The sequence below is a fragment of the Varanus komodoensis genome, unplaced genomic scaffold, assembly GCF_004798865.1.
Source record: "Varanus komodoensis strain SLA01 unplaced genomic scaffold, ASM479886v1 scaffold1, whole genome shotgun sequence".
Lineage (NCBI taxonomy): Eukaryota > Metazoa > Chordata > Lepidosauria > Squamata > Varanidae > Varanus > Varanus komodoensis.
This window is the reverse complement of record NW_025335268.1, coordinates 13,707,373-13,851,551: the sequence shown is the minus strand read 5'-3', so window position 1 is coordinate 13,851,551 and position 144,179 is coordinate 13,707,373. Positions and strand designations below refer to the sequence as shown.

At 40.3% G+C, this 144,179-nt stretch overlaps 2 protein-coding genes across 4 annotated transcripts; one reads left to right on the top strand and one right to left on the bottom strand.

The window, feature by feature from the left end:
- Positions 1-39,696: 39,696 nt before the first annotated feature.
- GLP1R (glucagon like peptide 1 receptor) lies at positions 39,697-122,326 on the top strand. The gene is made up of 13 exons (XM_044450484.1): positions 39,697-39,768; positions 46,463-46,559; positions 50,052-50,162; positions 69,536-69,636; positions 72,124-72,230; positions 73,852-74,005; positions 75,641-75,800; positions 93,935-93,995; positions 104,312-104,381; positions 106,420-106,508; positions 110,450-110,588; positions 112,276-112,317; positions 122,159-122,326. The coding sequence occupies exons 1-13, from the start codon at positions 39,697-39,699 to the stop codon at positions 122,324-122,326; spliced, it is 1,371 nt and encodes a 456-aa protein (XP_044306419.1).
- Positions 122,327-124,195: 1,869 nt separating this feature from the next.
- On the bottom strand, positions 124,196-139,875 carry SAYSD1 (SAYSVFN motif domain containing 1). 3 transcript variants are annotated; one of them, XM_044442823.1, is made up of 5 exons: positions 139,647-139,875; positions 133,953-134,278; positions 131,584-131,628; positions 128,168-128,250; positions 124,196-126,308 (listed from the first exon to the last, which is right to left on the bottom strand). In XM_044442823.1, exons 1-4 carry the CDS (start codon positions 139,779-139,781, stop codon positions 128,187-128,189), a joined length of 570 nt encoding a protein of 189 aa, XP_044298758.1. In that variant the 5' UTR covers positions 139,782-139,875; the 3' UTR covers positions 124,196-126,308; positions 128,168-128,186. The 3 variants fall into 3 exon arrangements, with proteins under 3 accessions (XP_044298758.1, XP_044298924.1, XP_044298839.1); XM_044442989.1 differs by lacking the exon at positions 128,168-128,250; XM_044442904.1 differs by lacking the exons at positions 124,196-126,308; positions 131,584-131,628 and having other exon boundaries at positions 127,771-128,250.
- Positions 139,876-144,179: the final 4,304 nt, after the last annotated feature.

Below are 144,179 nucleotides of genomic sequence, written 5' to 3'. Positions count from 1 at the left end.
TCAAACTAGTTAGAACACAGAAGGTCCCTGGAGGAAAAATGTTAAATAGAGGCTGTAAAATAGCATGACATTCAGTTAGTTGGTCTGAAGATAATTTTTATTTTCTTTAAATAAAATGATAAATCTGTGTTGCAGTTGGAACTAAATCAAAGCAATAATAGGGAGTGCATGAAGTTAAGCTGGAGCAGTAGCTGGGCAGAGTGTTGAAAATATATTGTTTCAAATAGCAGAAGAGGATGAATGTTAGTAAAATGTGTGATTTTCTAAAGGAACTTTGCCATTGGTGTGCAGGAAAAATACCTATGATAGAATTACTAATGCCACGTTTCAATATTTACCTATTACTTGTGTACTCTTTTTGGGTTATATTAGCAACACCTTGGAAATGTTTCAGCAAAGAAAGAAAGTATATTTTAAACAAAATAAATGTTGTCGAGAAATTGTCCTGTTTCGTATTACTTGTAATACCTTGTGACTTGGTAACTTCCCGCCTCACCCATTTTCAGGAAGTCTCTGCAGCCCAGGGGTCAAGCAGAAGCACAAGGGACTGCCATTGGAACGGGTTTTAAGAAGGAGAGTTAAGATTCTCAACTTAATGCTGAATGAAATGAATGGAGAAGATTGCACAGGATATGACGGGAACGGTGCTGTTGGAGTGGTGAAGGAAGGAATGCTTGAAGGGATCATTAGTATTCCCCATGCAGCTTGTAGGTCACATAGTATATGGCACGGGACTACCAAATGAGAGGATGAAAGAGTGAAGAAGAGGCTCCAGTAGATCAGGTGACAGAATGAGGGCACTTTTGCATTAAGAACAGAGTACAGAGAGACTGTGCAGATGCGGAACAAAAACAGGTTGACAAATCTGTGCCCATTTGGTTAGGAGAGTAATCTAAGGGCCAGGGTTCTATGGCAAGACAAAGAGTTCATGGTAGATGATAGAAACAGGATTAGGCAACCCAGGTGGCTACTTAACAGACAGACCTGGAAAAGGCTCTCGCTTTAGAGCTGAATAAACTCTTGATATGTTTTGTAACCAAGCCTCTGCATATCATGGCTAAATAACTTCTCATGGATAGACTTCAGGAACCAATGGCCAATAAACAGCAGAAACAAGAGGGTTCTCTCCCAATTGGCTACAGGAATAAGGGTTTTACCAATAGTTATCATTTAATTCTGTAATGAAAAGTTGCTAACATGTTGGAGCTAACTAGAAGGCTATGCATATTTCAATGGCACGGAAATGAGAGGAACTTCAATTCAAAAAGGATTCATTCAAAATTTGCAATATCAAAGGAGTATTTCTGTTTTTAGGAGACATAATTTTTCTTTGTAAAGATGTCTATGATGTCCACAGTGAGCATAATATATGTGTCTCAGTTAAATTCTTATGTTACTTATTCTTCATGAGTACAATTCAGTCAGAATTGAGCAATTTTAAGTGTGTGAAAGCAATTGGACTTACAATGAGTTAATTTGGGCTCGAGAGCGTAAAGAGTGTGCATCTTTCAAAATGCAACTTATTTATGCAAAAAAACCCCCCACTTTATTTAATAGTCCTACAGAAAATGTGTGGTACTTACAACAACTTATCTGTGAAACCATGTTTCTCAAAAGATGCTGTTGGTCACCTGTCCTTTACACCTTGTCCTTTGAGTCATATACGTACAGGGCAATCTTGTGCATATTTGCTAAGGTATAGGTCCCTTTGTGCCCACTCCAAGGGAAGTGTGCAGTAGACTGCGGCATTAAATTGTGTGGTGAGAGCCAGTGTGGTGCAGTGGTTAAGAGTGCCAGACTGTGTTCTGATTTCTCCCTACTCAGCCATGCAGCTCATTGGGTGACTTTGGGCGATCACAGCCTCTCAGCCTAATCTGCCTCACAGGGTTGTTGATATGAGGATAAGACTGAGAGCAGCAGGAGGAGAATGATCTAAGCTGCTTTGAGTTCCTTGAAAGGAACTAGAAGGGATATAAATAATATAAATACATAAAATAATAGTCTGTTTCAAGAAATTAAATCATCTATCTACAGAATTTGATTTTCTGTTCCTCTTACAAGTTTTTTAAAGATTCATAGCAAAAGTTTTTACAATCAAACCTCGACTTTTGTGGTTTTAACTTTTGCAGATTTGATTAGTCACATATTTGCCATCAATTAAATGGGACTCATTGGAAAAGACACTGATGCTAGGAACAATTGAAGCCCAAATGAGAAGGGGATGGCAGAGGTTGAGGTGGCTGGATGGGGTCACTCGGGAGGTGGGTGTGGGGTTGAGGGGACTACTGTTGTCTGGAAAATCACACACAGAGACTAGAGAATACCCAATATATATGGTATTTTTCTGAAGCATGCTTCCCGGATGCTTGTTCCATGTGCTATATTACCATATGTATATATGCATTCAAGGTGATCCTTGAAACTAAAAATACTAAAGCAAAAATTGAGGGTTGTCTTATACACTGGCATATATGGTGTGTGTGTGTGTGTGTGTGTAGAAATGGAAATTTGTGAAGTTGTTGCTGCAGCTACACCAGTGGGCGCGAAGACACAGAGAGAGAGAGCAAGGGAGAAGCAATCCAGTACACATATGGTCAACAATATTAAGAGTTAAGGTTCGGGGAGGCGTAGAGATATTTGTGGTCTTTCCACTTCCATGGGTGTCCTGCACCCCTGACCCCCACAAATGTGGAGGGCTGACTGTACCTCAGACTTCTAGTTGATCAATTATCAATTTTTATTCTATTCCATGACTGCAAATTTAGGAACATGCTCACTTTCTTTTTCCTTTCATGAACTATTCAGAGTATTAGGGGAGCTGATCTAGATACTGCCTCTTGACCCCAGAACAACCCCTGTCAATCCAAGGCAAGGTATCTTGAATTAATTGAGCTAAACTGAACAAAGCATAAGAAATTATTATTTCTCCCTTAGTTTTTGACATGGGCCACTTGTTTAGTCAATTCTGTTGTCTGTATTATTTTTTTACAGAAAGAGATTTTAATATGTAAACTATCCTTCTGATTTCAATGGCTTAATGCTGATTGATTGTATCTTTTAAGAATTAATATAAGTGCAAATAACAGTCTTTTAAAGGTTGAGTCTGGAGTTCAGTGGGTGAATTCAGCGGCTAAGTTCACTGCAGACCACGCAGAGAATAGCCTATGCAGTGTGAGTTGTTCATAGATCTCCAAAGTGATGGTCTCTCCAAAATGCTCAGCTGACACACTGGAGTAGCTGTCACCAGTTCAGTACTGCTGTGTCCATCATTTTTCATGATGGCATGTCTTGGTCACAAAAACATGTTTAGTCTTGTCAAAAATCCAGTTTTAAAAGAAAGCAAGTGCCCCTGTAAATAGGGTGGATTCAGGAAAGAGTGGAGAAGCTGGAGGACACTGAAGGTTCGCAGGTTCACACTTGCAAGCTGGAGGAGCTTGCTCTGAAGGGGGTGATGTGGTTGCCATCCACTTTCCCCTGTGAAAGACCTTTTTGTGACTTTCCATTGTGTTGCTAGCTATCAAGTGAAGAATAATGTATTCGGAGCCTGGCTTTGACAAATGGCCAGGAAAGGAGCCTGCATTGACAGCAAGTGCTTAGCAGGACATGGCCAGAGAAGCCTGGCATTTTGCACTTCAGGCACTGACCAAACAAAATGAAGGCAAACTCTTTGCAAAAAAAGGAGGCACACCAGTGACAGGTGCTCTGCTTATTATTTCAAAATTATTTATTTCTGTACCACTCAATGGTTAAAGCATTCTGGGAGGTTTACAACAGTTTGCTAGTTGGCACCTGGAGGGGATGTCACTGGCTCCTACTTTGGAAATCTCAAAAACCACCGTGCAGGAAATGTTCCAGGTTCTCATGGCACAACAACCTGCCATGGCTTGTTACCCACAATGGATGGATTCCTGTGCTGTGTGAACCCTGGCAGTCTGTGATTCACACATGAACTGAATCGGTAAATGTTGCTGCATTTGAGTTCTGCTCCTTCTCACTCTATAGTTGAATGTTTTCTTGTCCAAATCTTCACTAATCATACAGTTAGCATTTTGAAGGTGGTTTATTGATGTTTTCATCTGAGGCTCCAATTAAATTCCTAAGGGAATAAATTTTAAAGTGGAATGGTAGCCTCAGCATGGAAGGGTGGATAATTCATTTAATTACATCACTCTATCGATTATGATTGTTTCTGAAATTGCCAAGAGAAAAAATTTTACTCTGTCAGTTAGTAAGAAGAGTTCTCCATGGTTTTGCTCCCCAGCTGGTCCGTTAAGACACATCTGCCCGAATGTGCATGTCCAGGTGCACGTCCAGACACTTGGAGATCTCTTCATAAGCACCGAGCATTCTTTGCACACCTGTTGTGTTAAAAGAATGGGCGATCACAGGCACAGTTACTGAACCCAAAGCAAGTTATTGAAAGGAAACAAAACATGCATTGAAAATTCTGCTTAAACTGACAGGCACTTAGGTGCAATCCTGTGGATGTTCAGAGAGAGAAAAGAATCCAACAATTGCCAGCATTCCCCAGCTAGACTTTTTCTGTTTAAACACACATAGGTTTGCGCCGGTTTTTAATTGTACGACCGTCCCGAGACTTTTTGTAATAGGGCAGGATAGAAAAGCTTTAAATAAATAAAAATCATTCATGCTGACTAATTGTTCTAACTATTAGGAGAGAGACATTAAAGGCAGTGAAGTGATGTAGCTGATTACTAGCATGCAGGGGAGAGGAGAAGGAGGAGTTGGGGGAGATGGCGATGAAGGCAGGCAATTGGGGGCATTCGGACATTTGGTGGAGGAGAGGACAGTTACTTGCAAGAACAACAGTACTTCAGGATGGAAAGAGTGGTTTGAAGTGGAATGGAACAAACTTCAGAGAAGGAGAGAAAAGGGGGAAATGCAGCTTAGGGCAGAAATTGATCCAGTTGCAGAAAGAGAAGGCAGAGAAAGGGGGACGGAGTGGACCTTTGAGCACAAAGAGGCTGCCAGCCTCTACTTAAGTTCCCGGGGAGGCGTGAAAGGATAAGGTCTCTTATAACACTTTCACATGAGAGATCAAAACTTAAAGTTTCTGTTGTTGTACATGGGCCACTTTCAACTTTCATTTTTGTATATTAAGATTGTGATGCCATCCTCAATTATTTGAATTAAATGTAAGCATCTATTTGTGAATGGGATTACTATCAAAATATTTAAGTGCAAGTGTTTAAGGAAGACAATGTTGAAAATTAGTCCACATATGGAAACATGCACAGTGTAAAGATTTGAACTAATACAGATGTTGTGCAAAATAAACTTGAACAAACTTTATTTTGCTAAGCTTTGGGAGGAAAAATATTGTACTAGTACTCCCTAAGTTGATTTACCATGATCTTTAAATAAACTGAACAGGTCTGAGAAAATGCTTAGACTGGAAAAGCATTAATGCATAGGTTTCCTGTTTGGTTGCCCTTCAACATGAAATGGTTATACTTCTGTGTGTCATGATTTAAAAGCAAAGATATGACACAAACTCTTACTTAATTTACCAAATCAGTTTCTAGAGAAATTAAGAACTTGCAGTGTTCACTGGAATGTCCCACTGTTATGGGTATAATTTTCCTTTCATTTGGTTTCTGTTTTGAGCACTGTTTTTAGCTTGTAGCACCTTCGAACATCTTGTTTCTTATTTTGCCTCGTAAGATCAATCATCAAATTTTCTGACTGTATTTCCATCTTGGGTAAATTCATACCATTGCAATGAATGCCATTGTACTGAAGCAGTAAAACTGTTGCTCTCTGCAAGGTTTGTTCTTCCAGGAATTCTAGGTGACATGATGGAAGGACCAAGTTGTCTGTCACCTCCCTACTACAATTTCAAGCCATTTCAGACTTACTGCACCCTTTTTGACAGCACCTTTTCCCTGGAAATTGCAAAAGCTAGCTCTAAAGCCAACTTTCATTCTTCTTACTTTGGCAGCTTTGAAAAGTCCCTTCAGAGTGCCCCCCCCCACCCCGCGCACCTTGAAGTGGCTTGCTGTGATTGCTGAATATCTTAAAAAAGGATTTTTCTCCCTCTTAAATTTTGCAAATATTTGCATTCTTAAAAACTTCCCCTTGCACAACCTCATATGTTCACGGTTATGCTGGTGTGGGCATGGGGAACCTTGATTGCTCAGTGTACAGGGGTGTGTTCAGGGACTGGACTTGCTTCTCCCAAAATAGGGCATTTGGGACTAGAAGAGGCAGGGTCAGAATTCTTAGCTGTAAATACCAAGACCAGTGAGCTTTGAATAAGCTAAGTGTCTATTGAGAACTAAAATGCCTCTGGTTTGAGGGGAGACACTGTGGAGCAGGGTGTGCAACAATGAAGGAGTGTATTTTAAGAAGTCTTAATGTCCTGCTCTCCCATCATCTGGCTCAGAAACAGCATGAACCTCCCCGAGGGTGGAACTACCTCTGTTTGGTGGGGTAGGGAGGAACGTGGGATTCAGTTCAGAATCAATTTCTAGCTTAGGCAGAAGACAGTCCCAAATTAGCTGAATCAATGACTTAATAGAAGTTTCTTTCTAATGAGCTTTACATCACCCTTCTTGCATCACGTGGCCAGTCCTGGTTGGCCTGGTTAACATTATAAAAGACTGTAGCTAGAAGCTTCTCCTCTCACTCTGTTGGGAAGGGAAAGGGTGAGAGATGGGGTTAATGAGAAACCAGACAAAGTTCAGTAGGTGCCCACCCTTGGGGCTGTCCCACAGAGGCTGCAGATAATTTTTTCCCTTTTGGCTGCATCTGACAGCTATCAAAATATGAGCTGTCAAATGTAACTAAAAATGCAATTTTAGCTGCAAAAGGTGATGGTGATTTCTTCACCCACTTTTCCCCCAGGGGATACTTTTGTTTGTGTTCCCGAGATTCTACCACCTTGGAAGCATCCCAAAGTGCGAGCCATCCCATTTACTGCTATAGTTACTTTTGACAGCAGTTGAGTGTGAAACTACATTTTTCAAGTGGGATTTAGAAAGAGCAGGATATTGTACAAGTATATAGAAATTTTGCTGTTCTTGCCAAGTGAGTTGCTAGCCAATCTGTGGTACCTATGACAGGTTTGGTTGTCCAGGTTTGGGCAACACAACAATTCACTAGGGGTACAGCAACCCTTTGGATAACCCATGGGCTGTCTGAGTGGCTTGTTGCTCTCAGACATGTCACCCTGCGGGGATCAGTTTGGGTTTGTACAACACCACAGATCCTCATGGTCAAGAGCCCACAATGATTCTGATGTCACATGAACCCAGCAATTGCATATCCAGAAGAGGCAGTAAGTGGTTCTCTCCATCCTGTGCTTTCTCTCACTGGATACGTCTGGCAGTTGTAATGTTTAAAAGTGGAGTAGCATACTTTGTGAAACTGCATAAATATCCAGGGAAGTTCAGCTCGAAAGGCTACAGATCTTGCTCTGTTCCTTTGTTTGATTGTGGAGAGTCCTCCTGCTCAGACAGGTATGGAGGTTTACTCAAAGTCAGTACATATGGCAGCTGTTATCTTTCCTCTTTGCTGTTGCCTGATCTGGAATATCGACAACTGCCTGCTTCTGTGCAGTTGCTCAAAGCATCACCTGAAAGAGATGAAGGATGTTGATGTATCAGCCGCTGCATCCTTATTCCATCTAAACTGGAAAGTTTTAAACAGATGATGATTATGCTGATGATTATTTTTATTATGAGATGTCAAGGGAAACTGAGTGTGTAAAATACTGCCCCATATTTCCCATTGCTGAGGAAAAGTAGAACAAGACTTAAATATGCTACATAGCTAAGAAATGAATGCTTGGGATTGGTTGAAGATTTGGAGTCTGGCTTTGACAAATGGCCAGGAAAGGAGCCTGCATTGACAGCACTTAAAAATGGTTGTTTAGAGTGACTCTCTTCCAGTAATTGGAGACAGGTGGCTAGATGGAGGCACTGAAGCAGTTGGTGTGAGCTTAAGCGGACTCCGGGGAATGGTGGAGGAGAGGAAGGCCTGGAGGAATGTTGTCCATGGGGTCGCGATGGGTCGGACATGACTTCGCGACTAACAACAACAACAAATACTTTGTTTCCTGCATGGATAGCAAATACTTCCAGGTTGACTTCTGTCAGAGAAGGGGAGAGGTTTACACAGGGCCCTCCTTCTTGGGTTCTGAAGTGAGTGCTACCATAAATACACAGCAAGTCAGTAAAATCAATAGTGCATTCCACCATTTTGAAATGCAATCAGCTTTTCCTCCCCATTATCATTGAATGGAAAAATAATTGGAGGAGAAATAATTAATCAGTGCTTCTGCTGTTCTTTCACTTGAACTCATCGTTTCCCCAGACTTTTTCCCCTTTAAAGGAAAGCTGAGAGAAAGGTACCTAGTTTGCTTGCTAATAGCAGTAAACATTAATGAAGGAATCATGTCTGAGACATACTTGTATCTCAGTGGTTTTGGATTTCATCAATAGTTTAACCTGTTGGAATAGAATTGGAGAAGCCCAGGTTCAGACCCACACTTCACAGGAAGCTCTCATGGTGACTTGAGTAATTTTTTAAGCTAATCTACAGGACTGTTAGAATAAAATGGGGCAAAGGAGCATCTTGCTTTCATTGGGTTTAAATGTAACAAACAGATATTGCCTCCAGGGCTTCAGTCAGTTGTTTCTCCGACCTGGATCTTCTGCAGTATTGTGGGTATTACATGAAATTTTGAATTGGAAGTTTTTCTGCACACCTTAGGTTAGTCTGCACTGAAAAATATTCAGTTTGTATCCGAAAAATTTCCAGTGCCCTAGGGAGCAATCCAGTTTATTTATTTAAACTTTTATATACCATCCACATTAGCCAAATGGCTCTCCAAACACTTTACAATAAAAATTAAAAGAAAAAGACCCAGTACAAGAACCAAAACAAAAGTACTCACTGTTACTTACTCTTTGTATGAATACACCAACTATTAGGCTGAGCAGCTCCTGGGTCAGTGCCTGGAGTCGGTGATAGGCTGGAACCAACAAATGGAGTCTGAATCCTGCTCGGAGGGGCACCCTGTGAATAGGTGGTTCCTGTGAGTAGGTGGTTCCTGCGTCTGGGGAACAGGCTTGTGGCCTGCTGTGCACTGAGTTGCACTTGCTCTGAAAGATCAGCTTTGCAGTCTGGGGTGCTCCAAGATCCATCTTTGGCTCAATGTTCTATGTGAAGAAAAGGATCAGTCTATGGCGGGGGTGGCCAAACTGGGGCTCAGGAGCTGCATGTGGCTCTGTCAGTTTATTTGGTGGCTTGCCCTTGCTGCCCCTTGCTGTCCAGAGTGCCTGCTTGCCACCACTGCTACCCGCGAGTGCCCACTGGCAGCTCCCAGACATCTGACATAGACCGCATGTGGCTCTTCCGTTGAGCAAGCCTGGCCACCCCGGTCTATGGCATAACTAGCTTACAAAACTCATTTCATACCACATGACCTACAATCACAACATCTTCGTTTGTGCAGAGCTGAACAGTATTTGAGAAAAGGAGAACAATGTTGGATTATGGTAAAAATATATTTGATGCATGCTGGCTTTCCCTTTTTGAAAACCATATTGGCCCACCCAAGTTTTGTGGCTCCCTGAAAAACCGGTCCTACAGGCTGGGGGCTGCTGGGATTCTATGGAGGGGGATCATAGTTAGGACAGATCAGCAAAATTAGGTGGCTTGCTTTCTGCTTGCCCTGCTGGTATGACTTACATTCTTTTCCTTTGTGTACAGAGTCATTCTGAGTGCACATCCTCTTGCCTCTAAAATTGGATGCAAAAAATATATAAGTAGTAAATATGCATTGCTCTATTTGTCTTCTCATACCTAGTAACTTCACCAGCCCTTAAAAATATCTGTATGCTAGAAGAAATTCAGCCAGTACGCCATATAGTTTATTTCAATGAACTGTGACATATTGTGAATTGTACAGCAGACATATAGTTAAATAGATTATGCTTATCTAATTCATTGGTTTAGACGCGGCGAGTATTCCATCCAGGGTTGCTCATGATTTCCAGGCAGACATCCAAAGGAAGTTAGTACCTCTTTAATTGAGGTATTGACCTCTCCTGAACATAACCTGGAAATGGAGCCTTATTGATAACTACACCCAGAACCAGATGCAGACCGTGCTGACCGTTTCCAGTATGTCTGAGGACATGATCTCAGGGGGAAAAAACAGCTGGTGTTGTTGCATCTGTACAATTGTAGGACTGAAAAGATACAGCGGCCCCAATTTGGACACAAAAGTGTAGGCAGAGGAAGTGGTAACCCTGGCATGAAAGGTCTTTTCAAGACATCAGTGAGGTCTCTGTTCAAAATAAATATGGAAGGGAAGAGCAGCATCTGCAGACCAGCATGATGTAAGCAGAGTGAAAGCGCATGAGCGTGCCAGTGCAGTTGCAGTCTTTCCAGGACTGAGTTCTTAAAGAACTGTGGCAAGAGGTAATGAGGGAGCAATAGGCAGTAATCAGTAATGGCTGACGTTTATATTTGTCTTTGGAAGCTCAAAAGCAAGAAGTAATCAATTCGTAGAGCATTTGTATATTTTGCAGGAGCAAGATGCACATCACTTGCTTTCATACCTTGAGCATTGCCACATTACTGTGGCTCTGTGAATGGCTGTTTGGTTGCAAGAGACTCTAGGCCTTGAACATATTTTTGTGAACACTGGATAATGTATGAATCTTGACTTAGATGACTTGACCTAGACTTGCTGTTAATGGTAGAATGTAAAGCTTTCTACAAATGATGTTAAACACAAGTTTCCTGAAACAGGATGATAAGCATTGCAAAAATGTTGATTAAGTGCTGAAAGCTTAAGTTTAAGCTCAATCACTTTATTCAGATGCAGGCTAATTAATTGCAGAAGGCAAGGTTTTGGGTTCCTAAGGCTCCTCTAAACAGGAAAGCTTCCTATCAGACCTGTTGGTGAACCTCCAACATTTGAGAGATCTGGGAGTGGAAACAGCAAACAAAATATACAAGGCAAATCAGGAATGGCAATGCTTGTACAAATAGCACTGTAACCCCTCTCAATGGCTCCCTGTGGTGGGTTCCTCCAGGTGGTGAATCACTTGCAGCTACATGCTCCATTAGGAGAAGCCCTCCTGTGTCTGTGCCACTGTGTGCCCATTGAAATACGGTTCGAGGATGTTAGCTATGAGTTCTGCCAGGATCTCCCATCCTGCAAACTAAAACTTACTTCACTGCATCTTAGCTTTGTTTTTCTTGAGTTGCTTTTGGTTCTGCTGCTTTTATCTGTTTGAAGACACATAGGAGGTTATGTAAGTTTTGTGTGTCACCTTTTAAATCTCCCCTTTCTGCTTTGCTTCAAACTGTAGACAAGCATATGGATATGCACTGGCCTTGTTCAAACTGTGTGAAATTCAGGGACAGTATCATGAGCTTCCTTTAGATGAGTCTTCTTTAGACTGGAGGCTTCCAGGGTTTGAATATTTGTAAACGTGTGTTACAAGCAAACAGCATGCACCTAGAGCAAACAGTCTACTAAGGCTGACAACACAATTGCTAATTTTGTTGCAGGTTCCAAAAGAGTGACTGCTCACTAAGGTGATTCACCAAAAGCCTCCCACTCCACTGGTCCATCTTCAAAGTCATATTCCTAGCTGTGTGTTCATCCATCCCCCAAGCTCTGATGAATATTATATCTTCTCTCTACATGGCTGTCCTTCGACCTTGTGCCTTCTCATAAGGTCTTGGGCCACCATCTGGATTGATGGTCTCTGAGTGCATGAGCAGCAGATCTTACTTATACACCCTCTAGCCAGTGCCCACTTTTCCCAGTCTGATAACAGGCAGAAAGCTCTCAAAGGCCTTAATTAAACCACTTGCTTAATTAAACTGGCCAGGGGTGAGGATCCTTCTTACCTTGGCAAATAAGAATGCCCAGGGGCCAGATGGCTTTGTGCTGTGAGCTTTATGGTCATTGTATGCAGTGAGCAGTATGCCTGAATCCTCTGGAATCATTGTGCTTAGGTGCACTATAAGACTGGCTGTTTAGCACAGCATCAGGACACAGAACAGGAGTTAAGGATGAAGGTTAAGAGTCACGTTTTTGCTAGGAAAGTAAAGGCGATGTTTAATTCCAAAAGACATGCACAGAGACTCTGATTTTCAGAGGAGCAATGACTGCACAGAGACTCCAAGCCTCTTTCCTTAATTCTGTGTGGAGTCAAGTTTCCCTTTATCAATGGAAGGGAACGGTATTATGTGCCAAAGAGCACTTTTACCATATCCCTGCTAGCTCATAGGAATTATTATCAGCTACCAAGGCTAGACATTATAGTGAACCTTAACTCTTGCCACCTCTGCAACTGTGAGAAGCTTTGGAGTTCTTGCTTATAATACCGCTTTTCCCAGTGAGTCTCCAAAATTGCACTCCTAAGATGCCATATTTAATTTGAGTAATGTCAGCAGAGGTCCTCCGTGCTGTTGCTACTTATTGATAATGCTCTCCTTGCCTTTTATTGCTCTCATTGCAACAGGCCATTAATCATCTAATATACACAGATTACTGTTTTAATGCTGCTGATTGAATTTCATTGCCACTTGTTCATCTTTGGTGTTCGTGCCCCCTAACCCCAGATCACTGCTTCTAAGTCTTGCATTTCCTGAGTATAGATTTTGTAACATGGTCTTATGAACTGTTTCCTTTGATCCCGACTCCTTTCCCACTCTTATTTCTAGTAACCTTTTTCTACTTCAATACCTCACAGTCTAATTAGGGCTGCTGGCGCTGACCGGAGCTTGTGTATCACTTCTAAAGCACTGTGTTGGTGGTACCGTCTCTTTTTTAGTATGCCTTTTACTGTCTCTGTACTAAGAACAGAGATCATCTTTGAATTGTTTTTCTCCTTAGGAGCTAGGGGCTATGAAGGGCTGTAGCACTTTTCTGCTTGTCAAAAGTGAAAGTAGTGGGACACAACTTTTCAGGAATCTCAGCTTCCGTGTAGCTCTTGATGGGATTCATTTCTACTTGGGGATCTATAAAGGGAGCGAGGACTGTCTGGCTGAAGTGTAACATGTTTCTCCTGCTCTCCTTGCCCAGGTACAAGCAGACTTGAGTTACTTTTGTATGGTTGCCTAGAGATCCATATTAGACCTAGGGTACAATCCTATACATGTTTAGAAAAGAAAAGAAAAATCTTACAACTCCTGATGGGGAGTGCTGGGGCTTTTTCGATCTGCACATGTGTAGGGTTTTGCTCTTAGCCACAAAATAGGCTCTCCACTCATCTCTTCCAGTGTCCAAATAGACAGCTTAGTTGCAGTTGGGATGAAGTGAAGGCCTCCACAGTATTTGGCGCAGTCACAATGAAGATTCTCAAAATTGCTGGCGGGTGGATACAAAAGCTGAGGTTTGAAGATTGCAGCGTGAGTTCCCAGAATTGTCTCTGAGGTCTTTTTAAACCAGGGCTATTTGGTGAATACTAGAGACCAGGGATTTATTGTTCAGTTGTTTCCTTCTTAAAAAGACTGGTCAAGCACCATGCCTGTGCGTTTTAAAAATGTTTCATTTGGCAAGGGTTGTTCTGATTAATTTCTGTTTATGGTAACTTACCCAATCTGGTTTTAAGTACTGGTGTTTTTACTACTCAATTGCTTTGATTTGAGTGATTTCATAGTCATTATCTGTAAGCCACCTTGTAAGAATTTTTCCCCCAGAAGTAGGAATATAAATAAATTAGGAAGTAGCACATAAACAAACATTTATTAAGTTTAAGCTACCTTGTATTTTAGCAACTTATTTCTGTAGCAGTACTGATTAAGTGTCTCAATTGTGAAAAAAAGGAAGATGTTAACACATTTCTTCATAAAATGTGGGAGAGAGTTGTGCAGCATAGATTGTATGTGTCTATGAACCAGCTCTGACTTGCATTGCTGTTGTGAATCTGTTTGAATTTTCTGCATGTGCTACCAAGCATAAGTGATTAAACTCCAGTCCCAAAAAATCAGTGGAAACAGCTTACTAAGTGGAGTAAATAGCCAGCACATGATTTTAGGTGTTCCGGAAGGTATGTGAATTAAAATCTCCTATAGTTGACAGCATTGCCTGAAGGAGCAGGTATCTTTCTGCAGTCAATCTTTAGTTATGGGAGAGAGTAAACTTGGATTTCTGGTGCACTGAATGTTAAGCTCAGGATTTTCAGTCAGGCTGCAGTGATACGCTTTTGATATATTTGTGGGTGTCACATATGTAATTTTCTTAATGAAGTAACAAGCCTATTGATGAAACTTGGTTTTGAAAGACATCACTCTAATAAAAACTATGTGCACTCTGCACTTCGTGATGCTGCATGGAAACATATTCTTGTTACACAGAAACAGCCCTCAATAGCATTCTCAATGACACTGTCATCAATAGAGTAGCAAATTGTCCAAATCTGCTTTATAATTTAAGATGTTAAATGCACACTTCTGCCTTGTTGAGCGGTTTCTTTTTCCATTGAAAGACATTAATATGAAGACTGACGTTTAGGCTGCTTTAGTACGTTCTAATGCATTCAACTTATTTGCTCCTACTTGGTTTCTCTTGTTAGTGCGAATGTCCATCTAATCAAAAATTAAAAGCTTACTATGCCATCCAAACCTGGTTTCTTGTGCCCTTTCTAAGCCTGGGACAGTACCCTGATTTGTTCTTCATTTGAAAAGCCTGACTTGCTTTGGAGCAACAAGCTGGCTTTGGCGAACACAGTAAGTTTTGGATTTCTAGTTTAGCCACTTGTCCTTACAAAGTGAGAGTGGCCCATCCTGTTTATGTTAGGCCTTCTTATTATATTGCATATGATACTACGTTAAGCCTAATCCATCCAAAAACAAAAGACCTTCTAGGCTCACCATTAGCCTTAGATCTTTCACCACTTGTTGAAAGTGAACACTTCACTTCAGAATTTTCAACTAGTTTAACCTGCATTTTTATTTAGTCTCTGCCCTAGAGGATGGACTCCTCCAGCTCTAATGACTTCTCCAGCTTTCCATACCGATACACTTAAGATTAAAATTAGAGGCCAGATCTTGTATTTGCTTCTAAAGTGGTAAAGAATGTATATGGTGCATTCAGCTCAGATTGAACAATTATTGTGTAAGCCTTTTTCCCAGTATAGCAATATTAAATTGTACTGTCATTTGTGAGCCTTTCTGAAAGCTAAAGTGGGGCTACATTTATTACAGGTTGGGCGTTTTTCTGTGTTCAGACAATGCTGACCTTGTCTCATGCACAGCATTTTTATCTGAACCCCAGAAGCATATGTGTAATTCAAAGTGCATTTCTATAATGAGGGGTTTGCAAGTTTGCATTTATATTGTTATGTGTTCTCTGCTTCTCAAACAGGAAGAAATTCTAGCTGCTAGGTTTAGGGTTCTTTTGGGGTGAGTGTACTGGAAACATACAGTTGGTGCACAGTGGAAAGGGAATGGCAGCAGGCTGAATATTCCCAGAGACTTACTGGGGCATCCTGCCCCCAGTGACTTCATCCCCAGTTCCAGCTACCTGCCTATCTATTTGCCTCTCTCCATCTTTGTTTATTCCAATAGCAGGTAACTGCTTTTTGGTGCTTTTCCTGGAAAGGAGGTTAGATGAGACTGATTCCTAAGTCTCAGTAGTCCATCTCCTGTCATTAGCACCCAGTTGATGAAACATTAGCAGCTATCCTGCTCTATTAACCAGCAAATGAATGGTTGGCCAGCAGCCAGCCACACTTTCAGAGGTCCTATATGGGTGGATATGCTTCGGCTTTTGCTGTAGTACTTTCATGGGGTTGCCAAGCTGTGGAAAACAGAGAGATCTGATGAGTCACTCTGTACTTCAGCTATTATTGGTGCTCTCCCCCCCTCCCATCCCTCCCATCCCCCCCACACACATTAGAGGACTTGAGTCAGACTCTTAATGATATTACTTCCAGTATTTTTTATCACCTAATCCCCCCCACCACCCCAGAAATTGGAGAAAGTGTGGACTTTTCAGGATGTGGTGGTTATTTTTTCTCTTCTGAGTAATTCTAAATAGGGAGTGGAAGAGAACCAATCATTAAATGCAGGAAGCAGGGAATAGGAGAATGTGTTGCCATGTTGTTTTATGTAACTGTGGAGTGCTTGGATACAAAGGTGGTAGGTGTGTTAAAAATACTCCGGATGACCAGAGATGGAAATGTGACAGACTCTTCTCTGGTTGAGTCACAGCAGACCTTCTTCCTGCTTACCTTCCTGTTTTCAGAGCATGCAGCTACCTGTAGTAGGGACACAGCAGTAGTGTATACATGTTTGAAAAGGTCTGAGTATCCATGGTTAATCATCTGTAATGCATTTTTGTAGCACCTCTCAACACAAGAGGAATCAATTTTGTGTTTTTATAACTTCAGTCTCTCAGTACTAAAAATGCTGTCCTTGATCAGTGCAACTTTGTGCAGTCAAATATGTGAAAGGTTCATTAAAAAGTTCACAGATGCTTTGCTTGTTCATACTTTATTTGGGCACATCCCCACATAACAAGAAGACAATCAACGGGAATGTTGGTGCCTGGAGGCCCTTTGTTCTAGCTTCACTCGGCTCTTTGCACTAGCAGGTAAACAACTCAGGAAAGGATAGGTGAGTGCAGTGTCTAAGCCTAGGATTATGGTTATGTGTACCCAGTGTTATACAAAAAGCTGCAGAAATACTTCTCCTCAAGTTAAATAACCAAGACTACCATCAGAGTGAGGCGATTCCTTCATTTACTGCAATAGACAGGGAGAGCCTGCTCTATCAGAATCTCTCCAAAGTACAAACACACAAAACAGCTCCTTTTACCCCTCAACCCATCTGCCACAGTCCTCCCCCTTTCATTCATTGGGTAAGGTACTCGGAGGTTACAGTCTTTCCATCCACCTACTTCATATCTCCCATCTCATCCCACTATATACATCACATGTGCATTATTATTAGCCCATTGTCTATTCAAGGTGTGTGAGCTAATATTCATCAACCTATTACACCTGCATGCTTATAACTACAAGTTCACCTCCTTCTCACTTCACCTTGCCCTATGACCCCCTATCTCATAAAACTACAGGGAGGATGAGATAGGAAGCAGCAAACTTTTTTTCAAGCCAATTATCTTTTTTTCCCCTCTGCATTCCTTCAGACAGGCTTCATGGCTTGGTTGTTTGCCTCACTGTTTCTCAATCACTGAGTTACATCCTTCATCAGGATTCACACTTAAGTGTGCAGGATTCATAAACCAGCAAGAAACCTTGTTTCAAGGTTGCATATGGTTTTAGCTTGTCTGGGAACACGTAATCATAATCTCAAAGTGAGGCATCACACAATCTTATCCCTCCCTAGTTAGTTTATTATTAAGCATATATTCTGCATTATTAGCCCAAGGGCTTCCTAAGTGGATTACAATAAAAAAATTCACTTGAACTCTTGAATGGGGAAGAAGAAAGTTGGAATGAATGTGCTGTGTGCACTCATCTTTTTCACGTGAAGGTTTATTGCCATATCTTACTTTTTTCTCACTTGATCTTTGCCGATTTCATTTTTGTCTTGCTATATCTTATCAGTGATTCTATTCAGTAGTAAAACACATGGCCTCAGTTGCTCCATGTCTGCTTCTTGGCTTCACCTGGAGACAGAGATACAAAACCAGGCTATCCCTGGCCAGCCAGAGGCATAATTGGGCCATCAGCTGAAGCTGGTAGAAGGTTCTACATGCCACTGGGGCTACTTGAGCTCCATGTGACACAGATGGGTCAAGGAAAACTCCCACACTACAGGGAAAGTACAATTCCAACCAAACCACTTTGAACTCCCTTCAGTAGATCAGAAGAACCACTCATTAATGGCATCTTGATCTTGTCTGGAATGAGCTTCAGTTTATTAGCCCTTGCCTAGTCCTTGGAGGATTGGATTTATAGAACCTACTGTTACCATTTTTAGGATAGTTCCCCGATATACTTCACTGCTAGGAAATGCCAGCACAGCTACAAAGCCTTTAATCATTACTAACACAATTAACCCTCTATACCTAAATGCCTGTTTCCTATAGCATAAGTATGAAATTGATGCTGCCAGTAGAAACTGACTGAGGACAAAATAAGATGTTTACTAAGAAGTATTTATAGATGAAATAAATGGTTGCACTTCAAGTAAAGACTTGAGATTGCATAAAGGTACTTACTGATGTTTATTTTCCATTCCTAGTGAGAGTTTTTCACAGCTACACAAACTCAGAATAGTTTTTGTTTTTCAAGATCAGATTTCCTTGAACTCCACCCCATTCATTTTCTCACAAACAGGAACAGATGCTGTTTGCCAGTCTTATCTTGACTCCAGGTCCACCTGCTGGCTTTCCTGGCTGCTAGGATGATTCAGATGTTTCAGAGACTACTTGCTGAAGTACTTTCTGGCAGACATTAAACAAGAACTGCATCTCAGTTGTGGAAGGAGCTCTCCAAAGAGGTCTGCCTGGTGCCTACTTTATATTCTCTTCAGCATCTCATGAAGAACCATTTACTTTCCAGTACTTTAACAGTGTGAACATGATTTTCATTATTGCATTTTTTCCACACCTCTGCTATGAGTGAACCTTGGTTGTTGTTGTTCTTTTAACTCAGAGAAGGTAGGGAATTAATAGTTTCTTCCTGTGGGAAGTGTGGAAAGAGTTCTCTGCCCTGTTCCCTTTCTCTTGTTGCCAGAATTGCATCATTAACTCACCTGTGGGCTGTTGCCTTATCACTGGGGTGTTTCCTGCTTGGAGAGCTGATTCCCCCAGAAGCCAGCCTGCCTCCTACAGCTCAAGGTAGATTTGTGAAACTGTGTGGCTTGAAAGAGCTGAGCTCCTGTATGTGTGTTTCAAAACTGAGGGACAACCTGGTCTCTCAAATTCGGGATGGCCCCAAACACCTGAGCATAAACAAACCCCAGACTGAAGAACAAAAAGTTTGCTTTTTGTTTATAAGCTGTCTCCCACCTGTAAGATCTGCGCAGTGGCTTATGGCAGCATAGAGCTAAGGGCTGCTTTTCTTTCCCCTTTTCAAGTCTGGTTTAGCTTAGCTATAGAATCTCTTTTTGGACAAGAACTATACATTCCTGCTGTATCTTCACCCTAGGATTTACTGTAAATACAGCTTCCCCTCTGGGATTTTGCCCTCCTTGTGGGATCCTTGTTTTGTCTTTGACCATTAATTTGTGAGTTTTATAAGGTTACCTGGAGTAATTAGCATATGTATAAGCAGATCAGTGTACAGCACTTAGCTGCTTCTGCTGTGGTTGGCTGACGTGCCTGTCACTTTGTCTTGGAGAGCTGCTCCTCAAAAGCCTGCCTCCTTACATAGTTTTAGGCATGTTGGTAACCTGACTTCCCAGCACTCAGGTAGGAGTCGCAGTTAAACCTCTTACTGGGGCAATTCTAGCAATTACTGCCTTTTGCAAGGCTTTCCCACCTTCTCTCATTTTTACAATACTTTAAGAACTACACATCTGCTGAAACCCTCTCTCCTGTGGTGGTGTCCTCCTCCTCCTCTTGCTCTGCTCCCATGGATGATGTCCGTGGCAGAGAAGCAGGAGGCTTCATCAAGCTTTCCCAGCTGTGGAACATCAGCTGCATCAGCATCTTGTAACCCCTCCCTCCCTTGCTCAGCTGCTTCCCATGGCAGGACCTGACTGTATGACTTGCCCTCTGATTCAGAGGCAGTGTCATTGCCATGATATGTGGGTAAGACCCATACTATGGAATCAATACTTTGGGAAATTTTGCATTTCTAACTCAACCTTTGTAGTATGCAGCATCACCAGAATGTGCCACTGCCAACAGAGTAACTCTCAGGGAAATCCATGAAATGGCTTCTCCTCAAGAGTCATTATGGAAGATACTTCCCCCCCTCCCACCTTTTGCAATAACATTAATTTTAGTCCTAGTTTTATTATGGCACAAAAGAAATGTGTACAGAGTGACTGAATAGATAATACAGTGTGAGAATAGAACTAGAGGCTTATCTATAACTTTTTCCTTGTGGAGAGGGGGGCACCTCTTAAATGGAGGGATGGGCATGCAGTGCTGTCTTGAGTGAAATGGGATTGCAAAGGATCGGACATGTAACTTCTCCTTCATTCATTGCTAAGGCCTTAGAGTTTCCAGGTAAAAAACTGAGATTGGTCTTAACACTCAAAACTTACATGTTGTTTGGGTGAGTAAGCTGGGGTTATAAATTTTAATTATTTCTGCAGGGTTTATTGGTGGGTGGGTGTGTGGAGGGAAAGTGAAGATGAAGGAATTGTTATACAGGAACATGGTTTAGAGACTGTGCAAAAAACTCATTATTCTGAAAATTATAGATGGACTCTAAGCTTCCTAACCCTAAGGGCTGCAAAGATGGTTTGTGAGGACAGTGTCTAGTGGAACAGCACAAGCTGGGCATGGCGGTACTATTCCGGTGGCAATAACTTCAGTGGTCAGCCCATTTTTTTTTTATGACTTCTGGGGATATGTTGGAAATGACAAACATAAGGAAATTTGCTTAAATTGCATCATTTGTGCAGGTCACAGAACTGAATCTTCTTGGAGTGTAACTGTATTGCCTTGGTGCATAATTCTCTTTTAGCACGCAGCCTTCTCTACTCTTAAGCATAAGCATGAATCACTGTTGCCGCTGTGCTTCAGAGATAAGGTGCGAAGCCACTATGCTGTACTAGCTTTCTTAAAAGACGTCCTGTTCCATAACAGAAAGCAAAAGTGGCCTTACCATGGTCCAAGACATGCCTAATTAGACTGGAACAAAACTGTCTAGGTTTTTCTCTCTCTCCTTTCCCCTCTCCTCTTCAGCCTCTCATGTGACCCCAGTTGGTCCTTGATTGTTCCCCTCTGGCATTCTGAGGAGAAACAGGCCAATTCTCCTTTTTTGTGTTGCCTGCAAGCATATCTAGTTGTTGATGGCTGGTTATGCTACAGTGATTATTTACTATATAATTGCCCCATAAAGTTACAAGATGGTGATCACTCAAATATAATTAAATGCACAGCAGCAATAAAAAGTGTTTAATTTTAGAAACCTGCCATAAAACTTAGAATACATAAATATTTCATGTCCGACTATCATTCAGATACACCACTAATTTAAAGCGGTGTAAACTGCATTGTACTTACTTTGATATAAGCCCTGGAAGATGGTCAGATATGCTTATGGATAAATATGTTAAGCTTATGTTGCTGATTCGCCTGGGAATCTTCATGGTGGGATGGTCTGCTGTAACTTAGCATGCCAGGTTGTGGTCTGTCAAGTTTTGAACACAAAAGGCATAGTCCAGTGAGGATTCCTATAATCTCCTGAACTCAGAGGATTATAGGCATCCCAGGCAGGAGGATCATGGAAGCGAAGGTCGCCTCCCTGTTCCTCATGCCATGCACAAAGCTTAGGTGTAGCACCCTGGAGCATGAGTATAAGAGGCAGAGGCATTCCTGAGATACTGCTTGTGTTGGTGGAGCTTCTCTCCTCATTTCTCTGTCCCCAAAAGCCCATCCCTGATTTGGCTTTTTTTTGACTTTGGACCTGCAGCTGGTGAAGTTCTCTCAGTACTGGCTGAAAGGACACAGGGTGCTCCAAATTCAGAGTCTCAGCATTGACCTTGAGGTAGCTGTTAAGAACAGTGAAATAGGAGGACGGAAGACACAACTGTCTCTTGGAAAACTTAGGTGCAACTCATACAGGAAAGCAGTTTGGAACTTGGATGAATTTGTTTTGTCTCAAATATGATGTGCACAGCAATCTTGCTTTTGCAGGTGCCTTCCTTTTGCTTTTCTGGATTGCTGAATTGGGGATACAATTGTGAACTCTTCTTGTTCCTTTACATCTCCTGCCCCCTGAAACAAACGTTTGGTGCCTGGAGAAATGCACTGAAAAGGGAGGTCTTAAGATAATACAGGCAGTATAAGACCATGCATGTTACAGTAAAACATTCCTCACATTTCCTATTCACTTGGGAATATCTTTGTAAGTACAACAATGGATAAAAAATGTTGATGAAATTGTCTTTCCATATTGCCTTCTCCTAAGGAATTGGTTTCCACTAGTTGTAATTAGGATTCCACTGTGTGACCCATCATCATCATCATCCTCTATTTTCCACCTTTTTTCCTTCTTGTGAGGAACCTAAGGCAGCCTACACAGCTCTACCTTATTCTCAGAACAGCAGCTCTGCATTGTAGCTTGGGCTAAGAATATGTGACAGGCCAAAAGTCACACAATGAGCTTTGTGCCCAAGTGAGGACTAGAACCCAGATCTTGCAGGTCTCCAGTCCAACACTCTAACCATCACTCTGGCTCTCCTAACATTGTAGAATAGATGATCAATCGGTAATCTATAGTTCCACCTAGAATATTTCCTGAGACATAATATAGGAAAATGTCAGGTTGGAGATGTAACCAGCAGGTTTCTTCAGCTAAAATACCAAGGCCAAGAGTGATAAAGATGGAACAAGAACCAAGTTTACTTAGGCAAAGATCAGATACTTTGGTGAGCTACAGCAACAAGCAAAGGTTAGATACCTGGTAAATGCATGGTAGGAATAGAGGCAAAGATAAAGCCAGGAACAGACAAGACACAAGATCTTGCAGCACTGGAAGCAACAGCTGGATCAGCCACCATGTAGACTTATGTTGTGGTGGTAAAGCTGAGCAGAACTGGGAAGGCTTTTGCAGAACCTCATGTGGATCCAAGCTGGTCTGCATGATTGCACTGGTCCTAATTCTACAAGCACCTGCAGCTCTGATGTTAATCCTGCAGGCACTTACAGGATAAACCAGACTGTCTTCCCTATCAGGTCGCCAGAGAGAGCTGCCTTGCTCTGGAGATTCTGACAGAAGATTTGTATTAATATGTGGCTGTGACAATTAAGATGTGAGCCATCAATTAAGAAAGTGACTTGGCTGACTGTATTGTTATGAACCTGGGTTCTTAAGGAATGTGGAATTTATCACACACACATATGCACTTATGTATAGAGATAAATGCTTTTAGGAAATCTGAATGTGGATACTTTCAGAGGTGAAAGTCCATTGGCTTAAGGTTAGCACTGAGCAATAAAGTAGAAAGATACAAAACCACTGAGATAGACCTAAAAAGATTTTGTCTTATATTATCTGCAGGATAGCTCTTCCAGTTTTCTCAACATCCTGGTTATTGCTGAACTTTCCTTTCACCTAATAGTAATCTGAAAATGGTTGCAAAATGATGTTATTTTTAACTGGCCACAAGCAAAGTTCCAAAACTTTTGGCTGAAGCTCGAAAAAGGCAGCTGGTTTTATAATCTGAATTTTTAAAGATCTCTGCATCCTGTTTCTACTGTCTCATTTTCAAAATCTTTATTAAGGATAAATTAACTTGAAGACCAGTGTAGGTTTTTAAGAGTGTTCAGTTGCATGCACTATATGCAAGAGACATCGAGTGTGTAGCCAGTGGGAGAACAACAAAGAATGTTGTACTTGTGTGTTTTTATCTTCGAACCTTTCACAAGTCCTTTTATTTGTGCTGTCCCTTACCTTTTTCTGTATAACCAAAAAAAAAAAAAGAGAGAGAGAGAGGCAGGACATTACTTTCTGGGAAATTCCTTTGATTCATATACATTTACCAAGAATTTTATACTTGGCCATTTTTTCATACTATGTAATGGCTGCTTTGTAGTGGGCTTGTCTAGGCTACAATTTGGTATGTATATTCCAGTAGTGCCTGATAAGTTTCAGTCTAAAAATGTGATAAATTTCTGGTGAGCATGCTGTCACTTCTGAAATGCAGTCGAGAGGAAAGCTATTAGTGGTGATTTGCACTGGTCCTCCACCACCCAGCCTTCTTCCATCTCCCCCAGAAGCTGTTTAACTGGATTTTTGACCTTGGTGTCTGGATATTTTCATTGCTTCCAGTTCACCCTGAATTAGCTGTGACTTTTTTGAGATGGCAGATCTATTATGTAATACATCTATGTGTTGTTAACAGTCAAGTATGCCATGCTGGATAATTCAGCTGGATTCCGTGAAATATAATGTGGAGCTCCATTTTAATTGAAAACATTTGATTAAAATCAGTACTCGAAAGTCAAGGAGGCCTGGCCATTTTTTTCTTTCCCATGATGCAATTCCAACAGTTCACAGTTGGAATTGCATCATGTAGCACTTTTTGAGCAGTGCGTTGGACATGAGTTCAGGCTCTTCTGAAAAGCCAAGCGGTTTGGGCCATTAACTGCTGGGGAATTTATCTACTAATCCTTTATTCCTGGTGGATCTGCAAGAATTGTAACAGGAATTTACAAAACATTGTAAAATAGGAGCAGGATGAAGATCTGGTGATCTGTTGCCACTTTCCAACATTCAAATCTCTTCTGCAGCCGTGTAGCATACTGAGTTGTCAGCATCATGTAGCTTCTGTAGGCTGAAAATAGTTCCCACCATCTCAAACTGCTGAAATATAAGGCTGTCAGGGGGCTTGCTGATGTTTGCCCAATGAGTTGCCAAAATGCTCTAAGCTCCTTGGCAATGCACAGGTCAAGAGAGCCTTCTTTTCACTTCCTGCAGGAAAAGACCTGGGAGCTTGCTGGCTACACCACAGAGAAACCCTGCTGGCACCTTTTCCCGTTGCAGAGCTGCCCATGCAGGATAATTCATCTTGCTGTTCAAAAGACTTCTGCAGAGCCTTGCTTACTGCAGTGGTATTAGGTTTCACAGAAACATGTCTTAATCACGAGTGCATGTGGAAAAGTCGAGCAATGTGCTTTATTCACCCGGAGGAGCCTCCTTCACCTTGATAGGAAATTCTCATTCCCTGTGCTTGAACTCTTTGCAACCTTGCTGAGGCCTTGACCCAAAGAGTGTCTTTAACCAGTTCCAGTCTGCAGAATAGCCAAGAGAGACCCTCAAGGCATTACTCTTGTTTATTGGTGATAGAAATTAGCAATATTTGGGTGAAAGATAGTGGTGGGCATCTTGCTGCTTGTCTGTCTGTCGTTAAGCTAGTGTGGAATGTGGTTAAACAGTGTACATGGGAAGGGATCAAGATGGCCAATGATTGATAGGTTGCTCTTAAGGTAGAAGAGCATTTGAATTGTCAGTAAGAGGACTGATACCTTTTGGAAGAGTGCATTGCTCTGTATTGCTTGGTGCATACTTCCATAAACAGCTTTTCTGGTAGACATTGCTGGTTGTTCTTTGGTCTTTTTTGGTTTTGATTTATTTTGTGTCTCTTACAATTAGACAAACCTGGAGTTTAGAATCCCTGCTAGATTTGGCAAATCCACCAGAACTTGTCTGACTCTTGACAACCTTTTCCAATCTGCTTGCATTTTAAGGCCCTTTTATCACCTCACCACTGAAAGCAGTCACCTTGGCCAATATTAGGGGAAGAAGTCTTTTTGTGGGTAGCCCATGCATCTCTGGAATCATTGCCACTGCAATCTGTCAAGACCCGTAACTCAGGCTTTCAGGAAAGCTGTCAAGACTTACTTATTTTCTGTTTGCACGTATGGACTTGCCAGTGACTGCAGTGTGTGTTTCATGGGTGGGGTGTCTCTTTCATGATTGCTATTGGCTTTTATTTATTCTGCAATTTACTGTTGTATTTTTTAATCTTGTGGGCTACCTTGAGAGAATCGTAACCTAAATAAATAGATAATATGCAAATTATTTAATACAAGGTGGGTTTATTGGGGAATAAAGGTATTTTCAGAGAATGTGGCTTACTGTTGCCACATGTATCTGTCAAGAGTCTGGCTAAGCAGAACATCCTAAATGGACAGTTACTGTGTACTTTGCAAACTGAGGTGCTTTTCTGGGAAGAAATGGCGGCTTAAAGCACTGGATTACTGGTAGAGGGGCAGCTTTCCTCCTAGCAAGTAGCAGTGCTTTGTCCAGAATAAATGAGGCACAGCTGATAGGGCATCTGGGGGAGGTTTAGTCAATTTCTATAGTGGTGAGCTGCCATCCTCTGCAGTGCCCAGGGTACAGGGAATTTAAATAATTTAGTGTGAAAACAGCTTCCATATACCTGCAAGCAGAGGGGAGGTCAAAATGCTTGCATTAGCAATATGTGAATCAGTTCTAAGTTGCATTGTATATTAAAGTATTAGTTTATTTATAATATTAATGTATTAGGTTAATTGTTTTATTAGTAATATGTTTATACTGATCAACATAAGAACTAAGTGGTTCTGATATAAATATTTAAAATCACATTAAAATACATTATTAAAAACTATGGCAACTATAAATACAATACAAAACAATGCAAGGAGCAGTAAGTCTAAAGTAACTTTCCTAGATTGTGCAGTTGTTACCCCTGAGGCACTTTTCTGAAAACCTGTGCAGCATTTGCAAGGTTATTCCTGAATATTTGCAATGCTACTGCACTTAAAAACAGTCATGCGAGGGATGGCTAACTAGAGCTGATCAATACTGTGGATAAATAGGCAGCGGACCTTGAATGCTGTGACAATGAGCTGCAAAGGGAGTTACCCTAGGCCATAGTTAATTAAAAGTAAGAAAAGCAGCTTCTTTCAGCTGGAACTGAGCTTTTGAGACGTAATCGTATTCTTCACTCACAATCACTTACCATTAGGGAGATGCAAGAGCCATGAAATTATATACCAGAGATTATGCTTAATAGCTTTGCGATGATTCTTTTACTGCCTTGTGTCCTCTGTTTAACTTAGATGTAGCAATTTAATGTTGGAGTGTCGGAGATAAGTAAGCAGTTGTGAAAGCTGGATAATCTAATGTCACCTGACAAAGCATTATGGAATTGGGACATGTTGCCTTGCTCTGAGAACTCTTCTCCCTTTGAGTAAGAATTGAAAGCCCGCCCCCCCCTTTTTTTGGCTTCTTTTAGTAGAGTCACTTCTGTTACTTGGGTCCCAAACAGAGAAAGAAATAGTTCACTTGGTTTGTGACTGTAATGTGCATCATTTAAATGGAAAAACCTTCTTTGAAAATTTATTGCTAATGAGTGGGAAACTATGATAATTCGAGATACTTTTGTAGTATTTCACACTACAAAAGTATCTTGAATTAAAATGCATAAATGGCTGGAGGAAATACTACAAAAACCCTTTGCTTTTAAACCTGAAGTTTTCTTGCTAGGCATCATACTGGAAGATATTAACTGATAGGAAATGTATTTGATGTTACACTTAATCACAGCAGCGAGGATTGCATATGCTCAATACTGGAAAAGTGAGGAATTACCCACCGATGAACTGATTTTAAGGAAGATTTTGGACTGCACAGAAATGGATAGATTGACTTTATCATTGAAGGAGAAAGAAGACACTGACTTCTATCAAACTTGGGATTTTTTCTATAACTGGCTGGAGAAATGGGACTTGGCATAAACTTAGAGATGTTTTCAAGTTATTATAAACTGCTTTGAATATGACTATAGAATGTTAAAAAAATATGTAATAGGGGGTTGACCCAGTAAATCCAATGTATGTGAGAATTGATGTTTGTAGTATTAGTTTAAAATTTTAATAAAAATTTTAAAAAAGAAACTTTTGCATTTTAGGTTTGTGTGATTCACTGAAATCGGAGTGCCTTGCAGAGGGCCTGATAGCGGCCTGCTGTTTTTGACCATTCTGCTGTTTTCTTGCGCCAAGTAGATAGCTAGCTCTAGAAGAGTTTGTGAGCAAGAGTAGTCATAGAAACCCAGATGATAATATCAATGCAGTGACTGTGCCACTAAATCTGTGTCCTTTAATCTTCAGCTTAATCAAAGCAAACTGATTTGCAGTTTCAACACTGACTTGCTCCTCCATCTACTTGCAATTGCGATAGAACACCTGCACAATGCTCTTTACTGCTTTCAAATGCTGCTTCAAAACTCAACTTTCCTGCAAATTCTTCAGGTCAACAGCTACTCTCTATGCTTTCTAGACAACTAAGCCTGTAATCAAGCCTAAGGTATAAGGCAATGGAAGCAAAGGCATATTGTGAAGGGTTCAGGTGATACTTTAAGCCCAAGGGGGCCCCATCTGTGCCTGACTGACAGACAGGAAGAAGGAATGTTCAGGCAACAAACTAAGCCCCCCTTTGAAGGGGTTGTGAGAATCCAGTCTCTCTGTTCACCTTTGACTTCCACTTACCTCCCCTTCCTCCGTTGTTTGTCCTGTGTGGAATTTTAGATTGCAAGCTTTTCTGGGCAGCGACTCATCCTCTTGAAAATGATGTAAGCCAGTTTGAGTTGTAAGAAAAAGCAAGATATAAATCTAATAAAAATAATAAATAAAGCAGAATGCATGCTGAAGGTGTTATGTAAAAACAGCCATGAACATCAGAAATGGCCCTGGTCCTGCTTTAAATATTCTTATTTGTCAAAACCCAAGATGACATAGCTTATCAGGACATATTTTAAAGCTCCTTTCTATATCACAGTATAGTGTGGAACAGCAGGCAAAACTTATGTGCAGGAACTCTCTGGCCCTGTACCAAAATGGCGACATTCACTGAAATGCACTTTGCTGCTGCTGGCAGCTAAAAATGTTCAAATAAGGTGTGGACAAGAAATCTGCAGTTGGTGGATTTGCAATTTCTATGAGTTTGACTAGAAATCTTTAAAAAGAGTCCATAAAAGCAAAGTATAGCTCCTTGGATGCTGAGATCACTGCTTTTTGGTTGCTAATAAAGAAAACATATCTGCAAATGCATTTTTAAAAAGTGGTTCTACAATGCCTTTGCAAAATAGGAGCTTCAGAAATCTTGCATTCTTGAAGTGAAAAGATTCATTTGGCGTGACACAGCCATGATCACAGCAGTGAGGCATTGCTGAAGCCGTTTCAGTCGATTGGTAAAGCTGTTTTAGTGGCAGGGTTAAAACAGTCTTTCATCAGTGGCACTTTATGCTTCGTCTGGAACAAAGGATCTATTGCTAGAGTAAAAAATCTATTTTGATTTTAATAATGTTACTTTATTCCTGCATTTCCCATTTCTAGGGTACAAAGTATACTTCTTAAAGGCCAGTGCTCCTGAGTCCCCAACATGGCACACATAAAGAAATCTCCAGTGTGGCACCCATGGACATTTATGAAGCTTTAATTTTTTTCCTATTTTTAAATGTGCGTACATGGATTTGTATATAGCCATGGTAGTAAATGCATATGAAAGGCACACATCTTTTTAGCAATTATACATAGGCTTCAGCAAAAGCAGATCAAATATCCAGGTAAGCATCCATTTGAAAGTCTATGTGCCACCCATTCAAATACTGAAACTATTAAAAGGTCCTCAGTCCACTGTTTTATAAGAGGTGAGTATTCATCCTTCCAGTGTTGTTCTCTCAGTCTTTCAGCTGTCAAAAGCGAAAGGGCATGCAGAATCCATTTACTTAGACCATTTCTTAATTTCTATGAAGCACGTAAATCATTTATTAGAGTATATATATATCAGTGATTATTAAAGTCTTTTCAGTAAAACATTTATTGGTGGAACAGCCTCATCCCCAAAGAAGCAACTAGTAGGCATTGCTAAAAGAAGTTTAAAAGACACATGAGCACCAGTTATTAAATGAGTTAGACAATGGGGATTCGGTAGAGGCAGTCTGGGTGAAACTTAGGGGTTTTGACAGGGAAAGAGACCTGACAGTGGGTGTATGTTATCGCCCTCCAGGTCAACTTGAGACCCTGGATAATGTCCTGACAGGCCAGATTCTAAGGATATCTCGGGGGAGAGACACAGTAATTATGGGAGATTTCAATCTCCCGGGTATTACTTGGGAGACTCACTCTGTGGTGACAGCCAGGTCACGTCGCTTCCTAGAAGCTATTGAGGGAGCGTTTTTCACATGTAGGGTCCGAGAGGTGACGAGGGGGGGAAACATCCTTGACTTGGCCTTGACCAATAGGGAGGAGCTGATAGATGAAGTACAGATTAGGGGAGCTCTGAATGCGAGTGATCACTCCATCCTTTGCTTTGAGATCAGGGGACTGGGGACAGGCAGCAGGTCGAGCACCAGAAGCTGGGACTTCAAGAGGGCCAACTTTGGCCAACTGAAGGCCAGACTGGGGAAAGTCTCCTGGGATAGGTTACTGGAAGGTAAGCGAGTTGAGGAGGGGTGGATAGCACTCAAAAGGGAGGTTTTGGAGGCGCAAGCCTTGACAATACCTCTAGTCAGTAAGGTGGGGAGGTGCCGCCATGGATGCAAAGCGAGGTGGTTAGAGGGATCAGACGAAAGGGGAACCTCTGTAGGAAATGGGTACTGGGGAAATAGACAAAAGGGTATACCGGGAGGAGGAGTACCGTTGCAGGAGGATTCTTCGCAAGGCTAAGGCTGATGACGAGCTGAGACTTGCCAAGAATATGAAGAGCAATAAAAAGGGCTTCTTTCAGCATGTAAATAGGAAGAGGAAGGGGAGACAAGTGGTGGGACCACTAAATAAGGAGGAAGGAGATCCATTGACTGATATGAGGGAGCAGGCACAGATGCTAAATGACTATTTTGCCTCTGTGTTCTCCCCAAAGCAGGACGGGGGATATCTGTATAGGAGATTAGATGAGGCTGGGGACTTAGGGGCACAGATTAGAGTCACCCCCCCTTGAAGTTGAGGGGCTCCTCAGGGCATTGGACATTACAAAGGCGCCAGGCCCTGACGGGTTACACCCAAGAGTACTTAGAGAGTTGGCAGGGGTTCTCTCATGCCCGCTGGCCTCCATTTTTGAGACATCGTGGAGAACGGATGAAGTTCCAGAGGACTGGAGGGTGGCATCAGTGGTCCCAATTTTCAAAAAGGGTAGTAGAAAGGACATGGGGAATTATAGACCGGTTAGCCTTACGTCCATTGTAGGAAAAACTATGGAAAGGCTCATAATAGAGAGAGATCTAGTGATAGGGAAGGGAAGGCTGACAGCCACACAACACGGCTTCCGCAAAAACAGGTCCTGCCAGACAAACCTTGTGGAATTCTATGACAAGGTTTTGCGATGGCTAGATGGAGGGGATGCAGTGGATGTGGTATACCTGGATTTCAGCAAGGCCTTTGACAAAGTGCCCCATGATATCCTGGTGGAGAAACTGAGGAGTTTTGGGATACACCAAAGCACTGTCTGGTGGATTAGGGCATGGTTGACTGACCAAAAGCAGAAGGTAACCATTAACGGGGAATCATCGGGATGGCGGCCAGTGACAAGCGGGTTCCCCCAGGGCTCTGTCCTGGGGCCGATCCTGTTTAATCTTTTCATTAACGACATGGAAGAAGGGGTGAACAGTCTGCTGATCAAATTCGCAGACGACACTAAAACTGGAGCAGTGGCCACAACTGAGGAGCAGGTACTCCAGATCCAAAAGGATCTGGACAGACTATGGAAGTGAGCAGGAGACAACAGGATGGCGTTCAATGTGGATAAGTGCAAGGTCTTGCACTTGGGGCATAGGGATAGCTGTCATAAGTACAGGTTAGGTGACAAGTGGCTGGAGAGCAGCACTTGTGAAAGGGACCTCGGGGTACTGGTTGACTGCAGGCTAAACATGAGTCAGCAGTGTGATGTGGTGGTCAAGAGGGCGAACGCCACCCTTGGTTGCATAGCCAGAAGTGTGGCTTCTAGATCAAGAGAGGTATTACTACCACTCTACATGACTAGTGCACCCACAACTGGAGTATTGTGCTCAGTTTTGGGCCCCTCATTACAGAAAGGATATAGCCAGGTTAGAGTCAGTGCAGCGTAGGGCCACAAGGTTGGTGGCCGGTTTGCAGGGGATGCCGTATGAGATGAGACTGAGGGAACTGGGTCTCTTCAGCCTGGAGAAGAGGAGACTCAGAGGGGATCTGTTGGCAACATACAGGTATGTGAGGGGATGTCACATGGAGATGGGTAGAGACCTCCCCTGCAGAGGAAGGCAGAACGCGCTCCAACAGAGCAAAGCTCAGGGAGCCAAGGTTCCATTTGGATGCCAGGAAGCACTTCCTGACAGTCAGGACCCTGAGGGTGTGGACTGGGCTTCCCCGGGAGGTGGTTGAGGCCCCATCGGTGCGGGTGTTCAAGGATAGGCTGGACGTCCACATGGTGGGCATGTCATGAGTGGAGCCGGCTGGTGCCGGAGGTCAGACTAGATGGCCCGGGAGGACCCTTCTGACTCGCTCTGTTTTCTATGTTTTCTATGTTTCTATGTCTCATTTAAAGAGAAGTTTTGGTCCAAAAGACATGAAACAGAAGGTTTTCTCCCCTGAAAAGGACTCCACCTTAGATCCCAAGATGCAGGATGGAGATGCCAATGTGTCAATCAATGTAGTGCCCACAGCAGTTTCCCAAATGGGCACATGGGTCCAAAACTGTTGGGGATGCCTCTCCAGCATTCCGTTGTTTGAACGTGCCTCCTGAGTCTGCTTTTGGTGGAGTCTGTATTTACAGATGGATAAAAGACGTGTATAATTAAATGTAAGCTCCATTTAGACCATCTATTCCAGACTAGTGAATAGTTGCTTAATACTGGGAGTAACTGTGATTGATCTGACACGTGAGTTGAAAAGTTGTCCTGCCACTGTTTTGATATTAAGTAATAACACCTTGGTTCAAGTAGCTCTCATCCCACTGGGTTACAAGCTTGCCTGTACCAGAAGGTCCCCTATTGCCTAAGAAATGCAAACCCTTCCCTTTTATACTGCTATCTCATTACCTGAAGGACTGCCTTCTCCCAAATATAACTGCCTGGACCCAAGATCATTCTCCACAGTGCCCTTGCCGAGGGAAGTCGGGGAGGCTACTAGTAAGAGGGCCTTCTCTGTTGTGGCACCCTGTCTGTGAAGGAGGTGTGCTTGGCACCTATATTGTGCTGTTACTGATTGTAGGTGAAATTGTTCTTCTTTTCCAGGAATTCTCCCAGGATTTTAGTTTCAGTCTGTTTTAAATTTTGTATTGTATTTTAAATCTTAGTACTGCTGCTAGGTGTTATTCCAGTTCTCACTTTAGTTTTATACTATAGTCTTATCTATTTACATTTTTGTACTGTATTTTATATTGCGTTTTATGCTTTAAATTGTTTTGAATAGTTGTGAACCGCCCAGAGAAATTTGGCTATTATTGGGCAGTGTAAAAATGTAACACACAAACAAAAAAACAAGCAAAACACATTGAGCACTCACAACTTTCCCTATCTAACTGGCCCTACAAATAGATAAGGTAGCACTTCAGAGAAAGCATCCTTGGAATTTCTTACTTGCCAACTCCTACCTGACAACCTAAATTTAGCTTCTAGGACTTCTTGTCCATGTTGTCCTGTTCTTACAACCAAAGAATCCACTCCAGGGCTATTTACCAGGCTGTTTAGTCAAAATATGACATTTGCAACCTTTCCATCAGGCAGGCATTATGGGATTACAAGCCAGAGCAGTAAAACTAAGTAGGAAATTGTGCAAATCTCATGGCAGAACAGTAAAGCAAAGGGGAAAATTTGGAAAAATTCCTAGCAGTAGTCATTTGTTCCTTTACATTGTGGAGGGCCAAAAAGGATCACATTCCAGATACTACCCTGTGTCTGTTTTTCAAGATTCCTGCTTAAAATTGTCCATCCTGAGGCTAAGAAGATATGAAAGAGAATGGTGGTGGTGCTAGTGAGACTGTGACGTGGGGCAGGAGTACCTTTTAGAATTAAAACATAGGTAGCAGTTTGCAGTGCAGGTTTAAATGGGAACTTGGCTTATCGACTGATTAACTCTGGCAACAGCGTGCCTACTTATGTAAATTTCTCCATATCTGAATGAAGGGATTAAAATTTTCATATTATTCACTTGTGCTTAAAATTTAGTTTTACTCTCAAAAGCAGTACTTGGAATGCTATTTGTAAAGGGAGGGAAAGGTCTAACGGTTGGTTGTCCTGGTCCAGAGTCACTGAGCATAAGGAAGACAATTGTGATCTCCTGTGGTGGAAATACATGCAGCATGTTTAGCAGGTCGGTGTGGGTAGCCCAAGTATCAGACAACCTCTCACTGCAGGTGCTCTGATCCTGGGTCCATAATGTTTCATTTTCTATAAGAAACAAAAGAGAATATTATTATTTTCAGATACCAAATAGTCACAGCATATACCTTGATTTTCTCTTAGGCTATTCTTACCATTTATATTTATACCTAGGCTGTCAGTAAAGGAGAAAGACGGGAGCTGCCTGTACCCCAGTTTTCACCTTCATCTCAGGTTAGTATCTGTATTTGCCTTTTAATCATTTTTCAAACATTGTTTTTCTTTTCCCATTTTCCCACTCTTTGCATAATTACTAAATTAACTATTCTGATGGGAAAAAAAATATATGTGGTGTACAAGCTCAATTGCTGCATACTTTTGAAAAATTAGCCACAGTTTTAGGAGCATATTTACTCCCCCCTCCCTGCACTGTGAGCTTATGTGGATAAGAATTTTATTTTGTACATTTCTAACCTGTCCAATAACTAACATTTTCTGGGTTACAACCAATTAAAAATGAAAATGTTCAACATCTCAAGTCTGCAAACCATAATTAGGAACACAAGAAGAGCTGTGCTGAATCAGGCCAAAGGTCCGTCTAGTCCATTCTGTATACACGGCAGCAAACCAGCTGCACACAGAATTGCTCCAGCAGGATGTGCAAGGTCTCCTCCTGCCCAGCGGCTCAGCAACAAGTGTACGCAGGCATACCATACCACCTTTGGTAAAGGAAGCAGCACATAGGCTACTAGCCGTTGATAGCCGCCTCCTCTTCCGTAAGTCTGTCCAACTCCCTTTTAAAGCCATCCAGATGGGTGGCCTTCACCACTTTCCATGTTAGTAAATTCCATAGGTTAACTATACATTGTGTGAAGAAGTCTGTCCTTTTATCTGTCCTAAACCTCCCACCAAGCAGCTTCATGGGATGATCCTGGGTTTTAGTGTTATGGGAGAGAGAGAAAAATCTCTCCCCCTCCACTTTCTGCACACCATTATTTTAAACACCTCTATCATTTCTCACTTTTTCCCCTAAGTTAACCCATCACAGTTAGTGTAGCTGCTTTTCACAGGGGAGTTACTGCAGCCCACTGATCAATTTTGTTGCCCTTCTCTGTACTTTTCCCAACTCAGTAATGTCCTTTTTCAGGTAAGGTGACTAGAACTGAACACAATATTCCAGATACAGTTTCATCAGAGCTTTGTATACAGGAAGAAATATTTTGGCAGTTCCATTTTCCATTCCATTCGAATTATGCCTAGCATGAAGTTTGCCTTTTTCACAGCAGCTCTGCTCTGGTTCAACATTTTCATTGAGTTGTTCACCACAGCCCCAAGATCCCTTTCTTGCTCAGTCACCGCTAGCTCAGATCCCGTCAGCCTATACTTGAAGTCTGGATTTTTTCCCCCACATGCATAAGCTTACACTTGATTACATTGACCTACACTTGCCATTTTGATGCCCACTCTCCTGGCTTGGAGAGAACCCTCTGGAGCCCCTCACAATCCATTTTGGTTTTAACCACTTCTAATAGTCATTCTGATACAGGACACTCAATCAGTGAGAGTCTTCTATTGCAAGTAATTTTGTGGCAAAAACATAGTCTTCAAATCTATATGCAGTGGGGATCAGTTGCTATAGGCTTTGACATTTCAAGCTAGCAACTACAGATCAGAGACTCAGACAATGGTTTACTGGTTATCATCTCTGTGCCATAGGGACTACAGATTAGGGCCAAATGTTTCCTGAGGGCTTCTAGCTCTAGCAATCAAGATTGAGGGTTCAAGGGAAAGACCTGACCTAAATTGCACACCCTCAGGGATCAGTACCAACCTTGAATCCTGTGTTGGATCCTTTATTAGTACAGCTTAACAATCCAAGAGATCAAACCATGCTAATAATGAGCCCATGAAAGTTTCCTCACACAGGAATCTTGATGTCCAAGCCCCCAGTTTTGGATCATGAAATTTTTGGCTATGGGTAGTATGGAAATGTAATTAATGATAATAATACAGACAGTGGCACAATTAGATAATTTGAGATCTTGCACTTAAGGTCATATTGAGGGGCAGGGCTGGGAAGGGCTTTAGATGGCCTTCAGTTGTGAAGCACACAACTAACAATTGCCTCGTCTCCCAGCTGCCATTTCATATTTTAAATGGCATCTGCATTCCTGCCATGTTAGAATGATAGTTTGCCACCCTTGGATTTAAAGTAAATAATATTCTGAGTATGTACAATTTTGCATTTAAAATTCACTTAAATCATAGCACCGGCATGACCAGAGGAATAAAAGAGAGTTTTGCTTCTGCATCTGCCACTTTCAGTTAGGTGGGCTGAGCTTTGGGGCCTTGAACTTTGACCCTCAGACCCCTACTTTTTTCCATAGTTGCAATGTGATTGGAAAGTGTTCTGGTCAGAGGGGAAAGCTTCTAAGTCTCAAGATGTGAATAGGCTGAAATTGTATCTGTTAAAATTGCCTTGGCTGCAGTTGAGGTTTGGCTAATGCAGACACTTAAACTGCTGATTTGAAAAGGACCTGTTATTCTGAACCATCATGTCCTCTTTCCCTCTTTTTCACACATAACTAATAATGGGTATATTTCTCTTAACTAATAAGGGGCAATGAGATTCTGTCATTTTATTCACATAAATTGGGAGTGTGTCTCTGTTACAAAGTAGCAAAGAAGCCAGTGGAGAGGCACTGTCAAGCCCTTTCTCTATTATATCTTGCAAAACATACTTCTTGTGTAACGGCGAGTCCTTCTGGGTTAAACTGCCTCCTCCACCCTGTGTTCTGGGCAGAGGAAGCAGGTATGGTAACAAAGGCAGCTGCAGAACACAAATGATCAAAATGGTTAGGTGGCTGCCCACCTGCAAATACCTCCCTCCCTTCTCTTGGTCCTGAGAGTGCAGAGAGGGTGAGTTGTGCAGCCGTCTCAACTTCAGGTGCCTTGGTTATTGGGAAACCTTCTGTGGAAGTTCCTACAGCGACCTTCCTCAACCTGGTGCCTTTCACAGATGTTTTTGGTCATAGCAAGGATGCAAATCCAATGGCCTTCTGTGTGGTAGCCTATTTCTTGGGCTGGAGCAGATAAAAACCCCATCTCACCGACCCTCTAGAAGCACCTGAGAGTGCGTACATTGAACCATTTACTTTGTACTGGTTACTGATTTTGGTTTTGCCTGGAGGGATTCACTGCAAAGCAAAGGCACCTTATTTTAGGTTTAGTTTCAGTCCTTGGTCCCTGGGAAGACAATCTCTGAACCTCCCCCTCTCCCTTCTCAGTTGGTCATATTTCATTTGACCTCCCTCTGTGGAATGGATCAGTATAATTTCAATATGCATTGTTTGATGGTGCAGGGACAGTTTCTCCAAGATGCCAAAAATAAAGGGGGAGTGCAATCGTATTATCCTGGGTGAATGTGTCATGGGATTCCTCAGAGTCCCCCTTTTGTGGGGCCTTGGAAGCAGGACTCTCCTATGCAGTCTTGCCCTTCTCCCCTGCTGCCTCAAAGCTGCTGTGAAAGAAACCAGGCTGACCTTTCCTGAGGTTGCAAAAGTGGCTTTGGAGACTGGGTGAGAGGCTGGGAAAGGAGAGACCGGATATGAGAAATTTTGTGGTCTCTCTGGCTTCAGGCTCTCCTCTGCCAGTGTGACCTCATTGGAGGTCTCAGAGGCCCAGCTCAGGGCTGGTGGGCTTGGGAGAACTCCTGCCCTGCTGGCAGTGGCTCAGTGAGCTAAACAGGATATAGGAAGTCTCCCAGAGTAGAGGCTTCCACCTCTTGGGGATGGAAACCGCAGGCCTGAGACCACTGCTTGCTTCCTGTGATCATCACCAAAAGTCTAAAGATGATGACGCTAAGAATGATGCCTGCTCCAGACCTTTGCTGAATTAGATAATTTATCACCCTAAGATTAATTGCACTTAATTATATTGTCAGAATGAGTAACTTCTCTGTACACTGTACAATTGGTACAAATTTACACCTGTCTCATCTAGTTGATGGCTACCCCATTCCTAATCAGACTGTTTTTCACTCTTCTTGCTTATATGGTTTCAATTTTTCTTCTCAGTGAAATATTTCTTCAAAGCATCTCTATTCCAACATCATGGAGGTTGAAACTATGTCCATGGGTCTCATTTGCTCATGCATAAGCAGATTCCAAACCGATGAGGTTTCCTTGGGCAGCTCACTCCCCACCTTTTTGCTTTACTTTCTCTCCCATTAGAACACAAGCTGAGCTACAGCCGAAGCTTGGAGTCCATCTAATTTAATCAGGAAGTTCAAGGGCGCGGTATAATAAAATTGTGTGAGCTGAAGCATTGAACAAAAATAAGCAAAAAACAAGGTTTCAAACTCAGCACTGTTCATTATATCAATTTTTCAATTTCTGTTGAACTCCCAACACTTCGAGAGCTCCAGGAAGCCTCTTTGATTAATTCCTCTGGTGCAAGAAACATACAATCTGAGACACTTTCTGTAGGGTGGATAGGGAAGGCAGTGGTCTCATGGTAAGAATTTTGTAGCTCGTGAAGCAGCCTTTATATTAGCTGGAATTATGGATTGCACTCAGCCCTGCTAGCTCCATGTACATTAAAATATGGCATGTAGCGCTTCATTGGTACAGCAAGTTCTAATTTTAAAAAATCCTCTTGATGTTATACACTGTTGCATTTGCCGCACCCACTCCTTGGTTTTGTATAAGAGGGAGTGTATCTGATCAATTGTTTTTCTTGACTAAACTTACGATTTTAAGAGGGCTAAAAAGGATGCTCAGCAAATTAGTTGAAAGATGTTGGTTTATAAATAAATAGAACACACATTTTCCTGAAAAAGTACATCCAGTTGCTTTAGTTGCTCTTGGTTTACCTCTTTTTAAATATAGTATTTGTTAATTTTTGCCCAAAGTATGGTTTGCTTTAATATTTTAATAATAACCTATTTTAAAACATGTTTGTTTGTCTTTATTTTATCTGAACCATAGCCTTCTACCAAGAAAATGGCATTCAAGTCAACTTAGAGTCAAAGGAACTAAGAACAAAATTAAAACAAGCTCATGATGGTCCCTTTGGGTTTTATTTGACTGATGTTTCTATTAAACAGGATGTTTCTATTAAAATCAAATCCCACAAATTAGTCATTCTTGTAAGGGAACATGTCTGATTATTTTCTTATTACAGTTTGCTAATAACTTTCCAAGTTCTGCCTTACATAGTATAAAAACTGCTACAGGGGCATGGTATCTATTTTTGATTAGCAGTGGAAAAGCTTGTGTTTCAGGTCATAGAAATAGTATTCTTTCATTTCATTTGTTTAAGACAGTATTCTCCTTTCTTATTTTTAAAAAGTCTGCACTTTTGCCATTTAACTCAAACAAAGGTTATCACTTCATGTGCAGTGGACTCCAGTTAATGAAACATCACTACGACCCAACTAGAAATTGCAGAAAGTGGCCTAAGTTAGAAGGCTTCCAGGTCTGGGTACTGAGTTGTTTGCCTGTTCTGGATGGGGTTGTGCTCTCTCTGAAGAATCGTGCTTGTAGTCTGTCGGTGCTCTTGGATCCACCCTTGTCACTGGAGGCCCAGGCAATCTGAGTGGCTTGAAGTGCCTATTAACACCTAGAGGCCCAGATGACTTGAAGTGATTGGAGTGCCCATTAGGTTGATGTGACCATTCCTATATGCTGGGTCCATTTCTATAAACATATAGCTTAACCACTGCAGTTCATGCACTAGTAATGGAAATGCAGTCTATGTGGATCCGTCATGCCTGGTTCAGAAGCTGCAGCTAGTACACGTTATACCTGTCTTAAAAGAAGCACACTGATTGCTTGTCAGGTAGTGAATCCTGTTCGTGGTTTTGTGGTTGATCTACAAAGCATAGATAACTGAAGATGAGGATATCTAGCAGGCCTATATATCGCCAGTCAACCTCTAAGACCTTGGGTGGGGCAGTGGAGGAGCTTGTTCATCATTCCATGAGTAACAGGATGTTGCTATATAACATATTAAAAGGGGGGCTTCCACTTCCCTGAAGTAGTGCCCACCTTCTGGAACACCCTCCCTAGTGCAACTTGGGAGACAGAAAATGTGTTTTAAATTTATCCTGAAAATGACATCCTGGTTTATACAAGCTTTTCCTGGTGTATAATTATGATGCTGTTTATTGTTTCTCCTTAACTTTTGTTGAATGTCAAAATGTTACATTACATTTGTATTTTTAACTGTGATTCTCATTTTGTGTATTCACACACTTAGAGATTTTAGGGCATATTCCAATGCATATATAGAAGAACAGAGCTAAATCTCTTCCTGTTCCTTGACCAGTAAGTCCCAGTGCTCTGTATAGACATGCTTTGGATTGCACCCTTATTGTATTAAATGGTGCATATGTACTGGTGCTAATGATTATATGCTTAAAAACTAGAAATGCTTTGTGTGAAATTTGCTGGACTCTGCAGTGCGAATATTTCCTGAAACATACGTTGTGGAACATGCATTTGGTCTTGAGTCCATATACTAGTCACTAGAAATCTGGATAGTTTTCATCATTGGAGAGTTCAGTATCCCTCACTATTCATAATTGCAGTGCTGGGTTTTCCAAAGAGCATAGTCTTCAATGGGACACTGTTCAAATGTCGGACATTTCCCCGTTCTAGCCATTTATCTGTGACTTTGCACTTCAGATGGCATTGCATTTTCAAGATTCCCCCCCCCCACCCCAAATCACAGGTTGGCTGGCCAAAATCTTGGGAATCATTCATTTCTTACAAATGTTTATTCTTTAATCTCCTTTCTACTATTGGAACACTTAGAATCCATTATACAGTCACAAAAACCTAGTGGCTTGATTTTCTTGTAAGACGAGAAACATGGATTATTGCACATCAGATAGCCCACAGTGGCTGGGTTCAGACTGTACAACACATGCTCCAGCGCTGAGTGTAGGTCAAGTGTGGATTGCCACTGGACTGGGTTATTGTGTCATCTGAACCCGCTGTGTTAACAAGGCATGATTGTTAAGCATCAACAAAAAATGAAGAGAACCTATGTTTTATTGGGCTGTGAATGATGGGTTCTAACCAAACAGTAATTTGTTAGTGTAGCTGCATTCAAGCAACACAATAGACCATGGTTCAAGCATAAGCCACATTTAACTGTTATGATGGTCGATTATTGTGTCACCTGAACCCAGTTAGTATGGGCAAATTGAGCTAAAGGCAGTTATACCAAGAATAATGCATAGGTTTAGATGAATAGGCAGGCTGCAGTGATTTAACACTGACCCATGTCAATGCCCTCAAATGAGAAGTACAAGTATACATTTCTAAAAGAACTAAGCACCGCCCAGATTTGATACATAAGTTTGCCTATAGTGAATTTTAATTCTCAGGTTGGATCTCTGGTTGAAAACCATGTGCCAGCAAGAGTTATGTTGCCAAGAATTCGAGTCAGACCATGGTGCTTTGCATTAACAAGATAAAGGCAGTGATTACCATTAAAAACTACACAAATAAAGGCAGTTGATAAATGTTCATGTTGTGTTTAGGCAAGTTGGTTGCACTCCTTTTTAGGATTCCCTGAGAGCATCTTTGTGATTGAACATAATGGCTTATAATGTCATTGACTTGTTTGTCACAGAAAGGCAGTCCCTCCACCCTGTCTTTTCTCCATTAGAAGCCCAGATAGATGCTGCTTTTCTTCTGCTTTTTTCTTCCTCCATTGCTGACTTGTGTGGAAAATACAGTAATACACAGCAGAAATAGGTCCTTCTGCACTCATGCTCTTAGCTCAGCTTCGTTATACAATGCCATTTCATTAATGTCCAGTTTGTCATGTAGTATACTCCTCTAACCAAAGGAATTGAATATTTATGCATCCTTAAAAAATTAAAAATCTTGTTGAAACATAGAATTACTAAAAGTCTGCAAGAAGGAGAAACTTCAGAGCCACTTTGGGTTCCTTGCAAGAGGTAAAAGGGTGGGATAGAAATGCAATTTAATAATAAGAACCCTTCAGTATTGCAGAATAGGACTAAAACTGCTATAGTGAATGTCCCAAATAAAAGGGGGTATTGAAAATACTTTCTATATATGATTAAAATTACACACTTAACTAGGCAGTAGAATACCTGGGGACTCGCAGCTGTGAAGGGTTGGGCTGCATGGATGAAATTCCAGCTGTGTATATTTGTACTTAGTACATGTATAGCCTTCTTTGAATACAATTTCTGTAAAAGGGTCCCCGTATTGCAATACTTTGCCGCAATGAGATAAATGTTATATTAGTGGCCATTTTCCTTGCTTTTTAAAATTTTGTTGAGTAAGATGCAACTGTTTTAAAAAGAAATATTTTATTCTGCCTTTATATCCTTGCAAACCTTTAAGGGAGCTAACAGTGAATTAGTCATCACAAATTCGATTATAAATATTTATACTTGACCGAAATAGCATACCAATCAGCATAATCTGAAAAGAGAAGTGCCAAACTAGAAACAATTCCCAGTCAGAAAAGTAAGCAGTTGATCAAGTTCAGAGTCAACTATAATAACATTAAAAAACTTTGTATCTGAAGGGAGGTGGAAAAGAGGACACCTGAATATTCTAGAGCAAGCAATGCCATAAAACAGGTACCACCACTGAGAAGGCCATGTCCTGTATATCCAGCTACCATATTTCAACTGATGTACTTTTCCTGAACACAACCACATTTTTTGCAAGGGGATGTACATTCTTGATATTGACTTCCTTCTGCATTTATTGGGTCATTCCAGTGGTGGTTTTGCACCAGTGGAAAGGACTTCAGCTTTCAGAAAGCAGGTCATCTAATTTCTTTGATCCCCAGTATACTGCAGTCCTCTGCACCATATCTCATGCTGTTCTACAGGTTTTGCAAATGCTCTAGAGCAGCTTTTCAAAAGAGGTAGTGAGGCTGCAGTGTGTAGAAAGGATAGACAAACAGCAGATGCTCTGCTTTGCACAAGTGGAAGTGCCTTCCATTAATGCAGATCACCATTTTGCCCCCATTATACATACAACCTATCATTTATTTAAATACTCTTCAATCATCATAGGGATGCAGGTGGCGCAGTGGTTTAAACTGCTGTGCTGGTTGAATGAAAGGTTGCCGGTTCGAATCTGCACAATGGAGTGAGTTCCCATTGCTCTGTCCCAGCTCCTGCCAACCTTGCAGTTCGAAAGCATGCAAATGCAAGTAGATGAAAAGGTACCATTTTGGTGGGCAGGTAACAGCGTTCCATGTACTTCGGTGTTTAGTCATGCCGGCCACATGCCCACGGAGACTGTCTGCGGACAAACGCTGGCTCCCTCGGCTAGGAAACGGAGATGAGCACCGCCCCCAGAGGCAGGCATGACTGGACTTAACATCAAGGGGAAACCTTTACCTTTACCTTTACCTTTACAGTCATCACAGCATGTTAGAATTATGTAGGCACAAATGATGAGGATCTGCCTTTAATTATCATAAGCCCTAATTTCTTTTGTTAGTAAACAATTGGGGAAGAGAAAGCAAGGAGTGGAAGATAATGATGAGAAATAAACTAGTATGTTGCATGTACTTCAAGTTGGTCATGTTTGAACTGAAGGAATTATACTAAAGGCTTCCTGGAAAGTTAAGACTGGGGAAGGGATCCAGTTTAGGTGTACATCAATCTTCCCCAACCTGGTGCCTTCTACCTGTGTTGGACTGGAATTCCCATCAACCTGGGGCTGATGGGAGTGGGCCAGTATATCTGGGAGGTGTCTGGTTGAGGAAGGCTCTCGGAGATTTAGGTATCCACACAGAAAACATACATGTGTAACATATATTTAAAGAACTGTGGGGATTTTATTGTTCCAAATACCCTAGTTTCTCCTCCTGCTCCTTTTCTGCCAAAGGAAAAGTATGGCTATGCAAATAGATTACATTGCCACACACAACTTTCCGGTTCAAGCAGCTAGGGCTGTTAATCCTGCTTGGGGATATGTACTAGTACCATCAAGGATGGCGGGGAGACACTTCAGCGGCTTAGTGCTAGATTCTGCACAATTAGGTTCTTGTTGGTGGTTTTATGACTCCTCCTCAAGCATCCAGCCTAGACTACTCTCTGTGCAAGGAAGACGGTTTAGCTGGACCATTAGTTATTGAAAGGATGGTAAATTTTTAAGGTCATAATTTAGTTTTATAGAAGTTTGTTTTAGAAGGTACATGAGAAAAAGACAGCAAAATATACCAAAATGTGATCATTCCTACCATTTCTTTCTTGGGAACTGGAGAGCTGTAAAAATGTCCAACAGTCTAGTGCATTTTCTTTAAAATATTTTCCTAATTTCAAATATCCCCAGATAATCATCCCCTTATGCAGTGATGAATACATTGCAGAATAAGACATTGAAACATTCCTTGCTTTGTATAAAAGGTATGCTGCTATTCTGGACCACTCTTCTTGAGAAAACTCTGCTTGTTTTTGTTCTAAAATACTTTAGAGGATGGGGAGGCAGTGCATTCCCTGGGCAATTTTGTAGGATCCATTGCCCTGTTTCTGTGCTGCATAGTTTCCTGCTGAAATTTCCTGCATGGTTGAGAAAGATATGCAGATTTCCCATCAGAACAGGAAGCGTACACCTTGTTTCGAAGCAAAAGCGTGCTTTGCTTTAAAACAAGGCTTACTGTTCCTATAACCTTGTTTTAAAGAGACAGGAGCATTATCCCCATGCCTAGAGACATTCTCCGCCACCGATATCAATGGCAATTTTGGCAGCATGGCAGCTGCGTGTGCTCTCTAGCAGGCTTCAGGCAGTGTGAATTGTCCAGAGACTCCCCCAGAAGCCACTCACCCTTGCTTTTGATTGTGTAGTCTGCATTTAATATTTTATGCCTCACTTACATGTTTCTTTGAAAGCTGGTACATCAGAAAATAGGCAGTATCTAGGGGCTGAACCAAACTTTTAAAGAGTTTAGGTTTTACTTCTTTGTTAAGTAATACTTTTTTGGGGGGGATGGCTTTTAAAGGGCCCTTGTTTCCCTGCAAGTTCTAAATGCTGGAAGAGTTTTGCAAGACTCTTCTCCCTCCCAATGGCCTTTTACATGTTTGAGCAGCCTGGAGTGTGCCCTGTGCTAGCTCAGAGAAACTTGCCTTGGGAGCAAGACAGCTGTGCAATCTCTGAGCTTGCTGAACGGTTCCCTGGAAAAGTCCTCCACCACAGTGAGCCAAGACTTAGGAAGACTTCCTTCATGTGCGCTCTATAAGGCTTGCTACCTGGAGGCAGCATATAAATCTGTGCCAACTATAGGGAGGGCTTCTAAAAGGACCCAGCTGAAACCTCAAGTTCATTGGAAAAGGGGAACCTCCCTGAGCTTCATCACTCAAAATCTGGAATTGCACAGTGGGAAGATTAAGACAGAAACACTTGATCCTACTCTAATATCAGCCTTCCTGAAATGTCTCTTAAGTGCTAGTAATGCCCATGAATCTGGCTAGTGACTAATAATGAAAGCTTGTCCTCGGCCTTGCTTTATCCCCTCTGGTTTTTCCCCCTTTTTCTTAACTTACATCATTACAACATGCCTCCTTCTTCCAGCTCCAGCGTACACATATGTATATCTTGTCAGCAGTCTAGCATTGTGTTAGAGGAGTGTAGTCCTGTTTTCAGTTGAGCCGATAGAGATGACTCTAAGCTGGGACCAGTAGGACAGTTGCTAAAGTTCTGGGGTGGAGGCAAGGTGGAAAATTGTAAAGTTGTAAAGATTCTGAATTGATGCAAGGACTTGGCGCTGACAGAGGAATGTTTTAGTAGCAGAATGCTGTAGAGCTGTCCAGTCTCCCAGGTGCTGAAGAAATTTGTCTTTGCACCAGCAACAGAGTGCTACAGCTGGAACCGTTTTAGCTCTGGGAACAAGAGACCCCTGTGTTGACTTTCTCTTCATGTGCAGTGGCTTGCTTCTTTGGAGGTGTGCTCCATGAAGTTTCCATATGCTGCCTTGTCTGGACAGGACTTCAACAAGAGGGCTTTACCTTTACTGCTTTTAGCACAGAAGGCCCAATCAGGGCTTGTGACTCTCTGTGTCTGGCAATGGAGATGACCTCAATATCTGGGGTCGGCGATAACCAGTAATCTTGGATGAAGACCAAGGCACCTTTGCCTAGGATCAGTGCTGTGGGATGGGTAAGGCTGATGTCAGTATGTCTAGCTTAAGCATAACTAACAAGAAATAATGCAAGAAGCAGCAAAACATTAAAAGTTATTTTGGGAAAGGCTAACATGGACGCAGGTCAAGAAAAGTATCTTCTCATGTTAAAAGCAGAAAAGAGGTGGTACATAGAAGGGATCTCTCTATCAAAATTAGAAAACATTTTGGGGAATTTCTGTATCCTGTTTGCCTATTTGCCCCAGGGCAGTTGTATGCTTCTGATTTATGTTAATTAATAATTCTGTAGCTACTTTGGATAGTTGACCTCCTTAATGCATTTTAATGCAGTGGGGGAAAAATCTGAAGAATTTGATTCACAAGATGTAATTTTCTTTCCTTCTAGAGACCACACTCTTCACTTCCTTCAATAAAACAAAACTGGGAAGAATATCGGCTTCAGTGTTTGAAATACCTCCATGAAACACCCCCTCTTCTGGCAGGTAAGGTTGCTTAGTCACAAATAAATATCCCATCCAAATACTGCTGCAGTTCTTGCAAATGGCCTTCTGCTCTCTCTCCCCCCCCCCCCACCCCACAACACTCCCAGTTAATCAGCCTGGCCTGCAGAATGAAGGTGGGTCATAGTTCATATTTAGTTCAAGGCCAGTTACAGTGCAATGAAAGCATTCTGCTATGTTTTAGAATGTGGCTCACTTTGTTACTCATGTAGAGATGTACAAGTATAGCAGGTCTTCTTCATTTTACCTTGCAATGCCCAATGAGACTTTCTTTTCTAGATTTTCTTGCTCTCTAAATGTAGAAGGACAAATATCAAGCTTAGAGTAGTATTTTATACCTTAAAAATACTTCTTGCTCTTGCATCCATGGAATGCATTCAGAACAGCTTACAATAAAATCTAAAAAATCTAAAATTGAACCTACAGGACCATAAACCTATGATATCAAGGCAATATGGTGCTAGGAATACTTTAATCTATTCAGTTAGAAATGCTTGAAGGAAGAAACATATTCACAAACTTCCTAAAACAACAAGGGACTGGACCTGGCAGACCTCTGTCAAAAAAAGTCCCAAATTATGACACTGTGGCTAAAGATTTCTCTGAAGATTTGGCTATCAATATAAACTTCATCGAAGGAGGCTTGTGGGACAGGGCCACATTGGATTATGTTAAAGGTATGTATGTCACAGCAGAACAAGGTATTCTTAATGGCAAGAGAGGTTTCTGCCAGTAGGTCTTGAGTTGCAGAGTGATTGCGGCACTATGAGAGAAGAAGCTTAGCCATGTAGTCCAGTCTTGCATAAGGGGCAAAATAGAAACTTGGGCCTATTTTAGATAGCAAACTTCCATAGGGGAAAACTCCCTCTTGTCCTGTGCCATGACCCCAGTGCAATTTGGCTTTGGTTTTTAAAGAAATACAAAGAGATGGGAGATCAGACTACAGATCTCTAGCATTGCCCTAAGAAACTGTGCACCTGGATTTCTTGGATCCAGTTTTAAAGTTAAAATCCAACAACTTTAATTGTGTCCAGAAATTAACTCATTAGCACTGAAGCCCTACTGCCTTGTTCCAGATTAAGCCTAGCAAAATCTACAGCATGCTGTACCAGTTAACAGTTTCTGAGTAGTGTAGGACACTGTAAAGCACAGTGCTGTGAACAGTCCTAAGAAATAAAAGCTCTTCAGGTAAAAGCAAACAGCTAGTAAAGCCATGTATGTGCATCTCATAACCCTGGCCACTTTCTATGGAGGACAAAGTCAGTTCGCTAGCACTCCCAGACCATCTGCCAGGGTTTTTCTGCTGCTGCTGCTTCCTTCTGCTTTTCTGGAACAAGCAATCACCTGTTCCTAGATACACAGACTCTGATCATCAGTGCATTTCTTAAGGTGCTGAAGCTAAATTGTTTGCCTTTATCTGGGCCATAATATTTCTTTGCATGTGCTTAGAGATCCCATCACCAGTTTGTCAAATCACTGGGAAGAATTTTAACAGAGTTTTCACTCCTTCTATTGCCCCCCAGCATAGATTAATTACAGTCATGGATCAATTACACAGTTTCAATTCCTGAAGCAATTCTTTAAAAAATCAGCTATATTAGATAATGTCTGGAGGTGAACAATTATATCGGCTTTGGTCTGCTTCCCCAAGATCTGGGACAGGCACAAAATTACTAATTACTGAAAGATGAGGAAATCTTCTTTAAAAGTTGTTTTAACTACTTCCTCCTTCAAGGGGCAAGGCAAATATTTATTCCCTCCCTTGCCAGTACACCCAGTCTTGCTCGGAGAGATGATAGATAAGAGTTAAACAAGAATATGGTAGGTGTTTCTCTCCCAACATTCTGTGTTTACTGTTTGGTAATTGCAACAATGCACTCAATTTTTAAAAAAGATGAGGCATGCAATTTAATCCACACTTAGGAATTCTTAGGGAATTCTTTCTCCCTGTGTGTTCTTTCCCTGGCTAGCAGAATGCCTAAACAGAGCTCTAATAACAAAACAAAGTACCTGAAGATAGTAATTAACTGTTGGACACACTTGCTTATGTCTACCACTGACAAAGCATGACAAAATGCTTTTTCATTTATCTTAAAATATTGGCTCAGTTTGGCTAGAGGAAGACATCAATAGCTGATTGAAAAGAATAGAACTGTGGCTATTCCGCTGTCTTATCAGCCTCTCGTGAGTCTTCTAGTAATTCGGAAAGGAAAGTCTTTGGCATCTGAACAGATGTTCTGATCCTAATCCAATGGAAACGGTAGGACTTGATAAATTTCTGAAACAGCATGATTCTGTTTAGAAACCATCCCATTGCTACCTCTCAGATTTGTATAGTTGACATTGAGAATTAGACGAGCTGATAGCAATAATAGCAAGAAGGTATTAATCTCTCTTTGCACTGTTGAACAGCTAATGCCATACTCCTGGACTGACATTTTAATAAATCTGGTTGAGGTGTTAGCACATTGAATAAGCTTTAATGCTGACTGGTGGGGATATTTCAGGATGTATGTGGGGCTGTTTCAGCAATGCATCAATGTATGTAGCTTACACTTTGAAACAGCCTGACAGCAGAACATTTGTCTGGAGGAAAATGCTTAAAGTGTTCTGAATAATGGAATGAATTAGCAAGGGCAATGCTGGAAATGAGTGTGTTGCCATGAACAAGGGGATCTGGATACCATCAAGGGTGATGCTTCTCCATTGACTAAACTGACAGCCACACTGACAACCTTTTCCGTTGAAGTCAGGGCCATAGCAAGTTGCTGCATGTTGACTGAAGCCAGTGGAGAACCGCTGAGGTTATGTTCTGCCAGAAAGCCAGGACAATTGAAATAGGCGATGAAACATGTTCACGTTACACTGAGGGTTCAGAATGACTCAGGGCACGATCTGGAAGTTGTCTGGGAACTTCCTCCACACTGCCTTGTGTTTCATGATAGAAGGAAGGGCAAGCTAGAAATGCATTAATCAAATAAAAACTTAAATAAAATGGCCAGGCTGTTCCTACACCAGACAGTTTTTGTGGGAATTCTGCTAACAAATACTGTGATCAGGTCTTGCAATTTGTGATTAATTAATATTTTTTTTTGTATTTAATTTGTACTTAGTTTTTCTGCAGATAAGCAGTTATTACTGCCTAAGAGTTGTTCGTTTGACTCTTTTGATATGATGTAAGCTGCTAGAATGGTGAGGCAGACGTACCCCATCCATGTGTCTGACTTTATCAAAGATGGGTATTTCCCAGGACAACCTCACTGAGTTCTAAATTCTCACCACACGGGGTTCGATCAAGCCGTTGAACAAAGCTCTTGAATCATTTTGTCAAATCATGGAGTTATATTTCCCACCATTCCTTTTTGGCATTAAATTTTCTCCTGTCCAGATTTTTATTATGTTATCTCAATAGCATTTCATAGAGCCACTTCTTTATTTTTGGCTAACTGCTCTTAAAATATTCTCTGTCTACAGAAGGCAAATTCTGCAACAGGACATTTGATGGATCCGTATGTTGGCCTGATGGTATGCCTGGCACCTATGTGAATATGAGCTGTCCTTGGTATTTCCCATCAGCTCACTCAGGTAAGTATGTCAGGAGCATGTCTATTCTGTTCAGGGTTTATCCTGATGTTCATCTGCTAAACATCCCACATGCATGCTATTCCTTCCAGACCAGTCTGCTAAACTTCCTGAAGGTCTAGTTCTTATATGGTAACCAGCCTGCATCTGAACTGAACTGTGCAGATTTGGGGCAGTAGCCCGTGCTGCCCACATGCTAGTAGGACCGAACACCAATATAGCGAGAAGATAGCAAATATGGAAATAAGTACTCATTTCTGGAAGGGCAGGTCAGTGGTGCATGCTGAAGGGAACGTGTATCCCAGTCTGAAAATAACAGTTTCCTCTCGTTTCTTTAAGAAGGGTTACTTTAAGAAGTGTTAGCTCCTGTTATGTTGGTGATATATCCTACGAGCCGAAATAATATTTTAAGAAGATTTTCACATAAGCATTGTTTAAGATTTGTGTCTAGAACTTGTGAAATCAAGCAAAAGACTGAGAAACTCATATTCACTGTTTATCTCATATGTTTTGAATTTTCTATTATTTTTCTTGCTAAGAGCCCTTGCAGAATAAGGACTTGGTGGGGCAGTTGCCATGTGGCCACAGATGCTGCAGTGACAGTAACCCAAATCGTACTAACCATGGATACTGGCACTGTGTGTCAGTCATGAAGTCTTAATTCATGTGTTGCTTTTTGCTATGGCAGTGCCTTACTATATTTTAGGACTGGAGTCTTCTTTGAAATCTCTGTTGCTGTACTGGGGCTTGTAGGTAGGAAAGAAACTACCATTGAAAGGCTAGAATGCCCTTGTTGAAAGGGCCAAATGCTAACTGATTTGCTGATTGGTTCAGAACTGCCTGTAAATTTAACTCATGACATCCCTTTAAGATAAATGTTTTTGGCATATTACATTTTGACATAGAACTCTGTCTAGGATGGATATTTTTTCTTCGTTCCTAGCCTACCTTTTTGAAATATATAAGTTTTATGTTATGTTTTCTGTTGATAGTGGCTATTATCATGGCATCATCTGAAAACTGAATTTACAGGCTCTTTATCTTTTTCTAGATAATTAATAAACATTTACACTCTTTAAAGCTGCTTTAACATTTGCTTGCATTTATGTGCAAAATGGTTGACTTCCCAATTAATTGGTATGAGGGCCCATCAAACATTTTGGAACACCTTCCAATAATTCTAATATTCTTTATCTAAGAACTTACATGCAGGATTAAAGGCCTTCTCTTCTGCAAACCTATATATTTTCCATTTTTAGGACTCTTTGGAAGTCATTTGGCTGCTAACAGCACTAAAAGTTATCACTGTAGGAGAGATCCAAGATTTACCATAATCCTGCTCCTTAATAAATAATTGGAATGTGCTGCTTCTTTCATGTACTTTTGCAAATAAGCAAAACCTGAATCATCCTAGGATACAGTACCATTTTCACTTAAAACAAATTAATGTTTAGAGTTCCACAGAGATTGTCATTAAAGGACTGCAAGCACTTTAGAAGCAAATTAAACCTTGTATTCTATTTTATCCTTCTTGCTATTGTATATCCTAATATTTCTTCATTGTCCTAATAGGCTTGGTGATGAACTGTGCCAGGGTAGATTTGATTTGATTTAAATTATGATCTAAATCACTAGTCAGTAAGGCTAGATTTAAATCATGGTTTTTCAATATAATTTGCATGTACGCCTGCCTTACCCATAAGTAGATGTTCATTAAAATATTTCCAAACTCGGTCTTTTTTATGGCCTGCTGCATTATAGGTTCTCTCCTCCAGGGAAAGAATAATATGAACGTGGACACACCCTGGACCTGGTTTTCTCGACGGGGCAGGAAGAGGGTGGTCTGAGGGTGAGGAATTTATGCCTGACACCCCTGTCATGGTCAGATCACTTCCTGGTGAGGTTTGTGCTCAAGAGCAGCCTTTCCCTCTGTAAGGGTGCGGACCCGATTGTGTGGGTCCGCCTTTGGAGCCGGATGGATCCGGATGGATTCCTGAAGACCCTGGGGGAGTTTCTGGCTGACAAGACTGGTGCTCCTGTCGAGGCTCTGGTCGAACTGTGGAATGGGGAGATGACCAGGGCTGTGGACACGATCGCTCCTAAGCGTCCTCTCCCGCCAGGCAGAGCCCACTCTTCCCCTTGGTATACACCTGAATTGCGGGCGATGAAGCAGGCTGGGAGACGGCTAGAGCGTAGGTGGAGGAAATCACGAGATGAATCTGACCAAACACACTTAAGAGCCCACTATCGGGCCTATGCTGTGGCGGTGAGGGCGGCGAAAGAGAAATTCTTCTCTGTTTCCATTGCCTCCTCAAAATGCCGTCCGGCGGAGCCTTTTCAAGTGGTACAAGGCCTGGTCTGCCCTGGCCCTAAGAAAGATCTGGTTCCACCCTCGAAGGCCCACTGTGACGACTTTGCCAAGCATTTCAGGGAGAAAATCACTCAGATTCGTCACGAGCTAGACTCTACTAGTGATTCAGAGGCTTCTGGGGAGATACCAATGTCGCTGTCTGGTCCAAAATTAATGGATGAATTTCAGTTAATGCGGCCTGATGATGTGGACAAGGTGCTTGGACGAGTATGTCCCACCACTTGCCTATTGGACCCTTGCCCGTCTTGGTTAATAAATAACGCCAAGCACGGGATTGGGATCTGGATCTTGGAAGTGGTTAATGCTTCTCTGAGGGAGGGTCGGGTACCTGCCCCTTTAAAGGAGACGGTAGTCCGACCGGTCCTGAAGAAAACTTCACTGGATCCAGAGATGGCCACTAATTATAGACCAGTGGCCAACATCCTGTTTCTGGGCAAGGTGTTGGAGCGGGTGGTGGCGGGACAACTCCAAGCACTCTTGGATGAAACTGATTATCTGGACCCATTTCAGTCCAGCTTCAGACCCGGGTACGGTACTGAATCTGCCTTGGTCGCCCTGTACGATGACCTGTGCAGGGAGAAGGACAGGGGGAGTGCATCCCTGTTGGTTCTTCTGGGCCTCTCAGCGGCTTTTGATACCATCGATCATGGTATCCTTCTGGATAGGCTAGCGGGAGTGGGGGTCGGAAGCACTGCTCTGCAGTGGTTCCGCTCTTATCTCAATGACCGTTTCCAGAAGGTGGTGCTGGGGGACTATGACTCTGCGCCATGGCAGCTATGCCATGGAGTACTGCAGGAGTCCATTTTGTCCCCTTTGCTGTTTAACATCTACATGAAACTGCTGGGAGAGGTCGTCAAGAGGTGTGGGCTGCGGAATCATCAGTACGCTGATGATACCCAGCTCTACCTCTCATTTTCCACCAATCCAGGTGAGGCAGTGGCTGTGCTGAACCGGTGCCTGGCTGAGGTAATGGGCTGGATGAGGGTCAATAAACTGAAGCTCAATCCAGACAAGACAGACTTCCTGTTAGTCGGCGGATCGGGCTTCGGTGAGGGTGAATTGAACCTAGTCCTGAATGGGGTTGCACTCCCTCTTAGGGACAAGGTCCGCAGCTTGGGAGTGCTCCTTGACCCAGAGCTTTCACTGGAAGCTCAGGTGACAGCAGTGGCGAGGAGCGCTTTCTTTCAGCTTCGGCTGATCCATCAGCTGCGCCCCTTCCTGGAGTATGACTGCCTGGCGACAGTGACACACGTGTTGGTGACTTCCCGCCTTGACTTCTGTAACACGCTCTACGTGGGGCTACCCTTGAAGACGGTCTGGATACTTCAATTGGTTCAAAATAGAGCTGCCAGGCTGCTGACGGGGACTGGGCGTTATGTTCACATGACTCCAGTCCTCCGTCAGCTTCACTGGCTTCCCACTGAAGTCTGTGCCCAATTCAAGGTGATGGTGATGACCTATAAAGCCCTAAACGGCTTGGGTTCTGGCTACCTGAAGGAGCACTTACGTCCATATATGCCCGCCCGCCCCCTGAGATCATTGGGAGAGGCCCTTCTTCGGGAACCTTCTGTGAAGGAAATTAGGAGGGTGAGTACCCGGAGGAGGGCTTTCTCTGCAGTGGCGCCCAGCCTATGGAATGCGCTCCCCAGAGAGGTCCGCCTGGCGCCGTCGTTATTTGTTTTTCGGCGCCAGGCAAAGACCTTTTTATTCAAGCGTCATTTTAATTGTTAATGGTATTTATTTTTATTCTTTGGCCAGGGGACTTATTTTATACTGTTATATGTGTTTTATATTGTTAATTTATGTATTTTAATTTATTTATTTGTAAGCCGCCCCGAGGCTTCGGCGAATGGGGCGGCCTAGAAATTTTCTAAAATAAATAAATAAATAAATAAATAAATAAATAAATAAATAATATGATAAACCTCGGGTGATACACAAAAAGTTCCAAAGACTTGTGGAGTAGTCTGCTCAAAAGGTTAATTTTTACTGCTTGCCCCTCTCTTCTCACACTTAGCTTCTTGTGCAGATCTATTCTATTACCAACAATTTTCTATTCATTTAATTTTTTTGAAACAGAACACTTAAAAGATAGTGGGTTGATTTGCAAAGATACAAAGGGATTAAGGTATTTTCCTCAACTTTGTTTATTTTATAACAATTTTGCTGAGAATAGGCATGTGATCTCTGCAGACACAAATTCACAGTTTTGAGAGCTTTAAAACCAAGGATCTGTGATAATATCTTCTAGACAGAAAAAACTGCCCAATAGTCTTACTGAAAACTTTGAAAGAACATGACATTGAATGGATTAATGGAATTCATTTACCAAAAAATTTAAATATTGCATAAATTCACAGCCTCATGCTACATAATTAAAAACTAATCCTTGTTTTGTGATGAATAACCTTTGGGCTTTTTCTGTCTTAAATAGAAAACTATCTTTAGATAGATTTTCCTTAAAAACATTAAAAAATCCTATTGAAATTAAAAAATCCTATTGAAATTAAAAAATCCTATTGTTTTAATTAAAAAATTTGGTTTTTATCTACCCTGAACTGTGGCCACTTGGCCTTCTCTATTATAAATTCTGTTCTCTTCCTTTTTAAAAATCTGTTTTTTCTAATTAAAAACTTTTTGGGCTGCATGGCAGAGATATGTATGCATGGGAGACAAAACTGTCCACATGTGCATGCTCAGGCGCACGCACACACACACACACACACACACACACAGGAGTGTGATTTGTGAACTCTACCTATGCTTGCTACAATTTCTGTTGCAGTTTGTGTTGTAGTATGTGCCAGGGCACTCCTGTCTTGGAAGAAGCTTTTCTGCACCAGAGCCATGCAGCCCACGAATGCCTGTGTGCTTTGCCACTTGGAGATGAGCAGCTCTTTATAGTGAGAACTCTTGCTGTACAACACCAGAGTGTAGCAAATTATTTGCTCAAGGTGATGGTAACATGAATGGTGTGAAATTTTCATAACTTTGTCCTTTCGGTCACCTCTTAGATTGTTTTGCATAACCATAGAACTTGCCAAATTCCACGGCTTTTGGAATACTTTTCTGTGCATATCTTCTATCATCCTGTATGATGATAGAAGATATGCACAAGAGATGCATAAGAGATCAAAGGAAATTTTTCCCTGTTACTTCTGATAACCTGAACTAAATGCCATGGCACAGCAGAACTGTTCAGGGACTTCTTATAGGAAGCCATAGGGACAGAAAAGGATTTTAGAAATGATACATTTCTAAAGTGTAAGTGAATAAATAGGCATTTAAGAAATAACAAAGTCACAGTTCAGAAATGCAAACCAATCCAAAATAGCTTTGACTACAGGGTGGTATTGGAATGAAATGAAATTGAACAAAACAGAACAAGCACTGGCTCAACAATAAGTTTTGACTTGACCTTCTTACCCAAAACTCACAACAGCATCAATGAAACAGTGGGAGAAGTGTTTTTTCTTTGGCCCTAAAACCTTATCAGCAGGAAAATTTAATAGTTTCTGTAATTGTGAAAAGTCCATCCTAACTATTAAAAATACTGCACCAACTGTGCCAAATGTTTGTAGGAAGTAGAAGCACACTGTGCCTGTCTTGCTTCCTGTCTGATATTTCCATTTCTTCTATTTAGCTGAACACACATAATTTCCTTTGTGTTGCACATTTACGCAAATTAGAGGAGCACTGTCTCTTTTGTCCAGGAACCCTGGTTGGGAATTCGGTCTTGGTGGATCTGTAAGGACTTCTAGATTGCCCTTGCTAAAATGAAATGTATCATGAGGTAGAACAAATTAAAAATAAATATTAGATTGATGCCCCACTGCTTGGGTAGAGAGCACCAAGGAGGGCTCGATGAACCAAACAGGAAAATATGTCCCAGTACAGTAGCCAAGAGCATTAAAGGAATTGGGATAAAGGAACACATGAAAATAAATTATTTTCAAAGGGTCTGATAAAGTGATTTTATCTATGTAGTATTTTGGTATCCAATCATAGTCAATAGAAAATATAAAAGCTTTCACAATTATTAGCTAATGTGCAATGCCATGGGATCACCATCTGCTATATTTTGAACGCATTTTTAAAAATATGTATATCTAAAAGAGTGCTTGTCAAACATACAATGAAACATATGAATATAAGTATAAAAACTCAACAGGTGAGACAGTTTGTAGCTTCCTCCAAGGGAACCCTCCTGCATGGCCCTAGCAGCATTTTGGGTAACCTTGGTGTGAGTGTCTTTTTTTAATACCATAAATTGTGTTTTTAATCTGTTCGAAAGTGTTCCATTTTTTCCTGCAAATTCTTTTTCCAATCCATAGCAGTCCTTGCCTACACAGGAGCCACGTATTCACAGTGGAGCCTAAGGCTCCTCCAGGCTACTCACCAACTCTTATCCCAACCTCCCTGACAGGGTTGTTGTAATGATAAATAGAGAGGAAGATGCCTTTACCTGCCATCTGGAGTTCCCTGGTGGAATAGGCAGGAAATGCATGCAACTATCAATCGGATAAATGTCCCACACAGAATGCATACCTGCTGGGATTATCGTTCACCATCATTAGCTCACATATTTGAGTCTTACTCTTTCAAGGAAGCCAGTTCTGACCATGAGGGCCTAGAACAGTAAGGACACTACTTTAGGATTAAGGATACTTAGGAAGATACAAAACCACCTGCGTCAAAGATGACATGCAGTTTATTGCATACAAGGATGAAATGCGGATGCAGATTATTAATAAATATGCAAAGGAAAGCATACGTTCCCCTTCTTTGGTTTGTTGGTTCACTAAACAGTCTGGGATGCTCCTGTGGACCTTTAAAGGTACCCCAGTGAAGGACACATCAATCCCTCTCCCAGGCTTGGCATGAAAAACAGCACTTCTTGCCTGGGGTTTTAAGTTGTTCCTCTCTTCCACCATTGCAGGGCCTGTCAGGATGGACCCTGTTCCCTCCACCTTTTGCTGGGGAAAAAATTAATTCAGTATGGTTAAAAGCTTCATTCTCGCTGTAAAAAAATACCTCATCTGCAGAATGATTGGAGGAAGGCACCTTCAGGACTAGGGTTGCAATGAAGCTCCACAGAATCCTTCCTTCTAGCATTTGCAGACTTTTTCTCATGTGCAACCATCTTCTGCATCAGGTGCAGGACAAACAAAGGCTGCTGCATGTGGCATGGAAGAAGGGTGCTGCTTGAGCAGCGTTTGTGTGAGGCTTGATTCTGTGGGAGTGCCACGTGAACACTGGGCACACGCACCAGGAGCTCGGACTCACAGCTGCCACAAAACGAACTGGAGTCCAGGGAGCGGAGTCCAGGGAATGAGGCAGGGTCCCACCTGTCTGATTCCCTCATGTATCCCTGTTCAGCACTGTCCTTGGTGCTCTTCTTTGCAAGCCTTGGCATTCACTCAAGAAAATGTTTTGGCCTTTGGAAGCTGGGAAAGGGCGTTACACTAATGCAGAACCTCATTGACCTCCTTGCTGTTCTTCTGGTACAGCCTAAATGTAGAGGCCAGGAAAAGTTGCCCAACCTTAGCAGTATCTAGTATTGCCCCTGTGTTAGCAGGACCTTCCACTAGCACAGTGGCATTCCCGCCATTCCCAAAGCAGGCAGAAACGCTCGTTTCTGGAAAGGTGTGGGTCAGTGGAGTTCTCAGAAGTGAGCGACACTTAGCTGTCCCGTTTTGGAAATGACAATTTTTTTTCTCTTTATCTGTGGTCCCTTTTGGGAGCACTAGTAGCTATAGCACTTAGAGAAGGTCCTGTAAGTGCAATGAAACTGGGGGAGCAGAGTGATAGAAATTGTAGTCAAAATAAATCATATTCATCACAGGACCTTTAGAAGTGAGGGACATGATTAATAATTAGTACATTTATTACTGTTAGCCAACCAGTAATAAAAAATGCAAAATTATAACCTCAGTAAAGCAGATAGAAAAAAAAAATGACAGGCCAAGGACTGGCAGCTGTAGCAGATTTGAGAGTATAACAACCTGTGACATTTCCCTGCATCGTCAGAAATGAAAATGTTCCCTTTAAAAGTACTCAAGAGGATCTTAGAAGACCACCTTGGAAACAGTCTCATAGGAAGATAGTTTTACCAGCCTGGTACACAACGACTCTGTTCTCCCTCATCTCTCATCATCCCTGATTTAAAAATAAATAACCTCGGATGAATTGCTGTTTTTCTACCTTTGAGTGTTTACAGTGTGTGAAGAGTTACATGTTGCATCCATCAGCTTTCAGCATCCATGAAGATAAGTGTTGTAATGTTTAGGGTATCTAGCTATTTCTGACCGAAGCTTATCATAGGTATGGGTATCAGTAACCATGCAATGTGATTGCTTGCTTTTAAAAAAAAGAGGGAAAATCCTTGTAGTTGTTACTGATAGTTAATTTAATGACCCTAAACATCTGGTGGCAGGAGGAGAAGCCTGACTTGCATGGTCATTGGTGAGCGCTTTCCCTTAGAAAGTTTTACGATGTGGGGATTGTTTGCACTACCTATTTTCATTTTGGTTGTGAACTGGAATGTGCAGGCTATCTCTTCTGAATCATCAATTTTCTTCAATCTACTTTATACTCTGAGACAGAAAGTTCAGACTTCCCACCTTGGGTTTTTTTTGGCATATGAGACATCCAACTTGGCAAAGTCTCTGTGAAAGAAGACAGTGAGCTGAAAATGAATGAAAATCCATTTTTGAGCCTTGTAGTCTAGAGACAGCTTTCTGACCATTTCAAGTGTATCATTTTCACACACTGCTGTTCTCTACAACCTTCTTGTTTTTAAATAACAATGGCTTTGCTTCTCTCTTGCTTCTTTTGGAACATGAACATCAGTATATTTAATGCAGCATTTTTAAGGCTTTTAACATGGTTAGGTATAAAGTATGGGCTTATTGATATCAAAGGTTTTTTTATTTCAACTCTTTCTTCCAGGAGTTAGTAGGAGGAATATGTAGAAATTGTAGTCTGGGCAGTTGAAACTTCTTTGCTTCATTTTGGCGGGGGGGGGGGGGGAGCATTTTCTGACACAAATATTTTAAATTACCTCAGTGGTAGATCATGCAAGGTAGATCATGTCCTTTTTTCAATCACATAACCCAACTGAAGTGATACTTTGGATGCACTGGAGTCAGTGCAATTGCAAGAGAGCATGACTGATAGAATTCAGCCAAGAATATCATGTCCTCAGGAAAAAGGACATGCTCTCTCTTTTAGCAAGGTATCTTTCTCTGGTTACTGTCACTGGCAATGTAATCTTATTTTTGTGATCTTTTTATAATTTAAACACGGCTGTCAATAACACTGTGTAGACCAAGAGAGCTTGGAGCTTCTAAGGTAATCCATTTTACATTTTATGACTCCTTCAGGGTCCTAATATTTATTGTCTAATGACACTAAATCCTCTTAAATTGGAAATCTTCCAGGGATGCAAGTACCAAACAAGACTTGTAGACCAGGTAACTACATTTGTTGTTTACACCATTTTGGAATACCCATATTTTTGCTGCAGACTGGTGCAGTAGAACCATGCCTTGGAACACTTTGACGAGTAATGTCACGTGTCTGCATGGTTGAGGCATGGAAGGCCTGTTCATTTTGCAATGGTGTTTTGACCAACATCTAATACTTAGATTTGAAGGAATCAGTCATGTTGCCACATTTGTGATAAAGTCTGATGGGATGCTATCAGAAATGTTGCAACAGTTCATGTGGCAAAATAGATGCCAAGATCTCTGTCTGTCTGTCTGTCTGTCTGTCTGTCTGTCTGTCTGTCTATCTATCTATCTATCTATCTATCTATCTATCTATCTATCTATCTATCTTCTGGCTTTGATGTTATGCTTACCTAAATGAAAAGTGAACCTTAACTGAAACTTTTGTAACCTTTCTTACTGAGATTGGGAGGCCTTTGAACTTGTAGTTTTCTTCTGATATTTGACCGCATATAAAGATATGTAGTTCTGCTGAACTTAATAAGAAACAGAGCTACAAATAATATTCAATATATAGTTAAACTGCTCTAAGAAAAGAAACTTATATCTTGTTGTTTCAGGACTGAATGAGTTTACAGCTATTCCTTCCTATATTTGTTGCTCAGTATTGCCTCTGGCATTCATCACATTTTCTGGTTGCTGGAAGAGAACTGTAAGCACTTTGTGATGAGGTGTCTAATAGTGCAATTCTATGCAAGTTTAGACAGGAAAAGGGCCTACAACTCCCAGCATGCTCCAGCCAGTAAAGCTGTCTAAACTTGGATAGGATTGTACCTTTGATGTATAATTTTGCACAATGCAATAAAGACTGAAAACCAAAGAAATGTGAAAAGTATTTTATCTTTCATGTAATATTGCAAATATAAAGTAATAATAGGGGAGCACTTAATAAAGCAGCATAAAGTGCTACTAGACTTTGGTTTTGCTCTATAGAAAGTCAGATACTGAAGATGAAATTCAAATACTTTGGCCACCTAATGAGAAGGAACTCACTGGAGAAGACCCTGATGCTGGGAACAATTGATGGCAAAAGAAAGGGATGGCAGAGGATGAGGTGGCTAGATGGAGTCACTAGGGCAGTGGGCGTGGGCTTGGGTGGACCCCGAGGGATGGTGGAGGACAGGAGAGCCTGGAGGAATGTTGTCTGTGGGGTCGTGATGGGTCGGGCACGACTTTGCGACTAGCAACAACAATCTTAAGGCCAGGCATTTTAGGTACAGAAGTTCTTAGAGGCTGAATAAACAAATAAACAAAAGTCTTTGTAGGGAATAAAAATTGTTTGAGTGCTACCTTTGGACATTCCTAGAGAGGTTGCCACAGAAAGAGCCTTATGGCAGCTAAATACTAGCATATGTAGTGTAGCATAACCTTTTGTGGGCCAGCACTTACTTCATCACAGGTGATCTGTGATGATAATCTAAGTGAGTAAATATATGTACCCTGAGCCTAGAGAAAAGATAGAACAGTTGGGTCTGTTTTGCATAGTAGGGTCAATCAAAACAAAAATATTCTCAGTGTTCATTTGTGCTATGCATAACATAAAATCCAAGCAAAGGAATACAAAATATCCCATCAGTGTGATATTAATCAGGACTTGCTCCTAATTAGCAACCACTGGTGACAATCATGGAGAGAAACCTAATGAAAAGATCAATACTTTCTGTAACCATTCCTAAAATTTGCTGAGATTCAATTCCAGTGGTCAAATGTTGAATCAATGGAGGCTTCTTCTCTAATGCCTGCACAGAGGACTCCAGGAACCAGCAGGTGGGGAGCGGAAACCTCCAGAAGCCTTACACTTACACTAAGTGCCTTACCCTAAGTCCATCTATACATGTTCTGTCTAGTCCAGTATAATTGACACTGACTGGCAACGGCTCTCTAGGAAAGGTTTAATTGCCTTCTCAAAGTGTGCTGTTTCTGATCAGAATTGGCACCACATCCACTTATTCTTGAATTTGAAAGAAATAGACTCAGCGGCATGTTACACTGTATGTCGTTTGGCCTTCGTTTGCATCCATTTATCCTCTTAACTAGATACTGGTCATTTTGGCTTATGCATATATAAAGAGAGATATCAACATCATCAGTGTTATTGATTAATCACAGTTATTTATTTATTTGACTTATATTCCATGTTAATTAGTCCAAAGGACTCTCTAAGTGGATTACAGGTAAATCAGAACAAGAGTAACAGAAAAATATAAACATCAAATAGCAACAATAAAATAAAAATAACTATAAATGCATACCAATATATAATAATAATGCACAATAAAACATATAAACATAATAACATACAATAAAATATACAATATGCATCTGAGATATTAGGTGTGAATAGGTTAAAATAGTATGTTAAAACTATGGAAGAACATGAAACTATATACCTTAACATAATGGTATAAAATCAGTTATTAAAAAGTCTGGAAAAGAGAGTTATTTTTGCCTGGTGCCAAAAAGATTGTAACGAAGGCACTGGGTGAACTGCTCTAAGGAAGCCATTCCACAGATGGGGTGCAGTCACGGAGAAGGCCCCTCTTCTATTTGCCATCCTCCTCACCCCACTGGAGGATGGATCTTTCAGATGGGCCTCCTCACCTGATCTTAGGGGTTGGGTAGATACATTTGGGAGCAGCCAGTCCTTCAGGTATCCTGGTTCCAAACCCAATTTTTGCATTCCTTCCCATATACAAATCAGAGATCCGTGGTTAATCTAGGAAAATCGATATAAGTCAGCGCAATAATACAAATAAAAATATAATCTAAAAAAAGTTATAAAGACTGTTCATCCTCAAGTATATAAAATCTACTCCACCTCATGACCTAGAGTGAACATAGCAGCCCACGTCAATTGCAGTTCCAGATACTTTGGAAAATGAGTACATCTTTGGAGTCGAAAAGATAGCAGTATTAGTGCCAGGTGACTTTTTTGGGGAACAGTGTTTCCTAAACACAGGGCTAACACAGAAAAGTGTTTTTTGTTACATGCTGTCAAGTGATCTCCACATTAAGGAGACCCAGTGAATGAGTAACCTTCAAAATGTCCTGCCCTTGACAACCCTGCTCAGCTCTTGTAAACTCAAGGCTGTGGCTTCTTTTATGGAGTCTGTCCATGTCAAATTTCGTTGACTTCTTCTGCCTTTGACTTTCCTTAGCGTTGGTGTCTTCTCCAATGAGTCTTACCTTCTTGTGCTATACCCAAAGTATAACAGCTTCAGTTTCTTCAGTTTTACTTCCAAGCAGAGAAAAGATCCATCCCCAGACAGACTCCCCTGACCTTCCTGTCAGAGGGGGCATGCAGAAAAGGGCCTCTGAAATGGATCTCTTTCACCCAAACTTCATATGGGTAAAAGCAATTCTTCAGTATTAGGTTCTCATGTCTTATAGAGCTCTATAGGTTAGAAACAACATTTTGAGTTTGCACTAGAAACAAAATGGTAACCAGTGCAGCTGAGGCAGAAATGAGCTGATACTTTCACATTGCCTCGTGTCAGTCAACAACTTTTGAAATTGATTATTTCATATTGGGAAATGTGCAAGTGAATGAGGCCTTGATAAGGCTGGTGTTGTTTGGTTCCATAATAGTACTATCATGGACCCATTACTGTGGGTACAGAGTTACCATCAGTTTAGTGCAAGGTCTTGTTCTCAGTGCAAATCTCCATTTGGCCCAGTGTTGCTGGTGAGTAGATGGTTCAGATGGGTGGGTGCTATTTGTAGGCAAAGGAGCCTGTCACACAAGTCATGTGCATTGGAAGGATAGACTTCAGTAAAAGGTTATGGAAGAGATTCTTGATCAAGTATTGAGCTTTTTAAGCTGAGAGCCCTAAGTGCCAAGTAGGGTTTTATGGAGTTGCTTTTCCTCGGTCTGTCTTTGTAGGTCACTCTTGGGTGCAGACCTAACCTTCCAATCAGGTTCTTTTCTTCCCTAGGTGAGTATTATAGTTTCAACAGAGATGAAGCACCATTCTTGCGACTGGAACAAAAGTAGTTATTTCATAGAACTTGCCTGTGGACAGGGAATATACAATATGTCCTGGAGTGTAGCTGGAAATGTGCAGGAATATGTAGGAACCATGTATTTGTTCAGGAATTTAATCTGTCAAGGCTCAGATTGATAGAGATGTGAAAATTGTTGCAGTCCTGGTGAAATTCTGCAACTCTCTCCATCCAGTGTGTCCCGATGGTAAGAAATGTCATCAGTGCATCTCATGGGATTGAGGATAATAGAAGAAAGGAGTATAGCAAGTCCTTTGGACTAATTAATGTAGGATATATGTTTCATAAATAATAAATAAGCAGGTACCTATATCAGTACCATTAATCTGAAGGTAAAACTGATGTAAAATTATTTAACAGAGGATAGAACTTGGATGCAGGTATTCTTGGAGTGACATGTAAGATTGCCTTCAAGGCATTTGACATCCTCTTCCATCCTGTTTTTTCATCCCCAGGGAGGCAAAACCAAACAGCAATAGCTGGCAGGCTGTACTCAGCTTGGTGGATCAGATTGTTTAGTTCTGTGTTCAAGTGCACACTTCATTTGAAGCCAGTAGCATTGATTTTGGGTCTATGGCACTCTAGGTTGAATTCCCAAATTAAGTGAGTGTATCAGCCCAAATGCCCCCGGTCTGAAATGGGACTAGTGGAAACAGGCACAACAGAGTGATTGCTGCAGATTATACAGATTATATAGCACTTAACATGCCTAAGTGCTTTATAAATTATCAATAATTTCATTTGTGCAGAACAGTTTTAAGTTGCAAAGGGCTCAGGTTTGTTAAGTTGAGTCGTTTGCCTCTCATCAAAGCATACAAGCTGTTAAATTTTGCAGAGTGAGTCGTATATGCATTGTTACCCTTTCACATTCCATGTGTTATTGATGATGCTTCTCGAGGGAGCTGTTTTATTATAGGCCAAATGCTCCAAGAGAAGCAGAGGTCCCTACTACTTATTTTGGTAGCAATGCAGATATAAGGTTTATCCTCCAAACATGTTTGAAATATTGACTTTTAGCATTTCTATTCATCATCTTAACTTTTATTTGAGCATGAACAAAACCCTTAATAGCATCATATTTATGAGGGAACCCACTTTTTATGGCTTTTTCTTGAAGATAATGACAGCAGGTTTTGGCTCTCTTCCAGCTTCATTTTACACTTCTGGGGCTAATTTACTTTGCTTTCTGACAACTGGAGCAATATGAAGTGAGTTAGGGAAGAACAGAAACAAGTGCTCAATCAGCATAATTGCTTCTGCAGCAAAAAAACTGGCTTTGCATATGTGAAAGCAGCTCGATGATGATCTTCCCTGGAGTCTCATTAAGCAAGGGAAATAGTCCCAGCCAAGTGAATACAAATGCAGACTCTTCTGTGAACCTGTCTTCTGCCACTGTGCACTGGACCTGAGTGGATCAGAGTCACTAGGCCAGATTTACCTTATCTGGTGCCCTGCTCACCCTTTGAACGTCAACTCCTAGCATTCTTGCTCACTGGCCATGCTGGCTAGAGATAATGGAACTTGCAATCAAGAACATTTGGAGGATGTCAGGCTACATGGGGGATTTCTGGATTTAAGCGCAAGAAGTGACCATCTATAAATTCTTAACTTTTTGATAGTGGATAAGTAGAAACAGCAACAGGGTGGGTTTATAACCTCTAGAGACAAATCCATGAATATAATTCAGGTCTTGGAAGAGGTATTCAGAAGACAGAACTTGCCACTAGCTCTATAGTCTCCCTAACAGTTCTTGTGTTAGGGTGTTGCAGGAGAGAAGGTAAGGACACATAAGAAGGATGCTGCTGGTTCAGAACAGGGATCTGTCCAGTTCAGCATTCTGCTTACACAGTGGCCAATTAGCTGACCACAGGAAACCCACGAGCAGAACATGAGTCCATGCAAGTTTCCCAACAAGGAGGGTTGATTCCTCAAATTATAAAGGAAGTAGAAAGTATATTTGCACAAGAGTTGCAAAGGTGTTTATTTCCAGGCACACTGTTAGTTTATTCCCATAATTTAAATGTGTCAAATACAACATTTAATACTGGTTGAAGTAAGGCATAATTTTTCTAAGTTGTGTGTGCCAGTAAAGGGACTGAATCTCACATACATAAAATCTTGGAACTGAGTTACATGTTGCATGTTGAAGATAGTCATTGTATTCTTAACAACAAACTCAGAAGTGACAGCTTCAGTACTTTTCTAATCATTCCACATGGTTGTATCTGGTCTTTATAACTGCAGAGAGAGGAAATTTGTATGAACACAGCCATGCTTTTATCATTGCTTACAGAACTTGGCTTTTTCCACTTAACATTTGTCCAAGAGTTGAAGAACATTTTTAGAAGACTTTGCCATGACCATAAACCTTTTTGCCATTGCTGCACTTAACAAGGAAAACATAGCAGTAAGGTAGTTGAGCACTGCTGTGGTGTTTTCAATAGACAGGCCGTCTAGAAGTTTAATGAATAGAATTCTCACTGCCAGTGAAACAAAGAGAGTTATTGGAAACCAGTGTGCTGTCTCTGTGGTTAATAAATTTAGTTTTCTCTGGGGTGAGTGGAACTGATCAGAGAAGAAATTCCTGCACTTGGATATATAGTCTTTTGCCATCAAAGGGCAAACCACTCTGTCAAGGAGCAGCAAGTCAATCTAGCCCAGCAAATAATTTGGCTATTACTCATAAACAGCAGATTCACCATGGCCTTCTGGAAGAAAACTGTTACCTTTTCCAGAACATTTCCCCTGTCGAGAATTAAGAAGAGTTATTAAATTTGAGATAACTTATAATGCTCAACACGCACGCATGGTGCACTGAGGGAAAACTCTACTCTCTGCTTTCTTTCTCTCAACTTGTCTTTCCCCGTCTGGATCAAATGTGATAGGCTAGGACATGCTGTAATTTGTTCCAGAGATAAATTATGTGGCAATTTATTCCAAAGGACAATTGGGTGACTAATCTTCCACCATTCTTGACAGAGCTGTAGTAAAATGCAGATCAGGTTGGTTGTTTTAACTGAGAAAGCATTTAATTTGGTTTTTTATTTCCAGCATAAGGGAGCAAGCTAATGAAATATTTGTGAGCCTCCTGGCATGTGGTAGCATATTTTCCTATATATAAAAGTGTTTAGCCAGATGTAGTATTTTATTTGATTTACAAGCTCATCCGAGAACAAGATAAATGATGACGTTAACTCTAATTCGAACTACTGGCCTTCCTGCTCAGTCTTTTATCAGCATACAGGGACTGCTTGGATTCTAGGCATCAGTCCATATCTTTAAACATTTAATACTAATAAGGTGTAATTGACATAAAATTCAAGCAAACAGACTCCATTAGGGCTATTACTTCTTAGAAACATTTTGTGAAAGCATTTTACAGGGAAAGCTAAATAAATCAACCCATAGTTTAATTGTGCAGTTTTACAGCATAATTTTTAGAATGCTGGTCTCCTTTGTGTCAGCTTTACATGTTTATTGATTTGTCCAGTTCGAGATGATTCAGTGGAAACATAAGATTCACATGAAGAAGCAGGAGGACAGCAATGGGACATTGACCTAAAGTTGTCTTGGTCAAGCCAGAGTACTGCACGTAACCCCACCGATAAAAACATTTTCAGAAAGGGACGTATCTACTGTATCACTTTGAAGAAGTTTGTGGTGTATGCATGATGCTTGCTTTAGCTTTTGTCACACATTATGGTACATTATGTTTCCTCTATGAATGGATACATTATTCAGACATATCTTTTGAATTCCCATGTTCTACATAACTCATTGTCTGCTGGAATCTGCCCACTTTCTCTGACTTGCCAGAGCAACAAGGAGGAAGTTGGGTGGTCTGGGGCTTATTTTTATTTCTATGTATTTAGAGAGATTTTTAATCCACTTTTCAGACTGTGCTGCTCCCACAAGTTTGCTTACAAGACTCTACAACAGATGAAAATACAAATGCAATTTCGGTATTTTCAACCACTGATGTTGTTTTTAAAATATATACTACTTATATCTAGTGGAAAAAGCAGTATGAGCCAGATTTTTCTTTCCAGGTAGAAAGCAAAATTTTAAAGGTGTCTTTGCACAAGGCCAATTATATTTACATACAAATTAAAGAAATGCATACAGTAAAAGGAAAACGTAATCTTCGCATCATTGCACAGCAGAGTAGACACAGCATAGGGTAAAATATGAGCTACTATGACTTTATTGTTTCATATTTTTGAAGCACCAGCAGCATGCTTGGGCATATATGAATGCAGAACTCTGAACTTATTTCTTCCCAAAGGCAGTTGCAAATTGAGATAGATGCAGGAGGAATGAAGAAAGGGGACTGCATCCATAGGTCTGAAACATACACATAACCACAACTGGAGCTCCTAGAAATTGCAGTAATTGTGGAAGAAGAAAACAGACCAGAATATATGACAGTTGTAGAAAGCCTTATACAGATGTGTTGTATGAGTCATTCCTAGTGTTTATAATATAATTTTACAAGTGCAAGTTCACTGAATTGTTGCAAAGGGTTTTTTATTTAGTTATTTTAAGGAGTTAATAAGCCACCTTTCAAAATATATTGCATGCCTCTTTGAGGAAAATTTAATGGGCAGTATGTTCTGACTTCTTAAGAATAGTTAAAATGGTACATCCTGTACCAACACTTCCTTCATTGCTGCTCAGCTTATGCCAGGCCTCAGATCAGCCATGTTCTCATACCAGTTCTGAATCTGGGAATACATAAAGCAAGAGTGAAGGAGGATTCCTCTAACATGTGCAGACTAATCTTGCCTCTGACCTCCTCTGTCCACTCAAGATAAATTTGGGCATCAAGGGCAGATGGCAGGGCTTTTGGTATTTCCTTTTAAAGAATGAAACTTCTCTTTCAGTTTCTTAATTACATGTTCTGATACTGTTTCTGTGTTTAATACAGCAGCATCAAGGATAGCAGTTGCCCCTAGAAGTCGTACCATATTATTTCATTATAGTTTACTTATTTTTAACCACCCCATAGTCAAAGTTGCATGGGCTGCATGCAACAGTTAATAAACTACTTTATTAAAATAGAAATAACAGTAAAATAATAAAATTACATTAAATGTAAAGCCGTTTTTGTGACAACTTAAAAAACTATGGTAAATTCATACCAGAAGGCCTGCTAAAAACAACAGACTGGTTTTTTGACTGGTACTTGTGTTTAGGTTTGGATGTACTGGAATTAATGTACTAATTACCAAGACTGGAAAAATCCGAAACACAACCTATTCACTAGCCTGATGCCTTTATGCTGCATTTTTTTCAGCATAATCAAATTCTGGTTGCAACCATGGAATTCCAAAGCAATCTAATGAGCAGCTGGAACTGCTTCCATCTCAGTGCTGTGGGCAAATGTGTGTTATTGAAGAAGCTTTTGGGAAATACCTTGCAAATTCTTGCACCTGTACTTAATTGGTTTGCACAAATATTCAGTACTTCATGCATTTTCTCGTCTCTCATAGGGCAAGTTTACCGCTTCTGCACACTTGAAGGAACATGGCTGCTAGAGGAGAATTCCACCAATTCCTGGAAGAACCTTTCTGAATGTATGGCTACTGATGAAGTAAGTGTGCAAGATTTTATTTGCAAAATCAGTAGTTAATATGCTACATCCCCAGCCCCTAGCTTTAATAATGTATCATGGAGTGGGGTAATTCTAATTCTAGAGAATGTGTACACAAGCCCAATTCAGACTGAAGCAACTGGACACAGAGAGGGGAAAATACTTCCCCTCCACACAAACCCAGAAAAATGCCTTAGACTCCGTAGGTTTCAATGGAAGCTTTGTTTGCTTTGCGTTTGATCTTCCCCTCCCAGTGCAGAGTGGTCCCAATCTGAATTAGGATTTTGTGTAAGAGAAATAGAGATGTCTCTTTCCACATATACAGACTGAACAATTAATGTAACAGGTACACTGGCGATGGTTTGTAAATGAAGTGTTGTTTCCGAAACTGAAATCCTCTGTGGGTTCCTTTGCAATAGTTCTATTTTTTTTTTCAAAACTTCAGTGGGATTCGAACAGGTAATTTGGCCCAGACATCCCTATCCATGTGCTTATCAGATCTCATACTCATATTTGCAGTGAAATTCTGTAGAGGCTACAAATGTGAAAAGAAATCATTTCAGCAAGAGAGAAGTGGTGCATTTGTTGTGGTTCCTTCTAGGAACCGATAAATACTTTGCAAATACCAATAAATACTTTGCAAATGCTCCAAGTGGTTGGAGTAAAACAGCCATCTTTTTCAGCAGTTCTTTTCCTTACTGTTCATTTAATTGGGCAAAGTTGACTTAGAATTTTCTATCTTGCAAATATATGCAATTCTCCCCAAGTAAGTGGTTAATTAATAGCCACATAAACACTTTGGTGGATATTTGGGGTTAAGCAGTAGCTTAAACCAAAGGAATTCAGAGTTTAAAAGCATTGCAGTTTTGAAAAGTTGAATGCTAAGGAACTGTGCCATATCACATGAACTGAAGGCCACTGGAGGAAGTCTTGTGGCAGTCATGGTATACATAACTACTTGGACAGCACAATAATACTGCTCAGCATAAATACTGTCCTACAGAGCTGGCAGCAGATCACATATATTCTCAGTAATCTTTACCATGACTCTCTAAGATAGGGCTGTGAAGTGATGACTAAGATGGAATCTGGAGTCCTAACTTCCAAGCACATTTTAGATTTCCAAGCACATTTTAGACTTCCAAGAGCATAAGAACTATGCCTAGGTATTTCATTCAGCTGGCTGTCCCAAGCAGGTGTTTTTGGAAAGCCCACAGCACAGCATGAGTACAGTAGTACTTCCTGCTCATCTTACCCAGCGCCTGGCGTTCAAAGGCCTACTGCAACAAGGGCTGGTCACCATGGTCTTCCTTGGCATGGTGAGGCTATTCAGTGGGAGTCGGAATAATACAGATGGAGTATAGGATGGAGAAGAAATTCTGAGAAAGTGAGGTCAATTGCAATTGGGAAATCCCCAAGCTAAGGTTCCCATCTATCCTTTCATTCTTTTCAGTGTCTGTAGCATTGCAGAAGACTATATCCCAGGAAAATGGATTGCTCAAGTACAAACCACATGGAGGGGATTTTTTAAAATTTCCATTTGCTGTTAAAAATATTATTGCACAGTTGCATAGGAAGCTGCCAAGATGACAGATGCTTAACGACAGTGCTTGGTCATTTGGCACCTGTCTCATTTCCAGAAAATAGAGTGCTTTGGGGGATAATGATTTAGAAATCCAGAATATTGTGCTGCATCCTGAAATCTAAATACTTATTTTTATTTTAACCAATCTTACCACCTTATTCTCCCACTATTAAGAGGTATAAATAAAAATTGAAATGGGTAGAGGTCACCATGTGCTTTGCTGTAGCTGCCCTTAAGGATAATATCTATGTAAAAACATTGAATTCAAAGGAATGGTCAATCTGTAAAGTCTTAACCAATTAAAAGAAATGAGAATTTGGTGACTGACTTCGGAATTTACCTGCAATTTCATGGTTCTCTTCTTAAGTTTATACCATTTGGCATGACAGAAAATACTTCAAAACAATAACTCCAGGTGTTGGACATTAATTTAATGCTGGGGACAAATTTGGTTCTCACTCCCCCTGCTGCTCCAAATACTTTTCCCAATCAATCTTTCCTTTGAAAATAAACAAACAGATCATCTGCTAAGTATCTTGGTGACATTCCTCATATATCAGCAGAACTACTTCCGAATAACTTGCACCTTCCCCTTCCTCTTTGAGCTTAGGGAGAGGCAGCAGCCTGACCTGCATATGGGCAAGGAAATAATTCCCATACCTTCGATCCAGACAGCCACATTCAGTCCCAATAACAGCCTCTCAGTTTATGCTTTGAAACCAGACCTCCAGATGTGCTGCACTGTGACCTGCCTCAGCCTAATGTTGTGCTAGCCAGATACTGCAATCTAAAATATCTGGATTTGGGAAGTATGGTCTACTCCACTGAACTATGTCTTGTGCTGGAACCTGTACAGAGAACTGGTTTATTCCAGTGACTGAGTTCTTTCTGTTTTACCTTAGGACTCATCAGGAGGACAGATACTATTCCTGTCCGTCATCTACACCACTGGATATGCTTTTTCCTTCTCCGCCCTTGTCATAGCAACTGGTATCCTCCTTGGGTTCAGGTAACCCTGATATATGGCTAGAAAAGAGCTGGGAACTCTAAGATATGAACAGCATTTGATTTGCACCTATTTGTTTGCACTAGTGTAGTTTGTTGCATGATTTGAAAAACTCAGGCTCTTAATTCGATCTAGTGGATAGGTGAAAGTGACAGAACAGTTAGACCTCATAGACACTTTGGGGGAATCTTTCCAGTAGAGAATTGTGGTTAGCTATTTAATACAGCGCAGCTGAAGAGCAAAGCAGCAAGAGCAAGTTTGGCTGTACTGTAAGCAATACAATACTTTTCTGCCTTCTAATCAGAGCCGTACTGTGCTTTCATTTGTTCCTGAAATGCTCAACATCTGAAATAGCTGTTTGTGCTTAGCCAAGATTTGTTTTCCTCCAAAAAGAGAGAAGAGATTTTGCTTGACTCAGTTCGAAGTGATAGTGACTTTCTTTTTCAATTATACAGTATTACATGAGTAAACTTTGAAATGACTCTTAGCTCAGACATGCCTGAAAGATCTGGCAGACACATTATGCTTGGTAGCAGTGGCAAGCATTCTTTAGTAGAGATGAGCAGTTTCGTGTTAACATCAGTGTTTTGCTGTGATGCATATCTGTGCTCAGATGGAGTTTGTCATGAAGCGATAGAAAGATGAAGGAAAGAAATATTTCAGGTTTCTGGATGAAGTATTACTATTATATTGGTGCTAGGTTTTACACACTGAATAAACTTTTTTTTTCTGACAGGTTGCAGTTTCTGTTCTCCTGGCTGTGATATTCATAATGAATTTTCACTGTTACTTAGTGTGAACCCAGAGGGGAAATCATCCTCTGCTTACCCCAACAGTGCATGCAGTTCTTTCTTAAGTGCTGTAGCAGTAGCTCTAGTCATCTGTTGCTCTTTGAACAATAACAAGTAAATGGTATGATTTCTCTTGATGGAAATTGATGCTTCAGCCACAGACCCCCTGCAGAAATGCCCAGCACACAGTAAACAGAGGCATGCCTTGCACAGTGTATTTTTAATCTTTATTCCAAGAGACTTGGACCTCAGTATGAAAAGTTCCATTTCTTAAATTCCTATCCCAGTTAACTTTCCCATCTTTTCATCTTCAGGTGGTCTAAATATTTTCAGCATGGAGACTTTATAGGTTTGCCTCCCTCTTCAAAATGAGCCAAATTGCTATGGCTATTACTGAAGTATATGCTATAACATGACTCATTTTTGCATGTCACTTTTGAATAAGATTCCCTGTTACTCAGTGGTTGTTACAGGAAGGGTGTGGAACTACATTCAGCCCAAAGTCAGATTCTGGAGAAGCTCTGAGGGCTACATTGCAGTGCTTGGTGAGGTTGATGGCAGAAGGCAAAGCCAAAAGCTAACCTCAGCATATTGTAATTTAAAGGCCTTACTTCCAGTAATTAAGCCCGGGGGTGGAAGGAGGAAGGACATTTCCATCTTTTGGAATGAAGAAATACTGCACAAAGTCTGGAAAATCACCTAAGAATCAATGGTTTGAGAAGGGGGAGCAGTTAAGAGCAGGGAGCAAGGCCTGGGGAGTCCTGGAGGGCCAGGTCTGAGGTCCTGGACTCCTGCTCAGGCCCACAATTCAGGTGTCATCCTTCTGTTTACAGGCATCTGCACTGCACCAGGAACTACATTCATGTGAACCTTTTCACCTCCTTTATTCTACGTGCTATATCCATTTTCGTTAAGGACTCTGTGCTAACATGGATGTACAAGACAGCCCCTCGTGAAGAGCAGTGGGAGAGTATAATTTCCTATCAGGTAAGGTGCTGAGGCTAAAATATCTTTTTGTAGCACTCACTTAAGCCTGCAGGATATTGTCGCTTGAAGGGAATTATTTTTGGACTTGTATAATACGACTGAACCAAATAGGTTCACTGGGTTAGACAACCAACTGTCACACTTGCAGTTGTGAATTATATTTGTATATAAAGTGGGAATTCTTCTCAGTTTCCTTGGTTGTAGGAAGCTTTTCCTCTGTGCTTTGATTTCCTTTTTGTTCTTCAATCATTTCTCCTTCCCCTCAGAAATCAAAAGGCAGCAACATGCAATTTTTCTAGCGATTTTTACAAGATCTTTTTGTGCATAGAAAGACATCCTTTTAGCTACCAACCCAATATTCTAACAAACATTAGAAATATCCCCTGAAGTGTCCCCTAAGTGAAAGACCGGAGGTACCAGAAGAGTGCTGCCATAACCCATTATTATACTTGGTAATTGAATGCAGCTTGGGTAGAGGAACAAACTTTTTTTCAAAACAGAAATGTGTAGATCCAGTCAGCTCTGTTCCCTGCTTTTGGATGAACTGTCCCTTTGTGTTTTTTTCAAAATACAGACTTAGTTGCCAGGCTCCTGAGCAGCACCAGTAGAAGCGATCCAGCGGAAGGGGAATTCCTTGTCTCATCCACCTCAAAAAGCCCTTAGATGGGTCATAGGAGGTGCAACAGGAAACCAGAGAAACCAGAGCTGGGCAGAGGCACCTTTTGTGAGCAGCACTCCATTAAACCAAGATTGCAAGATGCCTCTGCCTAATTTTTGACATCCCTTCTAAATTTTGGCATTCCTCGTGTTACTCAAGACAGAGACATCACTCTGCCGACAAAAGTTCATATAGTCACAGCTATGGTTTTCCCAATTGTAATGTATGGCAGTGAGAGCCTAAGGATGGCTGAACTGATGCTTTTGAATTGTGGTATTGGACAAGACTCCTGAGAGTCTCTGGGACTGCAAGGAGATCAAATCAGTCAATCCTAAAGGAAATCACCAACACTGACTGTTCTCTAGAAGGACAGATACTGAAGCTAATATTTTGGGCACCTAACGAGAAGGAAGGACTCATAGGAAAATATTCTGATTGAAGGCAAAAGAAGGGGATAGCAGAGGCTGATGTGGCTGGATGGGGTTACTGGGAGGTGGGTGTGGGGTTGGGTGGACTCTGGGGGATGATGGAGGACAGGAGAACCCAGAGGAATGTTGCAAAGAGCCGGGCACGACTTTGTGACTGAACAACAGTGTTACTCAAGAGGGTTCCCTGACCCACTAGAGAAGATTTGGGGTGGAGGAGGCAGTGGGCTGCTAAAGTCTCCCTCATGTTTATTGTTCTCACAATCCAAGCCAATAGAGCTTATATGCTTATGAGAAAATTGCAAAAGTCAGGGGAAATTGTCTATTTCTCTTGGTCTTTTTGGGATCTGGTTGAAAAGTTGTTTTGGGGGCTCCCCCTTTTTGTTCAAAGCAAAATCAACAGCCATTGCAGGTTTTTCTATTGTTTTGAGCAAAAACATGGGGAGAAGATGGTATCTCTTATGTAACATGTAATTCAGGTTTTCCCATTCTTGTTTTCTGCTATAATATCCGCTATATATATTTGCTAAACTCTCTTTTCTGCTCTCTTAGGAGTCATTTAGCTGCCGCTTGATTTTTGTGATGATGCAGTATTGTGTGACTGCAAACTACTATTGGCTGTTGGTGGAAGGAATGTACCTATACACACTGCTAGCATTATCAGTATTTTCCGAGCAGAGAATCTTTCGGCTTTACCTTTGCATTGGCTGGGGTAAGTCAGCCTATGTCTTCCCTGCTCTGTCTTCTGCAAACTGTGCTTTGGTGTGTTAGGAAAACAGAATGGAGGAATACTATTGCTTTTTATTTCCAAAAGAATACTTACTTTTTCCCTCCATGCTTTAGTTAGGAGTACAGCCAGAAGTTTCAATTCTTATACTGCTTTGCTAGGCACTCGATACCCTGTGCGTGTGCCATTATTTTTCTTCCTACCATCAAGCAATGATGATGACTACTTGCTGAACGAAGCATACAGAGTTACCCTAAGTGTTAGCAGTGTGGTTCTTTGATGGACCAAAATAGTAGCCTTTCATGTAGGGAGTAAATTGCACATTCTAGCTATGTATTTACTTTCAAGGAGAAGATGGGGTGAGTTCTTCAGTATTCCATTGAATAACAGTCAGCATACATAAATCCTGAGCAATTGCACTTAGCATTTCACAGTGTACAACTCCAGAGAAATGCATAAAGACCTTGCAAAAACAACACATAAATCACTATGAACTGCACTGTTACTGAGCAGCTCACCCATGACAACTTGTGCACATTTGTTTTGTACTTGATATTTGTGAGCACTGCAGCACTTTGTCTAATAGATTCTTCTGGAAGGCTGCACAGAGCAACTAAGAGCAACAGGATCCTGACAGTAGAGTGCTAGCAGCAGCAACCTTGACTGACTTATAGTTCATGACCTGCCTGGCCTCTAACCTAGATAGTTACTAGGTGTTGTTCTCATGTGAGTGCAGAAGCAATGGGAAATGGCGATGAATGCAAATGCTTTCTTGATTATCAAATCATCACTTTAATCAAGCAACTTCTGAGACTAACTTAAATTGGCCAATCTAAAATGTCTAAAGCCTTAAGCATCCCCATGTCAAGATAGATCAGGAAGTGCCATCCAGGTACCCCTCCTGATTCCTTTCGCTGTAGAAACCTCTACCCCATCAGCTTTGGAGGGTCTGCCTCCCTGCATCTGCTGGAGGCCACACTCCACCCTTGTCATGTTTTAATTCAGAAAATCACACCTGCATTTTCTGTACCAGTGTGATTTTGTATTAGGGAAAATACTATTTTTTCCTTGCCACTATTGTGGCAATTCTGGTTTTATTTCTGCATTATATTGTTATTGTAGATTGATGTGCACCAGTAAATTAACAGGCTATATTATATTGTATGTATGTAGCTTGTTTTAAACTGTTCACCATTCTGAGAGCTGTTGCTAATTGAATGGTTTATAAAAGCTTTAAACAAACAAACAAATAAATTCAGCAGCATGGTGGTGATTTGGAGATGGTAGAGACTGCTAAAAAGATGAGAAAGTCACATGCAGTCCCCAGCCACATGTGATCCATCCCTTCTCTACCTGATCATCTCTTGGAAACCTGACTTTTTTAACATTCTGTCAGCTTGCCTTAACTAATCAAGAATCATGGGGTCTCAGGATAACTACTTAGCCCAGGAACAAGCTATTTTTTTCTTGTGGCTTGAGCACATCTGTGTAACTACCCTTGATTCCAGGATTTATTTGAGATCTTTCTTCATGTACATACACACACCAGTTTCAAAGGAACATTGCGGCCTCCAACTGGCCTGTGTCAGCTGTGATAAGTTGTGGGGCATGTTGCCCCTTTGAATATTCACACCATAGTGGGCTGTGGCAAACCTGGTGAGGATAGCTTGTGAAGGATGTGCAAAGGTTGTTTAAGTCTTGCATAAAGGAGACAAAGGCAACTGTATGTCATAAAATGGGAGAAAGAGCTGTTGTTTAAGTGTACAACTTAAGTAGAAAGTTATGATTACAAATATAATTATCATTGAGCAATAAAACTTTTCTAAGTGATGTGCAGATTGAAGCTTCTTTAAACAAATCATTCAGAAAGTAATTTGCATTCCTTAACTAGTGGTTGGAGAGTTGGACTGGGAATTGGGAGATCCAGCTTCTACTCCCCCGGATACCCATGAAGTTTACTGGGTGACTTTGGGCCAGTCATTGACTCTTAGCCTATTTATTTATTTGTATATGTATTTATAGGCCTCCTGTAACTGCCGAGGCCTTCCTAGGCTAATTACCTCACAGAGTTGTTGGGAGGAGAAAAATCTGCCTTGGGTTCCTTGCAGGGAAAATGTTGAGATAGAAATATAATAGAGAAAAAGTATTCAGGTGCCTGAAACTTTTAAAAATTGTGCCTAACAAGTATTGGAAATAAATTTACTTCTTCAAAGACTACAATTAATATTCTAGCATAAGGCATTGTAAACATTTTAGAATACTCCTAAAAAGCTAAATGTACATGAAAACTTGCATTAATTAATGTTTCCCATTACATCCTGAATTTGTAACATTTATAAAACATGGCCATTAAAAGTAATTGTTATGTTAAAACAGTTGTTTGATATAAACTCTAACTTTTTGCATACCTACTGGTTTATAGAAATGCACCAAAATGTTAAGTTAGAAAAGCTTCCCATTAGTAAGGCTGCTTATAAAATTATCTGAGATGGCACTAATGCATTACTGCAAAACATTATTAACTCCTGCAATCTGTAAACATGTCTAAAAAGCAACAACAAACACTGTACAAAAATGCACCCAGTGTTTGCACAATTTCTAAGACATAACCTTTAAAAAGACCTTCCCTCTTCCTCTTCTTTCAGTCCTTTGGATTCTATTAGATAAAAGTTCTAATTCATTACTGTTACCTCTCCTATTGTGAAATACACTCAGATAATCAACCAAAAAACTTTTCCTTAAGCAACATTGCATACAGTCCTGATGAATCTGATACCATAGACAGCATTGGCTGATAAAGCAAATAGCTCCAAGCCTTATTAGCACATTCCTTTACAGAAACATTCTCTCTGGATATTTGTATCTTCCTGCTTACCTGCTTATCTTTCTATCAAAAATAATCCTTTCAGTGTTTCTTTTGTCTTGAAATGGAGGACTCCCCCTGATTTTATAGTCCTAAATATAGTCCTAAAGTGAAGGAATACTATTTAACTAGGCACAGATTTCTGGTTGCTTTTTTTTCCCCTCTACTCATGATTGAACCTGCAAGGTTCTTTATGAAGGTATAGTAAATGTTAGTATTCTAGGTTTTCATTGAGACTCTTTGGGACAAAACTGTCCAGCTTTACAATCTAGAACATTTCTCTCCTGAAAAATTTCACATTAGGTTCATGTCATTTTCCAATTATCCAAAAAGTAACAGGATAGTTTTGTTGTAAGAAATAGTTTACTAAGAGGGCACCAAATCTGTTGCTATGTCTATTGCTAAAGCGTCTGCTCATGCATTTCTGCAAGGGTTTTTGCAATTGGCCAACATGTATTTTGTCACCTCATCTACACTTGATCATGTATAGCATGCACACAGCACTACAAATGGGAAAATTTTGAATATTATGAATTCTCTTATCTACTGTATTGATAAAAGTGTGTCATTTTGGTATATTTACAGTATTCCAAAATCAAAAGAACCACCAATAGCGCATTCCATTTATAAATTTTATAGGTTTAAAATTCAGAAGTTTAAATGTGTTTAAATATGAAAAAGTTATTTACAAATGTATATATTTAAAATGACATTAAATGTTTCAGGGAAAACACCAACTTCAGTCACAGGAGTATATTAGAGTACCACTGAAAAGCTAAGGCACAACTTCAAACCTCACTGAGGGAACATGGAGTTACACTCAGCCTATGTTTCACAGCCAATCAAACTGTTTTGGCTTGTTTCAGCTTGTCTTTTACACTGATACTGGGTTTCAACTGATCAGTAAACACTGTCTACTTTTAAAAGAAGGCTTTGTTCAAAGAGATCTTCACTGCACTTGAGCTGCTAACATGTTTTCTCCCTCATTTTGAGAGAGGATGTCCACCATATCTGGATGATGTCTTCTGGGTACAGAAGCTGATCCTGAACCCATGTTTCTCTGCCCTCCTTCCAAGAGCTTGCTTCTTTTGCTTGTGCTGGCTTATCACTTTGTAAATAAATGCAGTCAGTACCCAGATTGAGCTTTTGGATAAGGTATCCATACTGTCTTTGAGCCATGCAGTATCAAGTAATTATTGTAATGTAATTATTCAAAGCAAGTATATATTTCCAAAAAGTATGCATAGTTGATTATGTCCAGAATTTATGAGGGCAAACCAACATCTTTTGATTGCAACACCAACATAATTCACTAGCTTAAGATAGCACAGCCTGTGTTCAGCACCACCCAAGAAGGGTTTCAGGACCATGTAGTCTAAAGTCTAAACTGCTTTAGCCGGGCTTTGTCCTTCTGTAAATTCACCTTGTGTTAACATTCTGACAAACAACTTTATTGGTGAAATTCATATAAATGATCAATGGCAAATTATTTCTATAGCTCTGTGTACAGTGATATACATTGTGCTCTGTTTGGAGTCAATAAATAAATATAAATAATAAATAGCTAAGCAATTCTGCTGTGGTTTTCATAGATCTAATGGCAATTACACCTACGTATTGTAAAATTATTCAAAGTCATAAAAAGCAGAGACTTGCAAAATATTGTACCGTTCATAGAAATTGCCTAACATTTATCTAAACATATGGACATATATAGAATTTGCATTCTCTCCATACCTAGACAGGCCCCAGGACCATTATAAGGAATGCTGTAGACAGTGTGTCCCTTTTTGACTAATAAATTTCTGACTGCAGGTTCACAGTACTGGAAGATAATGGTTGTGATCCTTCATGTATTCTGTGCATGTGCAGATTACTTCTCTTCTATAAGCTGAGAAAAGCATGTTGCAAGGGGGATCTGTGTGAATGTTAAAGAACTCTGCATAGATCCTTATTATATATTGCACAGTTACTGTGAACTTCTCTTCCTAATGTGATGATGTTGCCAAATCTGCCTTTCTTGCTCTCATTTGGTTTAGAGTCCTGAAGGTTGAGGGACAGAAATGGAGTTAGGAGTGGTGACAGTGTTGAGTAAAACATAGCAGCATATTTACGCAATACATTTATTTATTTATTGCATTTGTATGCTGCCCCATAGCCCAAGGTCTCCCTGCACAGCTTTCAGAACAGCAATAACAGTAGAACCATAATAAAATTAAAACTATCACAACCAGTAAAGAATAACATCCAATTAAAATAAAATACAGCAGATGAGAACAAATGCACCAAACAATAAACATCAGCAACATATCGTGAGATGTGTGTAATCACATCACATGAATGCCTGCTATAGAAGTATATGCCAGATCTGTAATGTGTAGTTGATATATCTGAACATATCAAGTGGCTCTCAAGATGTTTTTGATGTAGGAAATCTATTTCAGTTTCAGGAGCTAGAAAAGAAGGAAATACTTGTATGTTGCATTGCTTCTTCCTCGCTTTATAGTATTTTTCTGTGCTAGTTTCTACTCCACTTCCTTGACTAACCAATCTGTGTAGGCCATTCTTCTGAGTTTATAAAAATATCTACTTCTCAAGTCTGATTACTTGAGTATAATAAGTTTATGCAAATTTATGCCATTCCCACCCCATTTCAAATGAAGTTTTGCATAATCAGAATTGAGCTTGTAATTTAGGTTCATAAACATGTACTGCACTTACTGAAATGGAATGTGTGTTAAATGTGCAAATAGGAATTTTTAAAGCATAGCTAGCTTGCAATTTACTAGATATCTTTAGAAGAATGTTCTGCTCTCTGTCCTGTTGGGTGCTTTCCAGTTCCTGTACCAGCTCTGAGGCTCCGTGTGAACAGCCAGAGCACTTGAACTTTGGAATTAAATCAAGTATTCTTCTCTAATCTTTAGTTTTCCTGCAAGCATCCACAAATATGGTAAATATTAAAATGGAATATTTTTATTACAGAATTGCTAGAAAAATGATCCAGAAAAACTTTTTGCCTTCTCTGAAGTTTGTTGGGGTGAATTTATATCTTCATGGCCTTCCTAAGACTTTGCTCATTAGTGAGTGACTAGCAAGCAGCTCCTTCAGAATAAGGGCAATTATGAACATGAGAACTGTTATTTTTTGAGCAGTTTTTGTGCATTAGTTTTTTATGTGGAGCAATAAAAGGTAGTAAATATATCTGTTGAAGAAGATCCTCGTTCTGCTTTCAGTTGTTCCTGCTGCTTACACAGTAATGTTTGCTGACAGAGCAACTTTTTCATGTATGCAGGCTCTTCTAAGCTGATGCTGTTTGTCTTAGAAGACCATCTCCATTACAGTGTTGATGAATTTCATGTAATAGACATCTAGACGGGTTTAAATATCTAGTGGTGCTAATCAGAACTAGCTGAGTAATTTATCCTAGTTTTCTCTTCTTGTTATCTCTCCTACCTTGTTAACTAATGCAAATTACTTTCTGAATGAATTGCTTAAACAAACTGCTATCCATACGTCACTTAGAAAGGTTTTCTTGCTCACTGACAAATAGTTATGGCTTGCAATCATAACTTTACATTGTACACTTTGGTTCTCTTTTCAGATAATGCAGAACACTTGGGGATATGTGCCATTCCCTTCCTTCAACTCTTAGGGAGAAAAGTGGTAGTAAATTGAGTTGCTTTAAGTTGATGTCCAAGTTATGCTATGGATAGTAAGGAAGCCTTTAATGGAAGGTTTTATTCTTCTTCTTTGATAAATTCTCTCTTTACAACTTTGCACACCATCCATGAATCCCTGCTTAACTTTCTGCATCTTCATGTATTACCTGCCACATATACTTCAGATTCCATCAGCTTCTCTGTCCTTCTATTGTATTACTACTCTATTCTACAACTTGAATATAATGGATAGAATTGGGTTGATTTAAGACTATATCATGCAGGAAATGTCTAGATTAATGCATGAACAAATTGCAAAGCAAATGAGAGAATCTTAGAAGCAAATACATGAGTGAGCTTTTTCAGTGTATGTATTTTACATCTGTAGTTAAGCATTCTTTTTAGTGGGTCTTTTACCAGGAAATGTTACATTAGAAACAAATTACTATTTCAAAATGGTGAGAATGTATGCACACACAGGGACACACTTCTCTTCTTTAACGGTACAGGTAAGTTAACTGAGCAGTATTCCCAGTGATCTCCAGCCAAGTACTGGTGGTGGGTATTCATGGACTATGAAGGATCATGGCAGTGAGAACAAAAGATGAACCTTAAACCCCAAACAGGCGTGCACATAATTTCAATTGAAGACACATCTGAAGTGGTTTTCCAGAAGAGGTTGAGAAGAGGCATACGGGGGCTGGGGGGGAGTCCTTTTTTTGTGTCAATGAAAATTTGAAGAGTTGAATAAAGGCTACATGGCAAGATGTTAAAAAAATCGGATTTGTGTGAACAGATGACTGGTGTCTGGGGACTGGTTTACTGTGAATATTTATTAGACTGTGAATTAGCTACACAAATGCTAATATGGTTTTGAGTTTTCTTCTTTCTGTATAAATGAAAAGTATATGGCTGTTAAACAAAATGCATTTCAAATTTATTTATATAACTTCTGGAACATACTTAAGTCGTGTCGCTTTGCAGAGCTGAAGAGGCAGTACGTAGGGTTGCTGCTAGGTAACAAAGGTATAAAATGGTACCTGGGAGGAATGGAAATTATGGAAAACTCAATTTGATGCACTTTCTCTTCATTGCCCAGGGTATATGGGGAGATTTCTGCTACTTTTAGGTTTTTTATTCCTTCTTTAAGGACCTTCACAGTACAAAATTAAAGATGAGACAAAAGGAAAGCTTAACAAATGCAGTAAATCTAACAATAGTTTTATTGTGAATAATTTATTTATCATTAGTACTTGCCTCATATTTAGTGGAAGTATGTTTAAAATCAAGCTGTCTTTTAGCTTTTACTTCATAGTTCAAGTTTTTCTAGATACAGAGACAGTATCAAGCAAAATGAAATTTTGGAACTACGCCACCAACTTAACAGTTCATTGGAAGGGCATTTGCTAATATACTGTACAAGGATGCCAATATGAAGCTGCAGAACAGTTCGGTTATGTAACTACAAAGTCTCCTCACCAGACAATACTGTGTCTTTATGCCCATTCCGGACAAACAAGCCGAACGGCCTATGCAGAAAATCCTTGGGACCAATTATAAAAAACACATGTAGGCGCCATTAGTTTTTGACTCCCAACTTCTCTCTGATGTGGACTACCCTTGTCACTGCTGCCATCATCACTGGCTACTTTGTTTTGGCCTTTCTGTTTGTAGAGATGATGCTAATCTTTTTTTCAACATAATATTTAACTGTCATGTTTCCTCCTCCTCTACTTGAATAAAAGTCACAGTAGCATCTATAATCAGTCCCCCCCACACACAGAGAGTTCCTTGTACTCTGAAAGCATTCAACTAAGCTGCACCAATTAAAACATCTGTTACCCCTTCCCCCCAAATAAAGAGAGAGATCAGAGCTACCTAAACACAGTGGAGATAAAACTCAGAACCAGCCAAATGCAGTGTATGTTTTACTATTCAGGATTATACTTAACCATTAGAATAGGAAAAGCCAACAGCAAGGCAATCTTTCATCTGCAAAGAGATCCCAGTGGATTTCTCTGCACTGGTTCACTGGCAACAGGATATCAGATGAGACATGGCATTAATAAGTCAAATTAATACCTATTAGAGCCAATACATCTACCTCCACACAAATTCACTGATGTGTTCAGAATTGCCAGTAACTACTCAGAAAATGCATCATTTCTATTGTAGAAAACTACTGAAAGCATTAACACAGCATGAGTTTGCAGTAAAATAGGCAAGCATAATGTTAGGAATTATCTACTGGCTTGAACATAAAAAAACATTATTTTAATGTTATTATGTAAATCTATTGTGATTCAAAATCAGCGTGCAGATCTTGGATCATTCAAGGAGCAATATTTTTACTTATTCAAGAAAGCCACATTATTTTTCTTACAATTTTAACACAGAGTTGTATTTTCACCCATGCTCTGTTAATCCCATTTTTGCATTCTCTGGCCCATTCTGTACATTCTTCTCTCTCACAGTGTATTATCTTTCTCTGTATACCTATAGTAGTGTGGAGTGTTTTTCCCTGTGGTAGTTAGCATTTGGGTAGCAGGTCTTGGGTGAACGGGGCTGAATTTTCTGCATACCTGTTCTCCAAATGGCACTATACATACATAGCCTATTCCTTTTTAAAAGAAAGAATATTTGTATGTCTGTAAATCAGCAAAAGAAGCTTACATGCCAAACAATATGAAACCATAGTTGCTAAATACCTGTGAAATTGATTTCCGATTAATGAATAACCTTCCATGTTGTTTGAAAATCCTTTATAAAAATTCTTGCTTCTATTATGGCATTAACTCAGATCTCGAAAAGCAACATTTAAATGTAGGGACTGTTTGGTTTTCCATTCTGGCATAATGCAAAGCTTTGCTGCAATTAGTAAGTTGTGCAGGAAATCTTAGTCTTTGGGGGTAATTACCTAAATGTTACCTAGCTATAAAACCTTTGGACTCCAGGTGATCTATCTTTTGATTTCATTAATGAATGAAATGAATGATTAAAACTTCTGCTCATGATGACTTAATCTAGCAACATCCCTCTCACATAGAGATTCAGGATCCTTTTGATCAACAGTGAGGGAAGTTGCAGAAATTCTCACCCGATTCAAATGAGTTCAGATTAACATGAAACTGGCCTGCAGATTTAGAAACAGACTGGCTTTTCCTGAGTCTCATGGCTTTCAGGCCATATTTTACCTGGGGGAGAGGGGATCTGCATTCAAAAAAGTGCGAATTGGCGCAAATTCTTGTACATCCCTAAGATTGTTAATAAGCAGATGACAGAATGAAAAATGCCTGATAATCTGCAAAACACAGAATTGATTTAACAGTTCCACCCATCCCAGTCCAAAACCTTTCCAACAAGATCCATGCCTATTTCCGTATTTTTTTTTAATTCAAAGTGTAAGGTAAAAAATAGTCCTGAAATAAGCCTCTTAATGAGAGAGAGAATCCAAAGAACAAGACCGCGAATAAGACTTGAATTGTAAGATGACTCAACGGAGGGAAATTCAAAGAAGGTCCCACTGCAATCACCCACTTTCCATGAATGCCCTGCTATGAGGAGAGACAGAGAACTGGGCATGTTCAGCCTTGAGAAGGGAAGACTGAGAGGGGACATGGTAGCACTCTCCAAGTACCTCAAAGGCTGTCACAAAGAGGAAGGTCAAGATCACTACTTGCTGATGCCAGAGTGTAGGACACAGAATAACCAATTCAAATTGCGACATCCCAGATTCAGGCTGAAAAGCTTCTTCACTGTCAAAGCAATGCAACAGTGAAACAAACTGCCTAGAGAGGTGGTGGGCCCTCCCACACTAGAGACATTCAAAAAGAAACTGGACAGCCATTTGAGTGAGATGGTGTAACATGGTATCCTGCAACAGCAGGGGAGTGGACCCGATGACCTTCATGGCTCCTTCCAACTCTACTATTCTATGATTCTTTGATGCCTCTCTCAAACAGTGTGAGATAGGGTGAGGGGGGCTTCTGGGAAAAAGGAGGTTGGAGAAAATCATGTGGAATTTCAAATCCTTTCCATGGACAGAAGGAAGCCTTTTACCTGTAGAAGGCTACATTTGGACCCACTGAATAAAAAAGCAGTTCTAATTACAGTAAAACAGTTTAAGAACTTTATGCATTCAGCATAAGGGACTGAGCAGTATTTTTCTCTGCATTATTTCTCGCAGTGCACAAATGATATACCATTGATTTCTCTTGGATCTTTCTGTTCCAAGGGGAGTTAGGATTGTAACTGTAGGTTCCCACTCAGCCAGTGATCTTTCTAATGTAGCACATCTTAGAAATAGCATGCCCTGCAGGGAGACTGGGTGTACGTCCAGTGTTCTGGAGGAATCTGAACACATGAAGAAAAGAACCATAAAAGCAAGGGATGGGCTAGAAGGGACAAAATAATTATACTTATACCTCCTCATTTGGGATATACATTTTTCTAATGGACACTATACAAGTGCATTATGTGAAACTCAAATTTCAGTGATGAAAGGCTAATACTGTTCATTTCAGCTAATGTAGTGAACTGTGCTTAATATGAATTCAAATGCAGGCAAAGTCTTTGGCTGTAAAATAACAAAACATCATTCAACAATAAAGCAAATTGGGGTGGGGAAACATCAAACTAAAGATAAAATATCACTGTTTATAACATTAGTGGACAACATGCAACCCAAACTTCTAAAGAGCTTCAGTTCCCATCCTCCTTATCACTGACTATGCTAGCTAGGAATATAATAGTATTGGCTTATCCCTGGGTTATTTATTTATTAAAAGCTTTTATATCTCATCCTTCAATAGAAGTCTCAGGATGGTAATGCAGTCAAGCAGTAAAAGCACAGCATCGAGCATCAATTAACAACAATAAAACCCATGGTTAAAACAGCATCAAAACTTAAAATATTGGGAAAATAAAAAGGGTTTGGTCTGACACCAAAATGAATAATGGATGTGGTGCTGTGCCTACATCCACAAAAGTATATTTTATAGAAACATTTAAACAATAGAGTTCTGAGCAGCAAGTAGCTACAGATGTCCATCCTGTTTAGGCAATATACCTACTCTTAATTAAATTCCAATGGGGCAGTGTTGTCTAAAAGCCTTGAGAATGGCAGATTGTAGCTGACTCCAGTTGTCCCATAGGCAGCTACTTACCTAAGAAAATCAGTATAATAACGAGCAGGCGGAGTATGTGTCTATTCCACTTAAGTGCATTCAAAATGGCTTGCTACACAACAACAACACAAGAGCAGGAATGCATATCAAAACATCCTTCTAGTAAGTGGCCAGTACCTGTTCATTTCAAAACATAGCATTGAAAATGAAGGCAAAGCTACTGGCAACATTATTTGGTGAAAGTATCCAGAAGTCAGAAGGTTGTGATGGTAAAACTTGAAATATTAAGGGAAAAAGGGTGCATACATTTTTGAACCCCAAGTGTCACAATGATGTTGGCTTTGGATTCAGGCACTGCATGGATCCATGTGCAGGTATGCATAAGCAGTTCAGACCCACATGACTCTTTCCTCACTGTGATTACAAGCAAGGAAAGAGCAGTCAGGATCAGCTGGGGGTTGGGCACCTGTGAGGGCACCTGCTATGCACCCCTGTCCTTAACCCTATATAGAAAATAAGTTAATAAAAAGCCTAACATCTTGTGCTGCAACGTCTTTGTAGTCTGTTGTGCTGGTAGCAAATAGCTTGCCATTCAAAAGTAAGAAAATTAAGATTCTGTTCCCTTTTGGAGGTAGTTTCATTCCCTCTTGTCTTGTGCCATTGATAAGGGACAAGTAGAACATGTCTGCTAACACCGTAGAATTGTAAGGAAAATCTGACTAGAAAAGATGCAGGAGATACTCTTGGACCTTGTATAATAGAAGAGGAATGATTCAGAGCTGCAGTGTTTCCATTATCCAATTAATGCTTTACTTTTCTTGTAAGAGAATTGTCAGAGAAGTGTATTGAAATCTTTATTAGGATATACTACACCATTCACTAGTTGCTTCCTCTTTTTGTAAGGAACCCAGCTTTATATGGAATGATGCTTTTTTCCAGGGGAATCAGAAAATAGCCAGGCTACCTCATCTGTTGTTTTTTCGACTGAGGCTATACAGTGAGATGTTGGCAAACAAACTTTATTTTGTAAGGATGAAACTCTGCAGCAGGTGTCCTACAAAGAAGTCATTCTTGTTTGATTGTTGGTCCAGTTTTCACTGCCTTCTGCTTTTTTTTTGGATGCAAGTGATGGGGACAGGTGTTACCAATATTTATTATGCAGATTAATTAAACTATTGTCAAAGAGAGCTGAAGAAGAACTAAAAAACACAGATCTGTATTTTATTTAATAAACTCAATGTGTAACATTAAGCTAATTGATCTGCAAGTGACAGTGCAACTCAACCTATTTACATACAGTTAGCCCTTTGCAAAGTCAATTGCTTACAACATCATATTGTATAGACTTACTGATGTATTCACATGAAATTTTGCAGCTTCAAATGATGGTATCTCATCTGAGTTGTGTGGTTAAGTTTAATTGTTTAGAACAGAAAGATTAAAGTCAGTGTTCTAGCACACAAATAAAAGTTAATACCCGGGTCCAAAAACGGGTGGGAAGCAGTGGCACTCCAGATCTTGTTGAACTGCAGTGCCAGTGATTCCTGGCCTGGCTGTTGGCCACCTTAACCAGGGCTGATGATAGTTTAAGTTCAACAACATGTGGAGGGCCATGTGTCCTGGACCACCAACCTTAACAGTCATCCAGCTGTTGCCATTCTTCTGAAAATAGCTTCCAAAAGGATTTCTATCAACAATTTGATAGAGAAAGCAATTGATTTTATAAAGCAATTATATAGTAATATAAGCCAGATAAGAACTCTTATTAGATAACTAGTTCAAACAGTTTAAAGCTGTATCTACATCTGTTCACATCATGAATTGTTTTAACAGTGGAATTTATTGCACACTTTCAGTATTGCTTACTTGCCTAAATAGATCCAGAGAAGCTTTTTGGCTGTTTTGTGCCCCACCTCCAGTTTTTACCCCTTACTCACCGAAGAAGTAAAAACCACTTTGTAATATTTTTGTTGTTTCTGGATAGCATCTTGATGGGAATAGCTAAAGATGCAGGAACAAGCTTACAGCTGTAATGCTATCTCAACATGAATTAACTTGCAAAGGTCAGACAGAGGGCTGGATGTTGACCGATCCAGGCAATAACTAAAGACTAAGATGAGACAACATGACTGTATAATCTATTTCCAGGAAACCCTGGAGGGTGGGGGTTGAGATCAAATTACATGGGAGATAACAACTTTTTTGACTTTGCTATAAATCACAAGTGTCAATACAAATTGCACTGAGAATGCATTGTAAATAATTAAGTTTAAAAGGATGAAATAGCCAGAGGTGGTCACCTTTAGATTAATAGTTTAGGAAAATAAAATATAACTGTTCCCCTGGTGAGACACTGCCACATTTTAACACTGTGGCAAGCTTTTTCGGAAGGAAGACACTATTTGAATTGGAGCATAAGCCTGCCCCCTCCATTTAAGGCAGGGGGATATTATAAACATACCCCGTTTCCAAACTCTGAGAAGCTTCAGGGTACTGTTATATTTTGTTTTCCTTTGGGGAAGAGAGCAGTAAAAAAAAATCTTAACAAAATTGTGATTAAAACAAGTACACCCCAATGAAGAGTGCCCCATCTTGAGAGCTCTAGTTAACCTAGAAACCAAGTATTATGCTGTTATATTCCAAGTATTATACTCCATGTGTGGGGGTGTGATTTCTGGGGAGAGAATGGTGATCAGAATGATTTGCTGCCCCCAGATAAGTCACTCTGGAGAAAGCAGTGTGGAGTCTGTTGACATGACAACCCACAAGGCTAGTTACCCATGATGGGCTCTCGTGTCATATAAACCAGGTCACTGACTTATTTTGAGTTTCTCACTACAAAATTACAAGCACTCAGCCAGATGCATTTTCAGTTAGAGGAAATATTACAGGCAATGTGCTGGAATAGCTACTGGCCTAACAGACCACTGATGAGCAACTTTTACACCTTGGTCCATTCCACCTAAACAGTTTATATGCCCAAGGAATTCATGCCCATTCATTACTGGTAGTAAAGCATACATGCACACTCTTGTGCTGATAGGTATTTTATAACCAGACTGTTGTAACTGTATACAGTTTATTGATGTTAACATCTTATGGCATGGATAAGCTAAAACAGTCTCACGGTAGCTGCTCCTCACTCTGATAAGAACAGAATCATAGTTATTAGCAGGTAACCGGAACACAATTCTAGTCAGAGTGCTGAAGTTTGGGTCCTGGTTACCTGAAGGAGCACTTACATCCATATATGCCCAACCGCCCCCTGAGATCGGCGGGAGAGACCCTTCTCCGGGAGCCCTCCGTGAAAGAAATTAGGAGGGTGGTTACTCGGAGGAGGGCTTTCTCAGCGGTGGCGCCTAAGTTATGGAATGCGCTCCCCAGAGAGGTCCGCCTGGCGCTGTCGTTATTTGTTTTTCGGCGCCAGGCGAAGACCTTTTTATTTAAGCAGCATTTTAAATGTTAATATTATTGAATTTTATCTGGCCAGGGCGGCTTATTTTATATTGTATATTTGTATTTTATTTTAATGTATATATTTCAAAATGTTATGTATGATGATTTAACTTATTGTTGTAAGCCGCCCCGAGGCTTCGGCGAATGGGGCGGCATAAAAATGTTTTAATAAATAAATAAGTTTGTTCAGTAGCAAACAAGTGGACTGCTTCTTTTTTGTAAGCTGTCCAGAGACTTTTAGTAATGGGACGGCATAGAAAAACTTTAAATAAATGAATAAATAAATAGCTTTATCTGGTCTGTCCTTGTTTAAAATATTTCTAGTAAATGGGTTCCACTTAGTTCAAACATCAGGTAACACTGTAAAATATGGGGATCTTTCTGATATAGCCAAGAAATCAAAATTACTACAAATCATAGTGCTTATTGTTCTGCATATCTGTTGTTGTTCTGCAGAAATACAGCATTTTTGGTCATCTCACATTTTACAAAAGCTAGGGTTGGATCTTTGTATTAATACAACTTTAATTCCTTGAAAAGTCAAAAAAGGTAGCTTTCACAGTAATTAAAAAAGGTTTCCTTGGATTAAAGGCATGTCTGGGTTCGGAAATGATCCATGGTGTTACTGCTAATGCATTTCATGGACATCACAGCTGGGTTGAGTAAGTTCTTGGTCATTTGTCTTTGTAAATAACCTTGTTGAACAACTTCAGTGATAGCAATTCTCTGGTCCTACTGGACATTTTCTTATTGTCCAGACTACCACCACTCTAATTTCACAACTTTCTAAAATAGGTTCCAGCACAGTAAAAAATGTACTGCTTTTCTTCCTAATTCAATAGGAGTTTTAACTTACATTGTTGTTTTTATAGTAGCTAATTTCTCTAAGACTACATGGGGACTAATATAATTTAAAGTGGTAAGATGGTGTCATATGTGTGATTAAATTTTTTCTTGAAATTTTCACCCAGTTAGTCTAGCAACATTGATTACACCACAAAACACATACAAAATTCATATTACTCAGTGTAAAACTCTGTTGTGTCTAGGCAGTGGTCGAATTTGCACAAAACCCTATGTGCAAAACCCTGAGAGCCAGTGTGGTGTAGTGGTTAAGAGCATGGGACTGGGACTCAGACGATCTGGCTTCTAGTCCTTGCTCAGCCATGGAGCCAACTGGGTGACTTTGGGCCAGTCACAGACTCTCAGCCCAACCTACCTCACAGGGTTGTTGTTATGGGGATAAGATGGAGGAGGAGAATGATGTAAGCTGCCTTGATCCCTTTGTAGGAAAAAGGCAGGATATAAATAAAAAAATGAATAAATAAAATAAATAAATAAACCAGCCTTTGCATGTACAGAAGCCTAGCAGCTCTTGGGGCTAAAACAGCTGCTATGTAATTTCGGTTAAGAAGTAAGAACACCTTGGGAGCTTTTTCTGTGAGCAAGTTTTGAATGAGTCAAGGCATATGCTTTCCCCTCTTCTCTCATTACGTGGCAAGCTATGTTCTTTACTTTCCTGAATGGCACGAATAGAAACCAGAATCAGATCCTGGTTTGCAGGCATAGCACAAAGTATAATTGACAATAAGGGAAGGAATTGCAGAACAGGAGGAGGTTTCTTCCAAGCTTGAGGTTTTGCCAGATTTGTGTAGTGCAAAATTGTGATTTGGTGTAATATCGGAACAGGAAAGCCCTGCTCCAACCATCAGGAACTGTATTGCTATTTCTGCCATCACATTACCACCTTCCCGCTTATCCTCCTTGGCCATACTTTATCTCTTGCTATAGACAGATGGAACTCAAAGAAATGGGGAATATCTTCCTTCTGCTTTCTCCTTCTGTTTCTTGAAGAAGCTAGGTACTGCTGAGGAATGTAAGCAACTAAGTGGTAGAGGTAGTAGCAGTGGTACTCAGTTGTATGTATTCTTAGAGCTAGTTACTACTACAGCTAGGGGCTACTGTGCGCACAGAGGCTGATTCACAGGACACGGAGGCTGATTTGTGTGTACCGCAGCATGTTTTAACAGTTCTTTGTCCTAGAATGATACCTAACTCACTTTGGATTGTATAAGAGGGAGTAAAATTTGAATAAGAAGTTTAAATGCAAAAAGGTATTTCCTTGTTTTTATAGCCTTGTTCTGTAGTGACTGTCTGTAACTCAGTAGTTGAATTGAACTAAATCATCCATGCACGGGTTTTGTGGAGACAGCTTGCATCAATAATACTACCATCTTCCAGTTTTAGCAGGACAGGTGGTGGTCAGAAACCAGCAGGTCATCTTACCTTCAGAGATTTGGTGGTTCTTCCAGCTACTCCATTTTATTAGCCATAGAATAGAGGTTATGGGAAAGATCCCACATTGAATCTTCTGCCTAGTGAGTCTGAGCAGTTTTGACCCTGTTCATATAAGAGCCTACTTCAGATCTGTCCATCAGCAGTAACAGCATTTCTTAAACCACAGCATCAATAAAGTCCATGCAGGGTGGAGAGGGGCTGTTGAACATGGACTGCATTTTGTGTATCCTATAATCCAAAAAGACTGAATTTTCCTTGTCTACCAGAATTATGTGACCACCTTTCTAATGATGGCTGTTTCTGTAATTTGTACCAGCAATAATTTAAGACACTGTGACAGTGGAACAGTTCATTTCTCTGAACTTCTTGTTTCCAAGCATATGTGTGCATGTTATGCAGTATGGTACAGCTTCAAGCATCTAGGAGTCATTATTCAAAATGTTTAATGAAATTGAACTATAGGATTGAACTGAACGCATCTAGCTTATGATTTTGTAACACGAACATTTGTTCAGAGAGAGGGAGATGGTCTATTCATTTTTAAAAGCCATCAGCTAATTCTCAGATGGCCTAAGCGTAATGAACTCTGCATACTGTCTGCATTCTCATTGCAACTAAAGAATTAAGAAGCTCATATATAAGAAGCTTGGTTCACTTTACTGTTCCTTTTTCCTTGTGTCTCATGCTTTGTGCTTATCTTGTTTCCTCTTTTTCCAGGTGTGCCAATGCTGTTTGTTATCCTCTGGGGAATTGTCAAGTACCTTTATGAAGATGAGGGGTTGGTTCAGTTCTGATTTTTAGCTGATCTTTTGTGAGGGTTGTGTTTGTGGGGGAGGGGGAAGGTCCCCATTTCAATTTGGCTGGATTGCTTTGGCATTGGCTGTTGCATTGGCATCTTATGCATTTGCTCATGTTTTAGCCCATTTTAAGTAGAACATGTTTTGTATTAGAAAAGCCTCTCATTACATTTTCTTAAACAAGCGCAAGCTTTTGCTGTTCAGCCATTTTCTGCATGCTTAAATATGTCTCTTTGGAAGGGTATATTGTTTGATATCCCCACCTGGTCATCACACCTGGCCAGACTACCTCCAATTTTTGATTTTAGCAGCACCCTTTATGAGCAGTTTAATTTATTAAACTTCCTGTTATTGAGTTTAATATCTGTGGTGGGGGAAGTATGTATTCTATAATAGTGTGGATGCTTAGGGCAGTTTAAAAGAAAATCTCAAGTTGTTTTTCATCTAGCTATTTGTATCAAGCTATGCTTTAATCTCATTGCTGGGGGTTTGATACCTGCATCAATTTTCAATGTGTGATTTTTCAGGCAAAGGGCAATATCTAGTGATGGTAATCTGACAACACTAACCACATTGTATACTAGTGAAAATAAACATTAGTGGAGTGGAATTAATACTTGCTTGACAAGTCAATGGAGCATTAAACAGAAGCCCATTAAGAGGAAACAGAATTGTTTCTTCTTAAAATGGCCCCCTGATGGCATTTAGGCTATCCCATTTTTCCTCAGCTGCAGTTCTAAGCACCTTTTTTGGAAGTATTGCAGTAAAGGCATTGTAGTAATTTAATCTACAACTAACATATGTAACTGTAGCCAGAAGGACCTCCTTCAGGAAGGTATGCAGTGAATGAACATTTCAAACCTTGGAAAATGCACTCATGGGTGTAGTTGCCACTTGTATATCCAACAGCAATGTAAGATATTGGAGCATCCCCAAAGTGTGGGCCTGGTCCTTCCAAAGTGACTATACTTTTATTCCCAGATTAGTTTGACTACTGACCACCACTGCCTCTATCTTTTTGGATCACGCCTCTACTTGTTGGTCCAACCCATCACTGTAGCCAGACCAGTTGTTGGTCTCTATGGGATATTTAGAATAAATAGGTCTTTGGTCTAATCCAGAAAGGCTTGTATGTTCATTCATGCTGGCACTAGTCTGTGATACCCCAGAGAATGGCAAAATCTTCTAAGAGCACATTCCATCTATCAGCATGGTATTATCTTGCAAGAAAGATGCTATTCCCAATAGGGGCATGATTGCCTGTTTGATTTTACTTGCGTTATTCAGGCTTATCTTCTGTGTCGGTGGCCACTTGTAATAGCAAACTATGCTACACAAAGGGAATGAATTGAATTACCACGTATACTGTTCTTTACCTTTTACTATTTAAATGAATTCAAGGGGAAATATCAAAATAGATGTATTTGAACAAAGATGTGTATTTTGCATATCCAGGCCTTCACCCAGTTATGTATGTTTTAATAATGTATTAAGTAAACTTATTTAACAGGATACACAATTGCAACAGGGTCCTGCCATGCCATGCATCAGCTGAGCTGTGGTCCTGTTAGGGTTCTGCTGCCATTTATTTGCATCCGTTAAAAAATCACTAACATTTCCACTCAGTATTAGCATCTCACTAGCAATACTAGAACAATAAATGCATTTGAAAATTGCTATCCCCATGAGCCATTTGCAGATGTTCCAGCCATGTTGTACCTCTGTAGCATGCCTAGGTGCAAACTACTGCACCCTACTCTTCATATATTCATACCAAAAAACAGAAAAGTGTCCTAAATGTATAATTAGAGCATTTTTCTATAGCATCTGCTTTACTACAGTGTTGACATTAGTCAATGATTACTGGGGTTGTCATGTCTAGGACAGCTGTATTTTCAGAAAATGTATTCAGAGTATATGACAATTGATTCTTGAGTGCTCTCCATTTGTGCTTGATGCTGTCTGTCTGTCTCCTGTTACCAGTTTCCTTTCTCCTGTGCATAGGTCTATAGCTGTGGAAGCAAAGTGATGTGGTTCTTAACATCTTGTAAATGTTTGCTTTGACTGTCTACTGATTAATCTTCTTTATTGTGCATAGTCGCAAAGCTGCAATTGTTCTTTGAGTGGCTTTGTGGGGTATAGTTTTATATTATTGCTTACTAGTTATGTCTTGTCTACAAAGGAGTGCACGGACAGTGGTCCCAATCTTGGAATGGTGGATAAGACAATGACCAGGCTACTCTTTCCCATCAGCCAAACTTTAACAGCTGAATCGTCTGTGGGATAGTTAATTTTGCAAAAAAAAAGGGGGAAAGATATTTATTTATTTAGAAAATTTCTATGCCGCCACATTCGCCGAAGCCGAAGACATATCCAAGTCATGCTGATGTAATTTAGCTTATAAAACAGTTTCTGAGAGCATGGCATGTTTGAGCTAATGGCCCTTAATCCAGTCGGTTTATGTCCAAGTTTCACCCTGTTTTCAAAGCAAATTAACATCTTTCTAAGAGAGATGGTTAAAGCAAAACCAACAAAGAAATATACACCTTTGTTTCTTTGAGAAGTAACTTGGGGTGTGTGTTTGTGAGACCATTTCGATACTGTCCTTTTGTAATGCTTCTAAAGATAAAATCCAAGAAACATAGTAGAAAACATACTCAAGCGCATTGATAAATTGACCGTGCAGACCTCTGTCTGTTTACTTAGGAGTAAATCCCATTAGGTTTAATGAGATTTCTTTCCATGTAAGGAGCATATAGTTGCAACTGAAAAGTTTTGCAGTGTATGCTCTGGTGTTCTCAGAGTTAAACACATTCAGTTATGAAAGCTTGCATGTGCCAAAGACCAACCATGACACCCCAGATGTGTTTGCAGACTTATTTGGTGTAGTGGCTAAGAGCGAGGGACTGGGACTCAGGCGATCTGGGTTCGAGTCCCCGCTCGGCCATGGAACCAACCGGGTGACTTTGGGCCAGTCACAGACTCTCAGCCCAACCTACCTCACAGGGTTGTTGTTGTGGGGATAAGATGGAGGAGGAGATGTAAGCTGCCTTGAGCCCTTTGTAGGAAAAAGGCAGGATATAAATCGAAAAATAAATAAATAAATAAATTTTACATGATATACTGGAGCAAGACTGTGAATAAAAAGGTGTGAATTGTTAGTGAGCAATCCTCTCCAGTAGTGAACTGATTTTAAAAATGAATTTTTAAAATGAAGTGTAATGAATGTTTAAGATTTGCATGTTATAATGTTATATATATTTATAACAATATAAAACAGTATTGCTGACTTTTAAATTTTTGTAATAAGCATTTACCTCTTGTGAATGTACTTTCAGTGGAGCAATTGCAGAAAAGACGTATATAAAAAGACTAAGGCAGGGGATGGGGAAATAATCTAAAGGGAGTTCTTATAGGTGTAAAAAGTAGTATTTTGTTTTTTGATTCTGTGAAATATAGAAGAGGTGATCCTATCAGCTCACTCTTAGATTCCTTGTTGAATCCAGCTCTTGCAATTGTCTTTGAATAAGTTGTTTAGATAGTGTAACATTTTTATGTGTGTCATATTAATCTTGCTTTAAAAAAACATTCACAGTAGATAAGATCTTGACTATGAAGCCTTTGTTCTGGTTATTAGTGTTGCTTCAAAAAGTCACAGGTTTGTCTGTTTCTAAGCAGCCAATTTGCTACTGGCATAGCAGGTTATCAATATATAGATGTGTTTCAAATGTTTATGGCAAATTACTTGCCTTTTGTATTACTCAGCACTGACTTACAATTTCTATTAAACAAAACCCACGGTCTGCACATTCAGGAGATCCTAACAGACAGGTTAGGTTACCCAAGCCTTGTATACATATTTGTGAATGGTAAAACACATAAATCTTTTGCCTTTTCAAAACAGGTAATCTTTGTGCTTAGGCACAAAAGCAATAATTGTATTTGTATTTGCCTTGGCGATTCTCATGCTCTTTGCCTCCGTGATATTCTAGTAGATGTGTGGCAGGCTGTAAAATGCACTTGTGCCTTGAATAATTCCTTGCTTCTGAGGGATATTGAGAAATAAATAATGACTGGGCCATTGTAGTCCAAAGTCGCTGACAGTTCTGACTATATATGAAATTGAAAATCAGTAATTTTAAACAGGGAAAAACCGAGTAACTCATCCTGAATGGGCTCCCTTCTGTGTAAAAGGTACAGTTATCTTTTATTAAAAACAGGTTATTGGGTAGGCAGAGTAGACTTTTTGCTTTAGTTGATGTTCAGGGGGCAGATCTTGCTTATTCAAGTGTAAAAGCAAGCAAGTAAGGGCAGGACTGTGTAAATGGCAGCAAGTAAGCATCCAGCACATTCCAAGAGCATACTGAAAACCTTGCATTCACCTGACAAAATCAGTCAACAGAACAGCATTCCTTCTCAAGTTTTAATTACATTTAGCTATTAATTAGGTCAGCAGTACAAAGGGACCTGCAACTGACTCTCCAAGAGCAGCTAGGCAAGACTTGCTAGTCCCAGGAGCAGGAAAAAAAACCTGACTTTTGCTGCAGGATCGTAAGGAAGCAAGAAACAATACTTCTGTGTGTACAGAAATGACACTTTCAAAGCAACCTAGACAACCCTTCTACCATCTGGATTTAAGAGATTCTTACCCAAATTTATCATAACAGATTCAAGAAAAACAGGCAACCAGAAGCAGACAAGTCACACACACAAGGCAATTGGACTGCCATCTCTTTCTAAAATGCCAGCAGAAATAGATTGTGCCCCATCCCTAGCAGGAGCATGGTGCTAGCAGTTCTGTATGTATACTATGGGCAGGGATTGCTCCATAAGACATTATTGATCATATGGCCCAAGAATCCTTTAAGGATTTTCTAGGGCCAGAAGGAGGGACTAAAGAAAATAAAATGTTCCTGATCATCAAAAAACAAGGATCAGTTACTTAGTATTCTATCAGAGAGGCACAGAAGAGTTGAAAATATAAGATAAACCTCTGTCAAGAAGGTCAGAATTTGTACAGATAAGCCTGGAGGAAAATGTTTTGACACTAGGTAGTTCATGATAACCATGAACAGTAGTAACGGAATGTTTTCTGCTATGATGTTTTCTGTTACTAATTACAAAATGCTAATATATAAATTCATTAAGTATGATGACTGTGACAACTGGTCTCGGCTGGAGATGGGCTCACTCTCTATTGCTTGTGTGCACCTACAATAAAGAATTTTTTTAAAAAAATTACTTGCTGGTGTTGCTGTCTCTTTCACAGTCAGACAAAGAACAAGAGGGACTTTTTTGTCCCCAACAAAACAAGGGTAGGTCTTGCTTTTATTTACACATTCTTTTTTCATTTTCATCAGGAGTTGTTTCACATCATTGCAGCTCTCTGCTGTTTAGATTATATCATCTGCATGTCATAAGTTACTGATGTATCTTCCACCAATTTTTACTTCTTCCTCTGGTTATAATTCAGCTTTCCTGATATGTTCTGCATGCAGATTGAACAGATAGGAAGATAAAATACACCTTTGTCTGACACCTTTGCCTATAAGAAGTCCTGGTCTGCTTTTGGCAGCAAGAATACAAGTTTCTCCATCTTTGACTTCCAATTACATAGTCTGTTTGATTTCTCTTTTGGCCATCTGGTGATGTCCAGGTATAGTCATCAGTTTGGTTATTTGCAATGTGTATTTGCAATAAACAGACTGTTGGCTTCACACAATTTTATTTATTTATTTCCATTTCTATGCTGCCCCATAACTGAAGGTTCTCTGGTCAGCTTACAAATGCTAAAACAGCATTACATACATACATAAAACAATAATCAAATAAAATAGATAAAACAATAGATTACAACAACAATAGATAACATCTCATAATAAAATGCACTCATACACACCAAATAAATACAACTGATAAATTAACCAAAATTAAATTGAAATAAATAATCCATAACAAAATATAAAAATATTAAATTAAATTAACCAAAAACTTTTTTAAAATAAAAATGTTTTCACCTGGTGCCTACAAGAAAGAAGAGTTGGCACCAGCCGTATATCCCTGGGGAGTGAATTCCAGAATCTAGGTGTGACTGCTGAGAATGCCCTCCTCCTACCCCTTTCCCTTTGATCTCCCTCGGGGAGGGCACATGGAGGAGGACTTCCAGAGAGGATCTAAGTAGACAGGTAGGGATAGATGGAGAAAGGTGCTCCCTCAGGTACCCTGGTCCCAAGCCGTTTTGGGCTCTATATGTCAAAGACAACACTTTGAATTGGGCCTGGACTGAAAGAGGGAGCCGCCTGATGGAGGACTGGCATAATATGTTCTCACCAGCCTGTCATTCTCTTTCTTTCCTTAGCTCTAGGCTTAGTTTTTCTAAAATATTTGATTCTGCTTTGTTTTCTATTTTTGCATTCCAGTCACCTAGCACGCCTTGTTCTGGTGTGTTATCAATTTCCACTTGAACACCTGCATAAAGGTTTTAATTCCTTCTTCTTTGGCATCTGTTGCTGGAACATTGACTTGAATGATGGCTCTACTGATGGGTTTTTCACTAATGGGTTTCTGATTGAGACGATTTAGTTGGATTTTGTAGCCTTTTCCTGCCCATCCCACATCTTGAGTATTAGAGCCACCCCATTTCTTCAGAGTGCGCCATTTCCAGATTAAAACACTTGGTCCATTCTGATCTACTCACACCAAGTACGGTGACGTTTAGCTGTTTCATTTCCTGCTTTGCAGTTTCTGGTTTGCTTTGATTCATACTTCCCACATTCCATATTCCAGCTTCAGCATCAGACATTTTGTTTTACCTCTGTGCATGTCACCCATGAGACTTCTTTTCAGCTCTGATCTGTCCGTGCCCTTAGTGAGAGCACTGTCCATACTTGCCCTTGGCACTTCCCGAGTAGCTTGTTGGATGCCTTTACAATGGCGGGTCTCATCTTTTGGCACTCTCTTATTCCATCTTGAACTGTTCATTCATAGGGTTTTTAAGGTAAGAAGGTTCAGAAGTATTTTATCATTGCCTTCATCTCCACAGAGTTAACTTGAGTTTCACTGCTCTTGTCTGCAAAAGATCCTCCGGCAGTGTTGGCTTTAACTACTGCTGCCCAGTTAGCTGCCCATAGGCTGAATTAGGTATAAAAATTAGATGTGCATTTGATGCCAAAATTTTTACCTATTTACCCTTTAATTCTAATTTATATCCCTAGACATGCACAGAGATGTACTATTTGAACTAAGTTTTCACTAAGATGGTAGACCAGTGCCTGGGATCTACCACATCAGACTGTGAGTAGTTCTCTGAGTGCTTCTCCATAAAGAAATTCCCTGCACACAGAGAATGAGATGTCAGGAAGAAGGCTGTACTTTCTGCATGGAGGCAGTATTTTTAATTGAAGAGCATTCAATAAAGTAATCCCCCCTCCCACACATACTTGTGGTATAACCCTGACAGGGGCTTACCACTTTGGTGAGTCTTTCTGACAAATGGGAGAATAGTTGGTGCCCCTGAACATCTGACACTTTTCCCAGTTAGCCAAAGACAGGTATGCCTTTGATTCAGACAATTGATGTGGATCCCATTGAAGCAACTGTAACTGTTACTGATGGCTGTATTAAGCTTGGGGATCTAGTAATATACAGGGCTGAAAATGGAAGCAGGGGATTGCATACAGATCAGTGACTTTTGTTTCATTAACACTTTTTTGTTTTTCTGGCATTTTAATTTTACTGTAATGATGTTTTGATTGCACGTTTGTATACATTTAAAAGCAGTTAAATTGCACTGTGCTGTAAGAATCCAATTAATGCTCTAAGAAGTGTAGCAGAATTTTATGTAAAGCACCATTACTCAACTTCTACTATCATTATACCAAAACTGTTTAAAACTGTCTTAGCATTGGTTCATGTGAAGCTTGCGTTCAAGGGGAAAAATAAACCATTTCCCTGGCGCACGTATTTATCCAGTTTCTATTTCTACAAAATGATATGATATGGAAAGGTATTTTTCACTCACAGGTATCTGGGATCCTTCTTGTTACCAACAAGTCATAGAAATATTGGCAATTGTATTACAAATACAATTGTTCTATGCTTCACGGGCTAAAATATCATTGAAAAGTAACTGTTTAGAATAAATTTGTAATATGAAGTACACCGAAAACCAACAGAAGCATCTAAAATCGAGTGGTCCATTAGAAAGCCAACATTCTGGAACTGAGCATACCACTCCATCTTTCTCTGTCATACCTTCCGGTGCTTCCTTTGCAGTTTGTGTCTTCAAACATGTGTCATTGTACGCATGAGACAGACAGGATAGTGTGAATAACGCACAATGGGGTAGCAGTACTGCATTCACGCCTCTTCGCTGCACATTTGTTGTAATGTGTAAATGATTCATATAGGTTCATTTGCAATGTAACTGGTGAGGATAATGCATCATCCATATCTTTAAAGGATGCCTTAATCCTTTGAGTTGCTTTTATGGGAAGTGGTATCACCCTGTCCAGACACCATCCTCCCATACTTTAATGTGGGGATATGCCATGTGGCATCTTTGGACACCTTGGTGCCTAGTCCTCCCACTTTTTTTTCCTTTTTTCTTAAAAGTAAAGCATTTTGTAGTGACAGCCAGATTACTTCAAAGTAAAGCCAAGGCAGCTCCGCACTGCCATCTTTCCAGATAAATGCCTCTGGGCGGCATGTGGAGCTCAGAGACATTCTTAGGACTAAAGAGGGCAGGTGGCTGCAAGATAACTATTTTCTTTGCTGTGTGCCCATCTTGTGGTGTCCACAACTTCTCAGTTTGTCCTGCTCCTATGCTAGCAAATGCCTGGCCCAGGCTAATGCATCTTCAGGAAGTAACCAGAGGGAGAAACCAGTCCAGTTCAGAGGTCAGTCTACAAGGTTCATCATGCCAAAGGTCCAGGTCAGACAGGCGTGTCTGAGAGACTGTTCTAGGTGGGCAGCTGAAGGTCATGTCCAGTTCAGAGAAGGCATAGTGCCAAACTGAAATGCTTTTGTCTGCCACAGAAAGCAGGATGCAGTTGGGCAAATTTATGGTTGGCTTTAAATCCACACAGCTGATTGATCAGTGCAGTGTGTTGCTTTTGAGGGCCCATGCAGTGCCTTCTCTTCGGACTTCTGATGCTCATGTTCGACCCTTTGCTTTTCCAAGGCTGATGTGCCTATAGTTCTGCCTGCTGCCCATATGGAAGTCCAAGAATGATGGCCCAGGAAGGTCTTCCAAGGGAAGATTGCCTACCTGGCTCTAGTTGAGTCTTCTTGTGGTAGTTTTCTTCTTCTTCTTCCTTAGATGAATCCTTTCCTGAGGAGGGCATGCCACAAATTGTCAAATATACCCATAGGCCCCAAACATTCTGACGATCCTTGCTTTAGTGAGACCAGAATTCAGAATGGGGCTATGCAGGCTCCATTCTTGAGGATGGAGGTTGCCAAAGGCAGGGAGCAAGTTTAGCACCTATTCCACTGATGCCCTCTGTTCACTCACATTCAGGGTGCATGATAACCATTCATTTTTATGAGTACAAGGAAAGTGTTATCATAAACATGAGGAGAGCTACATGCTACTGGGCAAAACTTTCAGGTATAGCTAGAAGGTAGATTGCAAATAATCTGAGGAGCAACCTAATGCAAAGAACCAGCTATGGATGTTCGAAGCATTGTTTTGTTTGTCCTTTTTATAAAATAATCCAGATTGGACTGAACAGGTGTTCACTGAAAGTCCAAACAACCTAAGTAATTGATCTGACCATTTAGAACAGGAAAATTGCTTCAAACCTGGAAGACTAAAACAACACAATTATTTCCACTTACAAATCAAAGCTTTTAAAAGAAGGAAGAAGAGTTGGTTCATGGATTTGATAGCTCATGTTAAAACATTGTTGGCATCAAGCTCAGTTTTTCCATTATGGGAAAGGAAATTTAGCTAACAAATTTCCACTCTGTCATATGACCTGTCTTATGCCTTCTGATGAAGAAATTCTCCATAATTATTGGCTGTTAACTATTAACAAAATGCGATTGAGAAATTGCATAACAAAGCAAAAGAGGGAGGTCTGAGAGTACCCATCTTAGCAATGACATTGTAGAATAGCCCAAAGCTTTCTGTGTTCCTAAGATCCAAACAGTTGTATCCATCTGTGCAATGAACTTTGCTTGTTACTTAATATTGCTGTTCTCTACCATCTCTTATTGTTGGGACGTGTGATGGGGAAAGATGAATGTGTACATGTACTAGAGCTTTCCTCCTCCTTGTGTGTTACTTTTCCAGCTGCTGGAACAAGAACTTTAACATGAACTACTGGCTGATCATCAGGCTGCCCATTCTTGTTGCCATTGTGGTAAGTGATCAGGAATCCTTGGGGGGAAAGGGGGTTGGAATCTCTTGGAGTGAACAGGGGTTTGCTCCAACCCCAGTTTTTCCAGGGGTTGGAAAAACTGCTTGTATAGGCATACTACCAAGAACACAAATAGAATTGGTACTGATATTTTGCACTGACACGAAATATGCAGGTCAGAGGTGCATAAGCTTCCCACCAAAATTAAGCGGCACAGCAGCTAGAAAAGGCACATTTTTCCCTTAAAACAAGGTACATAGGGGAATGTCCCCTCCCTTTATTAAATCTCCTAAAAATGCTCCTGAAAGTGTCCAGTGAGCACAGTTTTGCTTTATAACATGAGGCATGCTCCCTGTGCCCCTTCTTTAAAAGAAAATGGGAGGAGGGGTTTGCACTGCTGCACCATTGAATTTCCGTGTCAGATTTGACTGCACAGGGGCACCAGCCGCTCATGGTAGAGCACAGCCCCCACTTGATTTCAAGGGTGGGAGATTGGCTCTTGGACCGGTGGAAGCCCTACTGTAGGCAGTGCCTTGGGTTTTTAAACAATGTTTTGGGGATGGGGGCATACAATTTCCAGCATTCCAGCCTTCACATTTATAATTCACTGATAGGTGAATTCCAGTTCCTTCAAATATTGCTCTTTTTATTATTTTTTCATAGCTGTTCATTTGAAGATTCTGCTTAGTTCAGCCCTTTTCCAAATAAGTGTGCTTCACCTTTCATAATATGGTTCTCAGCAAATGAAGTATTAAGGTTTCTCATCTATACAGTCTAAAGAATTTTAAATGTGGAATCTAGGATATGTACTATACTAAAATGCATGGATTGATCTGCTTACATGGATTGAATGCATGGATTTCCTTAGAATCACTCCTTCCCATTCACATCTCTGTGTTCCTCCTTCATGCGTTCAAAAGCCACAGACAGTTTTCCTTGCAAAGCGTTTTTATTGACCAAAAGTACAAATCACCCAGAATGAATCTCTGAGCATGCACAGAGCTGTTTGATGAACCCGACCTGGGGCATGCCTGGTCTCCATCCCTTCAGGAGGGGCCTTCTGAAAGCGAGCACACCTCCTCTCCATGTGCCAATCCTCTAATTGGGCCCTCCTCTGCTGCTGCTGCATCATGGGATCAAGAGCTGAAGCTACCTGGTCTGTGTCTGAGAAACCCCTGCTCCAAGAACCCTCCCACCGACTGTACATCTTGGTCATTCCCAGGAACTGCTTGGGAATAACCTGGGGAGTCTGGCCTTGAGATAAGCAGCTCTGCTTCTCTCATCTCAGTGTTTCAGCATGGCCCACACTCTCAAACTGCCCCCAGTTCAGCTTCACATTCTGATTCTTCTGAAACCCAGCCAGCAGTCCTTAAGAGCAAACAACCAAAGCAGTCATCTTTCTCACTTCCAACGCCATGCCTGGACTAATGTTTGCCCGCAAATTGTAATTTGTAGCAGTCTGCTAAGACATACTGTGTGTACAACTGGGCAGAGAAGTATAACACAGGAAACCAGTATTTACTAACCAGTTTTTGCTGACTACGGGCTCCCCTCAGCTCCTTTCGGGCACACAGCATGTGGGTTCAGGGAGACTGTCAGTCTTTGCCCTTGAGGTCAGCTGATGATCAAATACCAGTTTGACTTAACACATCAGGAAAGAGTAACACATGCCACATAGCTGGCTGCTACCAATTACAGTTTATGTGATACCTTGCAGAGAAAAGCCATTTTCCCGCCATGTGTACAGATGTGGATGGAACCTGAAAGTCAATAGGGCAGTCAATCATTTTAGATCCCACAAAGCTGTTAATTTACACTTGTGTTTAAGGTTTCTTTTAAACTGCTCTGTATCCAATCTTGTCAATGCTGTTTCAGAGCCCTGTGCTCTTTTGGAGCAGACACAGTTCTTTGGGAGAGGGATAATCTACCTGTCACATTCTACTTCTGTAGAGTATTAGAATGAATACAGACCTTCGTACAGAGATACACTGTTCATGCTCACCATACATCTTGTAACCCTTTGCTGTTTGTTTTTTCCTAGGTAAATTTCCTGATCTTTATCAGAGTTATATGTATTATCATTGCTAAGCTGCAGGCCAATCTGTTGCGCAAAACTGACATAAAATGCAGGTAAATCAACTTGTCACCAGACATTATTAAGTGCTTTTTAGAGGGAAATGCTTGTGGCAATTGATTAACTGAAATTGTTACAGATTGAAGCAAGTAAAATGTACCAGCAGAAACTCTATTGCTATTTGATCAACAAATGTTTAATTATAGATGAAGTATGACATTGCATGGAGTGCCTATGGGTGTCTCTTTTATTTTGAATAGGCAGAAGTCTTTAGCATTTCTCCGTCCATTATCAAGACAAGTATTACCTGAATGTTTGCAAAAGGATTTATCTTTAATTAAAAAAAAAACATTGTGTTTATGAGCATGTGCAAGCATATAGCGCTTTTGTTTCCTATAACCCTATATTTCCTTCACCTGGGGTACTTCCAGACACAGCTTTTATTATGCAATAGCATTCTCTCACCTGAACCAGGGGTTCAGCCATCATCATCTTCCATTTGTAACCCTCCTCTATTTTTCCCAACTTTTCTGTCTTTCTAATTACCAGAAAAAAATCTGTTAAGGAAGAAAAGACAGACTACCTGAACAGTGCCTTTGGAGTGTTACCACTCAGGCGGAGTCCACCTGAAAGCCTGCCAACTTACCCATCATCTCATTTTTTTTTTAATGCAACCCCTTCTTTTTTTATGCTGAGTTCAAATGTTTTGTTCTGGGAAGGTTCAGTCTAACAGACTTCTTGTTTTGGTAACTGGAATAAAGGTAAAGGTTTCCCCCTGTCATTAAAGTCCAGTCATGTCTTACTCTTGGGGGCATTTCCTAGCCGAGGGAGCCAGCGTTTGTCCACAGACAGTTTCCGTGGTCATGTGGCCAACATGACTAAACACCGAAGCGCACGGAAGCTGTTACCTTCCCACCGAAGTGGAATATAAGGTTATAAATATGCATTGCTATTACTAAATTCATTTCTATTCCACCCCACAGCTGAAGCTGTCTGGGCAGTTTGCAACAATCCTAAAAACACATGATACAAATGCAGTAAAAAATCAGAAAAAAAAAAAAGTTTAAGACTGCTAAGAGCTGACAATAGCAAAGAATGACTCTGTAGCACACCTGGAATGGGCAAGCCCCCTCAAGTCCCTAGGTGGCCAAGTAAGTCCTGAAAGGCCTCAGAGAAGAGGGCCTTCTTAGCCTGGTGCTGACAAGATGGCAAATTCAGCACCACCCAGGCTGCAGTGAGGTAGCTAATCCATTGGAAGGACACCACAGAGAAAGGCCCCCCCCCCTTGCTGCTACCCTCCACATTCCCTTGGAATTAGCACTTGGAGGAAGGCCCCAGAGGTTGGGCATAGTGTCCAAACAGATCGTGGCTGGGAGAGGTGCTCCAACAGGTGTTGTGGTAGTAGGCCATGTAAGGTTTTACAGGTTAAAACCAGCACCTTGAATTGGGACCAGAAGCATACAGGCAGCCCATGCAAATGGGCCGGAACCATTAATGGTTCCATCAAGGTCAGCCCCATGCAGAGTGCATTGCAGTAATATAATCTAGAGATTACCAGAGCATGGATTACTGAAGCCAGGCTATCCCTGTCCAGATCAGGACATTGCCAACGCTGGTAAAAGGCACTTTGAGCCGCTGGTAGAGGCCACCCCTGAGGTTCAAGTGACAAAGATGGATTAAGAAGCACCCCAGAGCCTCACACCAGCTCCTTCAGGGGCATGCGACCCCATCTAGATACTTTGCAGCACCTCACAGTGGTAGGCTCAACATGACTATCTTTCATGGCACATGTAAAATATACAGAGCACTTTGTTGGTAGCTCATTACAGTTTTGAAGGATTTATTTTATTTGTAGAAACCTTGTATCTGGTATGGATTTGATAAAATGTGTTTTTTTAATCTCTAGGTAGATAGAAATAGTATTTTAAAAGCAGCCAAGGTAGTTCATAGTTTTTCTGAGGTTCTGTAAATAAATTATATTCTTTACTTTTAAAGTCAATTCTGGAAATCTGCCTCCCAGCTAGATTAAAACATTTCTTTCTCCCCAGTGGTGGATCTATTACTACAGTGTACTCTGGGTGGGCTACTCTTGAAGACAATCTGGAAACTTCCACATAGTTCAGAATGTGGCAGCAAGATTTGCATATGGAAGAATGGACCATATTACATCAATTTTGTGCCACCTCCCAGTTTGCCTTTTCCTTACCCTGCACATATCAGTTGTATACCACTTCATTTTGATAATTACCATTGCAATGTGCAGGTTGTCATGTCTTCTTATGTCTCCAGTGAGGTGGGGAGTGGGGGCGGCTTCCAAACCACCCTGCAAATCAGGGTTCTGGGGTGGTCTGGAAGCCAGTTCCACTGCCTAGTATTGCCTGGTTTGGACAACATGAGAACCTTGCATGGCAAGAGTAATTATCAAATGGAAGCAGTAGCAATTATGGAAATGAGACAGTGCACAGCTGGCATATGTGGGGTGGGCTTCTTTTGCTTCCTTGGTTGTGCAAACCCAGCTGCTTTCTTCAATTCAGGGTGTCAGCTTTGGCTGTTAAACCTCAAAATGGCCCAGGACTAATTTATCGCAAGCATTGGCTCTTCTAATATGAACTTACCTGAGACTGGCACTCATTTTACTTCCACCAGCATATGGCTGGCTTGTGGGGACAAGAAAGAGGGCCTTTAGCTCTCCTTCACGAAGGGTAGGCAGCTGTGACACTAATCAAGGTGATGCAGCTTGTGAGGCAGTGCAGGCTTCACCTTCTCTCATCATTTATTTATTTTGGGGGACTTTTTCCCTACGCTTCCAGAATTGTGCTAATTTATAAACCAGAAGTATATACGAATGAGTTCAGATGTGTACTTATACACATTGTTATCATCATTATTACATTAAATTTATATACTGTCACTTATCCATAAAAGGCTCTCAGAGGAGGTAATTATACACAGCCTTACTAATGGGAAAACTGAATTTGTGATGAAAAAGGGCTTGAGAAAGAACTATCAGAGGCTTAGAAAGTGTTGCTGAATGTCTTTGATCACTCATGCCTGTGAATTCATGTGTAGCAAACAGACTTGGAAATGTTGGGATCTTTTGTCGCAGCATGGCATACATACAGTAGGCTATACACTGTACTAAACTGAAGTGGGGAGATTGGCTCACTGACAATAATTAAGAGTGAACAACACCAGTTTGCATTTTACTGCTAACATTTACAGAATGGAAAAATGTTTCATTAGTGAACTCCCTAGTACAAAACCAGGACTCTTCCTAATAACCCTGTGGAGTAACAGAAGATGGTAGCCAGGAATGAGGATTTGCCAAATAAAAGAGAAGGGAATGTTCTGTGGTCTGTGGAAATGGTAATGTGGGTTTGGGGACATTAGGGCTGGTTGACTAAGCCTTACAAACACCATGCTTCTGAGAGGCAGTTAAGTAGAGGTGACCATAAGTGGTACACAGGTGCTGCTGCTGGTTTTTCTTAAGGGTGATTCAAAATTTGGACTGTGGCAGCACTGAAGACAATGTAAATATACTTCATGACTTGTATGACTACAGTGGTGTCCTGATAGCCAAGAAGGCATCTGTATTTATCTAGGATCCTTTTTTTAAAGATGCTATGAGAGTCTTGTTCATACAGGCTTCCCCAGAGCAAACAACACATTAGATAAGGTGTTAGAATGATATTGATACAAATTCAAAATCTAAGGTATAAAAGCAACATGACTAAGCTTCTCAATAACATAGAAGTCATGTGGTGCATGGGCAATTGAAACTGGCATTGGGAAAGTAAATGTATGCAAGCATATTAGTAAGCATAAGCGATTTTCAGCATTAGAAAAAGAGGTTTCAGTGTGACTTGCTTAAAATAATGAAATAAGTAATTGTTCAATATGGGAACTGTTCACAAGGCTTGAGATTTCTGATGTGGCTGCTGAGGTTTGACATTAGGTTTGGCTTTGGGGTATAGTTTTCTATGCTTGCACTCTCTAGATTGGCCAAATCTACACTGACTTTGATCCCACTGCTCGGAACACACGAGATCATCTTTGCTTTTGTTACTGATGAGCATGCCAAAGGAATGCTACGCTTTGTGAAGCTCTTCTTTGAACTCTCCTCCTCTTCTGTGCAGGTAGGATCCAGCAATCATGTGTTCTGCATAACTGAAGTCAGTGCTTTACAGCTTTTCTTCTTCTCCAGCAGTTTCTCTACATTTCTAAGTATGTCAGCAGCAGTTCCTTCTGGGATTATTAATCTAGAGATGTGGAGCAGATCAAATAAATAGCTTTGAAGGAAGGGAACGTGAAGCTCTGAATGGGTCTGGTGTGTGCTGGCAAAAAATCCATATTACATATATTTTCAGAAGTTCATGGATACCCGATATGAGAGTACATAGGTTCTGCAAGTGGCAGGAGATAAATCACTGCATTCTCTTCCACTGGAATGAAGTGAGAGGCCATGTGCTATTAGCTTTAATGATTTCACCAGTGTCATGTACCCATCTGTTAGGGTTGCTAACCATCCAGAGTGCTGAATATTTGTCAGAACTGAAGGAAGACAAGCTTGGGGGCAGGGCAAATCAGCCAAGCCCTTTTGCTAGCTGGAATAGCACGCATAGCTCATGAAAACCACACTGAGGCCTTGCTAAAAACCATATTGCTCTTATGTTATGAACAGAGATTGTTGAAATTCTTTCAGACCATGAGCCAAATCAATTTCAGACAAGCTATCAGAAGTCACATTCCGGTGGTGAGTGGGACCAAAAGCAAAAGGAATGGGGGTAAAATAATTATGTTCACATACTTTAGCATTAATCCCTCATTCCCAGTAAGTAACATTTCAACCTTTTAGAATAGGTGGAAAATACACAAAAGCTAGAAAGCTAGCAAATTATGGGGAGAAAGGGGTGAGGCCATATTTAATATCCAGATGAAAGCTTGGGGAGATTATGCAGGGATCTGGACTGAGCTACTCTCAAAATGCTGATGACATCCAGATCTACCTCTCATTTCCATCACCCAGGTGAGGACGTGGATGTCCTGAGCCAGTGCCTGAGCAGGGTTGGATGAGGCCCATGAAAGTGAAGTTTTTCATTGTAAGCCGTCTCGAGACACTAGTGATGGTGGGGGGGGGGGTGGCTTTTTGTTTCTGCCAGAGTGGTTCCCAAGGTGGCTTTCCTGTTTTTCCCAGTCCCCAGTTGTGGAAAGGTTGAAAAACACCATACTAGAGAGAGCCATGACTATTCCTAGAGAAATTATATCTCTAGAGAAAAGCTGTGATTATCTCCAGTGTACTATGCTACCACAGATGACACATCACCAAATGTGTCACATAGTTCCCCAGTTATATCCATGGCTCTTCTCTAGAGATATTCATATAGGGTTTATGGCAGTCCACATGTTCGTAAGTATGCATTGTTTATAACCCGCAGACTACCTGTAGTGCTTTTGCTAACAAATGAGAATTGTGATTGGGAAAGCCCACGCCATTAATGTTCATCTCTTTTTGTCTGAGGCTGCTGCTTGCAGTATGATACAGTTATAGTTTTATTGCCAATTTTGTTACTTTTATCATTTAATGCAATAATTTAGATAGCTAAACTGCTGATAAAATGAATGTAATTACTGTTCCTAGCCTTCAATCAGCAAAGCATTATTCAGAAGGCAGGAATGAAATATTTTGCTGTTGTGTTTCATTCTAAAGCTGTGCTAGAAGTGCAATTAGATGTTGCTTAATTTAATGCAATTTGATTAATATAGTTTAATGCAAGGGTGTGTGTGAACTGTCTATTACTTTCCTATTTTTCTCTTTTTTTCCAGGGCCTTCTGGTTGCAATTCTCTACTGTTTTAACAATAATGAGGTAAGCCAGATTTCTCTGTAGGGGAAAATATTATTCATGCACTGGTGGTAATCTGGATTATTGCAATGAGCTTCACATGGGGCTTCCCTTGAAGATGGTCCAGAAACTTCACTTGGTCAAGAATAGGGCAGGGAGGCTGCTGAAAAGACTGGCAGGTATGATCATGTTAAGCCAGCCTCTACCATCTTCACTGGTCACCAGTTGAAGTCCAGGCCCAATTCAGGGTGTTAACTTGGGCCCTGGGTATCTTAAGGAGTGCCTCTTCCCACATGAACCTGGTCCCTTAGGTCATCATCAGAGGCCCTTGTGAAGGAGTCCCCTCCTCAAGATATAAGGAGGATGACTACAAGAAGGGCCTTCTCAGGAGTGGCACCCAGCTATTCTTTTCAGCACCAGGCAGAGACCTTTTTATTTTCCTGGTATTTCAACTGTTAAAATCATTCTAATGGTTTTGAATTTTACATCTGATTATAGGCTGTGGCTATGCCTTTCATGTTAATGTGGTTTCTATAAAGTTGGTGTGGGTTTACTGGTTCAGTTTTTCAGATGTTAGATTTTAAAATTGCTATATTAATATTTATTATATATTGTTATTTTTTTGATATTATATATATATAATCCATTATATATATATATATATAAATATATATATATATATATAAATATATATATATATATATAAATATATATATATAAAAATTTGTAACCCACCAGGGAGTCTTTTGGCTAATGGGATGGGATCAATAAATCTAACAAATAAATAAATAAAGTGGGGAGTATCCTATGTGCAGGCAGTCCCAGGGTTACAAATGAGTTCCAATCCTGAGAAAACAAAAATTTGTCTAAGTCAAATTTGTACCTAAGTCAGATCACATATGGCCAGCCCTTCACATATATGGGGGTCAGTGGCACAGGACCAACATGAAAGTGGAAAGACTGCAAATAAAGGCCAGAGTGATTTCTCTCTTTGGATGGGCTGGGCAGGAAGGCCTGCTTTGGAAGCTTCCCTCTCTCCCGTTTTGCTTCCTCTCTCTCTCTATGGTGAAGACCATTTCCTGCAGTGCTTTTTAATAAATAGGCTTTATGGCAGTTTGTAAGTATGCCTTGTTCACAAATTGGGGTCTGCCTGTACCTCTGCTTTGGGGTAAATTGAATGGCTGTTGTTGTTGAAGGAAAATGGTATTTTTAGCCCACTGAGCTTTCAGCTGTTTTTGATTAATTCTTGTTACTGCACTTGCTTGTTACATATACTTTGCTAGAATAGCAGTCCAAATGTATACTAAATGAGGACATAAACAGCAGCGCAAAATCTGTGCTGCATTTTGTTTGAAATTTCAATCTGGAACAGAGGGGTGACACCAAGAATTGCAGAGCTTGTAACCAGTGTAGACACTCTGGGTGCACAAAGTTTTCACTAGACAAGATTTTTCTTTTATCACAACAAAGGGCAACTGTGCACTAGAGCAATGGGAACGTGGAAAGGCTAGTTGACTTTGATACAGCATACAAAGACTGCAGACCAGTACTGGGTGTGGCATGTTGCATGGAGGGTATTGAAGAGTTGTGATAGCCTTCTCAAATCCCTGCACATTTTCCATATGATGGTTTGCAGAATTCAGAGGATAGATCACTATTCCATCACGGTTCCAAAACCTTTTCAAAATCTCTTATGGCTCTTCCAGAAAAGAGGGTTTCTGGTGCTACGTATCAGAAGAAATTGTGCAGCAATTCCAGCTTTTTTCTTTAATGGATTTTCTCCTGAAAGGAAAAAGATGGAAGAAACAGTGGAGAAACACAGGAAGGTAGAAGACTGCATCATCTGGATCCCACAGAGAATTGTATAAATGAGGCAGAGTGAGAGTACAGTAAAAGCAACATCTGAAACCCTCAGTACACCAACAGTTTTGCAGTCAAACAGTAAAATTCACACAATTACTTTGTCAACCGTGCCATTTCTTTGGCTGTAGCATATAGGTGCTTTTTCTTATATTTACAAAGAAAAACATGGATGAAGGTACTATATGCCAAAGAAGTAATCTCTTCCTCCAAAATTGTGGCTGAGCTTTTGAAATGAGTCAAAATTATATGTATTTAATTTTGTTATATATGTAACTCTAATAAATCCACATGGCACAAATCATGTTAGCAAAAAGGAAAATATACAAACAGCTAACAAATATGTGAGACTTATAAATAACAACACATGATTAAAAGCAGCAATTTAGTGCTAAAAGGCATATATGAAATAAAAGCCAGCTTAAATACCTCCAGAGGCCTGATTAATAACATACAGTATTCTTTAAAAGCAGGAATTTTGTACATAGATGGATTTCTTTCATTTGGTAGGGAGTTCCATAATGGGGCTACCATTGTGAAGTCCTTGCTTTGAAACCATTTTGGGTATTTCCAGGAGTTCCTCTTTCACTGGAAACCAGTACAGCTACTATCTGCAACACCTAGTACCTGTTAATAGGCAGATGGCTTCGTTTTCCATTAACAGAATCTTTTAAATACTTTCCCAAGCATAGTTCTATATATCCAGTAGTCTTACATATTCAGTAGTCAATTCTTAAGATAAAAAAGCATGGATGGTGATTGCTGGATTCACACTCTGGATAATTAAATATTGTAGGAAAAGGGCATTCAAGGCCAGAAACAAATCTGGAAGACAAGAAAAAATGCATGATCCTGGAACAAAGTAGAGTCCATACACTCAAATTGCCCAGCAATAAGAGAACAGATACCAGCTATTAATTTGTCAGATCAACCATTTCAACATTTTTTAAAAGAGAAGTTGGATAACCAGCTCAGGCTGTGACTTTCTTATCCCCAGAGTGTTAATGAAATCAATTAAATCAGCAACTACCTCATTATATACGTGAGACAGCACAATTGACACCTCAGGTTCAGATCCTGGTTCAATTTTAGCATCCAAGTCAAAATGTAAGCAGTACATTTTATCGTCAAAATATTTCCTAAGTTCGCTACTGTAGAACAAACTCAGAATATTTCACATCTAGGTGAAATGGGCTGCTTAACCCCCTTTTGTCAGAACAGTTAGTGGGTCTGCTGAATCCATCTTCAAAGGCAGGCAAACACCATCACTCCAATTGTGGACATGTGCCCCAGAAATCCACAAGGTTGCTAAGCTAATGATCTGACCATGTTGCAGACCAATGGGGCACAGCAAATCCAAAATGAAGGAGCACAGCAATGGGGCACAGCAAATCCAAAATGAAGGATACAGGTCTCTTGGATCTGGCACTGCTCCCGGATACCAGCATGCTGCAGACCAGGAGCACTTTGCACATTCTTTGCATCTTCAGCTGCAGCCTCTCTCTCTTTCATACCCTACCTAGTTCCGGGTTTCCTAGATTGGTACCCTCCAGATGTTTTGGTCATCACATCCCAACAGCTCCAGCCAGAATAACCAACGGTCAGGAATGCCGGGAGTTGTGTCCAAAGTGTTGTTGTTAACCTCTAACATCCTAAATATCCTGCATCAGCAAACACTAAGAACCTTCTTCCCGTATGAGCCTATCAAAACTTTATGATTGCTTTCATGAGACAAGGCCTTTAATTTAGAAACATTTCTCTCTCTTGAAACAACTGCACCACAAGTTCCTTTTATTGTTTCACCAGTTTATTTCTTAGTTATTATCATTGCTGTACTAGATGAATTTAATTGATTTATTGGTGTTGCTTTAGAATCTGTTCATTAATGTTATGTGCCCTCAAGTTGTCTCCAACTTATGGCAGCCCTATGAATGCATGAGTGAATGAGTGAATGAATGAATGTCTTCCAAATGTCCTGTCCTTCGTAGTCTTGCTCAGCTCTTGCAAACTGAAGGCTGTGGCTTCCTTTATGGAATCAATCCATAAGGGATTTGGTCTGGTCCTTATTTGGCCTTTTCCCAGTAAAGAAACTCTTGCCTTCTCATAATATGCCCAGAGTATGGCAGCTTCAGTTTCATTCTTTTTGCTTCTGGGCAAAATGTTGACTTGATTTGATCTAGGATCCTCTTACTCATCTTTCTGCCTGTCTTCTGCAAAAATATTCTCCAGTGCCATGTTTCTAATGCATCAGTTTTTTTCATGTCAGCTTTCTTTGCTGTTCCACTTTCGCACTCACACATAGTGACTGGGGATGTAGTGTAGATCAGTGGTTTTCACCCTTTCCACAGCTGGGGACCAGCAAAAACAGGAAAACCAGCTGAAGACTGCTGAGGCAGAAACAAAAAGCCATCTCTCCCCTCTGCCCCCCCGCCACCAGCAGCACTGGCTCACCCCCCCATAAATGCAATGCCAACCGATGAATATTTGGTGGAGAACAACCAGCCCCTGCACCAGTCTGTGGTGAACAGGATGCTGCTCTCCCCACCCCCACCCCCACAGACAGGCAGGAAATCTCTGGAAGACCTGCATTCTTAGAATCTTTTGTTTTGTGATGGCTTTTTTAACCATGTTGTTAATAGCCTTGAATATAAACGAGTGGGGTATAAATATAGGGATATAAATAAAATGTATTAGATGATGATTGCATAGTCAAAAATGAATCATGAAGTTGCCTTAGCATGAATGTCATATTCCTTAAGAACCAATTACCTGTGTTGTTGTTGTTGTTAGTCGCGAAGTCGTGTCCAACACATCGCGACCCCATGAACAACATTCCTCCAGGCCTTCCTGTCCTCCACCATCCCCTGGAGTCCACTTAAGCTCACGCCGACTGCTTCAGTGACTCCATCTAGCCACCTCATTCTCTGCCGTCCCCTTCTTTTGCCGTCAATTGTTCCCAGCGTTAGGCTCTTCTCCAGTAAGTCCTTCCTTCTCATTAGGTGGGCAAAGTATTTGAGATTCATCTGCAGTATCTGGCCTTATACCTCAGTCTCAGTCATGGCTTCTCAGTAAGCAAGGACACTCCTCAGTTAGACTAACAGTATTCAGATGCTATCCCTGACAGCACTAGCAAGAGCACACAAATCTTTTTCCCAGGAGAGTGTGTGAAAATAGTGCTAAGTAAGAATGAAACTTCTTAATTGCCTTTACTTGCTCAACTCATTATTTCTTAGCTTGGAAAAATCTCAGAAGGTAAGTGAATGTGAATTAGAGTATGGTTCTAAAGAGAACATGTTTGTGATTCATACTGAATAGGAGAAGCTTAGACCATAATTCAGTGCTTTGTAATATGACATTTCCATTTCTGCTCAGATTGAAGTTGGTCCTCTTTGATTCTTTACTCAGCTCTTACTTGAGCTGAGAATGTTCTCTGATTGACTATCATGGAAAATCCAAAATGACTATTTATTATTTCTCTTGAATACAATTGGGTGATAGCAGCAAGAATGGTAGTCCCTTAGAGGCAATTATGCCTGTTCAATTTTCAACAAAGACATATAGATTTTTTCATATTTTTATATTTCAGTTTTTTACTTGAAATATATTTCATTTTTTCATAGTTTTATATTTCTGTTTTTTTCAAAATCTATGGATCAGGTGTGCATGTGTGTGTGTGTAAAGGGGGCAAAGATCCAGTCCTCCTTCTTTCCCCCTGTGAGTTTTTGAACAGTTTGTATGAAAATGGAACATATCATAGAGGTGCCCCAGCATGAAACCTGTTAAGTTTTAGGGTTACTTGCCTGCAGCGTTTAGAAGAATAAGTGCATGGGCTAGTATGTTACAATGACAATGCTATAATACAAAGGCCAGTTTAATGCCTTTTCCATAATGAAGCTGGTGGTGTAGAAAGAATTGCCATCTCATAGTTCCATCCTATATGTCCTAGAAGCTTTAGATGAAACTTTCATACTATGGATCACTCATCCTTCAGAACCTGTCCCCTGTCCAGCACTTTTAAAGAAACAAGAGTAAAATAGATTTTTTCAGAAAATGTACTACATCTCCTACATCTTCCAAAGCATGAATTGTTTAACAAACCCTCATTCAGAACTGGATTGAAAGGATCTGTTTGTACTTAGGCTTCAGCCAGTGGGGTATACTGGTTAGAGTCTTAAAATGGGACTGTGATACCTGGATTATAGACTCCACTCAACTGTGAGGTTCGCTTGTGAGACTTTGGGCAAGTCAGTCTAATCTGAGTTTAAACAAAGAGAATAATTTCCTGATCAATTCAAAAAAGTAGAAAAAGAGATCAGGATAAACTGCAAATCCTGAACACAAGTAAAGGTAGTGTAATGGTATGATTTTTAATCATAATCCTAAAATTACAAAGCAGAGGCTGCCAATAGTAATGCAGCCTATAAAACACTGAAACATAGAAAACAATGAAAGTTGTCATTAAAATAAGTTTTCAGATCTGATGCTATAAAATACATACAAGAATTTATAAAGACTGGTTAAACATTTTCTATCCCGGTACAAGCATCATAGTGTCAAATTACAAAACAATATGTGGAATTTAATAGTCTTTTCCAGGAGAAACTTAAGGAGCCTTGAAATGCTTGCTTCAACATGGATCCAAAGCATCCAACTTTCAAAATTGGTCAAAACTGGAGACAGAGAAATAATACCAGTTTTACCTTTTACTATTCTTTCCTCATTTTCTACCCAAATCCCACTATTTTTGCTTTTAATAAAGCCATTCCTTTATTTTAGAGTGAATGCTGTGAGTTACATTCTTGGACCAGTATGGTCTGTATAAAATTTTTAAATTCAGTGTTGGAGCAGCAAACATCTATAAGAACAGATTAAACCAGATTAAGCTTTCTTCTCATATTCACTTAAAAAACACAATCAACCACCACCAGGTGGGAAGTGCACCACCCCAGATGAAGTCCACAAGCAGGAAGATCATGTCTATTATAATCCTCCTATTCCTCTGGATACATATCTAAGAGATGTGAGCTTGGATAGTATTAGCCAAAACACTAAACCAACTCCTGCCAGAGTTGGTCAACCAAATTAAAACCCTTTGTCTTAAAAAAAGATAAATTAACTGTATGTGCAATGTACTCCTGCAAAACCTTGCCTAACAGATGATACTGCTATATAGCATAGATATGGTTTTAAGAAAAAATAGAAACTTTTCTTCCTATATGGGGATTTTGCATGTGTCAAATTTGCAAGAAGGTAATACAATAAAAAATGGCAAGATACAAACTACCACAAACCACAGGCTTGTAATTTTAACCAAACTGAAAAATCTTTAGCTCTTAAAATGGTAAATTCAGTGTATACAACACAAAAAAAGTCTCCCTACAACCTAGGTCATATATCATATACTCAATTTCAAAAAACAGCACTGACTTCTCTGGTCACACAGGTATTTAACTAGTGTGAAATTTGCACAATAATGTGCATAATAATGTAAACAATGGCAAGGAATGGATTATAACCCAAAGCACAGATACTAATACTTCAATTAATCTCATCATTGAGATCTCAAGGCACCAGTGGCTTAAGTTTACGAACCCAGTAAACCTTCTTCCTTAGTTAATTGTATTGTTCTTTCCCCTGAGATGGTCCACAAGAAGATAAGTGTATCCTCTTTTCGAAACTCAAAATGTCAAGGTTGCTGTTGCATAAAATGTCCTGCAGCAATAATTCTGAAACTTGGCAGACTTGGTTCCCTCGGAAAAGGGCAACTATGTCTACATAGTTTTCATCCAGTTCTGCTCAGGAGTAAAAAGGAATAATAAATAATATGTAATAATTAATAGAGTTCTTTTTCCCCACAAGGAGAGCTGGGAGGGGATAACCTATTCGTTCCTTCTAGATGCCGCAGGCCAGACACATAACCTGCAAAAAAAAAGTATTACTATCATTGGATTGGATTCATCTCTTGCTGTTTCATGTTGTCTGCTATGCACAGGTCAAACTTACCCCTCCAAAGATTTTGGGGCAAATGGGATGAGTGGGGGCTACAAAGGAAATGGGCTGAACCAGTGCTTCTTTCCACTGGTAGGTTGTCACGATTGGATACAACCTGATAAACAGTTGATGCCATGCATCTTAAGCCGACCTCTTTTTTTTCCTGAACAGGAACATGTAGTTGTTCAACTGGAATGAATTAGTTGGTTTATATTTGCACCATTAGTCCATTTACAATGTAGAGTTAGCATCACCTTATTAACAATCCTCAGTTTTTTATTCAGAAGGCTAATTTTAGCTGATGGAATAAGTGACTTTTGCTGCTGCTGCTTCTAATTTCATTCTCACTGTGATAGGTCAAATCACTGTGTACATTCAGATGGCTTCATTTGTTTTTTGCCTTTTAGATCCCCAAAATACAACAGGAAATGCACATTTCAATCCTTGGGAAAAAATAACAGCATCTAAACAGGCACCATATTCATGGTTTGAAAAAGCCTCCCTAGTTGGATTTTGAAATGCTTGCATGTAACTCAACTAAACTTTTTAAAAATCTCTTAAGAATTAGGATCCACCTGCAGTGTTGTAATTAAATATTTAATAGCATGATCCTGTGGTTTCCAGGTAATGTCTAGATAGGCATACAATTGCTTGGTTCCTCAGCCACAAGGTTGGAAAATTGTCCTGCTCTCACTGCTTTGTTCAGATTCATCCTCCTTCACCTGCAGCTGGTGCAGAAAGAATTGTACTGACTGTATTTCTGGGTTTGTAAGAGTGATCTTGGAGATATGTAGAGGGAGACCCATGCCCAAGATAGAAAGTGTCCTGGTGACCCCTTAGCCCCCCTCCCCACCCCACACACACTTGCTTCAGCGTGCTGTGCTTAGACATTTAAGTGTGAGAAGAGCACAGAGTGATGCCTGTAATCCTCCACTATTTGGAGAGTTACAGGTATCCTTACTGGATTGTACCCTAAATTAATCAAGTCTTTTAATTTGAAATGTTCATTACTTAGGTCCACAGTATAACACATGGATGCCAAACATGGCCATTGGAAGCTGATTTATAGTAAGTCATGCAATTGGCCCATCTAATCCAGTATTATTGACTAGCGGTGGCTCTCCAGAGTTTCAGGCAGGAGTTTTTCCTGCCTTACCTGGAGATGTCGAGGATTGAAATTGGGATCTTCTATATGCAAACCATATCCTATGCCATTATGCTATGGAAAAACAATGGTCTGTTGCTATCACATTTAGTTGCGCCCTAAGGTTCATACCCTTTGTGGGCAAGGATGGCATTCTGTGATGCATAGTGCTCTAGTTTAAGAAGTTTAAGTTGCTCTAGTTTAAGATCACAGTAAGCCAGAGAGCCAGACAATCTTATGCAACAAAACTTTAGAGTTGTTTCTAATTCAGCTCTCTGGGTAGTATACAAATATTAAAACATATTGTGCATATAAACATGCAGTGCAGAAATGCACACACATTAAAAAAACTATCTAAAAAAACAAACCTATGCATGTTTTCCTCAAAAGTTCAATTGGCTTCCCTAGAGAGTGTGTGCATATGACTCTAGCCTTAATCAAGATTTTTCAAATAATATAAATCATGCCTTTTAGCTATAACTAACAAATGGGTGCCCAAAAGGGGCTCTGAAAAAGTGTTAGGCTTCAGACTAGTTTCAGCCATGTTCAGCCCAATCTAGGAGACAACAGATCTGTGCTTTTAGGAAGAGGTTTAGTTAAGGCATTCAATTTCCTGTTGTTGTGCACACAAATGTCTCTTTATTGAGGTATGAAAAGGTACTGCCATTATTTCAATTATGAAACACCCCATAATGGACTAATTAAGTCATTATATGCTTGATGCTATATCAAGGGTTGCCTTAAAACCTTGCCAGTGTTTCTTAATTATATGGGACATTGTATCTTTTGTTAGTGGTATAACAGAAGTTAATAATATAACCTTGAGTTATTATTCCTTTTGCCATTTATTTCCTTCTTTCCTTACGTAAGGTTCGGCTGGAATTTCAGAAAAGCTGGGAGCGTTGGAGACTGGAACACTTTTATGTCCAGAGAGACAGCAGTATGAAGCCACTCAAGTATCCCACCAACAGCTTAAGCAGTGGAGGTACAGTTGGGAGCACAATCTATGCTGCCACTTGTCAGGCTACATTCAGCTAAAATTTCTTCAGAGGCAAGTGCAGGGGAGTCAGACGATCTGACCTGAACTGTAGGAGGTACAATTGAATGGCCAGCCAGACTGATTGCAAAAAGCCTTTGGAAGATTTGAGCCTCCATTATTCATTGCTGCAGGCAGCTGGACAAGCTTTTAAAATAAACCAGACTGCTAATAGAATCAGTGTATTTGAGGCAAGAAAATCCTCTGTAAAGTAAGTTTAAAGAGTTTTCCCCCAATTAATATCAGGCCTCCAGGTGTCCAAAGCCTAAACACTGTTGATGCAGTCACAGAGCATGAGGTTAATAGCTTATTAGTGTGGGTGGACATGTTAAAGCTATTGATTAAATTGCAAGCTTGCAGCTGATTAAAACAGACAAGAAAAAACTTCTGTTGGGAAAGGTAAGCTTAACCTCTCTCATGGCTAGGAAGAAGTAGTTATAATCTGTAGATACCTTTTAAGGCCTTTCCAGGTGGTAGTTTCATGAAACAACAAATATTATTTAATTTCTATAGCATCCATATGCAATTATTTACTCATTTATTCCAGGAGATCCAGAAAGTGCCCTAATTAGAATTTCCCGTCAACTCAAACTCCAAATATATTCATTTGAAAACTATTTTTTTTTGCAGAGAGTTACTATGTCCATTGCAGTTTGGAGATGGAACACCACATGTAAGACAACAGGCACCTACAGGCCACTTGCTGTGACATTATTGGAGATGAGTAATGTGTTCCCTCACTGTGGCATATTAAAATTAAAATTGTTAAGTTTTTGTTGGGATAAATGTTCCCTGGCACACCCGATATGGGAGTACATAGATTTTTTTTTAAGTATCTGAAAAGAGAATCTAGGAGATGGCAACTTCTCCTCCTAACCAAACAGATACCATCTCTTACTCAAAAAATGAACAAACCAATTTTTGCATGCTATGCATGTCTTCTCCCTAGCATTGGAGCCCTTCCTTTATTGAAAATATGGTAAAACTGGTGAACAGCAAGTTCCTCTATAGCGCTCTTCCTTTGCTTATCCATCCAGTGTGAGGGGATAGGATATTGCCGTAATATCACTGGTTCCCTCCTAGAACAACTATAGCATTTGGAATAAAGACTTATCATCTGGAAAGGCCTGAAGCTGTTTTTCTGCAAATCACATTGTAGCAGCTGTGACCATGGTTGGAGATTACAAATGCTAGAAATTTTGGGAGAACATGTTGCCTTTTGTTGCATGCTGTGAAACTTGTTACAGAACATTTCTTGTCTGGAGAAATTTAATCTATGTACAGTTTACTTGTCTTCTCTTGATGAATGCATGCCCTTTCTGTTATCATGAGTGTCTTTTAAAAAGCGTCTGCTAATCTTTCAGTTTTGTCTTTTACATAGTCCTTTGCTGCTTCAGAAGGCTGCATAAATGCTAGTGTGAACCAAAGTAATCAGTACTTTGCTATGAATAATGTGTTATGCTTTGCCTCTTGTAGACAAATGCAGAGAGACAGAAATGTGGTGTAAAAAACATACCCTTTTACTGGGCAAACAGTGCTGGAAACACTTGGTAGGAGTTAACATTGTGGCACTACAAACCTTTATCCACCAAGAGTTTGACAAATTTAGTGCACTTTACTCTTGTATGTACACAGATCTTTTCCTCTTCAAATGGATAATAGTTGCAAGGTTCTTTGTACTAGATATTGGAAGCAAAAGTGGTTTGGTTGAGCTTATACAGTAACTATTTTTCAGCACTTTGGTCAGCTCACTATTTTATATTAGAGCCAGCTGGAATTCTTGCTGTCAATAAGCCTTTAGACTCTTAGTAATTAAATATATTGCTCAAATGGAACTATATAAAAATATGTTCTCTCATCAGCAAATCCATTTCAAGGTGCCAGTCATTCCTAGAATATTCACTAGCATATTAAGAAAATTTGTTTATCAGAACTTACATTTTAAGCTGTTGCTGATTTGAAAAGCATTTTATCTATCAAACTTGCATAATAAAGTTGCTTTAAAAATCTTTCTGATAAAGTGACAGGAAATAGATGTACTCCTGAATTATTCTCAAAGCAGAATTTGGCAATAGACTTGAGCTGGCTTGTAGCAGCTCTGGACTAGAAGCTAGGTTTACCATAATTTGACAGATTCTGCTGTAGCTCCAGAAAACCTCTGTGTTTTATGTGGCATGTGTTTGTACATTGAGCACTTTATCTTACTGGTGCAATAAATTTCTCTATACCACATGTACCCTACAACATGAGGTAAACCTTTCCTAATGTAAGCCATGCTGGGCATTTGTTAAATCCTCCTCTGATATTGCAATGCTATGTTACGTATCACAGTAGCACAAAAAATTTTGGCCTGTGCCTAGTGTGATCTACAACAAAAGCAGATGCTAAAGGCTACTAGAGCCACTATATTCCTGTATGACAGCATAACCTGAGTGATCTCAAATGGATATAGAAGGTTCAGTGGAATTCAAAATAAGAAACCTGAAGTGGAAGCTACAGTGTCAGAAGCAGAACCAATTGGTTCTGATCATCCTTGACAAGACTCCTAAACGCCAAGCACTGTAACTATGACTGCCACAGATTCACAGTTTGATCTATACATGCTTACTGAGAAGTAGTACCCACTGAGTTCAATGTGGCCTAATTCCAGGTATGTAGGGGACTAGCAGCCTTAAACTATTAAACTGTGGATGGGGCCCATCATATAGCCAGTTTCAGTTGCTCCAAGCCACTTTCCCTATGCTTAAAAATTACATGTGCATAATTTCTGCCAATTATACTGTGTAAATCTTATTCCAGTAACCATCCTCATTGTAGGAAATAGTACAAAAGATTTGGATCTGGAATTTCCTTCTGCCATTAGGATACCTCTAGCAGAATAGGACTTCCATGCCCTCTCCTTCTAGGATACAGAAGTTCCATTCCATCAGCAGTATTCTTCCACTGAAGGAATTATTCTGGATCTAATCCCAAATGTTTATAGGCATACATTATTGTGATCAATGAATAATTATTTGTGCAGTTTTTAATCAAAGATGATATTGAAAACAGAGTAGGCAGACTTTGGGATAACAACATAAAACCTATCTATGCCTGTATATGCATAACTTCTAAAAGCAGTGATGTGCAACACAGCCTAAGTTTAACATGCAGATCCAGTCAGTCACATTACATGGCAAATTTATCCTACTTCTGCACAAATGAATACCTAAACCTTAGATGCTCCTGTTCAATAAACTAATAGGATTCATGACTTGTTTTTCTAGATAAAACAACAATATTCTAAACTTATGGTCCAGAGGTAATCCTCATTGAATACAGTGGAATTTACTTACAGGATTCTACAATAAGTGAAGGATATTTATCATCATCATCACCTATGTACCACCCCACAGCCAAAAGTCTCTGGGTGTTTACACTCTGGAATTGGACAGTCATCTTCTGTGAGTAAAGACACCAGGACAAGCTTGATAGACTGTTTAATTGCTTAGGAATTTTCCTCTAGGGTAACAATATGGGAGGAAAATTTGACATTCCTCTACAAAAGCAAAAAATCTGTTAAGGTCTTGTTGTGCATGCATATGTACTGTCAAACCTCCAGTGTGCTTGTGGAAGGCTGACTATGCTATTTTTAATGTTTTAGATTTGGAAAATGAAACTGCTTGTAAGACTGTGCAGCCGTAAGTGGTGGTTCTAGGTCCTGGGACTCAGCTGGGGAAGGCAATAGAAGAGATTAGTCCAAGAGCAGACAGGGATACAGATAATACTGACCATGGAAATGATAGGGAGTTACAGCCCATAGGAGGGGATGATGAAAGAGGAGGGCCAGTGGAGGCCAGCGCTCCCTCCAGAAGTAGACCTGGTGGCTCAGTGCCAACACCAGCAAGAAGCCCAACTCGGGCAGCAACGGGTCGAGTGAAAGCGTGCCCACTTCCACAGTGCACCTCTTCCAGGGTCAGGGCACAGAGGGGTTCATAAGGTTAGCTTTGAAAAAAGAGCAGTACATAAGATTCAGAATACTACTTTGTGTATGCTCAGAGATTTATGGGAAACAAAGATTATTAAGCAAAGAAACAGTTTAAGACTGGTGCTGGTCAGATAAGTGTAAGCAGTGAAATGGAGGATCTTACTGATTTCTAGTAAAATCTGCAGACTGTGGAAGAGGGGAAATCCCAAAACATTAGCTTTAACATTAGTTGAAGCTTCAACTCTTTGGCTTTTAGAAAGATGCTAGGATGGTTTGTATTTTCTAGAACTAATGGTTTGTATTTGCTAGGATTAATTCTGTAAAAATGCTTAAATCAGATAGGAATGTGTATGTAGTTCATTTACAGTTAGTTGTGAGTGAGTTGTATAGTTAGTTGTAAGGCTGATGAGTACTTAACCCAATCCAAAAACATGCTGTATGGAGTGATAACAGATTCAGTATCACTTATAATCAAAGAGGGTCTTGTGGACTTAGTAACCATAGAAAACTGGGAAGTTAACAGTGGTGTTGTAAAGCTTGGTTATGGCAAAAATTACTAAGGGTAGTCACTCTACACAAACAGAGAAAAGCATAAGCCCTAACTTATATCATACTGCTTTGTTAGGTAGGTGTATCTCAGCCCAGGTCCAGTATCAAAACAAAGCCAGGCAGGAAATGAAGTATTTCTATATTGATCTAAATAGGATGTAGTTAATGGTGGGTTGCACTGTCTTCCTTCCATGTTCCTTTTTATGTAGAACATAAGCATCTGCTCTATCTGTAAATAGGGAAGATATGTGGACAAAATGTTAAGAATCTGTCCTATCAGATTTATTTTGGTTCTCAAAACAATGGAATTAATATATGTACAGCACCACAGCTCTTTTGTTCAGCAAGAAACAATGCTGAAGCCATTACAGAAACATCTCACTTGGCTGTCCTTGAATGTTTTGTCTCAAGCCATTTACCAATGGCTTCTATTACATTTTGACTTGATATGAAAACTAAACCCTTCTTTTAAAAAATCCTATTAAAATTCTGTATACTAGCTAAAATTTATTGCTTTTTAAAAATTTCATTGTCTAATCTTTTCTTCTTAAAATAAATTAGTATTCATTTAATTCTTTTTTCTTCACTTTTCCTTTTATTTTTAACCTTTATTTGAAAGCCCTATTTGTGAGTTACAATTAGATGACTTAGATTTCATAGAAATATCTTTATTTCATGAAACTCAATACTTTGGCCACCTAATGAGAATAAAGGACTCACTGGAGAAGACCCTGATGCTGGGAATGATGGAAGGCAAAAGGAGAATGGGATGGCAGTGGTTGAGGTGGCTTGATGGGGTCACTGGGGTGGTGGGTGTGGGCTTAGGTGGACTCTAGGGAATGGTGGAGGAATGTTGTCCAGAGGGTCATGATGGATCAGACACAACTTTGCGATGAAACAGAATATTTGATATATTTATATATATTTGATGAGTTATCTTTTACCCATTGTTTCTCTTCAACAACTCCATCTTACTATTGTAATTCATGTACCCCTCTGCCTGTTTTTGCCTTGGCTCAGACTCATCTTGGTAGGTTTTGGAAACAGTGTTGGCAAGGCTTGGTTCACTGTGACATTAGAGAACAGAACTGTGAGAGACATGTGCCGTTGAAGAGATCCAGAAGGTGCCCTGGAAGCCTTGTATCCAGGGTAGAGCCTAGCAAACCTCAGCCCCTTTAGACCTCTCCCATGTAATTCACGCTAACCATGTAAAGTAAGTCTCGACACTGAGAAAGAAGAAACATTCTTTCATTACCAACAGCTACTTTATAATCTTCCTAATCAAACTTGCACTGATGGATAAACAAGAGAGAAAATGTGCACGAACCTGACTTCAAGTTGTTGCTTCATAATTTGTGGTGAAGACTGCTACATATGGTGCTCACCAGCAACCCGCTCACTGTGATTCTACTGCAAAGTGTATAAATATTAACTGTTGCATTCCACAGTTATACACATGTCTTGCTTAATATAATACAACTTGTGGACTTAAGTGTGTGTGCCTCAAATGTGCCACAAGGCAAATATATGTACATTTAGAGTGAACAGCTTGCCTTTATCTTTTCTGCTTTGATTCCTATTTTTAAATTTTATTTTAATTTAAAATTGCATGTACTTGACCTTTACAAAAGGTACACAACATGTAACCCCACACTGTTGATTAATATGTGATTTTCTTATAAAACTTATGTGAATTTGCCATATAAATATTTGTCATTACCCGTGTTCTCTTTTCATTGATGCTTTAATTTTCTAACCACATATTTCACAAGAGCTTTTCAAATATGAACTTATTATATTTCTCTTTATGTTGTCAAAACATCAAATGTTCTCATTCAGTTTAGGCATAATTTATTACTCACCTTTTTTTACTTAGTACGTTATTAAAATATAGTGTAAAGTATCAGGTTTCAAATCCAGTTATGTAACTACAAATTGCAGTTGGAAAATTACACTGGTGTGTAAACGTAAGTATATTATAACAGCTCAGAAAGAGAGACTGTGTATTAACATCGCCAGTCCTGTTTCATTGTTCCCTTTATCTAACATTGTCTTGACCACTGTCATAAGGATTCTAACTACAGCATATAGCAAAAACAAGAAGCATGGGGAAGGAATTCTTGAGGTCACCAATGGAAAAATTAACAGAACCCACACAAGCTGGTATTCCTAGTTGTATCTTCCTCAAACAGAACTAAATAGAACTAAAGAGGGTCAGGTGCCTGCCCCTTTAAAGGAGGCGGTAGTCCGACCGGTCCTGAAGAAGGCATCACTGGATCCAGAGATGGCCACTAATTATAGACAAGTGGCCAACATCCCGTTTCTGGGCAAGGTGTTAGAGCGAGTGGTGGCAGGACAACTCCAAGCACTCTTGGATGAAACTGATTATCTGGACCCATTTCAGTCTGGCTTCAGACCCGGGTACGGTACTGAATCTGCCTTGGTCACCCTGTATGATGACCTGTGCAGGGAGAAGGACAGGGGGAGTGCGTCCCTGTTGGTTCTCCTGGACCTCTCAGCGGCTTTCGATACCATCGACCATGGTATCCTTCTGGATAGGCTTGCGGGATTGGGGGTCGGAGGCACTGCTTTGCAGTGGTTCCGCTCCTATCTCAACGGCCGATTCCAGAAGGTGGTGCTGGGGGACTATGGCTCTGCACCATGGCAGCTATGCCATGGAGTCCCGCAGGGGTCCATTTTGTCCCCCTTGCTGTTTAACATCTACATGAAACCGCTGGGAGAGGTCATCAGGAGGTGTGGGCTGCGGAATCACCAGTACGCTGACGATACCCAGCTCTACCTCTCGTTTTCCACCAATCCAGGTGAGGCAGTGGCTGTACTGAACCGGTGCCTGGCCGAGGTAATGGGCTGGATGAGGGCCAATAAACTGAAGCTCAATCCAGACAAGACGGAGGTCCTGTTGGTAGGCGGTTCAGGCTTCGGAGAAGGTGAATTGAACCTTGTCCTGAACGGGGTTGCACTCCCTCCTAGGGATAAGGTCCGCAGCTTGGGAGTGCTCCTCGACCCAGGTAACAGCAGCAGCGAGGAGCGCTTTCCTCCAGCTTCGGCTGATTCATCAGCTGCGCCCCTATCTGGAGTACGACAGCCTCGCAACAGTGACTCATGCACTGGTGACTTCCCATCTTGACTTCTGCAACGCGCTCTACATGGGGCTACCCTTGAAGATGGTCCGGATACTTCAATTGGTTCAAAATAGAGCTGCCAGGCTGCTGACGGGAACTGGACGTTATGTTCACATGACTCCAGTTCTCAGGCAGCTTCATTGGCTTCTCATTGAAGTCCGGGCCCAATTCAAGGTGTTGGTGATGACCTATAAAGCCCTAAACGGCTTGGGTCCTGGTTACCTGAAGGAGCGCTTACGTCCATATATGCCCAGCCGCCCCCTGAGATCAGCGGGAGAGGCCCTCCTCCGGGAGCCCTCAGTGAAGGAAATTAGGAGGGTGGTTACTCGGAGGAGGGCTTTCTCAGCGGTGGCGCCTAAGTTATGGAATGCGCTCCCCAGAGAGGTCCGCCTGGCGCCGTCATTTGTTTTTCGGCGCCAGGCAAGACCTTTTTATTTAAGCAGCATTTTAAATGTTAATATTATTGAATTTTATTTGGCCAGGGCGGCTTATTTTATTCTACTGTATACATTTTAATTGTTATTGTTTTAATTTATTGTGTATTTTATTCGATGTTGTGAGCCGCCCCGAGGCTTCGGCAAGGGGCGGCATAGAAATGTTTAAATAAATAAATAAATAAATAAATAAATAAATAAATAAATAAAAAATAGGAGACAGTGATGTTTTATGTAAGAAAATTCAGTGCCTGCCTTTGGTTAGGTATTTGATAATGCTAAACAGTGCATAATCTTTAAACCTAATCAGAAGAACTCCTGCCAATGTTTTTGCCTTTGATATTAGTCAAAATTCTCCCTCTTCTATAGTTTAATGGGGGTTACTTTCAAAGAACTAAGTGTGCAATGTTGCCAAAGTTAAGCACTTTGAAGCCCCAATAATTCAATTGAGCATATGCTGAAATCTCTGTTGACTCAGATGACATCCTTACCCTAGTCCTAGAAAGGAATGCAGCATCTGTCTTAATGCAGCATACAGGTAAATCATGTGATTTCAATGGGTTTGTAATTATGACTATATTGACTTTCAAGGAACTACAGTACATTTCTACAGGCAGTTCTAGATATATAATATAGCAGTAAACATAGTCTGCATTTTGCAAGCATTGTGATACTTCCATAGTACTTATCACATGTAGTGCGTTGGAAATCGTTGCTATCAACCTATCGGGTTATGTTTAATCCTATACACATATATTCAGAAGTAAGGGTAATAAGTCCCTTGTCTTCCCTGGGACTTATTCCTAATAAAATGCATGCAAGACTGGAGCCTTGAGCAGTTTTTAACATTTGCATGAAACCACTAGGAGAGGTCATGTGGCAATTGGGCTGAAATGTCATGAGTACACTAATGACACACAGCTGTCTTAGAATAGCAGACATCAATTGTAAAAATACAATTGATTTTTCTGCTAGTTTTAACTGTGCTATGTTATTAAATGTGATGCTGGTAGAATTTATTTTAATTTACGCTGCTTTGAAAGCTGGTTAAGAGTGCATATAAATGATTTAAGAATAAATGTTCAGAGAGCAATAATCATAGCTGATGTGAAAGTCCAAAAGAAGTACAAATCAGAGGAACTGCATGACACTAGATTAAATCATACCCGTCTCTGTACAGTGACCTTGAATCTGCTCTTGACCATGGATTTCTATTAAAAGAAGCAGGAGTGATCACTTTTTTCCAAAAAAGTGATTTTTCAAAAAAGTGATTGCTGAATGAAAGTGGGAAATAGCTCTTTCAGATTTGTCCTGTTGCTGTAGGCTTCTGTACAAGCAGAAACATTCTTGCATTTATCTTAGCTCTGAGTATAAGGGTTGCCAAGAGAATTAAACATAACTTTAAATATATTTAAAAGGGTCCATGCTGTTTATGAAAGTGGCCTCTATCACGGGGATCTATATAACCCGTAAAAAGTTGTTCTAAAATGATATATATGTTGAATCTCCACCTCTTGAGGAAGCTTGTACCAAGAACGCTGTGAGGTAGGTTAGGCTGACAGTGAGTGAACCCAAGTCATCCACTGAGTCACCCAACAGCTGAGGGGGCCTTAGAACATGGATCTCCTGGGTACCCTATTGAACACTAACCACTACATCACAGTGGCTCTCAGTGTGTCCTTGTGGCACCACTCACCAAGTTATAGAAGCCAACTTCCTTTGTAAAAATCAAATTGCAATACATTCTTGCCACTTATTGTTATGACTACATAGAAACTGTCTATTTTATAACTCTTGAAACTGCCAAAATGTCTTTTGTTTTGATGAGTTGCTGTACTTAGATGCCACAATACAAAAGGAACTTTATGAATATGCACTTTTCATGGCAAAGGACAAATACTAGTGGCGCTGTTGCTAATGCCACTACTAGGCCAAACCTGAAAAGAATTTTAGTGGCTGACATGGATAGAGATGAAAGGCAAGTGCAATGCTGCACAATTGGGACATGGAATGTGGGAGTATAAATGAAGGCAAACTGGAAATCATAAAGAAATGAAAAGAATGAACATTGCATTACTTGGTGTGAGTGAACCAAGGCAACTGGAATGCAAAAAAAAGAATCAAAGGAAAATTTGGTCTAGGAGTGAGACATGAAGCAAGATAACAATTTGTAGAATTCTGTGAAACAACAACCTGTTTGCTACAAACACACACTGCAAGCAACTGCTAAAACTATTGTATACATGGACTCTACCAGAAGGCCAATATAGAAATCAAATCTATTAACATAATTGGAAACAGAAGGTGGAGAAGCTGGATTCCTGCTGCCAAAACAAAATCAGGAGCAGACTGCAGTAGTGACCATTAGTTCCTAATTTCAAAAATCAAAGTCAAGGTAAAAAAGATCACCATCAGAAGCATAGTGTCAAAATAAAACTTAATATCCCTGAAGAGTTTAAAGTCCACATAAAGATCACATTTTGACTGCTCAACTACAGGTGCGATCACAGCCATCTCCCCCACCCGCCACGCACGATCACAGCCATCTCCCCCGAGGCATGACTGTGATTGCACCCGTGCAGGGAAGGTGGGCACGATTGCGATCGTCACCCGAAGGGGAGTTCGCAACCTGTGGCAAATTTTTTATGAAATTTCTGTTTGTGACCTGATTTGGTTGTGAACTGAGGTATTCGTGAGCCGAGGTACCACTGTATATTATTCCAATCCTGAAGAAACATGCAAAAAAGTGAAGCAACCACAAGATATTTCCATTAATTTCCCACACAAGCAAAGTGTTGCTCAGAATGTTGCAACAAAGAATACAGCCTTGTATGTAATGAGAAATGCCAGACATCCAAACTGGATTCTGAAACGGAAGAGGCACCAGAGATTATATTGCAAATATACATTGGCTACTGCAGTGCACCAAATAATTTCAAAAAAATATATGTATATCTACACACATTCATACAGATTCTCTCTCTCTCTCCAGTACCTGTAGTTACTTTATTACTGCATTATTATCGTTATTAAAATGAAGTATTGTGTTTAAGATGTTTTAGCATATATGGAAGTGTTTTATATGCTTTTCATACACATGATCCAACTTATATACAAATTTGACTTAAGTATGTTCTCAGGAACGGAAATCATTTTTAAACCAGGGACTACCTGTAACTATTAAAATTATTCTTTCTCTTACATTTCTATCCAGAGTAATTGTGACCATTGCACACCAGACCCTTAACTAATCTGACTAGAATCTAGAATCTAGAATGTACCATTTAATCCACTGTACCCAACGACACGCAGCTCAAAAATGGTTGCTTGAATAAGCCTTTACATAGTTGGCCCCTGTCATTCCTCTTTTTGTATTAGAAACAGGAAGTGAGGCTAGACCCTCACTGTTAACATTGAAATACTTTTTTCCTAAGATAAAAAAATTCAGAGATGACAGTTTCCACTTTGTTCAAGAATAAACGGAGACAGTTTTATTTACACAGTCATCAGGAAAAGATGGTACTGACACCATTACCTTTCAGCTAAGGGCCGATACTGTAATTCTCTCTCAAACTGTTCAGCTGTAAGAGTTCCATCGATAGCTTCGCAGCCTGGATTAAAGACAGAATAAGCACTTTTTTCTCCCGTCTGTCTTTCTTCAGGGCCACGTGTTCCTACATAAATCCAGTAAAACATAGAAAGGACAAAATACGGCAAACCAAATTCCAGTTCCACAAAGAGTCCCAGTAAGACCAGCCACAGAAGAAACTTGAGAAAGGTCACATTCAAGAGCAGGTAATGGGTCCACCATGGCAGAGAGGATGTAACAGCCTGGCTGTTGGGTCTTTCTCTTCTGGATTCCTAAGAAATAAGATCAATAAAAAATCACCAGGTTATTCATAGTACGGATGAGATGGGTTTGAAAAAAGGTCACCAAAGGCCAAGGTGAAAAATTATTATGATTATATTGCATTTATATCCATCTTTTTTCCTCTTGTAAACTCTGCAAAAATTTAAAAGTACATCAGTGGATAGAAGGATGATCATCCAACCTTTCCAGTAAGGCTAAAATAAAATGACTGTTTTAAAATTACTAGAAAAGTCTAAAAGCTAGAAAGAACTTTCTAACCACAGGGACACTTAAGCAATGGAAAATATGGCAAGAGATCGGCTGTGTGATCCCCTCTCTTAGTAGGTCTCAAAAGCAGACAGGAAGGCATCTGTCACAGATGGCTTTAAATATGCAGTATTTCCCCTTGCTATAGGAATAAACCTCTAGATGTATTTTCAGTTCTGTAATTCTATACATTTGATGAAATCTTCCTGAAAACTACAAGATAGAATTAATGGTAGGAATAAATGGAAATCTTTCAGAATGAATAGTTATATGGTATCAGAATTGGCATTTGAACCTAAGTTTTTTAATTAATTGTTTTCATAAGTAATCAGTAGGCTGAGACTTAAGAAAGGATCTCCTAAACTGGGAGAATGGGAAACAGCATAGTAGATAAAATTCAGTACAAAATAATTTTTAAAAACTGCATGGGGGTGTATGAATGTATATATGTATTCATACTGAATTATCAAGGAAATTATTCCAGTTCTACTGTCAGCTGATGTGTATATAATAATTTTCACATACTAACCTCAACAGTTTGGAGGATCTTTTTTAACATGCTGCCTCAAGTACTCAAAACTACTGTTCTGATACCAGGCCAAAAGCTATCGACACATAGCATCAGTACCTCACAGTAAACTCACATTTGTTTGTTTGTCTAGTTAGTTTTTATACTGCTCAATAGCTGAGGCTCTCTGGGCAGTTAACAAGCATTAACATTAAGCATAAGTTAAAAAGCCACACATGTGCATATGCACACACATAATTTAAAAGAAATCCATACAAGCAATAACAATTGCTATTGCTATTATTCAGCATAGAAGCATAGCAATGATACAGAATAAAATGGAATATGTAAAATCAGTGTTTAAAAGTTAAAATGTTAAAATGCTGGGGAAATAAAAAGTTCTTGGTGCTGAAAAGAAAACAAAGTAGGTGCCAGGCACACCCCTTTCAAGAGCTCATTTCTAAACTAGGGTGCCATAACCTCAGGTTCCAGGTAGGTAAATATGGGAGGAGGTGATCCTTCAGTTAGTGGGACAAAGAAAGAATACTGGTTGTTGCTATGTGGACAAAACTGCATACATATTTAGAAAGAGGATTTGTTCTGGACACTAGGATAAGTGACCAAACCCGTGGTGTCCTGTTGCACCCCCACCCCCAATATAAGTGAATGGATGGAGATACGGGAAATAGCAATATTTGTTATTTAGAACAGTGGTTCTTAAACTCTCCCCACCCTGCCCTGATAGACCACTTGAAAATAGCTGGCTATCTTAGTAAAGCACAAAGGAATCACTGCTGTTCTACAAAGAAAAGTTTAAATAACTCATATTTGAGTATTTTTTCCCCTTTGGCACAAGCCTCACCATCAAAACCAGTGCTGCAAATGATTCTTTCCTTCTTGGGAAAGAATTTGAGATCTGGGTGACCACAAGTCTGCCCCCATCAGAAATCTGATGGCAGGTTAAAATAAAATGAGAATATTCAAAACGATCCTCTGAAAAGACAAAGTCTCAGGAGGTTGAAAAAACATATGTGGTTTTATTCTAAGAACCAGCTATGCACATTTCAGTCTTGAATAGATGCCTTCCTTAGTGGCTAGAATGGGACAAATGCCTACATGCATTTAAAAAAATAAATTAAGAATAAAACAGCCATTTTAGAAACATGGTAATTTAGCTAATACTTAATTACACTGCAAAATTGTCTGATTACTCTCTATTAATTAATCTACTCTTATGATTCTGCCTGGGGAGCCTAAGATGAAAACAATCTTATTTTAAGATCAAGTTTTACGAGTGATACCTCCAACACTGAACAGAATAGAAAAACCATCATCATACTTTTTATTTGGTTTAATTGGCAGAAAGAATATAAAAATCAATTTATGTTTAGTTACACATTATTGATAAGCTAAATGTGTGGCTATGGTATGTGTCCCCATAGCTGCAGAGTTAGCCAGTTAGTATAAGGAGATCTTTGAGAGGGATATCGTTTCCTCTGGAAATTCTTTTATAGAAAATCTGGTCTGTAGGTATTGATATATTGGTCATGTGTTTTTATATAGAGGGGGAGTGAAGATGATTTGCAGCATTTCTTCAAAGCATTCTATAGATGTCAATATAAAATTTGTTCGATTCTAATACCAGAAACAAATCTATATACATCATCTATAGGAAAAAAATATCTGATACTGTGGTATTTAAAATAGAATAGTTCACACCCTAGCCTAAGACACAATTTAACATAGGAGCATTTTCTTGGTTAAAGATGAAATTGTGCCAAGGAAGATGATTTGCACAAGAATCTTACCAACAGACTAAACAGAATATGTAAGGGCAGTGGTAAATAACAACTTTTACAAACTGTGGCATGCAAGATGCACTGATATTCTGGAAAAAATGAAAAGAAACATCTAAAAACATCTAATTTGATCACAGGCCAAATAATTTGCAGGGAAGCATTAGAAAGAATTGTCATGTTCTAACGTATTTTGCGGGAGCTAAGAAATGCCTGATTTCCTTCAAAAAAAGAACATCATGCTAGTAAGTGGCGAGTTAAGAAAGAACAGGCAGACATACCACTACGTCCTTCAAGGTGCTATGATCCCCACATGCCACTATGCCTGTGGATATTTCAAAATATACTTGCAAAATGATAGTTCAAAGATATGATCAGCTAAAAAAATATACAGCCTGAAACAACTGCACCATTCATAATGCCAGCTGGGTGTTTTATTCCATCTGTTGCCCTGTAGAAAACTAGGAGGACAAAATGCTCAGGCCTCTTGAAATACAAACAGGTGAACATTTGTGCATCAGAAGCAGGGCAATTCCCTGGTATGGAATCTTGTAGAACAAAACTACACTGCAAAAGATGCAAGGTTTTACAAAAAGTTTTTACAAATGGGAATAGACTACTTAAAAAAACCTGAATGGATTCTAAAGCTTGAAAATTCTGACCCCTGTGAGCCTTAATGAAGAGAAGTTTAACCCCTTCCATAAAATTCAATACTTTGAGGCATCAAAATGGGAGAATCAAATTAGAGTCTAGTGATAGAGCTGTTCGTTAAAACTTTTAACTAGTGCATATCACAATCTGTGAATAGTCGGAATTCATATTAGACACAGAGATCTGCTGGCATTTATATACATAAAAACTGAATAATCCCAAATAATTTTGCAGTGTGCTAATTAGCATTATTAACTGCATTTTTAAAATAGATGTTTTATTCTTAAATGTGTTTGCTTCTGTTCTGCTCTGCTTCAATCTGTTTGTTATAATCTTACCGCCTGAAGAAGGCCCATAACTCAGTTTTGCATACAGCTACTTCTTGGAATAAAACCACATATATTCCCTTCAACATCTCGAAACTTTGTCTCTTTATTCCATTAGTTCCAAAGAAGAGTTACCTACGATGAACTTAATAGCTAGTTTAAGAAGAAGCTGTTCTCAAGACAGTTTGGTTCCAAGCCATTTAAGGTGACACTCCTGCAGGCAGTGGCTGCTTCCAGACAAGGCATTTAATGTGGAACTGCCATGGTTTATTCACTCACATTTTTCAAGAGATCTGCAAGATGTCACCAGCCATTTGCCATTCTCCCATGTTCATCCAGTGCTGCTCCATCTTCTCAAGGAGTAGAAGAGTAAAATAGTTTCTACAAGTGCATATATTCTATGCTTTCATCTGTTTTAAGAGGTGTGTTTTTACACAGGCAATGAACTTTGGGCAGCTCAGCACAAATTTAGCCTAACTGCTTAGTGGGTTCCATTTTTTCTTGATTTTTTGGATAGCATTAAATACCTTTCTGGTTCTCTGTACAGTGAAATATCAAGTGGTAAGCCATCTGTATACAGCTCCCTTAATAGAAATTTGCCAAATGAACTCTTCCAACTCACTCCCTATCAACATAAAACTCTTCAACTGTGCTTGAACATCATTGTGAATGTCAGTCACTTGAACCTCTTCACTAGCAGTGAAATTCTGCATTTGGGGGCAATTGTTGCAATGAAGACCCTCCATTCTCAATATTGGGCCCAGCCTTCAATGACCAAAATCCTGAAGAAGAATGGAATTAACCACTTTGTAAGTCACATATGCTGATACACTGCAACCTCTACAGTAGTTTTCACAAAGACACATCTACAGTCACAGCATTATGACAGATTGTCACTTTTGCACTATTAAATACAAAGCAGCAGAGCGATCCAGAACCAAAATAATGTGGTGGATGTAGGAGTAGTTTTATCAGGTAGACCTGAGTTCAAGTCCCTGCTTGGCTATACAGCTCAAGCTGGGCAAGTCAACCTACGTTACCTCACAGGGTTGCTAGGGAGTGAAAGGCATGGCAGCAAGCTGGAGCTGGGGGTCAGGCTAGATGGCCCCGAAGACACCTTCTGACTTGCTCTGTTTCTATATTCTCTGTTTTTATTGTATGTTGCTTTTATGTGTTTTAAAATGTGTTATTTAATGTAATATTGTTGTAATCTGCTTAGAGAATCCAGCTAGTTATAGCGGAATTTAAGTTTAATAAATAAATACCCTCTTGAATGAGTTGGAAATAGGGAAGCATAAAAATGTAGTTTAAATGTTAAAAAAAAAACCGCAAAGACGGGGTAGTGAAAGCATGACAGGAGCTCTACAAAGCAGCAGACTCAGGCCTAAAACTTTTTCCGGCAGGTGCCTCCCAATGCTCCAAGTGCCGCTGCATACTTGAATACACGTAGGGCAAAATAAAGCATAAGCACACAGGAAAACAGATCAGAAAGAAGGCTAAGTTGAACACTGTCCTCTGACCCAGCATGTATAGGATTTTGAGTGCCTCGCCATTCAAATGTGCAGCCACCTCTAATATTCTTAAGCAGGAGCACGATTTTCTCCCCTTGAATAAATTGGCCTCAGCTGCTCTTCGGAGGCGGCGCCTCTCAACCCACCGGCAGCCGCGACCGAGGACTAGCAGCAGAATCGGGAGCGATCGCGGTCCTGACGAGAGCCGTTGGCCGTTTGCCCGAGCAGCCCGGCAGGCTCTGAGGGAACGTGAAAAGGCGGACTCGGCCTCCTCGCGACACCCCGGCAAAGCCAGAGCCATTTCCTGAGACTGAACCCACCTCAGGCGACGACGGGGCCTGCGCCTGCGTAGCCGTAGTTGCCGCCTCCGCCGCCTTTCCTGAAGGGTTTGCGGGACGAGGCTTGTCACCAGTGGCGCGGCGGGAAGCTCGGAACTCGGCCAGCCTCTGCTCCATGGAGACGGCAGAGCGGACCCGCTTAGACGAGGCTACAACGGCGACCGCCGTCGCCAACAGCCGGCAGCGCCAGGCCGTGGCTGGAGGGGCTGTGCTCGCAGAGAGGTGGGTGGGAACTGCCTCGCGACGGCCGGGCAGGGCCTGCCCTGGGCTGGAGCAGCGGAGGGGAGGGGACTGGCTTTCTCCGCCCCAGCGGCCAGGCGAGCTGCAGGTGGTTGCTGATTACCCGCACAAGGATCGTCCCCGAAAAATGCTGATACAGGGATGATGGTTGTGACGGTTGCTGCTTGGCAGGCGTCGCACCAGAGGCGCATCCCGGGAACAGCAGCCCGGTAACCGCTTTTCTAGCCTTTGCTGGGCCTGTTGCTTCCCTGCCCCACCCTTTCTTGCGCTGCCCCGAGAGAGGATGAGGCAGCCCGTCTGCTCCTGCCATCTGGGCAGGATGGTGGTGCCCCAGCGCCCAGAAGAAGGGAGAGAGAAGCCAAGTGAGCAGGCACAAGGGGGATTGCTCCAGAAAGGACAGGAACTGCTGCTACATCCGTGCCCTCCCTCTGAAGGTTTCCTTTGATCCCCATTCTCCCTGTTCTTTACCAAGGAGGAATGTGAAGCAACAGGCTCTAAACTTTCTTCTTGCCGTAGCTAAGTGCTAGAACATAGGTACTCCATGCAAATAAAATAAAATTCTTGGATTCATGGAATCATAGAATAGTAGAGTTGGAAAGGGCCAGGAAGCCATCATGTCCAACCCCCAACTACAGCAGGGCACTAAATCATGGCATCTGTACATAAAGCCAAGAAAGACCCTTACCTGAAACTGGCAAGGTGTTGCTCGTCAGTGTAGAATCAACAATGTGGAACTCATCCTCTCCATCATGGCTGAAAAGAGGGCAAGCAGGCAGATGTGAGGTAACAATTTGGAAGTCACATATGGTGATATACTGCAACCCCCTGCAACAGTTTTCACAAATACACATCAACAGGCACAACATAATGACAGCTTCATATTATTTTACCCAGAGAGTAAGGGTGAGAAGTAAAGAGAAGCAGTGTCCACTGTGATAAGAATGAAAGAAGTTGTATGCTTTGTGTTATGGTTGACTTTGAATGTCCCACTCAGCCTGTGGGACAGACCAACTTACCTAGGTTGCAACCTTATTTTTGCAAACAGGCCCAGCTATGTGAATGGTGGCATTGCAATGCAGATGCCCTGGCTGAGGTCACCTCATTTCCAAGCACCTCCAACTAGCAAACCTATTAAATAGTAGTTTCCCACTACAAAAACAAAAAAAACAAAAACCCCCTAAGATCTTTCCAGAATCTCTACCTGGACAAGGATCAAAGGAGATATACTCCTCTCAGAGAAGAAATTTGGGGTCTTTCTCTCTTTGTTCCACTGCTAAAAAGAACTCTCCTAAGTAGAAGAGTTAGGCAACACAGGCAACAGAGGTCATTGCACAAAGGTTTTCTTCCGGTCAGGTGCTAGACTTTCACACAGGAAGGAAAAAGACCTGACATGGGCATCCACCTGTTCCTTTACAAAAATTATTCTGCAAAGGACTTCCAATTAGTACAATCACCACAGAATGAGTTTCTGAGCATGTACAGAGCAGTTTGTTGAACCCAATCTAGCAACTACTGAGAACACTCCTTTTGAGTACCCCTGGGCCTCCTTCTGGGAGGGCCCTTTTGGAGGCAGGCAACCCTCTGTATGTGCCCCTCTAGTGGCCAGCCTTTCTCTCCCACTGCCATGTCATGGGATCAAGAGTTATACCAGGCTGGCTCCTGCCTCATGCCTCCCTCCTGCCAGTTGAAGAGCCTGGCTGTTCTCTGATCACCTGGAATTGGCAGACTTGAGATAAATCCTTCTCTCTTTCTCAATGTCTGAGAATGCCTGTTCCCAGGGCCCTTTCTGCTCCTCATCTGATGAGTATGCATCTGCCTGACCTTGGAACATACTCTGAGAACAACTGTCCTTTTCATTCCCAGCACAATGTGAGCTAGGATCTCTGCATACTTTGCTGTGAAACAGGTGATAGATGTTGGCTTTGAGTAGATTATATTTAGAAAGGGATTCTGAGCTCAAAACTTAAGAAACACCAAAAGAGAATGAAGCAAATACTTACTCCTTGGCAATTTTTTCTGTCCCTTGGTGGTGACTGTCTTCACCTCATTTTGAGTAATGACTAAGTTTAGCTAGAAACCATTTAGAGCTATGGTGGTATACCCAGGTTTAACCTTCCTCAAAGTATTTGTCAAGAAGTTTGGAGTATTCCCTAACAGTCAGGGTTAGAGTTTCTGCTCTTTGGTAGTTTCTACACCAATTTTTAATATATAGACCCTTGTGTCTAGCACATAATCCTGAAAGTTATAGCTAAGGTGTCTACATCACTCTTGCCTCTATCCTTGTTCCTAGAGAGTTGCTTGGTTACAGGAAATAGCATTCCTCAAATACCAGGTGGAAAGGAAGCACCAGAAATTTCAAAAGTCCACAGTCCTTTGAATATTCCCTGCTCCTTTTAAACTAATCAAACAGAGAAACCTTAAGCTTAATTTTGAGCCATATTATCCTTTGCTGATATATCATTGTGATTGTACTTGCAAATAAAAGCTTGAAGAAGCTATTTATTTACTTCTGTGTATAGTTTCATCCAGAGGTTCAGCCCAATCAAAATAAAATCATTTAAATTTCTGCTGCTCTGTCTTTTCACCAGCCGCACATTTTATCTGATCTAGTCAATATGGGGCATGTCAAACTGCTCTGAAATAATATTAATGATGAGCAAATCTAATTTGTTTTCTTGACTACAGATGGATTCATCTAATTTATTGGAAACTGCCTCCTATGTGGCATGCATATCTATGCACCCTGACTTGCGAAATGCCTCTAATAGAGAGAGGAACTGATTATTAAATTAATGACTGGGCTTCATTAGTTCAGTGGAGCTGAAGGAGCAAAGTCTACATTAGCAAATGTTGGCAAAGACTTTTTTCTGCAAAGGATTATGCTGTTGTGTGTATAGTTTTGTTTTTGTTTTATTGTTGCTTTGTGTATTTACTGCCCCTTTGCATATGTAGGTCTGAAGATGTGTGTTTTTAAAATGATTCATCCTAAAATTCTATCAGTCCCAGCTTCATTCTGCAAATACTTATCTGGGATTAAGTCTTATTGAACACAGTGAGACATACTTCTCAAAAGCATTTATAGTATTAGCCTGCATAGTTCTCAAATGTTGGAAGAAAGAGAACAAAACAGCAAAAAGAGTAAACTAAAGTTATTTCAAGCAAATGTTTTATACTTATCTTATTACTACTTTTCTGGCTTCTCTAGTTTTATTCATATGTGCCCAGTGGTACTTCTGTTCATTTCAGTGAGGCTTATGTAGGAGAATGTTCTGGTGGATTATAACTGAAGAATCTTTTTTGCTTGACTTTTGAAAATATGCCTGTTTAGCCAATACAAAGCTCAAGATTCGGGGGTTCACTCTATCTGTGCATCTTTCACACACACACAGGAACTTCAAAACCAATGTCATGAGCCACTGTGCATCAGCTTAACCTGTGGTGTGCATAGATATCCTCAAGTGATCCTGTTTTCAGCACTGGTTCTCCAGGTGTGATGGTGTCACTATTCCAGCTGCACTAAACTATCATCCAGTGTATGTAGTGCAAAGGTGTTTGTAGATAGTGATGGAAAAAAGAGGACTGCAGATGAATCACATATGTTGCAGCCATCATAGAGCCAAGACAATCTTGAGTCTCTGATAGTCATGACCCAGAGTACTGCAGTCCAATATCACAATATCAACACAGAGCTTTGCAAAACTTTACCTGATGCATTATCTTCCAGTGTAAGAGCACACCTTAGATAGATCCTTATTGTATTATTGAAACATTAAGAATACTGAGGCATATTATTTGGATATGATCCACTGACTTGGGTGAATAGGTAAGACAATTCAGCAGTTACCATGCATTGAAATATTACAGATTTCACACACAAAACAAAAAGTTAGAAATACCAGTGGGTTTTTTTTTAAACTGATTTAGCATGAAAATATTGATTATATTTTTGTGAAAATCTTTTACAAGAAAACTGTTGATTAATATATTCTTTCTAATGCTGTTCATACTGTAAATGTCAGATATCTAAATCTGGAAGACAAAAGTTTAAACCAGTGGGTTATCTTTAAGTGATCTCATTCTACAAACACATTATAATTTTTGTTCCAGTTTGATTCCGTTCAAGGAGCAAAATGTTGTGAAACATTGTAAACATCATCACTCAGAATATCACTTTTCTTTCTTTTGGATGAAACTATATGAACTATATCAAGTAATGTCCATATATCAATTTTTGACCTTAAGACTGTCCGTTCCTTAATTTTCTCATAGGAATTG

Excerpts from the sequence above, each read along its gene's own strand:
- GLP1R (XM_044450484.1), top strand. The coding sequence starts at position 39,697 with ATGCCTGGTTCAGAAGCTGCAGCTAGTACACGTTATACCTGTCTTAAA. Across the intron at positions 72,231-73,851 it reads GGTATCCTCCTTGGGTTCAG|GCATCTGCACTGCACCAGGA; the intron begins GTAACCCTGATA and ends TTCTGTTTACAG. Across the intron at positions 110,589-112,275 it reads TCTCCTCCTCTTCTGTGCAG|GGCCTTCTGGTTGCAATTCT; the intron begins GTAGGATCCAGC and ends CTTTTTTTCCAG.
- SAYSD1 (XM_044442823.1), bottom strand. The coding sequence starts at position 139,781 with ATGGAGCAGAGGCTGGCCGAGTTCCGAGCTTCCCGCCGCGCCACTGGT. Across the intron at positions 134,279-139,646 it reads AGGCCCCGTCGTCGCCTGAG|GAATCCAGAAGAGAAAGACC; the intron begins GTGGGTTCAGTC and ends CTTATTTCTTAG. Across the intron at positions 128,251-131,583 it reads AGGTCACTGTACAGAGACGG|TAGAATCACAGTGAGCGGGT; the intron begins GTATGATTTAAT and ends TACACTTTGCAG.